Here is a 106,741-nt window from a genome sequence, read left to right on the forward strand (position 1 = left end):
GTGAACCACCATAAGGGCAAAAATCGTTTAAACGTCTTGCACACGGTCAGGCGGTATCATAAAAGTGATTACCAATAGGCAATAGCATGGCATGGCACATAAAAATGTGGGTGTTGAATAAAAAGGTTAGCACAGGTAAAGTTTATTGCCGTCTATTGTCTTCGTGGCGGCCGGCATTTGCAAACTAAGATGAGGAATATGCGAGACGGAGTTTAGCTTGCTCGTAAGGATCGAAGTAATTTTTTTCTGAAGTGGTTGACTGGGAATGTCCCCGACTGTAGGTACATTATATTTTGATAGGTATATATGCACACCGTGATTTTATTAACTCTGTTAAATAATTTTTCTGATAATCTTCTTCACTACACGGACTTATAAAACAAAGTCTCCGCCGCGTCTGTTTGTCTGTACTCTGTACGTATGTATGTATTATTATTATTCCTTCACAACGGCGGGACTAAATCGCGTAAAATAAGTTTTAATTTGCCTCCGACGTTTCGAGGACGGTGTTGTCCCCGTGGTCTCGGAGAAGACTGGCTAAAGTTGACATCAACATCTTCTAGCCGCGGGATTAAGCCCCACCGTTATGAATAATAATGAGTAAGAATCGTGAAAGTTTAATGTATGTTATGTTCGAGATAAACTCAAAAACTACTGAACTGATTTTCATGCGGTTTTCACCTATCAATAGAGTGATTCTTCAGGAAGGTTTAGGTGTTTAATTTGTTAAAGGTTTTGTGTAACCGGCGCGAAGTCGGGGCACTCGGGGCAGGTCGCTACTAATTAATAATATCTGGGAGACCGAGCTATGCTCGGAAAACAAAGATCAATTTTTCGCCCCCAAAAACCCCCATATAGCAAATTTCACGGAAATCATTAGAGCCGTGGGAATTCATATTGTATGATTATTTAAAAGTAAATAGGTACTCAAACTTCAGCACGATATGATAGGTACATGTATAGTCTCGCGTTAATCGTTCGTATAAATGTTGTTTTATTTATAATATTATACATTGTTTGAGAAAGATGTGTCAATGTCGAGTCTAAGACAATTTCATGCTTCGAATTTGACAGCTAAACGAGATGGCACTGTACGGCTCCGTACATTATGCAGTAACTCAGATTTTCATAACTTGACATCGACAATTTAGTGACCACAAATTTCGGTTCGGTTGACAAACTAGAGGGCACATTGCTTTAGACTTTACCTCTCTATTACCTACAATCAATAACTCTTTGATATTAAACATGTTAAACAGGTGCGCAAACGAATACCTAGAATTTCAATTTTTCAATCCAATAAGAAGAGATATTTATATTTCCACATTTACCTATAATCATACCTAATGGCATATAAACTTCCACTTTTAATATAAATGTATTATTTAAGATTTTACATGTAAACAGCGGGTTCGCGCGCCACGGGCGGTGGGCGTGCGCAGTTCGGCCACCGGCCAATGGCGGACGGGCCAACACGAATTCTACCTTTTTTACAGCAGTTACACTAATTGAGAGAATTTGCATATTTTTACCATTATTAATTTTGTTGGTACTTTTATTCGGATATGTACTGGTTTAGGTAAAAAGCATAGTTTTTTTGTTGTTTGGCACGAGTAGCAAACCTACCTACTTCTACATATAAGTAGGTATGTATAAAAAAAACCGGCCAAGTGCGAGTCGGACTACATTACATAATTTTAACAATGTATTTTTTATGTGAAACGTGAGTGAAAGGTAAATTGCGGTTTACGATTTATGACGTATTAAAAAAAACTACTTACTAGATCTCGTTCAAACCAAATTTCGGTGGAAGTTTGCATGGTAATGTACATCATATATTTTTTCAGTTTTATCATTCTCTTATTTTAGAAGTTACAGGGGGGGGGACACACATTTTACCACTTTGGAAGTGTCTCTCGCTGAAACTATTCAGTTTAGAAAAAAATGATATTAGAAACCTCAATATCATTTTTGAAGACCTATCCCTAAGATACCCCACACGTATGGGTTTGATGAAAAAAAAATTTGAGTTTCAGTTCCAAGTATGGGGAACCCCAAAAATGTATCGTTTTTTTTCTATTTTTGTGTGAAAATCTTATAGTTCTTATAGTTTCAGAGAAAAGTGGCTGTGACATACGGACGGACAGACAGACAGACAGACAGACATGACGAATCTATAAGGGTTCCGTTTTTTGCCATTTGGCTACGGAACCCTAAAAATCATGAAATACCTATTTCAGAAAAAAAATTGGAGGATTTTTGATCATTACACGACTGTTTTTAGGGTTCCGTACCCAAAGGGTAAAAACGGGACCCTATTACTAGACTCCGCTGTCTGTCTGTCTGTCTGTCTGTCTGTCTGTCACCAGGCTGTATCTCATGAACCGTGATAGCTAGACAGTTGAAATTTTCACAGATGATGTATTTCTATTGCCGCTATAACAACAAATACTAAAACCAGAATAATATAAATATTTAAATGGGGCTCCCATCCAACAAACGTGATTTTTTTGCTGTTTTTTTCCGTAATGGTACAGAACCCTTCGTGCGAGCACTTGGCCGGTTTTTGATATTTTTGCGCGTTGAAAGTTGAATGTCGTATTCTCCTTTTATGTATTCCGAAATTTCGTTATCTGTCTCTTTATCGCTCGAATACGCAAGAGTGACAGAGATGTTAGATAACGAAAGTTCGATTTTCTTGTTTCGCGATAGACCCTCAGATTGTGGTAGTGGCGCCACCTACGCCGATTTTCGCGTAATATTCCCTATTAAAAAAATATATTACACGAACGTTTTTTTTTTTCATTTCCTATTTGGTACATGACTAGAAACTCTACTTAGTTTTATAGCATTAGAAAAATAGGTAAACCATTTGCACGTGTCTTTTTATTGACAAGTATTTTTTATAAATATAGCAATATTTTACTTATGAAAGCAAAAGTACGCTATGAAAGCAAAAGCAAAAGTATGGAAGCAAAGCATAAATGATCGTATATTATATTTGTTGTGACTTATTTTCAAAAGTGTTTTTCGATAAAACGACACTTTAAGATCGCTCGCCTTCTTTCTAATGATAAGAAAACGAGAGGTATAGTTAGACGGTTCTGAGTGGTAGACTGCAAATGAGATAAAAGCTGTATTAGGTACATGCATAAATCCTCATATCAGGCGGTTCTTTGATTACAAGGATTGCATAATTTTTATACTTTTAAGTATAAAAATCCTTGTATTCAACGAGCCGCCTGCTACAGATTTCTTGAAATTGCCGCGTTTTTTCAGGTTTAACTTTCATTAGCCAGACTATTATCAATTTGCCAATTTCGTGATTATTTTTTTACACGGCACATAAACTTATGCATAATTTATCGATATAAAAAGTCGACACAGTTACATCCCTAGCAAATTATCAAACTTATGACACCGTACGTAAATGAGAAATAACAAGCATATATGCATCTCTTTTCGGCTCATTATCTAATTCGTAAGGAAGTAAAGGACGGGTATACATATTTGCGAAGCATTTTTGCCCGGCTTCTATGCTTTAGTTAGTATTCTGAATTTTGACCGCTTTAAAGAAAGAGACAAGCTTAAATTATGTTCTTATCAGCGAGAGCGACAAAGACACACCAATGGGGTTGGCATCTGTCAAAGTTTGCATGGATGGCGCCATCATAGCATTGCCTCTTTCTCACTTTTTCTCTAGTTTTGTTCTATGAGATAAAATTGTATTAGCTTAAGTTTTCTTTCTTTTTTTCATTTTTATAAACCTACAACTTGTTGCTACGGAGTAGCGGCTTCCTGATACAGGTATAACAGAGGGCCTACCGCGAACCACGTTCGACCTGTTATCTTTCTGTCGCACTTGTAAATTCGTACGTAAGTGTAAGGCAACATGTCAAACGTGGTTCGCAGTAGGCCCTCTGGTATAATATTTGAAGCTTCTAGCTGTTTTGAATCATATCAAATTGATCGAAACCAATCGAAACGGCTACAATTTTAATCATTGCTACTTATTCTTAATTCCGCGGTACAATTCGGACTTCATAACACTTGACAGCTGTCGCCATAACATAAATACGATGACATTGACAAATTCGTGATAAGATTGTGCTACAGGTTTTTACAATGAAGAATAACTAAATTATTTAAATTAAATTAAAGATATTTAAGATTATATTTATTTGTTTTGGTGCTATCCAGGTTTTATTACATTTTAATTATTTGTGGGCCAATCCTTAAATTTCAAAAGGTAAGTTGTGAAGTTATCCGATTCGTATTTTAATTCAACAAGGTGGCAAGGGCTTTAATAATATGACTTAATTGTAATGACTTCAGATGCAATTGACATCAGATCCACGCAGAGCTGACCGCGAGCGCCGCTACAAGCCGCCTCCGCCGTCGTCGGCACCTGCTGAGGATCTCACCACAGACTATATGAACATTTTGGGTATGACCTCAATAGGGTATTTGACTGTATTTAAAATAAATTATTTTACACCATGCATGAATTAAAGCACCTGAAGATTAATAGAGAAACGTAGACAACAGTTATTTTTAGACACAATTTCTATTTTAAAACCCGTATAAAACTATAAAGAGTAAGTAATTTGATTGTGACGTCACATGCTAGCGTTTCATATGAATTTCTTCTTCTTCTTCTTTTAAAATTATGGCTTCAGCCCAGTGGGACTATTTCGCCAGTATCAAGGTATTGAGAGGTTTACAAACGACAAAAATTGTACGGTTGTACAAGACAGTGTACGGTGATTTGTTAGCTCTTGTAAATCGATAGCTAGACTTTACAAGAAGCACGTGGACTACCGGCCGTTGACTCCAAGATGGTGGTTAAACGCGCTTCAAAATTAATTCTCCATTCACTGCACACTACCACATTAGTTTACTGTATAATAAGCTATCGATATTACACTTTAAACAATATTAATAAGCAAAAAACAAAGTAATTAATCACGATGCTAACTATCAAGATGGCGCTCGAACCGGAAGTCCTCATATGTATTTCATAGTAGCAAAATCTTTTTGACAGTTCGAAAAAAGAGATTTGACTAGTAGTCAAATACCCTATTGTTTTAAACTAGTGCTATTAAAATATACTTCATTTAGTGTAATCTCTAGCTTTGAAAAAAAAAATCGTGAAAATTTGTTTTGAGAGTGAAATTAAATCTAAATAATATATTATACTTTGGCTGTTAATGACCTCAATATTCAAGAGACATGACAAAACAAAGTCACTTCAAACTTATGGACATTTTAAGATCTCACTTACAGTATGTATGTATGTATGTATGTATGAATTATATATAAATATTCTGACTTTGTAGTCACCATTTGTGTTGACCGTAGTTAATGGAAAAACAAGATTCGAGCCCTACACCCCAGCAGGGGGTAACAGGAAATGAAGAAGAAGATGATTCTGACTTTGTTAGACAGTGGTCTGATCGGCCATCAAAAGTGTGCTACTCTGCAGCGGCGCCACCATAATGCATATCAATGGGTTATATGGTGAAATGATGTTCCTAAAAGGTACATCATGTACCTATAATGTTTATGGCTGTACCTGTGATAGGAAACGAAATAATGGGCATTGAAAGTGGGCATAGTACATTGTGTAATGTACTTGGCCATTTTTTTTATTAATGAACATCTTCAATTTCTTGTTTAAGGTATGGTGTTCTCCATGTGTGGTCTCATGATGCGCCTGAAGTGGTGTGCATGGGCTGCTGTGTTCTGCTCCAGCATCAGCTTCGCCAACTCCAGGGTTTCTGATGATACTAAACAGGTGCTTATTGAGTTTCTAACAATTTAAAATTAAATATTCAATTTTTTATTGTAGCTTGATGAATCATGCATACAAAGTTACAGTAGTGTAGAGTCCAACCAAGTAAAATCTTCAGAGATTTTGACAGCACACGCAGTGCAGGTGTTATTTTAAGCGTCGAACTTCTATGAAATTATGACGTATAAATAACAGTGGCACTGCGTGTGCTTTCAAAATCTGCAGACTTTTCTTGGTCTAACTCTACTGTGCATTACAGTTTGGCAAAAAAGAGTAGAAATTAAAAAGTGGCAACACTGTAGTGTCATCCCGTTTTTCTTAGATTGATCTGAAAGGGACAACACTACAGTGTTGCCACTTTTTAATTTCTATTCTTTTTTGCCAGACTGTAGTTTGTCCTAAAAAATAATATAATTTTTATTAAATTTGTATAAGGGATATCAGCAATTAATATTATTATTCACAGCAAAAAACTTGAGGGTTGTTATAATTTTAACATGTGCTATGATGTGCTTTATGAAGTAGTTTGTTCTGAATATAAAGCTGTAAAAGTACATTTTTAGCACCAACACCAATTGCCCCATTTCCAATACAAAATAAACACACCAGCATATTGCAGTTATTTTTAATCATCTATTGACTGCCTTCTACAATGTTAATATAAAGTATTAAAACTGATATTAAAATCTGTTTTTTTTTGTTACAGATTGTTAGCTCCTTCATGCTGTCAATATCAGCTGTGGTCATGTCGTACCTCCAGAACCCTCAGCCAATGTCACCACCATGGGCTGCCCTCACCATTTAGTATTAATGAGAAAACTATTATAATATATTATTTGTCTGATTATGTTGAAATAAAGATTATTATTTGAATTATAAAAGTAATAAATACAAATAAAAAAATCGTTTATCCATATATATACACGGTCTCTTAAAAATAAGTGCATTCCCGTTGCCACGGAGGTTTTGGGATTATACTGAGCAACTTTTACTATGGCACCAACCACTAAATCCCACCCATATGGACATACGGGATTGAACTCTGGGGAACAGCGAACAGCCACTACGGCCAATAACTCAAACCTCGAGATTCTACAAAGGTTTCAGAATAATGTCCTAAGGGCTGTAACATGTGCACCATGGTTTGCAAACAATACAGAGATACATGAATACCTAAAGATTCCAACAATCAAAGAGGAGGTTAACAGATATTGTGTTAAGTACAAAGAACTACTAAAAAAACATACAAAAGAACTTGCAAGGGACTTTGTAAACAAGGCAGGCTGAAAAGGTGGCAAATGCTGCGGCTAGACCAACCAGAGGCACTAGAAGGTAAATTCTATTCTATAAAAGTCAAGAGAGAGTATTTAATGGAAGACCTCTCAAAAGCCCTTAAAAGACAGAACATCAAAGAGTAGTATAATATATAGGAGACAGAACATCTGATTATGGCTAAAACAGCCGATCGCAGATAAAATGAAAGAAAAAAAATCTTACTATGGGACCAACCGCGAAAAAAAATTTGGCTGTTTAATACATTTTGGCTGGTCCATTTTCTAAGGGAGGGTAATTTTTTTTCGCGATTTCTTGGTTTGTCCCATGGTAAAAGTTGCTCAGTATGATCCCAAAACCTCCCTGGCAATGGGAATGCACTTATTTTTTAGCTACCCTGTATATAATTTTTTAAATATTTTTAGTTTTAATCGTGTGTCGATAGATAGCAGTAAATTTACTGTGACTACAAAATTTACTATGACAGTACCCCTCTATCCTACATATTCTCTTTGATACAAGAGAGAGCTAAAATTATTTACTTACTTTTTTGACTGTACAAATAAACAAAATAAAGGTATGGTAACACTTTTCACTTTCTCCTCTCATCTACTGGAACTAACTATTTAACTGGAAGAGATCCCTCAAAGGGATCAGTTTGGCTTTGACCTTCGCTTTTCCTTTACTTTTAATATGTGTATGCAATAAAGACTACTACTAAAGAGAGAAAGAACAATAGCATAGAGTAACTTATACTAGAGCGGTACTGTCATAGTAAATTTTGTAACCCCAGTAAATTCACTGCCATCTGTCGACACACTTTAAAACTAAAAATGAAGATTTATAAAAATACGATAGAATGTATTTAAATATAGATATTTTTTTTTTTATTTGCATTAATTAATTTTATGATTTTGACCCATGTTCTTTCACTGATATGCGTTAAAATTGTTAAATAACAAACGAAACCGTCAACGCCATCTATACGACTGTAGGCCAAAACTAGTAGCGCCCTCTGAACGAGAATCAAATTTTCTTGATTTTCGAGGTACGTTTTTTCCTTGGACTGTATCCATCTATTACGGAGTTATATCTATCTTTGACAATAGTAACATCATAATTTTCCTCTTTTTCCTAGCGTTGTCTTAACTTCCTGCCATGGCACCAGTATTCTTTCCTCCTAGTGAGTATTATATTCTTTGGTATAATGTAAAAATATTTATATTTGGCATCTAAAAAGAATCGGTTTACATAAACTAATATAATTTAAAAAAAAATGGATCAAATGAAAATTTTGGCAGTATGTTCACCAATGCTGTAGTCAGTTTTAAAAAACAAATTTTGACATTTGACACATTTCAAGTTCTTCCACCAATCACCAATCCATCCATCCATATTCCATACGTCGAAGATACGGCGTTTTGCCATCAAATCTGTATGGTTATCTCTCCTAAAATATTAATTTACGTGTGAAACTTACGCGGGATATATTCTAAGTGAATTACTTTAGTATTTGGTGTAATTTATACGATCTATAAGGTAAGTTTTTTAACTTATTTATGTTAGGTTAGAGGTTAGCCGACTGAGATAAATTATCAGAAATACACCTGGTTTTTAAGAATTATTTAGAATTTAGGCTTTAAAGTAACTATTACACATTCTAAATTAAACTTCCAAGATCTATAACATTATATAAGGATAAAAATTAGAGTCCTTATGACCGCAACGTATGCTCTCACCAAAGCAACAAAGTTCTTCCGATCCGAATGTGTCATTTAGGCTCGATATACAATGTTAACTACTTTTACCAATAATCATTACTTATTATGTCCTTAAATGCAAGTGGCCATTCAATCACACACATGCATTGCAGTATTGCCCCTTCATTTGACTATTGTAATATCTACATTGGGATAGAGATGGATATAGTCGTATTTTGGCGGGTCATTCTACTTTTTGCTGCAGGTTTTTATGATTTCAAACAATCTTGTAATTTTTAATATTTTAATATTTACTTACACTTAACTACTAAAACATTATATGCACAGAATAGGCCTCAATATTTGACCCTTGGCTTTTTTTATTTTTAATATTTATAGCCTGGAGTAGGCAAATATACAATTTTGTTACTGTCCCTGCTCTTTCACTAATAATGACAACTGTTACCTGAAGAAAAATATATAAAAATAGATAAAATATTTTTTACTTTGGTTACGAGGTATCATTAGTGCAGCATTAAAATAATAATAATTTAATATTTTAGGACATTCTTACACAGATTGACTAAGTCCCATGGTAAGCCCAAGGAGGCTTGTGTTATGGGTACTCAGACAACAATATATATAATATATAAATACTTAAATACATAGAAAACACCCATGACTCAGGAACAGACATCTGTCATCACACAAATAAATGCCCTTACCGGGATTCGAACCCAGGACCATCGGCTTAACAGGCACTACCCACTAGGCAAGACCGTTCGTAAATGTGCTTTATATTGATATACAATTAAACAAATTACATAATTTTCTAATATAAAAATCAAATACTTTCTTCTGGGGCAAAAATACCTGCAGTAAAAAGTAGAATGACCCTGGCCTTACTTTTTAACATGGTCTGCTTTATGGAAGTAGGCATGCTTTAATATCTTTAGTTATTACATGTAAAGGTATAAATAATATATATCTTGATTCCAGAATGCCACCTAAAAAAGTTGAAGAACCTGAAAAGAAACCTTTGATTGGTAGAGTGGGTACCAATTTGAAAGTGGGTATTGTCGGAGTACCCAATGTGGGCAAGTCTACATTCTTCAATGTCCTGACCAAAAGCCAGGCTGCTGCGGAGAACTTCCCGTTCTGCACCATTGATCCTAATGAAAATAAGTATCCATTTTTTATTATTTTCTTCTATTTAACTCTTTGAAGTACATACTCTATTCACTGATTTAAACTTTCACGATTTTTACTCATTATTATTTTCAATCGAAATGAAGGTTTTAAGATCTGATCCACATGGAACCCAGTCATTAGTAAGTGTAAGCGAAAACAAATATCGAAAGTTGAAAAATCGAAAATTGTGACTGTTGTGTGTCGACCCGGTGACATCCCTAGTGCACAAAACATTCAAGTTAATAAACAAGACCAAGTGCGGGTAGTTCGAAAAACTCGCGCGCCTAGAAGATGTTGATGTCAACTTTAGCCAGTCTTCTCCGAGACCACGGGGACAACGCCGTCCTCGAAACGTCGTAGGTAAATTTAAAACTTATTTTACGCGATTAAGTCCCGTCGTTGTAAATAATAATACATACTCTATTGCTTCAGAAGCACAAACCTTATTTCAAATTTGGAACACTTCCTGTGTATGAGGGGTTCGCCATGGGTTTTCAATCAATTGATGTTGGTCCCATATACTATTCTTATTGAAGAAATATATAGCACCCATCACATTTTTCTTGTGAATTCTGGATAAGAATAATTTGTCCGGCGGCATGCCTAAGCAAAAGAGAAGTAAATTTGTAAATTAAAGTTGTTTATGACTATCACCATATCACTGGGATTTCCCAGTGTCTGTTATATGTATAGATTTCCGAACTTAAACTATCGTGAGACATATTTCATATGTATAGATTTGTTTATCATGAGTATAAGTGATTAGGTCTTGAATATCTTCAGAAATATTAAAAAACAGGTTGCATGCTTAATTTTAGTTTATGAGACGTAACTAAACTGGTTGTAAAATTATAAAAAAAAGTTGTAAGTCAGCTGTCACATGACAGTCACTTGACTTCTGATATTTATATTAATTAAACAATAATTTATAATAAAATGATAAGATTTGAAACATTTAAAAATAATTTAGATGTTGATGACAAATCTGGTGTAAAAGATGTTAATATTGATAAAAGTGTTAATTTTAGAGGCTGCATTGATTTAGTAAATAAAAACAGTGCAAGTTATTCTCTTGGCACGAAAATTCCACCTCTTGGTGCTGCTGTGGTGGGATTGAATAACACTGATGCCCCCCTTCCAGAAAAGACAAAATGTTATAATGCCTGGACTGATATTGATGCTCAAGAGCTCTTCCTAAACTCAAAGCCTACATGCTTTCTCATTATTGGTAAACCTGGAGTTGGGGCATACACACTGGGTGAATCTATATCTAAAAAACTCAATTGCATTCACTTGTGCCCCAGAAATATAATAATAGATGAAATGAATCAGAAGACCTCAACTGGAAAATGTATGGACTTTAACATGAGACACAATAAGGTATGCAAGTATGACACAGTTTTCCCAATCATTAAAGAAAAGATGAAATCACCGGCCGTCCAACACAGGGGTTATGTGATGTCAGGACTACCGCTAGTGACTACGAGTTGGAATGAGAAATACCTTTTTGGTAGTTTACATGATGAAGATTCATTATTAGAAGCAGAAGATTTCCTATACAATGTTATACTTAATTTGAAGAAAAAGAAAAAGCAGAAGAAAGATGATGAGAATGTTACTTCTCTCGGAAGTCAAGCGGAAGCAGAAGAAGACAACAGAGAGGAGGAGGCTGAAGAAGAACAGGAACCTGAAGATGAAAATGTAGAAGAAGAAGAAGAACCTCCAGTTGAATTACCAAAATTTTTATTAGTACCATGTTCTGGAATGATCTCATTTAATAAACCATATATGACATCTAAAAAAGTTGCATTGCTAGAACAGTTCAAACAGATTATGGAGTTGCCTGTAAAACCGGATGTTGTAATTTATATCACAAGCTCAGATGCAGACGTTATATCCAAAAAACAAAACACTTATTTGAATTATGGAAATGCATCTACTGTTTCTAAATCTATCTCTAGTAAAATTCAAGCAGACTTGAGATGGCCCATTAAATGTGATATTAATGTAGACCATTCTAACCGACAAGAAAATCACATTGTTAATTCTAAGTATTATTGTAGACAACCAATGAATTTCAAGGAGAATTCTGTTGAACAGATGTGTAACTTTAGGAAACATCTCCTTACATATATAGAATGCCAACTTAAACAATTTGAACCTGCAACCATCATTAAAGTAGATGGTTGTCTTCAAGTTTATCAAATGATGCAACAAATTTCAGAACGGCTTCTTTTCTTATCTATCAAACCAGTTTGTATCCCTGAACCTATGTATCTTGAAGATCCTTCTGATGATATGGAGGAATTCTGGCAAACTGTGGAAGATTTGGCTGTCATTCGTAGTAATAATATCAGTTTCAATAGATACGCGTCTCCATGGTACAATAGATGTCCTGTAGAACTTAAGAAAAGAATATCAAAAAGAGGACACCCCAAATTTGCTGTTACTTTCCTGAAACACGTATATCTTATGTCTACATTATCGTCTATGATACAGTTTTGCAGAAACCCCCAGCCTTTTCTTAAATTAACATATTTAGAGCCGACGTGCAGAGCTATTATTGTTGGCACTAAAAGTGCAGGCAAAACAATGATCTGTAAATGTCTTGAGTGGTTATTTGACACACATTACATCAACTTTAATAAATTATATGAAGAAGAAAAGAAAAAGAAAGAAATAAACACAAAAAGAAATATTTTTTCCGAAATAATTGCAACAATAGAGGATGCGAGATTTGCATTGTGGCAAACGACTGAATTTTTAAGAGTGAAAGATTTAAATGCCTGGTATGACTCAACTTTGAGGAATCTCAAAAAATACCTCCCTTTACTAGTTAAGTACTTAACGCATGCGCAGTGTTCGTGTGAACAGGAAGATGAAGAAGTAGAAGAAGAAAAAGAAAAAAATTCCCCTCTAGACCTGGTTTTCTTAAGCACATTTCAGCAATATCGAAACGAATTGTTGACCCTTCCATTCGTCAATGATGTGGAGGAAATTAAACGAGCTATTGCTGATAAAGACACTTTGTTGAGAAATGGCCCTGATCACTTGATTATTTCAACAGAAAATCCATCATTACCGGTCCTAGGTGATGCTGATGTTACTGAAGCAATTAGCGCCTACATTGTTGCAAATGAACTTCAAAAAGACCTTCTCCCTACTCCTGAGGAGTTAGTGACTGAATTATGCAAGATTTTGGATAATATTGATAAGGAAGTTGCTGAGAGAACATCTAATAAAAAACAATATGGAAAATGGGTCATTGATGATTTTCCGTCAGATCCAGAATTTTGGGGATTTTTAATTGATTCCGGCTTCATGCCTGATTATACGATAGCGTTAATAGAAAACAGAGAAATAGAGGCAGACCTCATGAAAGAATATAAAATTATTGAAAATAGCGTTAAACAGTACCAAGAGAGATTTGTTTTAGCCGATGATCCATTAATCAAGACTAAACTAAAGGAAAAACATTCCCCATCTCCACATTCAGTTATAAAATTTATAATTCATGATCACCAGGCCCAAGTTTTGGATGATATTTTGAATGATAGTCCAGAAAATGCTGCTGAGGTTGCAGACTTAACAGCTGAAATAACGACATTTACTGAAGCAATTGAAAAATTCCGAGAAAACTGGACTGAAATTCAATCTAAAATTGAAGAAGCTAATAAATGCGACATCGTGGTAGACCTCGAGAATAAAACTGATGTTGCTATTACAGAAGAAGTGTTATTAAAGTTACGTAAATGCTATTATTTGCCGTGTGTTCCTGGCGAACCAGAGGAAGTAGAAAATCTCGACGAAGACGAGGATCAACCAAAAGATACAAGTACCTTTAATTTGCCTTATTTTTTGTGTGAAACGAATGTTTATTGCCCCATTGCGTATTATGATTATGGCGTATTATGGGAAGGAAAACCTGAATACTCTATCAAATATAACAACAAACTCCATCTGTTCTCGAATGAAAATTGTTTAAATGAAATATTTTCAAAAGATGTTACTAAGTATCAGTCAAACACCAAGCCGTTTAAACAAATTCCTTGTTTGAGAATTTGTGTAATGGGATGTATTGGCAGTGGGAAGACTACAATAGCAAAATATATAGCCAAAGAACTTGGTTTAATTCATGTCGATTTTGTTGAACTTGTGAATGACTATTTAATACCGCGACATTTCAAGAAAATTGGTCGCAAGTATGAAAACAGCTTCACTGATACATCAACTGAAGAAGAAAATGCCGTGGAAATACAAATGGGCGAAGAAAACATAGAAAACCTCGAAGCTGATCTAATGGGAAATGAGACTGAGCTTAGACGCATGTTAAATAATTATTTTGAGCAAGGAACACCACTTCTGTCGATTTTGTTGCAAAAATTATTAAAGAGAATATGGTTTCAAAAACCATTTTGCTCCACAGGTATTGTACTAGATGGGTTTCCACGAATGGCATCTGATGTTGAGGATATGGTAGCTTGCTACTGCATTCCAGATCTTATTATTGATGTAAGTACTAGTTCAGACGATGTACAAGCAAGGACAGCGCCTAATATGTACAAAACGTGGAAAGCTCAAATGACTCAAGCTAAATGTTTAGCTAAAATGAAATTTGACAAAGAAAAAAGTGAATGGTTGTCAATGGTAACACAGAAAGTCGTTTGTAAATTAATTGTAGATGAGATTTTAAACGCTGCTGTAGTAGAAGATGAACCTATTAAACCACCGTCAACAGAAAGTAATAAAATAGAAGTTGATACACAGGAATCTGATTTGATGAAGTACTATAACGAGATAGTCGAAGAATTTCCAGAGCCAGTCGATTTAAGCACTTGGGAAAATGCAAGCGACGCTCGCGATAGAATCGAAGCCAGAATAGACAGCATTTTTGAGATTGACGACGGAAACATTGAAAGTCTGAGAGACTCTGCGGAAGAACAAAAAATTAAGATAGTTCCTATCGATAATACAAAGTCATTGAATAAAACTCTGAGAAAAATTTCAGCCCAGCTTAAAACCATAAGAAATAGATCCGAATCCTTTTTGGAGCAAACATTTATACTTGATCCAGACGTAGCAGAAAGACTTCTGTTAGAAGGTTTCTACTTTATTAGCAGGTTTAATAGAATGTGTCCAGTACATATTTTTGAAAACCCCAACACCATAATTAATCCCTACAAAGTAATGAAAACTAAAGGTACGGCTTACACTGTTGCCCATCGTTCTTACATTTATTTCATCAGTGGTAAAACAAACTTGAAGAAGTTCAGACTTAATCCACTGAAATATATTGTAAACAATAACATCACAAATTTTATTCAATACCCTTTAAGGCTTAGCGTAATTGGACCGCCAAAGTGTGGAAAAAGTGAATTAGCAATGAAATTGGCAAAAAAATATGGATTGATTTGTATTTCAAAAGGTAAAGCTATTCGACATGTATTAAATAATATGCACTGGACCGAATTAGCAGAACAAATGCAGATGCAATTAAGAGAAGGAAAATGTATTGAAACAGGCCTCATTATCAAAGCTGTTCAGATTGTTGCTACTGATCACCGTACAGTTACGAATGGTTGTGTCTTTGATGGTTTTCCTGACAGTGCAGCTGAAGGAATGGAATTGTTAAGTATCGGGCTTTATCCTCTCATAATATTTGATCTTTCTAGTGACAAAATGACGATCCTAGACAATTCACAGAATGAGATATATTTAGATATCATAAAGTATAAACCGCCGTATTCACGATCTTTTATTGAAAACAGGTTTATAAGCTGGGCTAAAAACTGTATAAGTGTAAGGGATTTTGTGACGGAAGACATTCAAAACCTTTCTCTCTTAAACGGGAACGAATCCAGATGGCAGTGTTTAAAAGATGCCATTCTGAGGATTGAGTCAACAGCTCTAGAGATTTGTCATTACTTGCACAAAGTTCACTCAAATGTTGTACCTGCCGGCGTCATGTGTGTATCGAACGAAGCATTTAAACAAAAAATGTCTTGTTATAAAAACCTGTGTCCCGTTTGTCTTTCCAAAAATACTCTGAGACACAACGAATTCCCTGTTGATAAAAAAGGTGTACTGCAGTATAAATACATATATTATTGGGTTTGCGAAGAGCACTTGAGGTTGGTTCTTAATAATCCAGAGCATTACTTGGCTCATAGAAAGATGGATGTTCCAGAAATCCCGGCAGTTGTCAAAAGAATCAACCCTTCACATGTTTACGAAAATGGCATTTGTATCGTATCCTATGCCGAAAACTTACCAGCACAAAAGATAGAAAGAGGGAGTAATAAGTTTGCAGCTAACTACCACAGAAATACTTATTTGTTTTGTTCTGCCCTTTGCCTAAAAAAGTTTTTGGCTAAACCTCAGTTGTATTATAATGTAGTTGTTTTTAAAGATGCAAATATGTTTCCAAAAATGTCTATTAAGAACTTACCGCATATTGGTTACTTAGAACAAACTGTAGGAGACATAATTACCGAAGCTTGTTGTTCAGTAAATGTGCTGAGACCTAAGTACCCTGGCTTGGATATACAGCTTTCGGGTCTGCTCTATATAGCGCTTTATCTAAAAACGCATAACACTCATACGGATAAGAGTTTCCTGCCAAAGTATTTGATAGCTCTTGAAGTATTTGAAGCTAGGTGCAAATTAATGATAAATGTTGGCTTACGCTTGAGAGCCATGGACAATCCGTTTTCCAAATATCCTATATGTCACCATCCTTCGAAGAGGATGGTGTCTAAATCTGAGATAAAGTCTCTAACTTCCGGTGGCAGTGGAGATGCGTTCCAGTCTCTTATCGTCTATGATTCGACCTAAATTTTACTGTATATAATATGTTCACCTTTTCTTAAGTTTATGCCTAGATATTTAGCTAAACAATTATTTTTTGCTACAGGTGACATACTTGTTACCCAAGTTGAAGTTGAGTTGATGTTTTCGTTTGATGTTGAAGAAAATCTATTTAATTATTTTTGTTAATTTGTGATAATCTAATATTTAAAGTTAATCTTAATATCCCGTGGTATTATTTCTACATGTTGTTAACAATCTGATCACTGGTACGTATGTTTAACTGATGGTATTTTTGTGTTAAATTTTGGAGATGTCTGATCATTTATTTTCTTTCAGCAAGCAGGGTACCGGTGCCGGACGAGCGATATGACTTCCTCTGCGACTATCACAAACCACTAAGGTGAGTTTATGATGACCATTAACCTTGCGCATTTCTCGAATTTAATTTAAACTGTCGTGAGACATGCTAACATTAAGCAATTTTTTTACGGTTAGTTAACTCACGTGTTTTTTAGTCACTCGCGCGACATGTTTCGGATAAGTATTTATAACACGTAACGTAGGTAAAAACAATTGAGTTAAACCGTGAAAACATGCGCATTTCTGTTTGGCCTTAAGGTTGAAAATAAGAAGGTTGCTTATAGGCATTACATCCGCGTGTTATACTTTTGCTATGTATAAACACATTACATTTCTCTACGTTATTAACCAACATAAAGACTGGCTAGTAGTTAGTGAATTAAGCTGTAGTGGCATGAATTGAGGATCCGAGAGTCTTTTCAAAAGGACTTATTTATCTATGAACATTATACAAAAATAAGCTCTTTTGAAAAGAGTGATGGGCACGAATATTGTGCTTAAGTCATGGATGCTTTCTATGACGTATACTTTTTCATATCGTCGACGACGATACGTCGTCTAAGTATACCTACCGATAACACTAGCCTACGATCGAGTCGTTTCTAAATCGTTGTGTACAAATTTCCTATAATCCGTATTTGTTTCCAGCAAAGTGCCTGCGTTCCTGAACGTGGTGGACATCGCGGGTCTCGTCAAGGGCGCGGCGGAGGGCCAGGGGCTGGGCAACGCTTTCCTGTCCCACATCAAGGCCTGCGACGCCATTTTTAATCTTTGCCGTACGTTTTTTTACTCATTATCATCACATGTTTCCTTTCTAAAGGCATGTGGTTATTGAAACCATTTGCTCTACCAACTACCAAAACCAGGCAACTACAGACTATTAAATAACGAAACGACGAATTCAATGAGGGCTACCGTTTTTGTGCTCACCAGTTGGCGCCACTGTAGATGTAGGTCTAGAAAAACAGATCTCAAAAAGAATTTTGAAGAAAGAAGAATCTATGCTTATTTTTACGTTACGTTATATAGTTATGTATACACAGTATTTTAACGTCTAAATGTGCCATTTTTTCAACCTGTTTGATTTTACGTATATTTTAGTTGTCACTTTTTTTAAACTACTAACATTTATTGAGCTATATCTATTGTTTACCATGCTAAATCAAAGATGGGCAAAGATTTACGACAATTATAAATAACGAGTGAAAATTCCCAATAAAAAAGCCTGAAACCCCCCAAACTTATATGCATTTGACAATTAGAAAGACCTCCATCTACACTAGCGCCCCTAGCTGCGAAATTAAACGCGGTAGGCCTCATTTAATTAACATCATTATATTAATTTTACTTGTAACTATCAAGGTAATAAAATCTTGAAAGTCGATTTTGACCTACTTCTAAAAGCCGTATCGATCTGAATTTGATACCATCGAGCTGATTGATATTCATGCATTCAGCTATAAACAAGTGTGTTTTTAAAAATGATAATTTTGCTATAGACTTATTATGAATAGTGGTGTATGAATTAAATTTCCGTCATTGCTGTTGCTGTTAAATAGGAGATTGGCACCCATATCTGTGGAGGTAGTTTGGCGCTCGAACGCAGTGAGAGCGCCAATAGTCCGAGACGGAAATGGGGCCTTTCACTCTACTTTTCATATCGAATGCGAGGAAACAAAACAAGACAAGGCAATTTTGCAAAATCAGTACCTAAAGTACTACCTAATAGACCCGCGGCCCTAATTTTTTTCCTAAGCACTTGCAATCGGAGACTTCATGTGTGAAGATAAATAACCCCTAGCGAAAAACATTTAGATTGCAATATTTACGAAAACACACATATTTAAATAAATTGCACTTATTTTAAAATGATTTGGTTATTGTAGTATCAAAATCAGCGGGATTGCCTCTTATTTACTTTTTATTTTTTTACTTTTTCGTTCTAAAACTCCCGATAGTCAATGGCATCCCAGTCATTAAATAACAATTTAATGAATAAAATAAGTATTTTTATATTATATTTTATTTTATTTTCACGAATATAGTGCTAAATAACTTTGATAACCCATTTAATATCGTAAAAACGTTTAACTGCTGCTGGCTTCTGGCTGTATAAGATACTGCCTTTGCTCATTTACGCAAGTGTATGTATTAAAAAAAATATTTTTGGTGTATTCCTTTTGGTTCCCGCCTTATGATATCGAGTAAATACAATTCAACAAAAGAAATCAAAAATAATTTATTTTAACAATTTACTTACATCATTTTTGATAAAAAACGATTCAATGCGGGATTTGTAAAATTAGAACAATTATCAATTGTTCCAGGCGGGGAAATAAAGACACTATTTTTTAATTTTGTTTCCACCCAGTTGCTCGTGGGACGGGAACGCAGAGGAGTACAACACTTTTCTGCACTAGAGCAGAAACGTTTCACTTTCTGCGCACTTTTTAGAACAACAACGACCCACTTTCAGAGCATGAGATATGAAAAATATTAAAATGGAATTGTATATTTCCAGGCGCTTTCGACGACGAGGATGTGATCCACGTCGACGGCGAGGTGAACCCCGTGCGCGACTTGGAGACCATCGCCGAGGAGCTGCGCCTCAAGGACGAGGAGCAGCTCATGAGCTCGCTCGAGAAGCTAGAGCGCACCGTGGGTCGCGGCAGTGACAAGAAACTCAAGCCTGAATATGTACGTTTGTTTATTTTTTCTTTTGAAACAAGTGAACGCGACACGCAAAACGCAGCCTACTGTAGTTGAGCTAACGACGGTTTTACATTGACGGTGAGTAGACCATGCAACTTGGAAACCATCGGTGACGAGCTGCGTCTCAAGGACAAGGAGCAGCTCATGAGCTCATTCGAGAAGCTAGAGCGCACCGTGGGCCGTGGCCGTGGCGGTGATAAGAAACTCAAGCCTGAATATGTATTTTTATTTCTTTTGAAACAATTGAACGCGGCATGCGAAACGTAGCCTACTGTAGTTGACTTAAAAGAGTTGTAAAAATTATTTTGTAAACGCGACTCACGGTTAGACGGCTTTTCCGCATAGACGCCGTGTGAACGATTTTGAACGTTGCCATACAAATTTTGCTGTTACTACATTCGATAAAATCCCATACATGGTATAGGGGACGGGGACAAATTAACGCCGTGTGAACCTAGCCAGAGTAGGTTTATGTCGATGGTCTAGAATTACGTTTATAACTACGTCTAGAACTATGTTCTACTTGGAGTACTTGGAGACGATCAACCTCGTGGTTCCTAAGAAAAAATAATCTCTTATAGTTTCTGATTTTGCCATCATGAATAGGCCTTATCACATCAATATCTAGATTCAGTAAGTCGACTGCAATGAATAGTAAACACTATCTTATTTTTGAAATGTAAATGTTTCCTGTTGCAGGACGCCCTGTTAAGAATAAAGCCTGTTTTAGTGGATGAAAAGAAACATATACGATTCGGAGACTGGAGTGCAGCTGATGTAAGTTTAATTATAATTTACCTTGTGATTTTGTACAAAATACTAATGTGACATGAATCATGATATTCTATTAAACCATTAAATTAAACGGAACCACAACTGATGAGTCATTCACTCAAAAAAGTCACTAACTAATTTGGTTATTTTATATTTACAGATAGAAATACTAAACAAATACTTATTCATTACATCAAAACCAGCGCTTTATCTGGTCAACTTGTCTGAGAAGGATTACATTAGAAAGAAGAATAAATGGTAAGCAGATGCACAGTTGACACAAAGTCCATAAATAAGATTTGGTATACGTTATTTTAATTTTGTGTATTTCCGACTTTCCTAAAATCTAAATTGTGTATGAAATAACAGATTTATTTTCCAAGCCTTTGTTTAATTCATATTTGTTAGTTTATTAGTTACTTTGGAGCTGGCCTACTCCGTCAGGCAACACTTTAATTAGTCCCCAATGTTCATTGACCTGAAAGAAACATTATAACGCAACTTCCATGACAATACAATGTCATAGTCTGCTGATGAAGACTAAATTATATGATTTTTAAATTAAGCAATGTAAACTAAACTGTGAATATGATTGTCTAATGAAATAACAATGAAAAATTGTAGGTTACCCAAACTGAAGGAATGGATCGACAAGAACGACCCGGGTGCGCCGCTCATCCCCTTCTCCGGCGTGCTGGAGACCAAGCTCATGGACATGGAGCCCGCGGAGAGGCAAGCCTTCCTCAAGGAACACGGCATCACCAGGTATGACTAATTCAGTGATTTAAACTTTCACGATTTTTACTCATTATTATCAAAGATACATATAACTCCGTAATAGATGGATACAGTCTAAGGAAAAAACGTGCCTCAAAAATCACGAAAATTTGATTCTCGATCAGATGGCGCCACTAGTTTTGGCCTACTCTCGTATAGAGGGCATTGATGGTTTCGTTTGTTATTTATAATTTTAACGCATATCAGTGAAAGAACATGGGTCAAAATCATATAAAAATAATTAATGCAAATAAAAAAATCATTTATCCATATTTAAATACATTTTAACGTATTTTTATAAATCTTCATTTTTAGTTTCAAAGTATGTCGATAGATGGCAGTGAATTTACAGTGGTTACAAAATTTACTATGACAGTACCGCTCTATCTTATTATATCCTCATTGTTATTATTCAACAACGACGGGACTTAATGGCGTAAAATAAGTTTTAAATTTACCTCCGACGTTTCGAGGACGGTGTTGTCCCCGTGGTCTCGGAATGTAAAATTTATTTTACGCGATTAAGTCCCGTCGTTGTTGAATAATAATGACTAATTCAGGTTATTGATAACTCTAAATAAAAGGATAGCCATAACTGGCTACTGTTTCACCACCCTGACTGTGATAGTCACTAGGCAATGAAAATTCACCGCACATAGTTGGTCTAACAAACATTGACGCTGGGTAGCATCATTACTTACCAATTCGACTTTAATTTATAAAATGACAGATTAAATTGTCATTGTTAGGTTACAACTCAGGAAACAGGCGTCTCGGCACACTTGATGTCTGCTCCAAAAGTACGTCGGTTGTTACTTTTATTAGATACTTTGTACAATAATATTCTTAGGCTGGTTATACGGAGTGTTTCGTTGTTTCAGTGCATTGGATAAAATCATCGTGTCAGGCTACAAGGCTCTGCAGTTGGAGTACTTCTTCACCGCCGGCGCCGACGAGGTCAAGGCTTGGATCATACAGGTATGTGAACTCGTGAACACTTCACATTGTAAGCTCGTACGACGTTAAGACGATTCTCGCTGATTTGGCCTTGAGCGTCTGGGCAAATGTACCCGCTTCACCCCGCACTCCGCTCACTGCGATCGTACGTGAATTTTGACTCGCGGCACGGCAACGAGGTTCAAAGAATATAATAAGACAGCCCAGAGGCGCGCCGATGGCGCTATACTCGTATTTGTGTATCTTTTGACTGCAAAGACTGCTTTGCAGCTATTTTGTCCTTTGAGTATAAGTAGATTATACATTTAGTGGAGGTCGAAAATTATAAGAAAAATATATTAATTAATATGGCGTTTATAGTTTTTTTATCTCTTTAATAAATATAAATAATGCCAACTACATTTTTAGAATCGTTACCTTACTATTAAACTATTGTTTTTTTCGAGTAGGTAGTTGGTTGATAAATAAAATAGGTAATCAATTTCAAACTATTAGTTATAGTCGGAGCTATTTTTTTCCTGTGACTTATAGTTTTTTCGTAAAAAACACTACTACATGCCGTATTTTTGCCTATTTCTACTAAACGGCAATTCGATTAAAATTATCTTTAAACTAAAAAATGTTTTAACAGTTCTGTAAATACAATGTTTTAACACCCCCTGGCACTGACTAAAATACCGACTTGGTTTCACCAAAGATAGATATAACTCCGTAATAGATGGATACAGTCTAAGGAAAAAACGTGCCTCGAAAATCAGGAAAATTTGACTCTCGATCAGAGGGCGCTACTAGCTTTGGCCTACGTTCGTATAGATGGCGTTGACGGTTTCGTTTGTTATTTAACAATTTTAACGCATATCAGTGAAAGAACATGGGTCAAAATCATAAAAATAATTAATGCAAATAAAAATAAACATTTATCCATATTTAAATACATTTTATCGTATTTTTATAAATCTTCATTTTTAGTTTTAAAGTGTGTCGACAGATGGCAGTGAATTTACTGGGGTTACAAAATTTACTATGACAGTACCGCTCTAGTATAAGTTACTCTATGGTTTCACATTACATCTCAAAACTTTTTTGTAGTTGAAGAATTGCGTTGCGAGACTTGCATCTTTTACATGTAATGTTTTTGATGGGATCTCATCTCCTTTTGTAGGTAGTCCTTGTTTTCGGGTACTACTTCTTGTACGCCTGCTACCACTTTTCTCAAAGCTCATACCCATCCCACACTATAGGTACTCGTACTCATACCTATACAATACTCATGGCCATACCAAACTATAACTCGTACAATACTCATACCCTTACCCATCCCACACCATACCCGCACTCATACCTATACCATATTCATATCCTTACCATACTCATAGCCATACGATACTCATACTATACACATCTTCATACTCACATCGTACATCGTAGACCTTCACCTACTATTTGTAGGAACTGCAAAAGTAACTTTGTAGTAGCATATATTTATATGGGATTACAAAGTAACTTATGCATTTCTCAAATCTTTAAAACGTGACTGATCTTGCAATATTTTTAGGTTTTTTATGGCTCGAGAAGCTAAAAACTACTTACTATGATTAAAATTTACAGCTTGTGGGTCTGCTAGAAGTACCTTAGAATTATGATGATTGGTGAGTGAGTGAGTGTGTCAGTGACCGAAGTAAGCAACTTTGACGTGCAATAATTCTTATACTACAAGTTTAAATGGAATGTTCTTGGGGATAAATCTAAGCCATATTATGCCATATGTGTCACTAAATTCAGGGTTCTAGCTTTAGCCAACACGAAATTACAGGACGTTGGCCTGAGTGGCTTTGAGAAAAGGATGGTACGGCCGTGCCTCTTTGTTTTAGCTCGACTTGGCGCTTTACACGCGCGACAGATTATCGCTCCGTCTGTGACGAGCTTAATAGTAAGTTTTTCCGTAAATAAAAATACGATAGGCCGTTTTGCTAGTTCTTAATCGATTAAAATTATTTTTAAACTACAAAAATATTTTTTTTTAACAGGTACTATACATACATACAACGTAATAGGTAATACACATGTAGGTAGCTTATGTTAAATCAATTATTTATTGTTTCGAGATGGAATGGAATATTATTAAAAACGTAAAACTTGAATGACATTATAATATGTCGGTTAGAAAACATTTATTTATTTATTTCAAATGAAGTTTTCTCAAACATACGTATATTATAGTATAATATATACGGATATTATCATTACATTCATTGTAATAGACCGCAAAATACCGTGTTGCGCTCGCTAATGCGCGTCGCAACCAAATCAGCGCTCTGCAGTTATTTATTCTTTGGCCATAATAACTCCGATATTATAGCGACACGGCCTCCTCGTCTCAAAGCTGGCACACGACTGCCGGCGTGCCGGCCACGCCATTTATTCAGGCTGCATACGCATGAAATGTGGAAAAACGTTAGATTTCTTAAGAAAATATTTTTTGATTAACAAAAGCTATGTTGCATTTGTAGAACCTGTTAAAACATTTTTGTTAGTTTAAAAATAATTTTAATCGATTAAGCCGTTTAGTAGTTATAAGCAAAGTTAGCCGCAAAACGGCCGGTAACAGTTTTAGGCCAAAAACTGCGCGAAGCGCCTTAACCCTTAACCGTCTGAGGGATTGTATCATATTTTATTTAAACTTTACTATTAGTTTATATTTTTTGATAGGGGCAAAAACCTTTGAAAAATCTGATACCGTTCTCGTCGTGGGCTCTAAAGGTCATATGTCCCTTGTCAGGCTTCAATGGCCTCATCCTTATTTTTACCAAGTCGTCATTGATTTGAATATCCTTTCGTCCATGCATTCAAATCCAAATTCCACAGACCAGAGGAAGGCGTAAAATTTACACGATCAATTGTTCATATGTGTAAACTACAGACTACTCTAAAATCATAATTCAAGTGTTACAAAATAAAACATTTAGAGCTCAACAAGGGGGCGGAGTGTTAGGGTCGGCAGCGCGCATGTGTTTCCTCTGGAGTTGGAGGCATACATAGGCTACGGAGACTGCTTACCATTAGGCAGGCCGTATACCTGATTGCCACCGACGTAGTATAAAAAAAATCATCTGCGAGTAGGCCTCAAGGGCTCTTTCACATTTCAATAATACATTTACAGTATCAGTTGCTTTATTACCCTTTTTGTTTCATTACAGAAAGGCACAAAAGCGCCACAGGCCGCGGGTCGCATTCACACCGATTTCGAGAAAGGTTTCATCATGGCCGAAGTCATGCACTATAAGGACTTCAAGGAGGAAGGCTCTGAAGCGGCCTGCAAGTCTGCCGGCAAATACAGACAACAAGGTAATTCGAACCTAGCATCATAGTACATAAGGTACATTTTGCGTGGCACATTCACACCGACTTCGAGAAAAGACAGACACACTCGACTAATGGTATGGGAGATAAAGAGAGAGAGAGAGAGATAAAGAGATAGTTTATTATTCAAGTAGGCATATTACAATGCCTTTATAATAAAAAAATAAATAAAAAAATAAATAAAAAGCTTTTATTTCAGGCATTTACCCATATTGCGTACAAAATTAAATACTACTTAAGAACTAATTGACACTGTAAAGCCAGTCATGCAGTCAGTCAGTCATGTTAAAAATAAGTCTAAATCTAGGTTCAGTCATTTTCTGTTCTGATCCATGTGAACAGAAATCCAGCGCTTAAACACCGGACTCCTTATATCGTCAGAAACAGCCACAAGTATTTTGTTGTCGGAACAGCGCAGTCTCCTCCAGAACGAGGCAACGCGGGAATCGCGGGATCTAATTATCGCGAAAAAGTCGGGGACCCCCGCGTCCACGAACATGCCCGACGCGCTGCAGCACCGCGGCAGCCGCATAAGAGCTCGGAACGCGTCATTGTACTGAACTCTTATTCTGCTCATTGCCTTCTGCGTGAACGTTATCCACAGCTGAGAGGTGTACATGCCTAAGCAGTACGCCTTGAAGAGTGTGGTCTTTACATCCTTGCTGCACTTAGAAAACCGTCGAGCGAGCATGTTGCCTCTGACGGCGAGGGCCCTCCGCTCGCGCTCAATATCATCTTCGTCCTGCAGCCGTTCCGTCAACAAATGTCCTAAATACTTGAACCGCTTAACAACATTAATTTTCGACCCATTTAAATACACCGCAGGTACGCTGTCCGGCCCAGAACCCGACGCGAATACCATCATCTCCGTCTTGGAAACATTATATTTCAGTCCATGCGCATTACCATAATGCTCACAGACCGAAAGTAGCCTCCTCATTCCCTTGATCGAAGGGCTGAGCAGCACCATATCGTGATGAACGTCATATGAACGTCAAATAAAGCTACGCCGGCTCTAACCCTACCTCTGCCTCGAGAAGATTTAAAGTAAAGATTTAATTTATGATAGAGTGACAGTGAATGTGTAGTGTCTGGGGGCCACCGCGAAAATGTGAATTTGTTTCTGTATCGCCTTTGCATATTCTAACGATAGAGAGGCAAATAGATGTACGAGCGAAGTGGTTCACGATTATAGCCCTGTTTCAATATTTCCAGGCCGTAACTACGTGGTAGAGGACGGTGACATAATCTTCTTCAAGTTCAACGCCGGCGCGGGTCTGAAGGACGCCAAGAAGAAATGACGCGACAAGGTCTTGCTTCTGTTAGTACATTTCCTGTACTTGAACTTGGTTCTCTATACTTTAATGCACGTCGCCTAAACGTTTTAACATTTTTTTATTTACAAAATAAGTTTTCAATAAGTGAATTCATATTTATACTGATCGTCTGTGTATTGTAAAGTAATAAAGCTTGTTGAAGTTTGTGATTTTACGAGCTTTTCTTTATTTAGCCGCAGTCTGTGACAATCTAATCTAGAATCAATTATTATAAAAGTTTTTGCGTTATCTATATTACATTGCAATATTCTTATACATATCATAAGGCTGATCTCATTATGGAACTCATGAAAATAGTAGGAATACAACAGAACACAACAGACAACAGGATCCTATTGGGATGTTTTAAATTGTCCCAACAAGTTCATGAATCAGGATTCAACAATACAAGTTTTATTTACTCTGTACGGATAAGCATTTATATTATAGTATTTTTCATGTAGCTTGGGTACGGTGACAGTTAAATTATACCCTAAGTATGTATTGAGATGACAGCTGCTGTCACCGTACCCAAACATGAAAAATATTAGAGGAAGTATCAGTTATCAGTAAATGTGGATTAGAAAATAACTATTACCATTTTAATAAAATTCATATTTATTTATTCAAACATTTAAGGTGATAACGAATTTTACACCTTAGGGTGGTATTCCACCTGTGCAATTTGTATTTGCGTCTCACATTTTGCTTAGTAAAAGAGTGAGACGCAATGCACATTGGACCAAGAAATTGCAGAGGTGGAATTGGTATTCCACCTTAGGTACACATAAAACTTATATTTTAATATTTTTTTGTCTGTGAAGATAAAATGTATATATTTAACAAACTTGAGACTTGAGTCCCAAAGTTGCTTGATTAGGTATAGAAAATTCATAACACCTCCACAAACTCTTCAATTCGTATCACTTTTCCCTTTTTATCAGTCTCAGTTCCGCTTGCCCCTGCCTCTTCAAACATTCGATCCATGATCATTTTGATCTGCTTCAAAAACCTCTTTAAATTAATATGAGACAGTATCCCCTGTTCAGTAACTGGTGCTAATTTCTCTCTATCCTTTTCTGATTTTTTCAACACTTCGTTCACAATGTACGATAATGCTTGAGTAACCGTTTCTTCCAACTCCTAAAAGTAATATTACATTTGAAATTAATCCAAAAGATAAATTTTAATTAAAATGCAAATATAACTTACTTGAAAATCTTCATATAAAGAATTTAGCGCCAACATTTCTTCTATTAATTTTATTTTAAAAGTATCCGGCGTAGTATGTTTCAGAATACGCACAATGAGGTTACCAACTGTAGTTACAGTGCTACTTGCTCTGAAATATAAAAAAAAATACTACTTTAACCCTTAAATACATGTTTTTTTTCTTTTTGCCTGAAATTGTTTACTGATCCTGGGAAATATAATAAAAAAATTAAGACATCGATTTTTACTGCTAAATCAGTGTTAGAATATAGGGTAATTCATAATTTATGTAAATATAATATATACAATTATTGGTAAAAGATATATAAAAAATCTTACTACCATTAAAAATTGACACTATTTGTAATATATCTATAATAAAGATTTTAAATATAAAATAATTGCAAACCCCATATAACCGCCTAAATTACATACTAAAAATCATCAACTTTTCCAAACTTTCCGCCATTTCGTATTAAAACAAATGTTTTTTTTTTAACTAAAATATTGCGCTAATTTGAATAAAACATCGGAAAGTGTATTAATTTACGATCAAAATAATTATACAGGACCAAATCGATTTTATCTAATTATGCATATAATTATATGTTTTATGTTGTGTAGGCTGCATCCATCACTATGCATTTGAGGGTTAATAGTGTGACAATTGTTACCAACAATCTATTTAATTGTGATGAAGGGAAACACGTAGGTAGTTCATTTTACCAATCATGTCAATTAATAATTAATCACGTGCAATTTGACATGGCGTTGATGACACTCTATTAATTCATTGATGTGGCGGTGAAAAGGTTAATATGTCGTGTAAATCATTGATGTGATAATAACTTAAATGCTTTTTAGGTTTCGCACATATATTGGTTTAGTTGTATTTTCTATTAAGTAGATATACTTGCCTAGAAACAGCTTTCTTGCCTTGTATAATATCGTTAACACATGTAATCAATCTGCTGTGAGTGTCCTTCATAAGATACTCCAAAGGATCACAGTCTCCGGGCGGGAGCGACCCGTATTGTACTAGTAGCCTTTTCTGTACTAAAGTGAACTGTCTTTGGAGTACGTTCAATTCATCCTGTAACATATAATTAATAGGGAGTATTACGCGAAACTGCGTAGGGGGCGCCACTACCACAATCTGAGAGTATCGCGAAACGAGAAAATCGAAATTTCGCCATCTAAGGTAAGGTAACATCTATGGTTTCCTAAAGGGGCTAATGCTGCACTCTGGTGGCAGAACATTGCAGCAATACCCCCTATTGAAAGGCAAATTTTATTATGTTGTACTAACAGACCTAACAGCAACACACTAAACTATTAGTAGCTCTTATCTCGTTGCAATAAGATACACAAATGGGCAGTTAACTGTAAATATTGACGATCGTACACTCGAATTCAAAACATCTTTACAGGCCAACGAACCAGAAACTTTTACACACCTCTAAGACACTGAAAATAAGACCTTATAAATATATTTTTGGAACATTGACTTGTAATGATGTTTGTGAGCTAGCCGTATCAAGATAAAAATTTGGTTATTTAAACAAATTTTTGAACCTATCGAAAGGTTGTCATTATGTAAACAGAGACTCACACACGACTCTTTTGCGAGACACTGACATAGATCTGTAAGCATTTAGGGAAGCATATTGTGACTGAGTAAGTGCTTTAGGCGTATTTAGTGTTGAGTCGTATAAAGCAGATACAGTAGTTGATGCCTGAGAAACAATCTCGTATCTCTTTACCTCCGAGCTTTTTAACTTAATTCTTTCCTTTGCATGAACTTCGATACTTTTTAGCAACTTGACAATAATCTGCTTGCTTAATTCACAGTCGAATTGAAAATTATAGCGAAAATCTGCCTTGTCCATCCTAGCGTAATGGTCAGATAACTTTATAACCAGATGGTCTAATATCGCAACAATATCTGAAAATTCCTTCGCCTCTACGGAGTATTGTTTTACCGCTGCCCTAACTGTTACGTTTCTCTTTGTATTCCTATATGAGAAAGTTACTGATTCTGACAAGTCTCCATGTTCTGCCATTTCTTCTTCCGAAAAATCTGTAAATGTAAAGTTAATTAATTTACAACAAGCATGACCTAATCCCAATTTAGCGTACGCTATGCAGTAAGTTAAGACACATTATTATTCGTTTCTTATATACTTATATCCTCCGAGACTCACAACACAAGCCTTCTTGAGCTTACCGTGGGACTTAGTCAATTTTGTGTAAGAATGTCCCTATGATATTTATTTATTTTTTATCACACTTGCTCGAAAAAGATCTTATTTCATGCAGGTGTATTTAAGGACAAAGCCCTATATTGTACACGCGTGAGTTATGGATTGTGAAAAAAAAAGCTATGACTCACTCGTGAATTAAATTAAATGCTTTTTTAAATTATGTTATAATAATAATTAACTAGGTATAAATGAGTTTTGAACATGAGTACATTTTGATCTTTTTGAACTTAAACGGTAAAATGCATAGTAGGTATGTACAATACAGGAACGCGCATGAAGTCGGTAACAGTTCAACCCTCTTACCTGTAAATATCTCATTAAACTTAATGCAAGGTTTATTCACAGTCAAATACAAAACTATATTATTCTCATGAGCATCTTCGCTAGGCACGCAATACAAACTCGCCGGCAATAACACTTTCTTATTCAGCACATCTATCTTTCCTTTAGCATCCGTAACAGTCAGCATGATTCGGACGAACGTATCAGAGATATCCGCGTCACTGGACATAAATACTTGAGTTTCCACTATTTCACTGCCATTTATACTATCTAAGCATATCACAGATTCGGAGCAGGCAAAGGGCGGAGAGCACACATATGTGATCTGAATACTTTGAACCATCTTTGGGTCTTCACATGTTATTATGAGGACAACTGGGCATAAATGTAAGGCGCCGTCTTGCGTGAATTCTTGGAATAGATTTTGGACAGGTTTTCCGGCGTCAGCTTTTATGGTTATTATTTTGTCTATTGTAGGATATTGGTCGGTTATTTCTGAAAACAAGATAGGTCTTTCTGAATACTGTTAAGGTACTATAACTGTAAAGTAAAAAAAACTAGCACGGTACCATTCAAATACTCGAAGTCTAAAATACCTTAGAAAGCAACTGTTACCTACCTTCTTTACTTTCCAGAATTCTCTGCAGTGTCTCTTCAACATTATCTAACTCAGCTTGTACGACCTCCGGATCCATAACATCATTTATCATCGACCCAGCATTCGCATTTAAATCGGGTTCCGTCCCCATATAGCTGACTTGAATAGTACCATTATTGGAGAGCGTGACAACGCCACCTGGTAGCAACTTTAGGAAACAACGCGATATCGATATTGCGAAATGAGGCAGATCGCAGGACCATAGTAAAGTGGTGTTTTCGTATACAAATAGCTTAGAGTCTTCAGAGGCGACCATTACTAGGAGACGGGATCCTGGTTCTAAAAGAAATAAACTGTTTCTTTGCCTAGTAGGTAGGTCTGTTAACAAGAGGACTAAAGTAGGTAAATAACAATTCAGTTTTTTTTTTGTAAATGAATTGAAGGTACAACAACAACAACAGAAGGTAGGAACAACTTACCATAATACCAGCCAATTAGATACGCGTTGAAACAAATAGGCAAGTAATCAAACTTGATCATATACTTCATGAGACCATTGTCTTGGAAGCAGTACAGATGTCTCTCACCCAGGGCAATGATGCTTGAGAAATTGCTGCTTGTCTGGAGGGGACAAAAATTTGTGTTAATGGTATGTTACGGCCATACATTCTTTTTGTATACTAATCACTGATTTTCTTAGGATAATGACCCTTTATTTAGTTTACGAAACGCACACTAGATGGAGCTATTAATCCTGAACCGCACTGTTAAGATTTTTTTTGAGATATGAATACCTGCGTAATTAGGATCTCATTTGCTAGTTTGCGAATTAGTTAGTGTGTGATCTTGAAAGTCAATGAAATTTTGCCAAATCCCAAATTACTATATTGTTTACAGGAAGGACGCCCCTTGTGATATATACGCTTGTAGAGTTTTGAATGATTCAAGGTTAGTTTCACTAGACTTATATCATAGAGTAACTTATACTAGAGCGGTACTGTCATAGTAAATTTTGTAACCCCAGTAAATTCACTGCCATCTGTCGACACACTTTAAAACTAAAAATAAATATTTATAAAAATACGATAAAATGTATTTAAATATGGATAAATGATTTTTTTATTTGCATTAATTATTTTTATATGATTTTGACCCATGTTCTTTCACTGGTATGCGTTAAAATTATAAATAACAAACGAAACAGTCAACGCCCTCTATACGAGTGTAGGCCAAAACTAGTGGCGCCATCTGATCGAGAATCAAATTTTCGTGATTTTCGAAGCACGTTTTTTCCTTAGACTCTATCTATCTATTACGGAGTTATATCTATCTTTGCTTATATTGACCGGGATATAGACCGATAATACAAAAGGTAATCACGGTCTATATGCCGGTCAATATAAGTCTATACGCTTGTAGTACAAGATATAGCTAATAAGCGCTATAGCGAGATAACCACTAACCTGGATAGCTTGTAGCGACGTCACTTCCTCGCCGGCATTGTAAACCCATTGCGGAATGCTCTTTTTATTTTGTCTGGTGGTTAGTTCACTGAGCTCTCTCAATTGCTGATAGCTGTAAAATGACATGACAGTTAAAGCTGAAACCCATTGCGGCACATACTTACCCTGCAAGTGTGATGTACAGTCAGGGTCAAACTGGATAATGACGGCCACAGTAGCCATAGAAATTAAAGAGTTATTACGATTTATTAAGCCGTCACTTTAATGCTGACTGACATTAATTAGAAAGGAACGCGTCGTCGCGGCACACTCATTTAAGTGACGCACGAGACTACAGACAGGGCTATCGGCTTTTGTACTGATTTTGATAATGATTTCATTTCATTTATTCTTTGCATTCCATATGTTATTACAGATGATATCTTAAACTAAACTAAATTGTCACAATATGGACCCTGAATAGGGTATAGCAAGTTTACCTTAATAGCTAAATACTTAAAATTACCTTATAAAATATATTACCTATTGCTTAATATCTAAATTTACCACGTATAGTTTCAAAATAATTTAAATACATTTCAAGTCATTCGCTTTGCAATCACAGTAAATAGTAATTAAACAATGTAAATACCTATGATGACTAGATTACTTCATAGTTTACTACATGAGATTAGTAGGTACTCTTAAAGTAACTCGATTTCCATCTGCTTCCCTCATTTGAAGGAGTTGGGGTCCTTGTCATATAGGTAGGTATTGAAGAATGGACATGTGTGATGTACGTGCCGCCATTGCTAAGTACACCTACCTACATACTAACATTTACGATATAAGTAACATATTATTAATTATTGTTTTGAACTAAAACTGTAAAATTATATTTACCTGTATATTTCTAACACCCACGTCGACTTGCAAACAACGAAGGAATCGCAGCTAGCTACGTAACACGCGGGGCCCGGGATTATAACATCGCTAAAGATGCACATGAAGAGAAACGTGTCTTGGTCAAAGAAGCTCAAAGTACCGTCAAGAGACTGCACACATATTAAGTCCCTTGATTTAATATTGCCGAAGGGACCGCATGTCACGCTGTAGGCCCGACGTGTGAAGGAATGCTTAACAACCGACTCGAGGGCATTTTGATCTCCTGAAAATGGTGGGTTTACAGTTAAGAGCCCATCAACGTGCTCACTAGCGCCACTGCTAAATAATTGTGATTATTTAAGTTAAACGATAGATATTTAAAAACGCGGCCGCTACGTACTGTATTTTGTATTTAAGTACCATTTGAATACATTATAATAGTTTTTAAGTTGCTGGATTCGTCAATCTATGCGTCCGAAGTTAAAACGGCCGTTTTTGTTAGGTTTCCCTACCCAGAGGGTAAAAACGGGACCCTAATAAGACCCCGCTATTAAGACTCCGCTGTCCGTCTGTCACCAGGCTGTATCTCATGAACCGTCATAGCTAGACAGTTGAAATATTCAGATTAGGTACGTATTTCTGTTGCCGCTATAAGAACAAATACTAAAAGATACGGAGCCCTCGGTGGGCGAGTCCGACTCGCACTTGTCCGGTTTTTTTATTGTTCATAGATCGATGAATCCAGCAACATAAAAACTAGTTTGATGTATTCAAAAGGTACTTAAATACAAAATACAGTACGTAGCGGCCCCCATTTTTAATACCTATCGTTAAATTCAAATAATCTCAATTATTTAGCAGTGGCGATAGTGAGCACGTTGATGAGCTCTTAACGGCAGGTGTAGCATCTCTATCTAAGCAGGTAAAGTGTTCAAAATTATTGTTACACACGTCTTAATTTGCCACTTGCACTAACCACCATCGAAGAACTGACTAACGTCACTCAGCCAAGAATTATTAAATTTCCCATACCTACAATAAAATTTTGCAATAAAGAGTATCAAATATTGTATTAGCGAACGTTTTAGTGGTGACAGACAGTTTGGTTACCACAGAAATATTAATATCAGGTAGGTACCGAAATGCCCGAAATAAAGCTTGAATTATTTACCGACGTCTGTATGGCCTTCCTTCCTGTTTAATTGATAGACGGCATAGCTTTGTGGATGCAGAACTAAGATTTGTCTGTCTTCTTTTCCACTGTAAGTTAAAAACGACTGAAAAATTAAATAATTATACACTATGAACATTATGAAGCGTACCCATTTCTCAGTTTAACTGGTTCATGTTTTGTATCAAGGCGTACCGGTTATAGGTTCTGATGGGTCTTTGAATTTCAAAGTTTGAAAAGCACTTACGCTATGAATTTCCCAGTTTCAATTTGTAGTATAGGCAAATTGAAATTACTTTCTAGTAGAATATGCGATGCATTTTGACCACTTGGCTTGTAAAGTTTAAGTATTGATCCTTCACCAGTAACAATACAGTCACTATCGCTATGAGAGCTAAATCTGTCCACTTTAAGACAACCACCATTTTGGGTTCCCACATCAGCTTGGTCTCCCCGCGAATCATTATTTGACCACCACTGTTTTACTTTGAATATAGACATTGTGCTATGAAACCAGTCAGAACATGAATGGTTGGGGCATCTGATTATTCTGATTCATGTTGCTGGGGCAACTACCAATGAAAACATTCACACGGGAAGTTCATTCAGAATTTATGGAATGGCTTAGTCGGTGATACACTCTTCCTAACTATTATGAGAATACCTACTTGTCCTAATTCCGATCAATCGTCTTTTCGAGCAGGAAGTTTACTATACATATATTTATACTTAAGATTATACTCTGCAAGAAGTCAACAAAGCCTACTATTAAATTTATATTTGTAAGATTATTCAACAGTTACTCTCTTTTGAAAACAGAAGCAGAGCAGATCATTATTTATTTATAATCATCAACATCATTAAGCCACTAATATAGCCGGTCAAACAACTCTTTTGTCAGAAGAAAAAGGCGCGAAATTCAAATTTTCTATGGTATGATCACCATTCGCGCCTACATTTTTTAAATTTGCCGCTTTTTTCTACTGACGGAAATGGCTTGACAGATTATAGTATTTATGCTGCTGACTCTACATCATAGAGGTACAATAGAATAGAGATAATGGTAGAGCCGGGAGATGACCGAACGAGATGCTCTTTCTTATGGACTTTCAGTAGGAGTAGCAGAGAAAGCGTTAGAGTAATAGCCATAACACACTACCGCACCGCACCGCGACCTTGGTGCGCCGCATCCATAAGTGTGAGCAAGAAAGAGATATTTCTTTTCTTGTTTATTGTTTTAATGGTTTTATTTTATTTTTCCGATAATCCAAGTTCGCAAATGAATTCTCCTAATATTATTTATCAACATTTATATATGTATATTGATAGTGACATCTATTGTTGGAATTAAATTTATTTAACCATAACAGCTTACATTTTTCAGAGACGGTAAATATGGTAGAAAATTTCACAAGTATCAAGACTATAGTTGGTCAAACCAAATTGTCAGTAAATAAGAACAAAAAAAACTATACTCATCCTTTTCTTTTGGGTGCTAATACTAGTGTAAAACAAAGATAGTATGAGTCTCTGAACTATATTTAATCCACTTTTCTGTGGTGTTGTCACACTGATTTTATTGTTTGTCCTTGTCACAGTCTCACAGTTTTTTATGGTTCCCGTAAAGTTATTTTATCATGGTTTATGGTGGGCAACAAAAAAACTCGACCATTCATATTGTCGCATTGCGTATGTTTTGTTCCTCACGGACGCACGCGTATAGCACATCTATAGGATCCTGCCATCTATGACCTACATACTTCACGAAATTTGTATTTTTATAATGGTCATACCATCATTTAACCCATAGACCTAGCATTACATAGACCAGCTATACGCGTGCGCCCGTAAGGGATAGACATAGATGACGTCATAAACGTGGGGATACCATATTGGTAAAAATTACCCCAATCGCACTTAAACTATCGTGAGACATATTTCAAAATATTTATCAGTACGGTTTTTACTCACTATTATTTTTAGTCGCTTTTGGCGACATGTTTCGGATTCTTTGGGAATCCATCCTCAGGCACGAGTGTCCGCGGCAGTGCACGACGAACAACCGCCGCGGACACTCGTGCCTGAGGATGGATTCCCAAAGAATCCGAAACATGTCGCCAAAAGCGACTAAAAATAATAGTGAGTAAAAACCGTACTGATAAATATTTTAAAATTACCCCAATATTTGATATCACGTTGGGGCGATTACCCTGGAGGCAAAGTTAGCTTGTTTGACGGTATTAAAAAATTGTTAAATAAAATGTCAATGGGCCGTTCTTTTTAGGCGTATAAACAATGAAATACCTCCTATAATTCGCGCAGGTGGTACAAAGCTAAACATGTTTAGTAAATAAAACGTAAAATAAAATGTATTATGGGTTTTAATTTAAAGAAATCACAAATCGCAATCACACCAATTAATGTACACCACATTTAATCTTCACAACATTGTTTATTTATTTTTTGGAATTAGAAGTAAGAAAAAACTTCGAGGTCAAAATTACCCATAAAATTATGATATTTTCATCTGGTATCCCTAACATGATTGTTATGCAGCTAAATTAAGAAGAAGTTTAATAATGGCTGACCTCAGACTCTTACCTACCTACGTAATTTGGGCGGATAATTTTACAAATAATGTTTTGTTAATTTGCGTAAATAATTGTGATATTTTTATTGAAATCGTTTGATTCTACATTGCTTTGAGTGTAACGTAATTTTACGATGTTATTCTCACATATTGCGTTAAGGGGAAGGTGTAAAATACCGTACTTACGTGTGAAAGGTTATGATCTCATATTTTTGCTCAGAGCGGCTATTACAGCCGATTACAGAACAATTCACCAGTATTTTATCAAAGTTCAAGCATTCAAAACGCTAACCATCACTATATTTCATAAGAGAAAGCACAATTTCATACAAAACAACGATAATTGAATAAGCAACGAACAAACATGACATGTCACGTACTTATTTGTTTGCCACAACCTCGGTTGTGGCAGCGGTGGAAAAGTGAAACTATGACAAGGACAAACAATAACAGCGCTTTCTCTGCTACTCCTACAGAAAGATACATAAGACTATCCCGTTCGGTCATTTTCCCCCACTCCTCATGACCGATCCAGTTATACTAGATTCATGATTTAACCACTCTCTAATCACATCAATAATATTTTTTTCAAGCGGTAACCCTGCGAAGACGCAATGTCATTTTCGTGATAGTGGCAACACTGGCCAATTGGCCATCAAATCAAAACTGCTTTGGTTTTCATTCATAAAGTTGTTTGTGTCGTCACCTTGTGTGGTGATTTTCAAAACTTGTGTATTAACTTAATTTTGCGACCATCTATTGTGCGCTTTAAAGCGTTTACTGTGTGCTGGGACATTCAAGTGCGGTAGTTCATTTATTGTAATCGTCAAGAAAACTACAATGTCGGAGCCAAAACCAGAAAACAATGGTAATGGTAGTAACGGAGACGAACAAAGGGAGAACGGCGGAGGAGATGAAGGTGACGCGTGGGGAAGCAGTGACTCCTCATACATACGGCAAGTGGCAAAAATGCCTGTCGATAGGAATGCCGCATATTATAACATGAACCACAAAAACCGCGGCATGGCCATTATCTTCAACCACGAGCATTTTGATATTCATAGCCTCAAATCGCGCACGGGAACGAACGTCGATAGCGATAACTTGAGCAAGGTGCTCAAGGCCCTTGGCTTCAGAGTCACAGTTTGCCACAATCTGAAATCTGAAGACATCAATAGGTACATACAGGACCTTGCTGGCATGGATCACACCGATAATGATTGCCTGCTTATTGCAGTGCTGAGCCATGGCGAACTTGGTATGTTGTATGCTAAGGATACTCACTACAAGCCAGACAACTTGTGGTACTACTTCACAGCTGATAAATGCCCATCATTGGCCGGTAAACCAAAGCTGTTCTTTATACAAGCTTGTCAAGGAGATAAGCTTGATGGTGGCATTACTCTAGCAACCTCTAATCGTACTGAAACTGATGGCTTGTCCAGTTCAACCTACAGGATCCCTATTCATGCTGATTTTCTGATAGTGTTTTCTACTGTGCCCGGGTACTTTTCTTGGCGCAACACTACCCGTGGGTCCTGGTTCATGCAAGCACTGTGTGAGGAGCTGCGATATGCTGGAACTGATAGAGACATTCTGACACTGCTAACATTTGTTTGTCAAAAAGTGGCTCTTGACTATGAGTCAAACACTCCGGACATGCCAACTATGCACCAACAGAAGCAGGTGCCGTGCATCACCAGTATGCTGACCAGACTCCTTGTATTTGGCAGTAAGAAATAAGTATTGTTTCTGCATTTGCTTTATTTTCTACTGATCTATCAAGATTAAAACAATCTTAGTTCCATTTAGTTTTTGTTTTTTAAATTAATTCTGTGTTTTATGTAATTCTGCATTTTCTGTGATCTCTGAAGAGGTGCAAGCTTAAATGTATGAACAAATCTTATTTTAATAATTTGAATTCCTAGTTTAAAATGGTTGCGGTTGTTGGAGATTATAGAGAAGCTAGAAATTCATAATGATTATTAGATTAATGTACTTACAAGAGATTTTTGATACATTATTACTGGAGTATATATGTTACATTATATGCCTAATAATATACATTCAATTATATCAAAACTTGATAAACCTTTGTATATGTGGTAAGCTAATTATTACCATACTATATATTAATTATACTCTTTCTTGGCTATATAATAAATGTTCACAAATAATTATAAAGCACAAAGTAGGATAATACTTATGTTTTTATAATTGCAGATTATGTGGGTCCTCCTAAAATAATCACAAACATGGGTAGCTTAGATTCTACCACCACCCTGTTACCTACACCTCTAGAAATTTCCTTCCAAGGCCTGTGGCAAAGGAAGTTTTTATTACTTGGTGCATTTATCATAGTTACAATGGTAATTATTACTTTGTTATTTACCTGCTTGAAATGCTTTGATGCACAATCATGACATCCACAATAATCAAAATGCTCTGAATTAATTGATCTGATATGTTTAATTATTTTTCTCAAACATGCTATGTAATATTGACATTACGTTCTTTAGATTAGGCTGGAAAGTATCACGTTTCAGGCGCGGCTAGACGAGAGGTCTGTAATGAAATTTCATACAAAGTTGCAGGCCTAGGCCGGGAAGTGGCTTTTTTAAATTTCTATTTCACATATGTTTTTTTTTTATTACCTGGCGGGCTCTATGGCACTAGGGCCATTAGAGCGGTAGGACTGTGTGGGGGGATGGTAGCCTGGGGAAAATCCAGGACCCTTCCACATCACACAAGACGGTTTTGCTACGCTGGAATACTCCTAGAGTTAAAAAAAAAAACAATAAACTATATTTGATTGATATAATTATATAGTTGGTCAAGCAAATCTTGTCAGTAAATAAGAACAAAAAACTATACTCATCCTTTTCTTTTGGGTGTTAGTACTAGAGTAAGACAAAGATTGTATGATTCTCTCTGTCTATGTTTGAAATACCTTTGACAAACTATATACCAATATTAAACGTTTGAGAAAAGCACTATAGATACATCGGCGTGAAAACGGGTTGTCGGCCTCATAACTATCCTATTCTATATTCTATTCGGCAGGCAACCCCTTCCTTCCCGGCCTCTGTAGTAATGTACTATTATAGACCAACATTTCCCAAACTATGGGTTGCGGTCGGGTTAACAGCCAGTACTAATAATATTTCATGTTAGGTGGGTCGGAGCCCTGTTAACTTTGGGAACCACTGTTGTAGACAGTAACAATTTCTATACATACAGTAATATTTTTTAATATGATAATGATTAAATTATGTGCATATATATTTACCTATAATGGGTAATTTAGTTTCTCATTATTTGCTTTAATGTTTAAAGAAAATTATTATTATTAACAATGCAACATTAACAACACCTACCTAATTTGTTTTTCCATATTAGTTGTTATGTTTTTGTTAATCTAAGAAATGATTAGTTTAATTTAGTGTTACTTGTGAGTTTCTTTCACAATAATATTAAAATATAGCAGTGGCGGGGCATCATACAACCTATGTTAATTTGGCCTACAAAGTATCTAAAAATAGTAAAGCCAATGGAAGTCAACTTTTTAAAGCCTTGCCCCTGATAAGTTAGTAACTTCAATAAAACTCATAGAATTTAATTGTGTGCTAGTTGTGAATTTTGAAACTGCCGCTTGTCATGTCATATTGCCAGATATTTGTTTCCATTTAATTTACTTTTACTTAGTCAATAACTGTATGAGCTTAATTTTATTTTGTATTGAAGTAATAGTTTTTAAGTTATTTTTCTTTGCGTACCTTGATTCCTTGAACAAAATAGTGAAAATGAGTATGAGTTTGTTGTATTTGATGAAGTCTTGTCAATTTTGTTTTAGTATAACTTATACAATATTCCTTGAAATGATGTTTTTAAGTGTAAGAATTTTTCTGCCATTTTAGTAGTATAGTATAGTATTTCATGTATTCATATCAAAGTATCATACCAATGATGTAAAGGAGAAAAATAGATCAAAATTACCTAAGTATTTTAGTAGAAATTTGGCAATGTTCAGAATTATGCTCAATGTTGGACTGGTGTATGTGATATGAATTGAACTGAATATGATTAGAATGTGATAAAAAGTATTCAAAATACCTGTGAGGAAAATAATTCTTAAGATATGCTATGTGTGATATATATGCATTCTTTTTGTATGTGCCTTTAAAGACACTAATATTTCGTAGTTATGTAATGATCATGAAAACTTTTTAAAACGTACAATTTCCTCATAGGGATTTTAACACAAGACAAGAGCATAATAACGGAGTTGTTATTGAAACTATTTTTATACTACTTGTGTAAGTTTTATTAAGCAATAAACTTTTTTCTTCCATGAATGTTTGTTTGAATTTGCAGCAAAGTAGATACATACCTACCTAAAGAAGTACTCGAAACAGAAACACGGATCTCCTCAACTACAAGATGGAGCAATCGGGGTCACCACACATGGGCGCTCCCATAAAAAATATTTACTAAAATATTGCGTTAGTGATGAACATGAACTAGTTAACTATAAAATGGTGTAGGAATCAATGCTTTTAACGTCGTAGCATTTTACAAGTTAAATTGTATGTGTAAGTGACCTTGCGCTCCCAAGCGCTACATAATGTGGCGTCTGGTTAATCTGGGGCTCGAAATACAACATCTTTTTATGGTGAGATTTGCCTAGGTAGATTTTTGGTAGCTTAAGAGTCCTCTGCAAGCTCGGCCGAATTGCACCTTCCCATACAAACGTAGTTCCGCTCTCATTTTAAAACTACGTGTTGGATTGTAATTAAACTTTACACATACAATGACATTAGATCTAGGTCTGAAATTAGTTTATATAGCTCTAATTTATAAAACAAACGAAATAGAGCTAAAACAAGTTTTGTATGAAAAACTTAAAATCGCTGTTTTTTTTAACTATAACATCTGAAGCTACTAGTGATGTACCGACTATTGATTTGGCCGACTAGCCGACTAATCGGCGCTCGGATGGCCGATTAGTCGGCCAAATCCACAAATCATTTTCTCTCTTCAAAGTTTGCATTCGGATAGTCACTGCAGTAGCTTTGTCTAAGTTCGGATGCTTTGAAAAACATTTGTTTTGGCTCCTTGCGTCACTTTTCGCGCGCAAGTTTTGTACAGTTGATTTAATAAATGAAATTCACAATATATGTAGCATGATATTACGGCAACAAATATCCAAATAAAAAATATTTCGTTCAAATACAGACTTCATGCATGAATCCTTTTGAGCATTTTGAGCACAATATTGACTTTCCTTAAGTGTCCCGCGTTTTGTGAGGTTAATCATTTTGTAGTAACTTAATTACAGATGCTTGAAAAAAAAAACAAGGTGATGTACATAATAAAACGTTTGCAATTGTAACCAACTACATAATATTGTACGGACTGCGACGACATACATACTTTTTAGATACTTCGACAATACTTGGGTTTAATACATTGTTCATTTATTTATTAATATTTTTCTTTAAAATTTTTACTTTATAAATTGTTGGTTTTGCTGTTTTATTTAATGAAAGCATTTTGTTTTATCCTTTTGTGTAAAGTACTATGTCTGTATCTTTGAAACAAATGAATCTATCTATCTACTCCCTACAGAAAAATTTAATATAACAAAATGAACAAAAATATTCGTATGCACCCTCAATAATATAGACATAGACATAATTTATTGGTAATAAGGTATTACAATTCACAATTTTTTGTTACTTATTTCTACACATCTTATATCTTTTAATTATATCACAAATAAAAATAAATTATAATTTTATTAATTTGAATAAACTGGGTATTAAACATTTGATCAATATTTGCTGTTTATTTTTCTGCTATTTTTCTGTACTGTAATAAGTGGCCGACTAATCGGCCATTTTTGCCGACTAGTCGCCGACTAATCGCCGACTACAAAAGTGGCCGGATAGTCGGCTTTCCCGACTAGTCGGTACATCCCTAGAAGCTACATAAACTAATTACAGACATAGATATACCTTATCCTATTGTAAGTACAAAGTAAAGTTTCAGAGCAATCTAGCTAGTCGTTTTAAAATGACAGCGGAACTACGTTTGTATGAAGAACCGAGCTTGCCGGACACCCTTAATAAGCTTAGAAACGTTTTTCAATTAAACAAGCACTAGTTGAAGTAGGGAATTATAGCCGAACTAACTAGCCTTAAGGTTATTGAATGATAATAAAACGAGATTGTAACGTAAAAAATGCTTATATTTAATAGTTAAATATTTTTGGTTTCCAATATTAAAAATAATTATTCTAAATCAATTCCATGGGCTTTCTCTTGAAGCTCCCAGCACTGATCCCAAAACTGGCTAAGTCGCTGCTCCTGGTTGGCACAGAAGTGTTTGAAGTCTCGCAGCATTCGCGTTTGGAAGGCTTCGTCTCCGGTCGCCGGGTACTGCGACCATTTCCACTTCTTCGATATCATGTGATTCCAGGACCATAGGAATCCCATCTGAAAATAGAGAAGACTTGGACTTGTTGTGTTGATGTTAAGGGCGTAACACACCGTCACACCGCACCAAGGTCATTGTGCGACGCATCAATAAGTAAGAGCGAGAAAGCGATATCTCTTTCTCGCTCTTACTTATGGGTGCGTCGCACAATGACCTTGGGGCGGTGCGATGGTGTGTTACGGCCATTTGTTTGCATTTTGCGACTTGGGTGGCCAGTTATTTATTTATTTGATCTTTTTTTACTTTAAGAACTGCGGTGTTCGTAAATCTATAGACCTCGTTTGCAAAATTTTACTTACCCCCCTCGTTGCACAATGTACTATAATCAATTAATCACGGACAGGTACGAGCGGTAATGCACGATAACTGAATGACATCAGTTAGATGTCATTCTGATATCAGTGTAGGTTAGGTTAGACCTTTCTCTGCAAATTTTCTGCTGACAGGGACATTTAAATAGCGACGAAAAGATGTAATAAGCCTTTATACTGGACCCTATTTGTGACAGTGCCCAGTAATTAGTGGAAATAGTAGTAGTCACAACAACTGAGCTATACAGATCTACAAATAGTTGCCTGGATTCTATACTGCGTAGATAAGACTAGAGATAACGAATGCATCCCCATTTTGTCGCTGCTAATGTAATCACTATTGATAAGGCCTAGTAGGGAGCGCCTACTCCAGATATATAAGGAAATGTACTTCTGTTGTGGTACACTTTCCCTTTCCAATGATAGTTACCTACTTTTAATTTCATAATAATAAATCTACCCATGTTCATTTACCAACATTTTCAATGCAAAATGACGAATTTACGAAATATATTTATATTGCCGAGTGGACCTAGTATCATGATATCAGGCACCCCAAGTAAACCGTGCCAAAGACAACGTCATAGGAAACTGCCGTCAGTGTGTCTAATTTTAAATTACCACTTATTTGATAAGAGGTTTAATGAAACTTACTCGTCGACTGTTGTCGTAGTCATCTTTGTTCTTGCCGCTCACGTGCCGCGTTATGTAGGCCTCGTGTGGGCTGGGCGCCGCTTCAAAATGCACAGGATACCTGATAACAAATGGAATACATTTGAGAACAAATATGCATTGAATTGTGCCCTCGTTGAAGCCGCTTTTAGGCTACAGTCTGCTTAAAAAGGGCGACGTCACGACAGGCGGTCGGCCGCGGGCTATTTCTGCTACTTACGAACATAGCAGTCGGTCGCAGGCGGCTGGCACGCGTGTGGTCAAACAGACCGTAGCCCTAGAGTTAAATGGCCGTCATCAAATTGGATACAGATCTAAACGCCGTATACATGGTCGTATACGTTTAGAGCTATATTTCGCTCACACAACGGAGCGGAGTGCATATCTCCACGAGTGTGATAAACTATGAAGTCGTTGCTAGATGCTAGTTCAAAATAATGTTGACTAGTTATGTCACAAACACCACTTTAATATCTTCTTCCTCATGACTGAGGGTCGCGACCAGATGAGGTCGTTGTTTTGTGCACCAAGTCTCATTCTGCACGATTTTTCGCCGTCCTAATAATAGGTGCCTGTGCGGATCCCCTTAAATAATAATTAGGTAACAGCAATATTTATAAACTGAAATAGATAACATACACTAAAGAAAAAGTGACCAAGTCCACCAATGTTTAGTCAAAGTTTTATCTTCAATGAGTTCCTTTTGTCAAAATCTAACAAAAAGTGAGTTTGTGAAATCACACCTTTCGTCGCTAGTTATCCTTTTATTTTATCAGTCCCAGTGACCCGCGTCTTCGAGAAAATATGCACCATTCTGGGACTTAAGTGTCGTATAATAAGGTCAATAATTGCATGCATAGTGAAAAGGACAAGGATTTATTTATATGTCAACGTATTTAACTGGGCATTGTTGGAGCTTATGTAGTTGCAATAAAGCTTAAAATTAGTCAGTTAATTGAGCTGTTGATGGTCAAAACTAGTTTGTTCTTGTATTGACAATATTTAACCTGTTCGAGTACCATTGTCAGGTAATTGTTATCGCACAACAAAAGGTCGCCAAGTTGACAATAGATTGCCAAACTATTTTTATACCTGTACAGGTATCTTTTTGTTTATTATACGTACAAAGATCATACTGACACAATAGAGTGGAAATATGTACAAACAAAAGATAAAATCGTGCCTTTGAAATAACAGTTTCACTTCACCCCTTCCCCCTAGTGAAAAAAGTTACAAGTCAATGATTGATACCATTAGGGGTATTACTGCAATGTTCTGCCGCCGGAGTGCAGCACTAGCACGTCTAGCACCTATCGCAAACCATAGAGTAACTTACACATACAGTGCCTTAAACTGTTTTTTGACAAGTTTTCACCGATATTAAAATATGACATTGATGCATCAAGGCGGTTTGTTTACAGAGGACCCACCGAGAAACGCTTAAATCTAAATTTAGTTATCTGCCTCTTTATCGCTCGAATATGCAAGAGTGATAGAGAGGTTAGATAACGAAATTTGGATTTTCTCGTTTCGCGGTAGACCCTCAGATTGTGATGGATTGTGGTAGTGGCGCGGGTGGCGCCCCCTACGCAGTTTCGCGTAATATTCCCTATTAATTAAATTGTGTTCCTAAGAGCGTTTTCACATTGTCCAATCCGATATCGTAACATGTAACCTGGCATGTAATAGTACATTTTACAACTAGTGTAAAAAGACATTTCACACGTGTTGTAAACGACGTTTTTTAATACAATTGCGAAAAAATAATAAACTAATATATCATTAGTAGAATCATACCACCAAACCAAACCAAAACCAAAAGTACCTATACAGCTAAGATACGCGAGCTGCCGCAGCCCGCGATACCTTCATACTCGTGCGCGCCCCGGCCGCGGCCGCCGCGGGCCCGGCGCGGGTTGGTCAACGACACCTCTTCATAACTCATGAGGCCCTGGTACCTGCTCCGCGCTAAATTCAATTTTAACTGCGTTTCGAAAGTATAGTTTGGAACTAAAAAGTAAAAAGCACTAGTTCGAGAAATTGAGCTTCTCACACGCTACGCAGCCACAAAAAGTTCCACTTTTTGAGCAACTGTATTAAAAAAATTAATTTTATCTAAAGTACCTATTGAAATTGACATATCACCTGCTGGCGTTAAGCGGCTTGTTGGCGCGGCGCGTCCCCCTCGCCTTCTGCTCGCTCTTGACCGTGGTGATGATCAGGATGAACATGTTGCCGGTCACGTGCACGTACAGGTGGTCGCCGACGCCGGCCGCGTGCGACGTGCTCTCCACCGTGCACTTTATGAAGCCGAACCGACCGACTATCGCCTCTTGGAAGAGGAATAGTCGCTCGAGCCAAGTGTCTTCTGGGAAACCTAGAGAAACAATAAACGTTAAAGTGTGTTCGTAATCGTAAATAAAGTTATATCGGAATATCAAAAAGTTATCTTAGTGGGCCGATGGTCCTGGGTTCGAATCCCGGTAAGGGCATTTATTTGTGTGATGAACACAGATATTTGTTCCTGAGTCATGGGTGTTTTCTATGTATATAAGTATGTATTTATCCTATATAAGCATGTGTATATCGTCGTCTGGTACCCATCTATATGGGGGTTTTCGGGGGCGAAAAATCGATCTAGCTAGGTCTTATCTCTGGGCATTTTTGGTTTTTATATGTCTCCCAGATATTAATATCTAAATAGCACAGGTAGAATCTTACCTATTTTTGTATTGTAAATTGATAATTATTGTATCGTTGTCCACTATCAAGTAAGGGTCGCGGTCAATCCTTATTGCGTAGAAAAACCGGGTGCAATCAAATAACGTTGACCTAAATCCTAAATATTGACTAAATTATGCCAATAACTCATCTCATGTGACACCCAGCCGCAAAAGTGCATCAGGCTATTTTATGAATGAATTCAAATTTGCAGCTTGCTGCCATATCATATACTATAGATTTTACATAGGATCCTTTTAGGTCAGTGGCACATATAGTGGCCAGTTATTATGCCGTGTCAAATAACGACTTAACAACATCAACAAGGAAAATTGAAACCACAATAACACTAAATTATGAAGCAAAAGGTAAATTTAATGTGTTGTACGCACAAGACTGTTATTTAATAAAATAATAAGTAATTAATATAATAAAATAAGTATAAAATAATAAGTATTAGCTTTTAATTTTATGCATTGATGAAAATGTGTTAATTTTAATTTATGTACCTAGTTATAGTTTAGTTTTAAGAAATACTTGCTGTGCCCTAACAGGGTTCATGTGTGAACGTACCCTAATGTAACATCTGTTTTGTACCACATGATAATAAGCAATAAATTATGAATTTTGACTATTTAAATGAATTCGATATTTTGTTTATGATATCCTTAGAGGCCTTTACTCTCAGCATGATTTATGATATGATTACCTACGAGCAGTGTTGGCCGAAACGTTAATTGCAATTAACCATTAACCAGTACAAATTGAACCGAAAACTGTAACCGTCCGTTACGGTTCAATTTGTACTGGTTAATGGTTAATTGCAATTAACGTTCGGCCAACACTGCCTACGAGTACCAATATGAAAGGACAATACACTAAGAGCAAATGTAGACGCAACAGTGGTGTTATATTTCGAGTTGACAAAAAAATTTAATGCAATCATCATCAATGACGAAAAAACTAAACGCTTTCAAACTCGAAAATTCACCAACCTACTCGCTCCCGAATGTGTAAGTATAAGTAAGGTAGAATGTGTGGCAAAGATGAGACATACAGTAATACACCTAATATATGAATGTCACGCCTATCCGGAATCGAAGGAATTCAAAGCGCTGCCCTTGAGCTCCATAATCTGACACAAAGGTTATTGAAAAGGGTCTTGAGTAGGCACGATGTAGCTCTTGAAGGAGTTATTACACAAAAGATCCCGATGGGTCAAAGTGTATCCGCAAGGGCCTCCGAAACAATAATATCCTAACCTATAGTCGCACACTGTGCGGTTTAAGAGGAATTTCCTCCCGCGGACGTTCTGGCGGTGTCGAGGTTTTCTCGAGGGCCTACAGTATGGGGTTCTTCAAAAAAGGAGAATATAGGTTTTTAAAGGGTCGGCAACGCTCATGTAACACCTCTGGAGTTGCAGGCGTTTATTTATAAGCTACGATGACTGCTTACTTGCTTACCATCAGGCGGGCCGTAAGCTTGTTTGCTACTGACGTGGTATACAAAAAAAGACAAGGTAAAGTTATCAGCTACCTTCAAACAGCGCATTCTTGTTCCTAAGCAGCGGTTCCTCGTTGAGCGGCACGTAGATCGGTCCGCGCAGAGGGTCCGACTTGAGCGTGAACGGCAAGGCGAGAGGGTCCGCTGGGATCGGGACCATCTGTAGACGGCAGTTCTGAGCTTTGCGAGCCCAGCCAAAGATCTAGAGAAAGGAAACAAGCGTCAGTACAAGGACTAAAATGTCCTACGTACAAATTACTTGAAACGTTAGGTACTGGTCGGCTGTTGACTACATTAATCAAAATCAAAAATAAAAAAAAAAAACAAAATATTTTTATTTGGTAGCTTAAAAAACGCAAATTACAATATCTGCGCTGGTGCCTCTTTTTAAGTGAGAAAACACTTGTGCTAACAGAGCACCGCTCTTCCACGCGGTTAGTTAACAGTTATCTTAGAAGTATATTAAACTACAATTTTTTTTTACATTAACAAAACAACTAAACATAATTTCAATGTAAATATACTACTATGAATTGAAATTGAAATTCTTTATTTCGAACTTGACGTCCATAGGGTTAGGTCATACAATAACTTAATCTAGAGTTAGTATTACAAGTAATTATACAAAACAAACAGAACAAAACATTACATAACAGAACATTACATTTATAAGTTTCGCGGCGGAGCAGCAACAGGTGCGTGTAGCTGCATGTACCGCTTGACTAGGGGCGAGTCCCAACGCTGCGCCAGCGTACTTAGGATGCTGTTCGTGCTGTTTCGGCTGCGATTGAGGAGTGACGCGCATCGCTTCCTCATGATGGCATAAAAACAGTCTGTTTGAGCCTCAGCAAACATCGCTGAGGCACTACAATACCGCGGCAACCTGAACAGCATCCTAAATGCATCATTGTATTGAACACGCAGAGCGCCGTACGCCCTCTGCGTAAAGTTAGCCCACAGACCGCACGTGTAGAAAGTTTGACAAAAAGCTTTGAACAATATTAACTTTACTTCTTTACTACCACGTGCAAACCTGCGGGCCAACATGTTACAGCGGACACACAGCGCTCGGCGCTCCCGCTCGATGTCCTCGACGTCAGACAGTGTGTCTGTGACCCAGTGGCCCAGGTACTTAAATTTATCCACTCTCTTTAACGGAGTTCCGCAAAGCTTAACCTCCTGCATTTGGTAACTTTTGTTGCCTGATTTAAATTGCAAGAGCTCGCTTTTAGACGCGTTGTACCTAAGCCCATGGGCCTCAGCATACGTTTCGCAAATGCCTAACATTTTTATTAGACCCCCCATCGAGGGGCTCAGCAGCACCATGTCATCAGCATAGCTTAAGTTGTTGACACACATGTCCTCTATGTGACATCCTACACAAGCGCTGCTGAGCTCCTCGATGAGGCCATTTATATATAGATTGAACAATGTAGGAGAGCTCAATCCACCCTGTCTGACCCCGCACTGCATCACGTACTCCTCGGACAAGGCACCCGCCCACTTTACACAATTTTTTTGGTTACCATACCAATACTGAAAAAGAGAGATGACGTCACGGGGGACCGTCGTCTCCTTGAGTAATTTCTTCCACAATAGGTCGTAAGACACCATGTCAAACGCCTTCGACAAATCCAAAAAACAGGCAAATATCGGCGTCTCGCGTGACGTATAGTAATGGACGGTCTGCTTTAGACATAGGATTGCGCTTTCGGTCGATAGACCCGGCCTAAATCCGAATTGAGCATCATTTAGTTTAATATTTTGTCCTAAAATATCATCAAACAAACCGTCCAATACCTTAGCCACAACAGTGGCGAGCGATATAGGCCTGTAATTGGACATGTCAGAGGCGTCCCCGGTTTTATTTTTTATGACAGGCACAACTATTGTTTTCATAAGTTCTTCAGGTAGGTAACTGTGACTAATACATAAGTTATAGAACATTGATAAAACTACTGGTAAATGCACACCCGCATGCTTGAGATGCTCAATACTAAGGCCGTCATGTCCCGGTGATTTTCCCCTATGCATCTGACTAATTTTACTAGCGACTTGCTTGGCCGAAAATCTAACGAGCGGGGTACCGACTTCATCCTCAGTATCAAGCATCCCAAACGCTTGGCGTGTGGATCCATCTGTGAAGTGTCGCTGGAAAGCATTAGCGATGGCAGTGGGTTCCGAATAGTTGGCGACGCTCACAGGAAGGCCCGCCCTAGGATTCAATTTAGCGGTATTTTTCCAGAATTTTCCAAAGTTCCGATTCGAATAATTTTTAGCAATAATGTCCATTTTTATATCATGCTCATGCTTTTGACAGTACTTCAGCTTGTTTTTAAAAGGTCTAGCTTGTTTTTAAAACTATAATAAATATTAAATGATTTATATTCAAGGATACAAATCGGCCACACAAAAAATATTATAATTGTTAAGCGATAGACTTTGAACGCAAACGCCTGGTTAAGTAAGTAAGTAAATATTCTTTATTGCACTAAAATTATACATTTTACATACATGATTTAGATTAGGATTTATTTATTTCATAATATTAAATTACAATATATATTTTTTACATTTATCTATACGATATTAGATTTAGATTTATTTATTTCATAATATTAAATTACAATATAAATTATTTTTACATTAATCTATACGAATTTATATTATGATCGTCAAGTGGAAAATAACAATTGATTATAATTATACAAAAACAATACACAATTTAAAAACCATTTGAATAAGCAATCGATTAATTAATTAATTAAATTTTTAACAATGTCAAACAAAATAAAATGAGAAAAACAATGTCAATACGCCAATGTCAACAATGTTTGTTGCCGGTCACATATTGGGATACCCTCTTACAATTTAGGAGGGAATTAAATCTTCTCGGGTCCGTGGTGTAGGGTTGGAGCCGGCGTAGTTTTTATCGCGTATATATATATATCTATCTCTTATATATACCTAGTCGGCTCATAAGTTCTGTCATATACATAGTATCAAATAAAATCAAAAGTTTAAGTTTATTCCGTATAATTTGTACAGCGTTTGAAAGCTTATAAACTAGAGAATCTAAATGTATAACATTTATTCAAAATGACCGCCATAATTATCTACACAGGCTTGAAGTCTTCGTGGCCAGTCGTCAATGGATTCACGCACCACTTTCATGTCGATATTGGCCACTGCCGTAGCAAGAGATTTTTTCAGCGAGTCTAGATTTGCATGAGGTTTTGAGCACACCTTTTCCTCTAAATACTGCCATATTTTATAGTCTAAAGGATTAAGATCTGGGCTAGAGGAGGGCCAATCTTCATGCCGTATAAAGTCGATTTTATTGGAGGCGAGCCAGGCTTGTGTAGACTTTGCCTTATGGGCTGGAGCAGAGTCCTGCTGGAAAACCCAATGCTGGTTTAGAAACATCGTATGGGATAGTGGTTTCACAATATTAGTCAACACCGTGTCTTGGTACACTTTGGCACTAGTTTTTACTCCTTTCTCACAAAAATGCATACTAGTGACGCCCGCATAAGAAACTCCCAGCCAAACCATCACAGATGAAGGGTGATGACCTCTTTGAATACGGGGAATGCTATTAGACGCTTCTGTACTATTGCGAGCGTACACTCTATCATTTTGTTTATTACAGTTTTCTTCTATGTCAAAAATTTTCTCGTCCGAAAACAGTATACAACGGTGCTTATTTTTAGCGTACTTCTTCAATAAAGCTTTAGATCTTTTAAGCCTTAAAGCTTTAAGCCGACCATTGAGAAGATGGCCAGTTTTTCGTTTATAAGCACGAAGTCTCAGGTCTTGATTAAGCACTCTTTTCACCGTGTTTTTGCTCAAACCCATCTGGAGGGCCATAACTTTTTGTTTCCTAGCGGGATTTCTGGCAATGCGTGCCCTAATTGCTTGTACAACCGCTGGAGTCCTAGCTGTACGCGGACGACCGCTTCTTTTCTTGTCATTTAAACTAGAGACCTCACTGTATCTTTCTATGGTACGATACACAAATCTTAGAGAGAATTTTAAATTTTCAAGTAGCTTAAAAATTTTAGTCGGCGAGTGACCACAACGATATAGTGCAATTATTGCGGTACGGCTATCTTTAAGCGTCCACTCCATGTTGAAGAAAACAGAAAATTGCAAAATTATACTACTCAAATATTTAATAAAAATTCGAAATTCAAATGCAGAACGGTTTTTGTTTTAGGAGTTCCAAATTTAAATTTTAAAGGCCAGTGACAGAACTTATGAGCCGACTAGGTATATATATATATATATATATATATATATATATATATATATATATATAAGAGATATTGTATATATATATATCTTTACTTGAAAATAATTGTAGTGTATAACTAGCCTTATGAACCGATTTTGCATGTACAACCATCCTTAAAGTCTATGATTGTTCATTATTTTAGTATGTGGGTATTTTTGCACTGTAATTTTTCCTCAGTCACCCGTTGACCACGAACGCTGTAAAGGGTTCGAAACGTCGCGATGTATTATAAAATCAATATACGCGATATAATCCGTTTTCATAGTTTTATTTCATGAGTAACTATCGCGGTAACCGAAGACAAAATATTGTCAATACGGCTAAGCAAGATATCTCATAATGATCGTCAAAATAAAATGAAATACACGTCAATAGAAAAATTAATAAATTAATGAATAATAAATATTACATTTAATTTATTATATTACATGTTATTTCCATATATATTTATTAACCGAATACAATGGATTATCCAATAAAAAGAGTCTCAATTGGCGTTCATGTAAAACTACAAAGAAATTTTTAAAGAAAAATCGAACCAGGTACCAACAGGCGGTCTTATCGCTAAAAAGCGATCTCTTCCAGACAACCTAACTAAAATAATAGTAACTAAATTTATAACCAGCCAGTCTTCCCCGAGACCACGGGGACAACGCCGTCCTCGAAACGTCGGAGGTAAATTTAAAACTTATTTTACGCGATTAAGTCCCGTCGTTGTGAATAATAATGAGTGAAAATCGTGAAAGTTTAAATCAGTGTAAATTTAAAGCCTTTAAAATAATAGTTACTGTTTACCCAAGACAAAACAGAGACGGTACATGCATTTAGGGTGAGAGTCTATTTAATTTATTTGTTTTTGTGCATACAAATAAATATTCCCTTTTACCTCTAAACTGCTCGGTCAATTTGGTTGTTTTAATAAAGTTAAGTGGTACGCCAGCGATGGTTCTTACATTAGGTAAATGTAAAATATTATAGTTACTGCAATGTCTTGATACTAGCCTGACCCCGACGCTGCATCAAAACGTGCTGAATCAAACATGTAAAGTACTGGTTTTTGTATTTTGTGATACTTACCAACTCAGCGACAATGTTCCCTGACGCGACGGCCCACTGTATAATCTCATCTCATAAGCATGGTCGGGCTTGGTAGCCTGCATGATGGCCCTACTCGATGCGGTCGCTCGTGTCGTTCACGTCGATTTTTATGTAATGTCTTGATGCTGCACTAACCCCCAATGCTGCAGTACTCTTCACGCAACGGAAGATCAAAGTTATTAAGTTAGTGATTGTGTATTTTGTGACTTACCAGTTCGGCGACGATGTTCCCTGACGCGACGGCCCACTGTATACACATCTCATAAGCTTGGTCGGGTCTAAACGTGGCCTGGTAGCGTGCATGACCCCACTCAATGCGGTCGCTCTTGTTGTTCACATCGATATCGAGATGTGTGTTCTTGTAGAGTGGCACTGAGGACAATCATGGGATGTTAAGTAATTTTTCTTTAGATTTTCTTGGTTGCTGCTCAAACTCACCCACATAGTGTATATTTATATTGCCTTATGCTTTAAAGCCGATTTTTGCCGATGGCCGATGGGGCAGAAAGGTTCTTGAGTGGCGACCGCGAACCAGAAAACGCAGCAGAAAAAGACCCACAACAAGATGGTGCGACGATCTGGTTAAGGTTGCGGGGAGCCGATGGATGAGAGCGGCGCAAGACCGGTGGAGATCCCTGGGGGAGGCCTATGTCCAGCAGTGGACGTCTTTCGGCTGATATGATGATGATGCTTTAAAGTTACCCAACATGATGGACAGACCTCATTAAGTCCATCACTGGAAATACAGTCATCGATAGCTCCCACTCCACCAAAAACAGAGCCACATAGCGACCGACCGACCGACCTGCCGTGGCGCAGAAATCGACCGTGACATGACCACGACCACTCTGTCAAGAGTGTACGACTGAGAACAAGATGCTTTAAAGTATGTATTTGTACTTGGCCACTGTGGCCAGATCATAGACTAAGATCATTAAATTTCATGGAATGCTATTTTAAAATTGATCACTTCATGGTATGGTTAGATTAGGTTTGACTTTCATTACGTGGCAAACCGATCATTTTCTGAAATGATTGCCACATCATGAAATAATCAATTCTGAGATCTGGCCACAACATATTCATCAACAAATATTACCAATATAAGGATACTTTAAAACTATTTGCTTTATCATTTTTTGAAAATAGTCAACGTTCGTATTTTATTTTAATCAGAACGAAGAACTCTGCACATTGATTGTTCCGATTATTCGATGTCAATGAACCCGTGCTATCGGGTATAGTTGTAACCATTTAAAAGGCTATCATTAATTTAACAAAGTAAGTACTGTACCTAATCAAATTGATATCAGTAACGTGCGTTAAATTAATTATTGTATCATAGAAATAAACGAGCATGACAATGTAATTTGCTATGATAACACATACACAAACTGAATTACGAAACAAGCAGAAATAATATTCTTATACAATGTGGCCGGATAGGATTCTGATCATATTTAGAAACCAAAATTTCGTATAAAAAGGTTTACTAAATTCGACCTACTTTTATAAATAATGCCAATATTTTTATTATGACTTGTGCATGGTTTTTGACTGTGATGCCATCATCACTCAATAGTGACCAATCTCAATACAAGGAACATGTAGTACTTATAGCAGCTACATTGAATGCCATCTAGTCAAGCTGCCAATACAGACTGTTGTTACCATTGTCATTCTGCATGTAATCGGGTTTGGGGGTATCATGTAGACGAAAGAAATATACTTAGTCGCATTGAGATTGGATACTAGAAACGGCATTTGAAGCAAATAGGTCAACGACAGAATTAAGCGCATCTGTTTTCATTTGTAGCTTCGTTGTCGCTAGTACTATAGTTATTAACACTTTCGGTGCCGGGCGCCCAGTTTCCAGTACAAAATGAACCCACATACATGTTTTTGGCAGTGAATGTGTTAAAATGATGCTACTGACTGTCGTTATCGTTGTCGCAGTGCATGTAGTCGGGGTCGATATTGTCGCACAGGAAGGCGGGCACGCCGGTGAGGTCGGTTTGTGGGCTGCAGCCGGAGATGTCTAAGGCGCCCGAGCTAGCCTCGTGCGGCACGAGCGGGGATCGTGGCCCGAGGACTTCCACTTCCATCCACTCGTTCTCGAAGCTTTGGAGGTCGCCGAGGGGGCGCACGTAGTCTGTTGGGTCTGGGGGTTCAATTATATACATATTAGAATACAGAATACAGAATACAGAACTTTATTGGTAAAAGCAAATTTTACAGGTCACATTTTACACTTATAAAAAAACTGTTACAGAAGGTCGCAACCAGCAATGTTTTACACAATGGTTTTCATTACTTGCGAAAAACCTATTTAACTTCTATACGGAGCGTGCATAAACTGTAGGGGGCAGCACAGGACACCCCTGTTTGTTGGCGCGAAGTGTAAATGTCAAGCTTATGCTTCCAATATAGCCCACAAGGTGGCAGAATCTACAATGCATAAAAAAACGTACGTGAACTGTAGAGGGCATCACTTGCTTAGGCGTGAAGTGTCAATAACACAGTTAATGTATAGTTTATGTTTCCGATTCAGGTCACAAGATGGCAGACCCTCCAACGCGCACGGCCCCTATATGTTCTAATATCTGAGATTAAAAGTTGTGTGTGCCACACGAGGCATAAGTTTTTGCAGGCTCCCTCGCTACGCGCAAAATTCTGTATTTCTATAAGTAGATTACTTTGCTCGATACTCCAACTTTGGACACCAACTATTTTCAAACAGATGTGAGTTTAGTCAGTCTTATACTGCATACCACTGTAATTTCATCTTATAGTTTTTCTCTCACCTTTGTCTGTCTTCTGAGGTAGGATGTGATACATGTAGTACCCAACGACAAAACGCTTGGTAGTATCGCCAGAAGCGTGGCATATCATTTTCTCTTGTAACATTTTCTGAAAAAGAAAACAAGTGTCAAACATTTACTTAGAGTTAATAAATAACGCTTGCATTGCGTGTGCTATAAAAATCGTTGCAGACTTACCTTGGTCTAACTCTACATACTTACATGTCTTAGATGTATTCTATAGTGACTAAAGACGACCGATTTTTGTCCAATTATTATAATACTAAAATAGCGATCTTTAACAAAATGTCAGCGGATAGATTTTATGTACTATTTTTACTTCCATGTGGCATATTTAAGAAGAAATAAATAATAAAATTGTGAATGAATTGCTTGGACGAGAAGGAAAAGACATGTAGAGAATGTCAAATGTTGTCAATTTTACCTCCATGATATGTCTGACGCCAGTGTGGTTTGTTTATAAAGTAGGTAATTTGACATTTTATTAAAAGGTGGACGATCTGCGTATCATAACACGACCTTGGTGTATAAGAGCGCCAGGATCTATTTGTTTGGCAAGTTTACCTCCATTATATGCGTAGCGTTCTCATAAGTTACGCCTTCTACATTAGCCTGGAGCCAGTGTATGGCGTAAATGGAGACGAAGGCATGCGACGGCAGGCTCACGGTCTGCTGTATGAAGACCACGCCCAGCTATGGGTATCGCAAACTCCCCAATAACCTGAAGTTTACAGCGACACCCTGTTGAATGAGAGCGACTAAAGATGGATGGCAAATTTCAAGCACTCTTACCTCCATGATTTGCGTGGCTTTCTCATAAGTTACGCCTTCCACATTAACCTGGAGCCAGTGTATGGCGTATATGGAGACGAAGGCGTGCGACGGCAGGCTCACGGTCTGCTGTAGGAAGCCCACCCCCAGCTGTGGGTATCGCAAACTCCTCAACGATCTGATGTTCACAGTGAGACCCTGTTGAATGAGAGCGACAAAAGATGGATGGCAAATTTTAAGCACTCTAACCTCCATGATTTGCGCGGCCTTCTCATAAGTTACGCCTTCCACATTAGCCTGGAGCCAGTGTATGGCGTATATGGAGACGAAGGCGTGCGACGGCAGGCTCACGGTCTGCTGTAGGAAGCCCACGCCCAGCTGCGGGTGCCGCATGCGCTCCACGATGTCTGCTAGCGATGCGGTTGATTTCAGCTTCGGTTCTACCACGCTGTGAGATTAAGAACAAGCTTTAACCTCGTTATAGAATAGGGATGCTGACTATTTTTTTAGAACTGTTTTCGTTTTATGTTAAATTATTTTTTTTTTTTTATTCATTAATTTTTAATAAAATATCGACGTTAATTAGTTTAGTGTTTATTATTCGCGCAAAAACGCTCCAAGCTGTCACGTGATCTGGATGACGTAACGAGGTGATAAACAAACGACTGTATATAATATGTCCAACAGTTTTTTCGGCTGACTAAATAGCCTTAGTCTTAGACATTCATAGAGCTTTGTTTCAGAGTTAGCCTAAGTGTCCGTCATCTAGGCCAACAGTATCTATGAAGTGTAATTAATTAAGTCCGGCTGCACAATGAAGAAGAGGTTTGATTGATAAAAAAACCGGCCAAGTGCGAGTGAGACTCGCGCACGAAGGGTTCCGTACCACTACGCAAAAAACGGCAAAAAAATCACGTTTGTTGTATGGGAGCCCCACTTAAATATTTATTTTATTCTGTTTTTGGTATTTGTTGTTATAGCGGCAACAGAAATACATCATTTGTGAAAATTTCAACTGACGGACGGACGGACAGCGAAGTCTTAGTAATAGGGTCCCGTTATTACCCTTTGGGTACAGAACCCTAAAAATGACTTCAGTTCAGACTATATTAAGCTACATTACATTTGAATTTAGAAGTTACTGCGTACAATATTCAAAACTACTTATTTATGTAACAAAAGCCCAAAAAAGGAACCACGATTTTGTAAAATATAATTACAAATTAAATAATCAAAACCTGTCATCGTATGTGTCGTCCGATTCGCCTGTTTGTGATTGGGTCCTCTCTAAAACAGTTTTCGCCGCCGCCCTGAAAAATAGAAATAGTGTTAGGATCTCATATGGGCTGTAAAACCACAGTTAATTTAAATGCAATCCGCAAGCCATTTCCAGCTGAAGCAAGTTTGGTTGACACGTCAGAAACAAAAGTTGTTTTGGAGTTTATTCTTGGGATTAACTTGTAATTTAAACATATTATTTGTTGAATTAACCCTTTCCCACCAGAAAATCTAGATTTGCTAAAATAATAATGAATTTTAGTAACGTGTTAACTATTCATTGTAATTAACTCTCACGATCAGACCGGGCGGAAAGGGATCGATGAGATTGTTTGAGGTACGCAGTGACATCAAACAATCGTTGTGTCTGTCGCCAAATAGATCTTTATATTCATACCTTTAATAGGTTTAATAGTACAGTCAACTGCAGATATTACAGACCCTGCAGTTTTTTTTGCAAGGTGTTTACCCGGGTGACAATGACTAAAAAATAATGTTTTGCTTCTTTAATGTCAACCAGAAATAAGAAAATAGATGTCACAATTTAGGAATGAGTGACGAAAGCGTTGGTCTTACTTACTTGTTGCTGTGACTAGTGTTTAGTGACTTAGTAGGTGAAACTTGCTGCAATGAAACATTCGGTAGGTAAGGGTACAAGCAACCAAGGGAGCTCACAAGCGTTCCACTTAATGATAGCATAAGATAGAAATAAAGGATAATTTAGAATCGTGACAAAATCTGTAAAAGAAAATTGCTTTAGTCCATAAAATTAAATTGGAAGAAAAAAACCAGCTGTAGATTTAACATTGCCAAAAGGTGCAACAACATAAATTGCAAAAAAGGCAGTTAACAACACATCAATATATATGTATAGGTAAATAAGGTTACATAAATATAATATAGGCATATGAAGAATAAAGTATATAAACACATATAACATAAATAATAGTACAAATACAATACATAAAAAGCGAATGAAGTTATGATTATATCTAGAGAACCGCAAACCATGCCCGCCTACAAGCGACTAACTACTTTTTTAAACACTAGTAGTACATACTACTTCTTTTTAAATTATTTAATAAAGCCACTAACTAAATAAATAATTGGAACATATTTTTGAAAATAATCAAGAGAAATTGTCACCAAACAATTCTCAGCGACATGTTGTGTCGTGAGCTCAAAGCTAAACGCTACAAGGAATATCCGACGCTTAATAATAGAAGACGGTCTTGAAAGTTATTTGTTTGGTTAAATCATGGTCCATCTTGTTTTTCAAAGAGCGTGGAAAGTTCATGATGTAGATAGAAGACAGTAACCCGTCCTGGTTGCCTTATCATTAAAGCGTCTTTTTCACTCGGTTCCCGATAGAGCGAAAGTGATGGAAATATGGCTTGGGCTTCACTTATGACAGATCGGCTTAAGGTATAGCAGCAGCTGTGTATGTAAGCATTGCGGGTTGGCGTTGGTGCGGTACTGGTACTGACATAGCCTCGACGCGCAGCCGCGGCCGGTCCGGTAGCCGGGTGCTGCCGACGCGCTCGCGGAACGGCGAGCTCACTCCGCCCTGACACCACACCACACGTTAACATTGGGACACGACAGCCGAGCCGGGACGACGACGATCGAACATAAATTAATAAAATTGTTGTCAATAACGAGTGGAATCGAGCGAAATATGGAAACGATTCGAATTTTAACAGAAGGCAGAACGCTTGTATGTTCTGTTTTATATCCAAAATACTAAAATGACAATTCGATTTCACAAGCTTACTCGTTCTATCTGGTTTTGTATTAAAATAACAGTTCGATTGGGCAGATTGAAAATTGAGTATCTGAGCCATAAAAGCAGGGTTTAAAACTTGTAAGTGACGAATAAATCAGGACATTAGCGGCTTAAGCACTGAATTATATCCGTTCTGTGGTGTATTTATAAACGCAAGTATAAGCCATACAATGCTGTATGAACTAGCATAAACTTGCTATTTTAGTTAGAATCATCTATTCCTTGTTTTTATTGTACGAGTTCTAAAACCAGATTCGTTATGTTCGTTCGACATCGTCATACACAGGCGACAATTCATCTAATAAAAAATAAATTAAAAATAAGCCAGCAAACAGTATCACAGTATTTAAGTGCAATCCGTGCATTTTATTCGCATAATTTTATAATAAGCAGTGCAATAACGAATTTCACATTTACAATTCTGCTCGGTCCACTCCAAATCTGGAAGAAGATTGGTATAGTACCTACAACGGTATCCTAAATACGGTGCGTACTCAAAGTAATAAGGGTAGGAGACGGAAAATGCACCTGCGAACCCGTCCCACTTTATATATATTGTAATTCAAAGAAATTTAGTATTGCGGCTGTCGATGTTGAATATTTGTTACAATTAGTTACTGAGGGTTAAAATGACGTGCAGGGAATATTAAAATGCCAATCGCCGGTTTTATGATGTTAATTATTCTTCCAGTTTATAATTTTTTCTCGTCGAGCCAATAAAATCTGTGCGCAGACTATGCCATGTAACATAAAGTATTTAACGGAAAATTTTGATTGTCCTAAAAATAAAAATCGTCTGTCGTTCGGGCTAACGAGCGAAATGATTAGATTACACAATTTGGTCTTTTGATCAACCATGATTTGTATTTTGAGACTATTTACAAAATTTAAATATAACTGAGTGATTTGGGGCGAGAATATTAGAAGGAAAATCGAAGCATATTTGACTTTTCTTAACTCAGGGAGTATAATCGTCTACCACATTAAAATACTCTAAAGACAGATATGTTGTAATTGGTTTACAAATTTAATGTAACGGAAAATTATCTTAGAACGGCACCCCACTATAAAATGATCTGTAATGGGGGCTAAATCTAAGAGGGGTTTTCACTAATACTAGATTCGGACCTCACCACAATTATCGACACGAAATCGCAAAAAAGGGGCAGAAAGAACGAACGTCATCGGCAGTCAACTAAAGTACTTCGAGCCTTCGAGCAGACTTTCCTATCGCAGAATTGCGTTTCAGAGGATGATCGTAAGCAGTGTAGATCTAGTTATTTGACTATCTATTAAAAGGAGTACATAAACGTCTGTATGCCCAACGATCACAACCGAGGTTATCCGTACAGCGTATTGTGCTTGATATGTGATTCCGCGTCGATAGACGTGGTGAGTGTCGGGTGCAAGTCTCATTCGCTCGTTAGGCCGGTGGGTGCCGGTCAGTACCTGGGCGCTGGGCCTGAGGATGGAGGTGGAGTGGCGCCGCCGCGTGAGCGCGCTGTCGCAGCCGCCGAGCGCCATCTGAAGCCACCACAACTCAATCCGCTATTCTACACCCGTCCCCGTCAAACTGTAGCCTCATTCAACGCGACGCTTCAATACAGAATTGAGAGTCGCGGCCGCGAGGCGTTTTTGTACTCGAATTTGGAATTTTGATCTACTTCCTCCACCGATTGACGCCAATTTGTATTTTACAGTTAGCTTTCGAGTTAATAACATGCTTTCGGACCCAAACAGGAAATTAATGACGTACAAATCCAAAATATTTAAATAAAACATCCATACGCGTGCGAGTCAGATTAATCCTTGCATAGCCAATTTTCTTAGGTTTTTGCAACAGTAGCTTTTGTTAAGCACGCTTTTAAGAGGCCGGTAACGATTTTAGTCGCAATAATTTTTAAGAAAAAAAAAACCGACTTCAATGGGGGATGCCGCTGAAAGTTTACTTATTGTTGATGGTGCACTCTTAGATTCCAGACAATGAAATGAAATAGACAGCATATTTTGCGTAATTATCCTAATCCATCTTTTGACTAATTTTGCCTAATTGCCTAATTATTATAATATTGCCTAATAATGCAGAAAAGGAGGTAAAACCACCCACTTTTCTAGTAGGATTTCGTTTTTGTAAGGGTTGCAGTTCTAACCTAACCTAACCTACTTTTCTGATAGCATTTCGTTTCTGTAAGGGTCACAGTTCTAACGTAACCTAACCCACTTTTCTAGTAGCATTTCCGGGTCCGGGTCTGGGTCCGGATCCGAGTCCGGGTCCGTGTCCGGCTGTCCGGGTCCAAGTTTGGGTCAGAGTTTGGTCCGGGTCCGGATCCGAGTTGGGGTCCATGTCCAGACCCGGGTCCGGGTCCGAGACCGGGTCCAAGTTTGGGTCTGGGTCCATAAGGAAGAGAACAAATCGCCAAACGTGAACTATGTGTCATTGAAGAGTTCCATTCTGATCATCATCAGCAGTTCCACTTAATCAAATGTCACTTTTTTAAATGTAAATGCTGGATTTGTTGATGAAAATACAAAAATCACAATATGTATGCATTTCACATTTGAGGAGTTCCCTCGGTTCCTTATGGGTCTCATCATCAGAACTCGAGCTTGACAAAAATATGCCTTAAAAACTTAACTTGCTTAACAAACATAACGAAGAGGACAAATCGCCAAACGTGAACTATGCGTCATTGAAGAGTTCCGTTCTGATCATCATCAGCAGTTACACTTCATCAAATGTCACTTTTTTAAATGTAAGTGCTTGATTTGTTGATGAAAATACTAAAATCACTATATGTAAGCCTTTAACATTTGAGGAGTTCCCTCGATTCCTCATGGATCCCATAATCAGAACTGCGTTTAGACAAAAACGGGACCAATCTGTATGTATATACTTACAATCAAAAAAAGAGTTTTCAAAACCGGTCCAGAAATGACGGAGTTATGGAGTAACAAACATTAAAAAAAAAAAACAACCAAATTGATAACCTCCTCCTTTTGAAATCTTGAAGTCGGTTAAAAATGTAAAATTGATAGATTTAGTCGGTGAAATTTTACACCTTTTGTTACCTAATAGAAATTACAAATACTGGTTTCTATTAGCACGTCTTCTTATCTGGCTCTTTACTACGATCAATTTTTTGAAAACAGACTCACTTAGTAATGATTTTTTTCTAATGGACGTTTAGGTAAACCGCGCGTAAAGCACTGATTTTGTCGCTCTTATTTGTAAATTTCGTAAAGTTTGGACTGCAAAATGGTAATTGTGTATTCCACATTACCTGTAAATAGTAAAGCTTAGCTTAGTAGTGTAAATGAAAGTTAGACGAAATCGATTTTCTCCAGAAATTACTTCAAAACAAGTGATAACTTTCTGAAAATCGACTTCATTTGAACGTTATTTTGATACTTAAACAATCTACAACATTTGCTGAAACTGTTCTTATACATCATTTTGTATAATTTACCACTATAATTTTTTTTACTGCCCCTTCTCGTCATACATTACCGGTGACGCACGCTCGCGACCTCGTACCGCGGGAGCGCTTGTAGATAGCGCTCCATAATACGCATGACCATTATGGCGGTCACGTTGTTTCACGTAGGGGCCGGCGTTCGGTTCCTGTGTAAAAGTCGTATCTTCGCGCGTTTTCAAACCGTTACCGGCCTCTTAATAGGTTCAAAGATAATTGCGCTTTTATTTAGTGACGTTTATTTTTCGTCATCATCGTTTTATGACGATACAGTGATTTACACAGACACTACCTTTTTACACTTACGATCTCTCAGTTAGCATTTCTCTATTCCATATATAGCATTTCTAACAGACTTTTACCCGGCTATTGTAGTAGTAGTGTTTAATTTACATACACATAAACACGTTTTTAAGGTGACCGAAGGAAGTATCGTGCTATTTTACATTCCTCTTGTAGCTGTGCAAGGATTTTATCGACAGTACAACCAAAAAGATCTTTCTTTTATATCCGTTTATGCCCTTAACTTATGCAGGCAAGGAAAAAGACAATAAAATATAGGTCATTCGGTAACAGGTTGCGTACGTTACAACACCACATTCTCGGGACATAGGTATTTCAATTTCATGTTTGAGTTTCAATCTAGTATTTACTGTGTAAGTTATTAAGAGAAGAGTCTCAAAATACTCGGGCGCTGGTTAAAGGATACATTAGAACTAAAACAGTTTAGTGCATTGATACAACCATGCAGTGCGTTATCTACATTACTTATAAAGTGCAAATAAAATTGTCATGCTACAAAACATTTCTGTACAATAACTTTGCTTTATACACAAACTATACATTTACTTTATATACATTTAATGCAGAGTATTTAATATCTGTATATAACTAAAATGTTCATATATTATTAAAGTCAAGTTAAATTCAATTATGTAACAGTGTAGAGTAATTAATAAATATGTTTTTTTTTTAAATAATAGAGTCAAGATAATTATTAAGTAATAAATATTATAATATTAATAATGGAAGCAAATCTTTCGTAGTGCCGTTGACATCAATAGATACTACAGCAGATAGTTTTACAGATATTTTTACTGTCGAAATAAGTTAACAGACGCTCAAAAATTATTTCTGAATCTTTATGCCGATGTGTCAAGCCTAGAAAGATTTGCCTCTAAAATCTTAAACTTTATTAATTATTATTTTTCTTGTTTCGACTATAGTAACACTTACCCTCTGCTTATTAGGTCGTTTGACCTTATTGAAGTAGGATTCTGTCATTTTGAGGAATCCGTCAGTGAGCTGGTCCAAGTCTTGTCGCGTGGGCGTGGGGTAAATGTCGCAGTGAGTGGACTCGTCTTCAAGGATTTGCTTGGTGGCTGGGTTGTGAAGAGGCAATAGGAGGGTGCGGAACCGCCAGTATTTGAGAGCCTGAAAAGAGTTAGAATGTTAGTTTATGTTAGCTATTGATTTAGGTAGGTGGCTTAAATGAATGTTCAAAACTTCTTTAATAATTTTTAAATTAATGTCGAAACATGTGAATGTGACATGATTCATGTCGTTATCATATCTAAAATTGCATTAAATTTCTCCTTGTAATTCACGGGCCTATAAATCCCGGTCTTTTGATAGGCTTGCGTGGGGATATCCAACACGTAGAGGCCCCGGAGAGCTTTAATGTCATGTAGAACGCCTGCTGGAACCCGTTCGTCGTTCCTATCAAGCCGCGTCGAAAAGTGACATGTGACATGATTCATGTATCTAAAATTGCATTAAAAATTTCATTATTAAGTTGAACCTCAACAAGAGCGAAGTCGGTGTCGCCGCGTGTGCAGATGTAGTGGTCCATGTAGTTCCAGTTGTAGTTCTCCAGCTTCTCGGTGGTGAAGGACACCCAGGACACCTCGTACGTGTCGTGGTTCGGCGCGTGGAACCGGTACCGGTAGTGGATGTTGAACGGCGGGTACGGATGTCTGAAATGTATAAATCTAATGTAACTGCTGAATTAACTACGAGAAACTAATTAAAATCAAATTGCTCCCGTACTACGCAACTGACGTTTATTCTATCATCGATTAAAAGCTTATTTAAGCAGTCAAACAAAAGGGTCTATCTAAATATGTTTTATCGTTAGCTTTCATATTATCTGTAGTATGATAAAAGTATAAGCTGTAGCTTATACTCTTCTGAATAAAATTCGGAATGGGGACAGACAAAAATACGGGGGGAGAAGTTTTTTTTTTTCTATAGTGATATTTGTTGCGTTATGATTGTGGAATTTCCTGCCGACAGACAGTAGGAACCTCTATGTAGGCGCGTGGTTGACTCGACGGGCTCCGGTACTTTGGGGCGTTATTGTCGTACTGCTGTAGTGATACATACCTCGGTCGGTATCTCGTGACTGTGATGGTGGAGCCGACGAGGGTCAGCTTATGGAATATTCTGCCGATGGACAGTAGGAACCTCTTTGTAGGCGCCTGGTTGACAGGTTTGCTGTGTTGCGGTGCCACCTAAAAATTGACGTCGGTAGAAGGGTTAACAAGAATGCTAATACAACTACGAGTAGCTTAAGCAAGTAATTAAGTGAAACGCATTTTTGGTTTCACTAAATGGCGTCGCACTGCATATTTGGTAGATTGACAGGTTCGCGTTAAAGCGCTATAAGCTAAACGGATAACGCTATCTGAAACCTGATTGGCTGTCCTGAATTTAGTATTTTAAAAAGTCTAACTTTATATAGTGCTCTCAAAAATTGTAATTGTTTAGTATTTATTAAAAAATATGTGGTGGTAATATTACGTTTTTAGGGTTCCGTACCCAAAGGGTAAAAACGGGACCCTATTACTAAGACTTCACTGTCCGTCTGTCCTTCACCAGGCTGTATCTCATGAACCGTGATAGCTGGACAGTTGAAATTTTCACAGAATGATATATTTTTGTTGCCGCTATAACAACAAATACTAAAAACAGAATAATATAAATATTTAAATGGGGCTCCCATACGACAAACGTGATTTTTTTGCCGTTTTTTTGCGTAATGGTACGGAACCCTTCGTGCGCGAGTCCGACTCGCACTTGGCCGGTTTTTTACATACCTTGGAAGGCGGCGGCGCAGGTGTCGACGGACAATGTGCTTCAATCACGTCACTATCACTTACGCCCACTATCAATTGGAAGCCCTGTCATAAATAAATTTGATATAAAAATGAAGATATGTAAGAATACGCTAGACTAGACAGATATATTTTTGACAGTAAACTTATACATTAAAAAAGTGACTAAAGTCATAAGCCCGGCAGTAGATCTAAAAAGAAGACGTCTTGAAAAAAATAGGCGATATAGCATGTAGTCACTCATTTCAACATACCTGAGCCAACCTCTGCGACACCAACTCTTTAAAAACTTCCATAGTAGTCAAAGGTTCCTTGTAAATGGCCCTGTTCTGTGCAAAGTCGGCATTCACATCATCAGGCAGCAGGTTATAGTCTGACACAAGATAGTCGTTCTGAAGGGACCGCTTGTCAGGAAAGTAGTCGGTTGTGATCGGCAGGCAAGCTGGGATGGTAAGCGATTTCCAATCCACGCCTGTCCGAAATAATAAGATCATAGGTAAGTACAATTTTATGTATTAAAAGACTGGGTTTTAATAATCAGGTATTGAAAATTGTCACTAATCGTTGTTGTATATGTGCAAAGATAGATATAACTCCGTAATAGATGGATACAGTCTAAGGAAAAAACGTGCCTCGAAAATCACGAAAATTTGATTCTCGATCAGATGCCGCCACTAGTTTTGGCCTACTCTCGTATAGAGGGCGTTGACGGTTTCGTTTGTTATTTATAATTTTAAAGCATTTAAGAACATGGGTCAAAATCATATAAAAATAATTAATGCAAATAAAAAAATCATTTATCCATGTTTAAATACATTTTATCGTATTTTTATAAATCTTCATTTTTAGTTTTAAAGTATGTCGATAGATGGCAGTGAATTTACAGTGGTTACAAACTCTTTGATATGTGTAAGGATGCAGCACTCATTTTCAAGGCAAAATCGGATCAACTATGATTCGTATTTAGTGAATGATATGTTTCGAAGGAGGAGAGTAAATTTAATGTTTCCCAACTGAATAACAGTATATGACTACACAACGAGCGTTAAACATCAATATTTTAGTGAAGATTGAACATCGATATTTTTATATATCGTAGTCTGGACTATTCAGGACTCTTTAAAAAAAATTCAATTTCCAACTAACATCTGAAAATAAAGGTCTCTAAAAAAAATGTGTTAAATATTAACCTAATTCATGCTGTATGAAGCATATAGGTATGTACAATTGAAAATATATAGTAAGATCGCTATTTAAAAAGCTTGGATACTGATGGCGAGAGATGAGTAGGTATGATATGAATGAAAAATTCGACAAGGCATACAATCGAAACCGGCCATGTGAGGGTAATCTTTGTAAGCATGCAACTTTAAGTTAAGTATATATTTATGGTCGCAGCAAATGTTATACGATTAATTTTACATTAACCCATTGTATTTACAGTAGCGGCAAATACTCTATCATATTTTTTCAGGTACATTTGCATAATTTTTTTGGAAAAACGGCTCTAGCTATTTCGATGAAATTTAAAATATCGGGGCGTATGAAAACGACAATTCGATCAAAGCTAGGGTACATTTCTAAAAAAAATAGTTTGCCCGAGTTTTCGCGGTAGCCTGGTGGGTATTAAACGATACGATTGTAAGTAATTGATCATTTTCAAACCGGAGGCTAACGAGGCGAAAAATCGATCGTTTTATTGTTGGTAACATTCGCTTTTGAGTGTTTTCAAATAAGAAATTCTATATTTATAACATACATTAATTGGTGTGCGTGAAGTCCCCAATCCGCATTGTGCTAACGTGGCTGCCTATGTTGCCACGTGCAGTGGGACTTAAGTATATAATACATGGTGACAATGATGATACAATAATTTACATGATATAAAGTCTAATTTCACGAATTTTCAAATGAATGCGTGCAAAAAATAGCAATATGATAGATTTTGTGCCGCTACTGTATATGCCTATTTATTTAATAAGCTTCGTCTTTGCAGTGCTTACGAGTATAATGTTCTTCTAGAAGCATATATAATAGTTTTCAATCAGCTTGATGTGTAACTTCTACACTACTTGCATCTACTAGATATCACCCGAAGCGTTTATTCCGCCCACGGCCCCTGCATCACACCAAGACGCTAGTTAGGAACGTTTTATCTTAAACCACTTGGACCACAGTATAAGTCGAACTTATTTTCAAGCGTGTAGGGTTGCTTTTACAACAATACTGGACAGATTTTTTGTAAAAACGAACACATGACCACAGAAAAAACTAGGTGATATTGTAGTTTTAAAAATAAGTCTGTAAGACTTACTAAGTATATTTTTTATTAAATGGTAAATTATATGTTGCCTAATTTTTATTGTTGAGAAATAGTAACTGTCTTATGACACTAAGATACTTGTGAGTAGTAAAAGTATTTGAGAGGATAGGGGACGACGCCTTGTCCATACAAACGTAGTCCCCGTTTTCCTCTCTGGATATTAACATTATAGAAAATATTTTTACGCAATTCGATGTATATTAACCACAGCTATGCCAAAGCTTTGTTTTTTATTAATCAATTATTTAGTTTCAGACAACAATGGTCCACAATGGTACAAATTAAACAATGTGTATCCCTTGCTTTTAGAATAAATTGTCTTAAAGGGCCTCTGCGCTGTTGGCTTCGGCCCCACGCATGCCTCCCAAAGGCACAGAATAACTAATAGTACTAAAGGTCCGGGACCCCATGGTCCCGTGATATGGAAAGACAGACAAATAATAATAATTAATTATTATTTTTTAAGAGCTAGGCTTTAAATTTTTTGTATGGAATTATGATATTTTTTAAATTTTTGTAATCACAATTTATATCGTTTTAACACCGGAAACAATAAAAATACTTTTGTAAACCTTCACATTATTTTATTAAAAAATATTTAAAATGTTAAAAAATGTAGAGCGGTTGAAACGCTCATAATTTTTGACGCGATTTTGACAGAGCGCGATGACGTCACACGTTGGACGGTCCAACTGACGTTTGCTACTAATGACACATATGTGAAGTAATCTGTCGAACGCGTGACGTTTCGCTCACTACTCACTAGCTTTTCGCGCGCAAATTTTTGTACTTTATTTTTATTATTTTAAACAAATGATAATTTAATAACTGAAATGCATTTGTAACATGATATAATGTTAACAAACATCCGAATAAAAAATATTTCGTTCAAATACAAACTTCATGCATGAGGCTAATTGTTTTTCGCTCATAACTTATAAAACTCGAAAAAAAAAAACGAAGGAGCATAGCTATGGTGAATATACAATTGTGCAAAAATATTTTCCATAAAGTCAATAACCGGGGAGGAAATGGGGGCAGGTTTCTATGGAGAAGTGACCGCTTCGACGACCGTCCACTATCTTCTTAAGAAAGTTCGCGGTAGTGACACAGGGGACCATTATAAATATTATAAATACGCGTTAGCTACTCAATGCAAACATAAATGAGCTAAATACCTATGGCTCGGTTCGCTTTGTCCCCGAACATCCAACGCGGTATCAATGCGACGATATCATGAAACATTAGAAATGAGGTGAACGATTAGTATAGAAGTGAACATGACTAGCCACTAATCATAATTACAGGGTCGATGGAACCGTGTGACCACCACCTGCCCACAGAATGTCTAATAAAGTGTCCTATTTTATAAAACATATCAAAATCTCACGAGATAAAACGAGTCTATTGACGAGAAACTTTATGACTGTGTGTGGTGTTGTCAGTTCAGAATTGTGAAGTTGTAACTTGCAGTTTTATAAAATAGGATTCAATTTTATAAAACAACCGATTATTTTCATTAAAAATTTACTTTAAAGTTGGATTTCTTAAGGAAAATTTCCATTGAAGCCGCGATGCGAGGCGGAGAAAAAAAACATTGTAAAAATGTATTTTAAAATCGATCTATCTGCCTCGCTGGCCAAAAGCATTATAAGACCTTTTCCAACATTTAGAGTATTCGAATGACAAAATGAATAAGTATATTTAACACGCATGACCGTCGTCCCAAAATGGCTGATAATGATTGGTTAAAATTATTGATGGCAATACATGATCAACGTAACACGTTACACAGTTTATACATCAAAGAACTTCAAGATTTAATTAGTATTTAAAAATCGTTCTCAGTTAAGGATTATCTTAGGCTTTTAATGAAAAAAAAAAGAAAAAAAAACGAAAGCAAGCATACATTTCAAACTCACTCGCGAATACATTGTGAATCTGTACTGACCTGTAGTAAGGGCGGGTGTCCACTCCTGCTCGCCAGTAGCGCCCCATAGCAAAGCCAGGGATGCATTGTTGGTGGACGGTGGGCCTAATACAGTGCCCAGAATGTTCAGGGCACCTGAAGCGCTGATCATGCGTTTGCGGCTTTGGGATATTATGTTGCCTTAAAAGGAAAAAAAAATGGTTTTGGTATACATAATATGTGCAAGTTGCGGAAAGTTTGCAAAAAGACGGGAAAAACTTTTCGAAATTTCTAATTTCACACAAAATGTGGCTTTTCATCAGAAAAGGGTCCTTATGCTTCATCTGCAGTATGGAACATTCTACCAGAATTTCTTTTGGAATTTCAGATGGAAACGTCCTTATTGCACTTGAAGCATAAGGAACCTTCTGGAATGGAAAGCCACAAATAAAGGATGGATTTTGGAAACGTTAAATTTGTAATATGGGAAGTTATATAGAAGAATAAAAGTTATACATGATGTGAGAAATTTCAGATAATTGTCGATGTAAAAAATATCGAAATTTTTGCAAATTTTCTCTCGGTACATCAGGACTTATGTAGGTACCTAAAGTTGCATAATTCTAAGTTGATACATAATTAAAAATCCACATAGTGATAGAGATACATCACATTTATATTATTACGGTTGCCGATAAAAGAAATACCTATTGCAATATTATCAGGACCCGAATGACCCCTTACTGAATAACGCCGGTCAGGGGCCCATTTCTCGAACGGTATTAGACTAATATTATTAGTCCACGGACTATCAAGTCGTATGGGTTACCATGGCAACACACTAATAATGTTAGACTAATTCCGTTCGAGAAATGGGCCCCTGGGAAAACCGCAGGCTATGGCCGTAGGTAAGGCATAATTTGAGTAATAACAAAGGAATGAACAAACATAAAACATCCCCCTCGTCAATCTGAGTAAGATGGGAATTCCTTTAATGGATTAATAGATATGCATGCAATATTTGTTCTTTGCTCAATGGCCAAACAAGGTTGTATATTTTTAAACTTACAATGTTCCTATGTACATAACTAAATTCGATTAAGCTTTTGTATCAACAATGTATTTTTGGCAAAAACTATGTTTTAAATATTCTGTATTAATATACTCATTCTGTAATAAATATATTAATATATTTCAGTTTCCTTGATATATCTAACAACAAATGATCAGACTTACCGTCGACCTGGTAAATAGGATGGTTATTATTGATCATGGGCGACCCATTTTCTTTAGGCAAGTTTTCTCGGTGGCTCTCCCGTCGCTCCCGGTGGCTCTCTCGATGGCTTTCTCGGTGGCTTTCTCGGGTGTTGTTACGATGGTTTTCGGTTCTGGACGGATGCTCGCCGGCCGGTCGCGCTTGGTAGTGATGCTGCTGTATCAACACTCCAGTTGGTCCTGTAATAAAAAATAATAATTAGAAAATAATCTTACATAGCCTAGTCCTAAACTGAACAAGTTTTATGGAAAGTAGGAGACAACCTACACAGTTTATATGCAGATTTTTTTAAAATCAATACTATGAAAAATTTATTGTTACCAAATATTAGCCCTTATCTTATACAGATTTAAAATATTAAAATCCAGAACCTCTTGCTAGGGTATGAAACAGTCTGTAATCATCTTTTTTTATTTGAAAGTTCTATTTGAAAGTAAAAAATAATGTGGCTATGTCTCAAATGTAAGTAGTATCAAAATACTATGCTTAGCATGTTTGTTTTATCGTCTCCTTTAATAAGATATAGGGTGAACAAAAGCAGTCAAAATTCCATTCAAAATTTAAAGGTCATTTTGGCCGGCAATTTCAACCCCTTAGGATTTGAAGGGTCAAATAGTACGGTAAGACTACTTGTTAAGTTTACAAAATACAAGTTATGTATTAAGGTTGCGCGTGCAGTAAAGGGTTAAGTAGGTAAGTTTAGGTTTAAGATAAAGTTAAGTTGCATATCAACAGCTAACACAAACGCAAAGGAGCCTCGTCTGCCAACAAACCACTGTGTGGTTTGGCAGAAGAAAATAGGTATTTAGTTGTAAGTAAGATCTTTGAATAAACGTTTTTTTTTTTTTTTTTTTTTCATATGCGTAATATTTTATCAAATGTTACAATACGCAATTAAGCTGTCTGCCCCAGTTACCCACGTTTACCTTGTTTAATTTTATAATTATTATAACACTATAATAAATAAATAAACTATAATGGAAATTTAAAAAAACAACATAAACAAGATAAGTTCATTCTTGAATGATAAAATTCTGTGAATTCATACTTTTCCTTATAATTTTGTTTATTTCAACAACTTCGTTTTCCTAATTAAATATACCTATTGCTGACTAACAGACTCACTTTTGAATATTAACTTGTATCAACAATAACGCAGTAAATCTATAATTTGACATACAAGTCAGCATGTGTTGTGTGCATTACTGTGCATATACTAACTTGTTTTCACAATCGGGATGTATTACAAGTACTCTCACTCACCTTTAGGGAATATATGCGTCCACCGCCGCCTATTACTAGTCAGTTTGACGGTGACATGTGACGGATCGAAGGGATTGATCAATGCTCGTCCCGTTCTTATGACGGGCTTGTGGGTTGAGATGGAACTCCGTGGTGAAAGCCGCGCGCCGGTGGGCGAGTCCGGTGTGTCACAACCGGAATCGCAACGTTTGACTGAAAACATGAAATGTTAAGAAACAGAAATATGTAATGTGAGCTCAAAAAAGTATTAGGAAATCTTGTAGAGAACTCAATAAAATTATAAAAGACTAGATTAAAGATTTTTTTCGAGTATTTTTACAGTCTTTAAGTTGGGAATATTTCGAATGAATTTTATATGCAGCACAAGCAGGAACGTCTGCGAACGATGCTATTACTTTTATTTCTATGCTTAATATTTCGAATGTTTTAAAAGCGCGATTCAAAACAAAAATAACACATCTTTAAGCGATTAAGAATTTTTACAGTAATATATAAATAAGAACCTTGAAAAAAGTAAATTTAACCTCCTAACGCCCATAGTAAAGTAGAGGTGGCAGTTGAATTTGACACCAATAGTGTAGGAAATATAGTTGGTCAAGCAAATCTTGTCAGTAGAAAAAGGCGCGAAATTCAAGTTTTCTATGGGCGGATAACCCTTCCCGCCTGCATTTTTTAAATTTGCCGCCTTATTCTACTGACAAGATTTGCTTGACCAACTATACTTATGGTTGTTATTTAGTTTTGAAATCGAACGAAACAAAACAAAAGCACTCTTTTCCAATAGGGAATATTACGCGAAACTCTGCGTAGGGGGCGCCACTACCACAATCTGAGGGTAGAAATATCGTTATCTCGAAAATCGAAATTTCGTTATCTAACATCTCTGTCACTCTTGCATATTCGAGCGATAAAGAGGCAGATGGCAAAAATTTGGATTCGCGTTACCCGGTAGGTTCTCTGTAAACAAACCGCCTTGATGGATCAATGTAATATTTTATTATCTCTGAAAACTTGTCAAAAAACTGTTAAAGGCAAAGTATGTATAAGTTACTCTATGGTTTACTAAAGGGGCTAGTGCTCTGGTAGCAGAACATTGCAGTAATACCCCCTGATTGATTGATTGAAGGGTTTAAATTATATTGAAGTATTTAGTACTAATGGCCTACCCATTAATACAAAATACTTCAATATAATTTAAACAGCCAGCCTAAGGAGAATAATTCGTGTTATGTATTACGATCCCAAATATCATCTTGCTGTTATTCTAAACATAAATATACATACTTCCTGTAGACAGAATGTCTCCAAGGCTGTGGTGGATGTCAGGATCGGACATTTTCCTGTGTGCGATGGACGCAGGCGGGCTCCTCCTCAAGCCTTCCAGGCCAGCTACCGAGGTCTTCTTAGTTCGAGCAACCCTCTGCACACTACAATCAAAAACGAAAACTTGAAAGTTGTACATTTAAAAATGCAAGGTCTTATTTAAATTACATCTTAATGCTCCAGGCATTTCACGTGAAGCGGGCATAAGAAAAAAAGTGACATGTTGAATTTCGCTCATATTTAGGTCAATTGAAGTCTTTGAGGACATGAACGTATATAGGTACATTCATTTTTTTTTTTGTACTGTACGGCACTTAGTTCAGAAATTATAGCCTTCCAAAGTTTGACCCCTTTATGAAATACACATTTTTTAAATATTGCTTTAGCTTTATAAACGCAATATAGAAAAAATTCAAGTACTTAGTGTTTAGACAAGAAAAAATACCTATTTTTTATTATGGAGACATTAAAAATTTTTTTTTTTTGCTCTAAACCGGAAGTAAACTTTTTGACGTATTTTAATAACTTCGACCATTTTTTTATTAACTCAAAATTAACCGAAAACTATTTACATGTTACACAAAAAGTTTCAAAATGGAGACTGCATTCGTTTTCGAGATAGAGGAATTTATATATAACATCCCGCGCTGAGTACCATACTTAGGGCCAGTTGCACCAACCACAATTAACAGACTGATCAACGTCAAGCAGCAGAGGACTATGAAACTTTCCATACAATAAAATTTAGCGAACGCTAAAACGGTGACAGGCGGTTTGGTGAAACCGACCCTTAGTGCATGTTTAAGCCGAGGGGTTGAGGCCTACACTTGTAAAAACCGGCCAAGTGCGAGTTGGACTCGCGCACCGAGGGTTCCGTACATTACATAATTTTAACAATGTATTATTTATGTGAAACGTGAGTGAAAGGTAAATTGCGGTTTACGATTAATGGCGTATTAAAAAAAAATACTTACTAGATCTCGTTCAAACCAATTTTCGGTGGAAGTTTGCATGGTAATGTAGATCATATACTTTTTTCAGTTTTATCATTCTCTTATTTTGGAAGTTACAGGGGGGGGGGGGACAGACATTTTACTACTTTTGAAGTGTCTCTCGCGCAAACTATTCAGTTTAGAAAAAAATGATATTAGAAACCTGAATATCATTTTTGAAGACCTATCCATAGATACCCCACACGTATGGGTTTGATGAAATAATTTGTTTTGAATTTTAGTTCCAAGTATGAAAAAAAAATTTAACTCAAAATTAACCGAAAACTATTTAGATGTTACACAAAAAGTTTCAAAATGGAGACTGCATTCGTTTTCGAGATAGAGGAGATTATATATAACATATAACATCCCGTGCTGAACGTACTTAGTGCATGTTTAAGCCGAGGGGTTGAGGCCTGAACTTATAAAAACCGCTGGTATATTATACGTTAATACTAACTATTTTTAACAGACAGTATTACAAAAGTATTGAAGTAACAATAATATACGTCCCACCGCAATAAAACCGGCTGACTATTTTTTTAATTCATGATAGTATCTAAACTATCATCTGACAAAGTATCAATCGGGAGGCGATGATTAACGATATATGCTGCTGGCTCGCGGTCCAGTACCTAAATTTTGAACGGGAGACCCGGAAGGTGGGTTTTATATTCGCAGGCGCATTTCGCTCCATACTTATTTTCCCGCATTATCGGCTACCTAACGTCAAATAATGTCAATAACACACAATTATTTATAAGTAAGTGACAATGAGCAAGCCTTATCGCAATGAAACAAGGCCTAAGGCCTATTTATGTTAACTCAAATGTAAGTGTGCTTGTAAAAATGTAAACGTAAAAAAGACTTACCAAGTGCTATGCGCCGGTGGCAATTGAAATACTTGCGCGTCATACGCATCATAATCAAATATAGAATTGTGCATATATTCGTCCTCCTTTAAAAGCTTGCTTTTTCTCTCATCTTCGTACATTTTTTTAAGCGGCTCTTGACTCTTACGAGGCGGTAATTTTATTCTTGGAATGAAGTTAGAGTATGCAACTTTTTTGTTCGTAGAGTAAAACGACAAGTTGATCCAATGAGGCATGGAGTAATCGTCTATGGAGTTGAGGTTATTGTCTTTGTTGTGAAACTTTAGGAGTGGGACGGCATGTAGAGGTTGTTCGCCAACGCAGACCAAGTCGCTGCCGACACCGTTGTCTATGATTCGTTGTTTGGTGACGTTTGTCAGTTCCCTGTCCACTTCGAACACGCCGACTCCGGGGGTTATGACTACGCTGAGCTGACCGGTCCTGTCGAAACATCTGTCTAGGTAGTGTTTTTCGAATACTGAAAGCAAATTCGACCGATGATATGTCTTTGTAAATTTTTTTTTTTACTTACATGATTAGTAAGAATATTGTCTTCGGTTACCGCGATAGTTACTCATGAAATAAAACTATGAAAACGCGTATATATATATCTTTACTTGAAAATAATTGTAGTGTATAACTAGCCTTATGAACCGATTTTGCATGTACAACCAGCCTTAAAGTTTGTAGTCTATGATTGTTCATTATTTTAGTATGTGGGTATTTTTGCACTTATTTTTCCTCAGTCACCCGTTGACCACGAACGCTGTAAAGGGTTCGAAACGTCGGGATGTATTATAAATTCAATATACGCGATATAATCCGTTTTCATAGTTTTATTTCATGATTAGTAAGAATTAGTTTTACAAAACTTGGGCATTTTCAAACTCCATTAGGTGTCAGTTTTGCTCAATGACACCATAATATAAAGCAGGGGTCTCAAAACCCTAACATTTTAATCAGTTTTTGGGATTTTCAGCATCCATGCAGACACCACCAAATGGCGCCCGATGGTGGCCCGCGCGAAAGTTGCAATAAACTTTATCTTGCATGTAACATTGTTAAATACATTATTAAAGAAAATGAAAATTTATATCAAATACGACATTGAATTTTGTCCAGATTTCACTCCGCATACGTTAATAGCCATTAATTAATTAGGTATAGGATCCTCACCATTCAAGCTCATATTGAGAACTTCAAGGAAGTTCCCCTGCGCCGCAGTTGAGTTGATAGCAGTTGGAATCTCCATGTTAGGCCTCTCGTGATATTGAAGGACGATTTTCTGGTAGTCGGTAAACAATCTCCTTAGCTGCAGGAGCACATTCGACCAGTCCTCGTAACGCTCATTTTGAACTGCCACTCTGTTATTGAGATAAAGATTAAAGTTATACTTAGTCATCAAATCTTCATCAGCCAATGCAACTTATTTTTAGAGATGCAACGGATAGTTGTGTGGCCGGATACTGGATGTTCCGCCTGACCATAGGCCGAATATCCGGCGTATGTTCGGTATCCGGCCGCCGAATATTCGGCCGGCGGAACTATACCTACATTTCGGTTTTTCACGTGCGCATTGTGCAGGTTTTGATTTTGACCTGTATCGTAGTGAAGGTTTGCGCGGACTCATTTCTAGGTTCGAAATGAGTGCGCGAGCAAGTGAGTGGAATGTTTTAAATTGTTTTAAAATAATAAACGAGTACGATTATGACCGTGACTGTTTCTTAAATCCAATTTGTTTACTCCGAAATTAAGGTCACTATCCGGTATCCACCCGGATTCAAATAAGGGCCGGATACCAGTGATGGCCGAAAAATGCAAATAATGCAATTAACCATTAACCAGTACAAATTGAACCATATCTAAACTGTAACCGTCCGTTACGGTTTACGGTTCAATTTGTACTGGGTAATGGTTAATTGCAATTAACGTTCGGCCAACACTGCCGGATAGTAACCGAATATCCGGTGCATCTCTACTTATTTTTGTATCGAGAAAGTCGCTAATCGGCAACACTCCAAACATGCACCAACCAATTCACCAAACCCCATCATTAGCCTGTAACGTCTATAGCATAGCACATGATTTGCTGCAATGTCCGAGTGAAAAAAATGAAAATTAAAGACACTTGATTAAAGTGACTGCACTGACTAATACGGTACGGTACGGTACGGGGTACGGTACGGTAAAGGCTTGGCTTAACAGGCAAGTCAACCTTTAATTCAACAACAATAGCTGGTGGTCGCGCCGCACCTCGCCTTTACGCTATCTTATCAGTTAATTTGCTGGACCAGACTGTCGTGCCCTCGTGCAGTTTCGGCCTTTCTTGATGGTGTTCCTCCACGGTCTACTCGTATGCCTAATTTTAAATGAGAAATGATCTCAGATCTCGCTTAACGCTGTCTTTATATCGGAGCGAAGGACGCCTAATACTCCTCTTTGCACCCGCTACTATAATACCTACTGTATTATTTGAGAAGTTGTTATACTGATAAAATGTTCGCCGGCATATAAGCTATACTGCGGTATATTATGAGTACCTGTAGAAGTCTTCGTAAAACCTGCCCCTGTAGTCTTTTTGCAGGCATTCTTTCATATGTTGTGGAAACTCTTCCAAAGACTTAGCCTTGTAGAATGTTCTCGAAAATAGCACAATTGTCACTTCATGGTTGCTACCGTTTTTCTGTAAACATCACATGTCAACACGTCATTTCTTTTTGTCACTAACGAGTCATTTAATTTACGGCTACCACGAGTTGGCATTTACCATTTGCGTTAGCGAACATGATCGCATTCCCTCTCTATCGCACCAATACATCAGTCGCTAGCGTAAACGGCAAATATCAACTCATGGTACGGATACTTGTAAAAAACTCTAAATGTAATAGTAGTAATGTACATTCCTTACCTTCCATTTCGTAAAAAGCTCAGCAAGGAACCCATTCACAGCCTTCTCAAAGTACAAGTCCCCATGTATATCAAAATCCCACATTTCAGAGGACATCTGTATGAACAGATACACCATGGAGGTCGACGATCTGAAGACGATTTTCGTATCTTCGGTGATAACTCCGCAGGCCACGCGGTCGCCCTGTGACCACATCTCGTAGACCTGACATCTTATGGCACCGCCACAGTACTCTATCTTTTTGTTGAGGTATACACATGTACTGACCTATAAGAATGTTGAACAAGTTATAGTAGCTCGCTTCTGGATTAACCACACATATTGCCATCATTCTAGAGGTTATGGGTTAAAATTGGATTGATGTTAACTCTATGGTAGTGTCAAATTATTTTTTGGTAAGCACTTGCTGAGTGTACTTTAAACCTTTATCATTTCCTTCTGGAGACTTTACAAACAAATTAAACATATGGAGTAAATTAAATTAAATCAATAAAATCATATAAAAACAATAAACATGTTTTAGCTGATGTTACTGTCAGGGTTTACAAAAACAATGCCTGCTCTAATTTTTGGAATAAGTTTGCCAAACTCCTACCTTCTTTAGGATACCTCCAGAAAAAAGTATTAAGATGAAGAATAAACAAACCAAGTGATTCTTCAGCCTCCACATCTCCGAGCGACCCATGTACTGGTCCTTGAAGGTGAGCTCTACGGAGTCCAGGGCCACATCTGGCACATTCACTATGTTTACATAAACATCAGCAAATGTCCGCAGTTGGAATGTGGTGGCGATGCTTTGCTCCACACTGATGGTATCTAGAGAGATATATATTTATACAATCATTGTTAAACCCCTAACTAAAAAAAAATTAAAAAAAGAAATAAATATTTTGTACACTTGACATTGCCTCAATGGTATAGTTGGAATTTTTTAAAACGTCTGAAAGTTACTGTACATGTTCGCTGCGACAATTAGTGTAACTTGTAAGTAACCATACTTTGCATTAGGTCTTTCGGCCCAGTGAAGGGATTAAAGATTGGTAACAACCTCTGCCTCTCCCTGGGGCATCCTTAATTACTTGTAGCAGCAGCCTGGGATAGTCATTTTCAGGGTGGTATATTTCCACTATGTCTTTTTCTTTAAGTCCAGAATAATCTTTTAAACTGATTATTAAGTCCACAGCTGTAAATAAATAAACAGATTGTATTACTTAGCCGCATTCACAAAAAAAAACAATAAACACTTTGTTCATATTTCCAAATTTGTTAATGCCTAATAAAAAAGATGCACTGTATTGAACGGGTCTGAAAGGAATAATATTACAGTACTGTAGTGCCTCAGGAATCCAGACTCCCACTAATCCAGAGATGATTGAGAGTTGAGAGTTAAGAGCAATCCAAACGGTCTTGGGTTGAAGAATATGAATTTGATAGTCACAAATTTTTTAAATTCCTTCCCTTACTAGGAGTGCCTTCAAAATGTATTCAATGCAAAACCGGCCAAGTGCGAGCTGGACTCGCGCACGAAGGGTACCGTACCATTACGCAAAAAACGGAAAAAAACACTTTTGTTGTATTACCCCACCCCAATACCAACCCCATCCCACCTAAATATTTATTTTATTCTGTTTTTAGTATTTATTGTTATAGCGGCAACAGAAATACTTACATCATCTGTGAAAATTTCAACTGTCTAACTATCACGGTTCATGAGATACAGCCTGGTGACAGACAGATGAACAGATGGACAGACAGACAGACAGACGGACAGCGGAGTCTTAAGTAATAGTCCCGTTTTTACCCTTTGGGTGTAAACCCTAAAGGTGTAAAGCAGAGGAGTATAATTAGGTGGTTATTATTGCTAGTAATCTATATCCTTAGTTTCTTCTGTGTGATATGTTAATACATATCTAAAAATAATTTGTTTTGCTAAGTTATTTAAATTTACATACAACATAGAAGGGTCATTCTTTTTGTTGTCTTGTTTTTTGTCCCCAAAAATGTGACGGAGTGGAGCTTTTTGTATGGGGTGAAATTTAGTTTTTAATTTTTCTCAAGAGAATTATAATCTACAGCTAGAAACATGCAATAGCACCCAACTTTATTTATTTATTTGATAAAAGACAGAAATAGAAGCGTGCCAAAGTGTAAATGTTGAGAATAATAATCCGGAAACCTCTGTAATCTGCTAACGTGGTCCTACTTTGTTCTTTATTAATTCATACAGAATGCAGTTTTATCACTTTAATAGTTGTTGCCTTTTAACGTTTACCACCGTTAAGTACTGCATTTATATAAGTTATCCCTAGTGTACATGAAATAATACATACTCAAACAATAATAAATAACGGTATGCAAAAAACTCACGACTGAAGCTGTTTTGGTGGACTATAAGTTTAAACGCCTTCATCGTCCTTGATTACAAACTACTCATTTTGAAAAGGAGCGCATGGTATTATTCTTCTTTCGTATATTTAATTAACAAAATCAATTCTAATTAAATAAAATCATTTAGCTTTTACGATAAATATACGTATCACACTATAAATGAATTTACAGAAAGTATGGATGGATAGAATAGGATAACAACATCAATGTCATCATCATCACTCATCAATGACAAAATTGACAGATCAGTCGGCAAAGATATAAATAAAAACGCTCTTATTTTCTTTCATTTAACAGAAAATGTATAGTTTGTCTTATGTGCCCTCCACACTCGTGCGCAAATCGCGGCGCGAAGCCGCGAACGCGTGTGGAGTCGATTTCGCAGATCTGCGACGCTCGCGACCTATTTATAAAACTATAAGTTGGTCAAATCAAATTGCATTCAAATTGTCAGTAAATAAGAACAAAAAAAACTATACTCATCCTTTTCTTTTGGGTGCTAATACTAGTGTAAGACAAAGATAAAATGATTCTCTCTGTCTATGAGAAATGAGACAGTCCTTTGACAAACTATAAAGCCCGCTCCACACTCGTGCGTGAATCGCGGCGCGAAGCCGCGAGCGAGCGTCGCAGATCTGCGAAATCTACTCCACACTCGCGTTCGCGGCTTCGCGCCGTGATTCGTGCATGAGTGTGGAGAACCCTTAAAAGTTTTTTTGCAGGAGTTTTTTCATGACCTTCCCGAAAAAAATGTTCGATTTTTTTCAAGAATGAATTAAATATAAAGGTTATTTAGTTACATGTTACCTTAATGAGGGCTATCGTTTTTTTGCTCACCAGTTGGCGCCTCTGTTGATGGTGGTCCAAAAAACTAAATTACAGCTATTGAGTCAGTCATTGAAGTGACAAGTGACATTTGACATTTCGAAGTATGGAAAAGACCACCATCTACACTAGCGCCCCTAGCGGCGAATTCATACGCGTTAGCCCTCATTTGCTTATCTAAGATATATTTTAGAGCATATTATAATTTTTATTTAATTTTGTTACTAGCTTAGAAAGAAATCGTGATACAGTTCATGAGATACAGCCTGGTGACGGACAGATAGATGGACGGTCAGACAGACGGACAGAGGAGTCTTAGTAATAGGGTCCCGTTTTTACCCTTTGGGTACGGAAGCCTAAAGGCCCTCCACACTCATGCGCGAATTACGGCGCGAAGCCGCGAACGCGAGTGTGGAGTCTAGTTCGCTATTTAGCGAAATCGACTCCACATTCGCGGCTTCGCGCCGTGATTCGCGCATGAGTGTGGAGGGCCCTTAAATCTTCTAGCCCAAATCGGATCGTTATTTTATCTGTCACTTTCTTTACTGCTGTCAAGTAAGTCAAGTTACTCATTACTCAAGTTTAGTGTCGATGTTGTCAATTGTCATAGCGATATCAATCACGGTTATTTTCTCAGTTTAAAAATTACGAGTGCGTGGGAATGTATATGTTAACGTTAATTTTAATTTCTATGTAATAAATATGGCTTTGTCTGAATTTAAGGAACTTATTAGCGGCTTAGCCGTCGTTACAACAGTATTGAATTTTTTGGCTGGAATGTATGTTTTATTACTTTATGTTGTTTAAAGTAATACACACGATTTTTAAATTAATTACAGCAGTTTAAACAATTTAAATATGTTACTACATTTTCCAGGTTGGTTTGCAAGCAATATGTGGTTAATAGATCTACAGCCGAAACATCGCCACTGCCTTTTCTTACCGGTGTTCTGGCGTAAGTTGTTTGTCAATATTTTGTAAGGGAGTTATTTTTTAAATAGCATGTTGCAGAACAAACATATGGCTCGTCGGTTAAATAAATACGGTCAAATATGTCGAAGAAAATTAGCCTATGAAAGCGTGCAATTTCAGTACAAGTCAATATTAATTATTTTAAAATTGTAATAACGTATTCTTTTCAGATCAGCCTTGTGGCTCATGTATGGGATTACCAAGGACGATAGTAAGATAATACTAGTGAACACAATAGGAATAACACTCATGACATTGTATTCTCTTGTGTTCTATATGTATACCTACAAGAAGTCCACTACATTTAAGCAGATGGTCTTTACAATGGGCTTGCTTGTTTCGTCTGTAGGATATTTAAGATTTGAGGAGGATAAAGAAATTCTTCTTGGCCGACTGGGTAAGCCACCTTTGAATCATACATCTATTGTTTTAAGTACTACTATTTCTAGCATGTTTCAATTACTTATGTTTTAAGACTTATTGCCTGATGTTAGGGAATTTTACATTACTTAGGGCCTATTTCACAATGTCCAAGTATAGTATTGGATAGCTAATTAACAAATAAATTAACTGCCAGATAAAATTTCCTACAAAAAAAGCACTTTATCCAGCAGATAAAGCTTATTTGGAGATTGTGAAACGCCAACGATGACTTTATTCGTCAGATAAGTGGCAAGTAGCTTATTCAGGACTTTACTTGGACATTGTGAAACAGGCCCTTATAATTTTTATTTAGTTTCAAATTAAATATGTTATTATAATAGAGTCCACACAAATTTTTCCAGTTGAAATTTATTCAGCAAGTTTTGCTCCATAACAAGAAAATGTCACAACTCATTCTAATCTATTTAATATGTCTGAGTCTCACAGAAGTTTTCTTATTATTAGGTTGATGAAGCTCATCATTAAGCTGCTACAGTACTATGTTGTGCAATCATTTATCTTGGGCATGAAAAATATATAAAAGTATTACTATTACCATTACACAATTATAAGCAATTAATATATAAGGGTCCCCAAGAAATCTCACATTTAATGTACCTAGTCGGCTCATAAGTTCTGTCACTGGCCTTTAAAATTTAAATTTGGAACTCCTAAAACAAAAACCGTTCTGCATTTGAATTTCGAATCTTTATTAAATATTTGAGTAGTATAATTTTGCAATTTTCTGTTTTCTTCAACATGGAGTGGACGCTTAAAGATAGCCGTACCGCAATAATTGCACTATATCGTTGTGGTCACTCGCCGACTAAAATTTTTAAGCTACTTGAAAATTTAAAATTCTCTCTAAGATTTGTGTATCGTACCATAGAAAGATACAGTGAGGTCTCTAGTTTAAATGACAAGAAAAGAAGCGGTCGTCCGCGTACAGCTAGAACTCCAGCGGTTGTACAAGCAATTAGGGCACGCATTGCCAGAAATCCCGCTAGGAAACAAAAAGTTATGGCCCTCCAGATGGGTTTGAGCAAAAACACGGTGAAAAGAGTGCTTAATCAAGACCTGAGACTTCGTGCTTATAAACGAAAAACTGGCCATCTTCTCAATGGTCGGCTTAAAGCTTTAAGGCTTAAAAGATCTAAAGCTTTATTGAAGAAGTACGCTAAAAATAAGCACCGTTGTATACTGTTTTCGGACGAGAAAATTTTTGACATAGAAGAAAATTGTAATAAACAAAATGATAGAGTGTACGCTCGCAATAGTAAAGAAGCGTCTAATAGCATTCCCCGTATTCAAAGAGGTCATCACCCTTCATCTGTGATGGTTTGGCTGGGAGTTTCTTATGCGGGCGTCACTAGTATGCATTTTTGTGAGAAAGGAGTAAAAACTAGTGCCAAAGTGTACCAAGACACGGTGTTGACTAATATTGTGAAACCACTATCCCATACGATGTTTCTAAACCAGCATTGGGTTTTCCAGCAGGACTCTGCTCCAGCCCATAAGGCAAAGTCTACACAAGCCTGGCTCGCCTCCAATAAAATCGACTTTATACGGCATGAAGATTGGCCCTCCTCTAGCCCAGATCTTAATCCTTTAGACTATAAAATATGGCAGTATTTAGAGGAAAAGGTGTGCTCAAAACCTCATGCAAATCTAGACTCGCTGAAAAAATCTCTTGCTACGGCAGTGGCCAATATCGACATGAAAGTGGTGCGTGAATCCATTGACGACTGGCCATGAAGACTTCAAGCCTGTGTAGATAATTATGGCGGTCATTTTGAATAAATGTTATACATTTAGATTCTCTAGTTTATAAGCTTTCAAACGCTGTACAAATTATACGGAATAAACTTAAACTTTTGATTTTATTTGATACTATGTATATGACAGAACTTATGAGCCGACTAGGTAGTTTAGGATTATAACCAAAGGGCGGCAGATGGATGCAATACGGTGACAAAAGCACAAGATGGATAAGACTTTTATTAAATTTCGAGTAATATATCATCATCATAACTCTTACGAGCCTGGCTCTTGTCGGTGGAGTAACCGCCACTCCGTTCTTCTTTCTGCCACTGTTTTGAGCTCCTGATACGTCACTACCTTGATTCGTTGAAAACAGAAGGGGAAACATGTTGGGGCACTTGATACGGCACGATACTTACATAAAGTCTATAATAGAAGGAAGAATAGAAAAAAGGAGAGGCAGAGGATATGTATAAATTAAATATATATGCAATATTTGAGCAATGGTATTGGCAGATCAGTGCGCTGTGGTTCGCGTACGCCGAGGATATGAAAGGAAGGTTACTTACATGTGTCTTCAATAAAATGCCGAAATCCAGCCAATGTTGTTTTATTATTGAATAAATAATAAACTTACAACATTGTGAGTCCAAGTTTGATAAAAGACTTAAAAGATTCCTTAAGATTAGTATTTAAAGTATATATCATAATTACGGAGCCATGTTCGCGTTGTAGAGATGTTTGACAGAAAGTGCCATAGATAGAGTAACGCACATAGATGCAGCAAACTTCAATTAGCTGTCATAGATTAAGTATATTAATAGAAGATCCAATGTGGGGTGTATACATGATATTCAATACTCCTCCTTACGCCTCACATTGGATTATATCAATCCTGAGATTGCAAACTGCAAATATGGCTCTACATAAACATACAAAACATGGGCAAGCAAGTATGGTAGAGCTTAAAATTAACATGATGCACAATGTCTCATAATAGCATGCTAGACATAAGTAGAACAAGAGATGATGCATAACTTAACATAACATTAAAAACATATTTTATCACAAGCTTAACACGGTTTAAGATTCAATGCCTTCACAAAGTTGTTATGTTTCTGACTACATAATGGCTTAGTTAGTACGTCTGCCACCATACGGTCAGTTTGCAAATACTTTACACTTAGGTATTTCCTTTGAACTAAATCTTTGACAAAATGGTATCTTAGGTCTATGTGTTTAGTTCTCTTATGGGAGTGATCTTTTATAAGAAGCAACTTTTGTGCACTTTGACTGTCGTTAAATACAATTACATTACAAGTTTTGTTTATAATTTCACAAATGAAATTTTTAACAAAGCAAATATCTTTGCAAACGTCAGCAATAGCGATATACTCTGATTCACAACTTGATAGAGCTATACAACGTTGCTTTCGGGCCTCCCAATTGATGACATTTTCGCCTAATTTTATGACAAACCCAGTGTAAGATCTACGGTCCGATATATCGTTTGCCCAGTCTGCGTCTGTGTAAGCATTAATATCAAAACTATTGCTTTTGGTAAAGCACAGTCCATAATTAACTGTACCAGCTAAATAACGCAGAACACGTTTTGCGGCGCGCCAGTGATTTTCATTAAAACAATTACTAAACATACCTAACTGGCTGCATGCAAATGATATATCAGGTCTTGTACAAACACTTAAATACATCAAACTGCCCAATAATTGCCTATATTTATATGCATCATCATTTAAACATGCTTTATCTGGCTTTTCAAATTTATTATTTACAGGCAGTGGTGTGGATACAGCCTTACAATTTATCATATTGTACTTAACTAATAAACGTCTTATGTATGCTGACTGATCTAATGTAGTTACGCCATTTTGCCTGTGAACATTCATTCCCAAACAATTCTGTAGTTTACCTAAATGGCGAACTTCGAAATTGTCTTGCAAGAGTTTTAAAACATTTTTAATACAATTGCTATGAAAGATGTAAAAATCATCAACATACAGAGCTATTATTACATATTCAGTCTCAGTTTTCTTAATGTAGATGCATGGCTCACATTTACTTTGAACATATCCATTGTGTGATAAAACTGAGTGTATTTTAGTATTCCACACTCTGCTAGCCTGCTTTAGCCCGTAAATACTCTTATTTAATAAACAAACTTTGTCATTTTGTTTAAAACCTGATGGTTGCTCCATGAAAATTTGTTCATTAAGTTCTCCGTTTAAAAATGCAGTAGTAACGTCTATATGATCAATTTCTAGTTCTAATTCAGTTGCAAGAGAAAATAAGATTCTCAAAGTGCTGTGCCTTACAACAGGTGAAAAAGTGTCAGTGTAGTCTATCCCCTCTTTCTGACTAAAGCCACGAGCAACCAGTCTTGCTTTAAATTTAGAATCTTTACCTGAATCATCTAGTTTCTTTTTAAATACCCATTTACATTTTACGATATTTTCATTTTTGGGCCGATCGACTAGCGTCCAAACATTATTCTTGATCATAGAGTTATACTCACATTGCATCGCCTCGAACCAACTATCCTTTTCTGGCGAGTTCACAGCTTCTTCATATGACGAGGGTTCATCTAATGAACCATCAGCCATCGTTGATAACATGGATAAATCGTAGTCATCAAATCTGCCAGGAACAGTACCTCTCGTACTACGTACGGGGCGTGAGCTAAATGTGTCGGTAACAGCCGACGACATCGACTCCTTACCAGGTGAAGCAGACTCCGGCACAGAAGACACAGCGCCCAGCGGGTCACAAGCTCCATTACCTTTGTCATTACTATCAAGTGATGACGCAGGAAGCGAAGACTCAGAGCCCACCGGCACATAGTCTTCATCACGCGCGTCATCATCACCTTCATCGCCAGTACAATATCTTTCAGACAGCGGCGACCACGCAGGTGGCGTCGGTGACTCCGCATCTGAAATGTGACGAGGGCTAATTGAGCAAGATTTGTCAGATTTATCACGTTCATTATTAAAATTGGCTTCATTATTTAAATTCAATTCATTATTTAAAATTAATTCATCATTTAAAATACATTGACTAGATTCATTTGAATTTAAATTATTAACATTATTAAAATTGCCAATATCCATGTCAACATTATAAAAATAAAATTCATCTCCACAACTTGGCTTGCAACTGTCATATTTTCCAGGAAATTTATCCTCTAAAAAGTTTACTGTCCTTGCAAGAATTACGTTACGAGGATTGGCAGGATCACTCAAACGATAACCTTTGCAGTTTTCACCATAACCCACAAATATGTAAGCTTTCGCTTTCGGATCAAGCTTACGACGTTTTTGACTAGGAATCAAAGAATAAGCAAGGCATCCAAAGACGCGTAAATGGCTAACATCTACATCAGACTCAGACCATAAGCGTTCAGGAATGTCACCCGACAAAGCTCTGGTAGGAGACCTATTTTTTAAATAAATCGCGCACATTACGCTCTCTCCCCAGTAGCGATTACAAAGGCCGGATTCATGTAACATTGCTCTTGCTTTGTCAAAAATCGTTTTACCTGCACGTTCCGCAACACCATTCTGTTGGGGCGAATAAGGTACAGTGGTCTGGTGAATAATACCGTGCTGCTGAAGATAACTACTGAGTCTATGATTAACATACTCTGTACCATTATCTGTGCGAAGCACTTTAATTGGCAAATCCTTCTGTTTCTCAACTAGGCTTTTGAAATTAATAAAATGGGAACTCACCTCAGATTTATTTTTCATCAGGTAGCCCCATGTTTTTCGGGTATAGTCGTCAGTGAAGGTCAGCAAGTAGCGTGCGTTGCCCCATGAGCGTACTTGCATCGGGCCAATGACGTCGGAGTGTATAAGCTGGTTTGGGACAGTAGCACGACTAGTGCTGACTGGAAAAGGTGCCTTAGGCATTTTTCCAGACAAGCACGACACGCAGCTACCACTCATGTCTTTTTCCTGAAAACGAAAATTCATGCAGTGTTTCCCATCACCCAGCGTACGCATACCTTCTTCCGACAAATGTCCAAAACGGGAATGCCATCTGCCCATAGACACATCTGACGCAGCATGAGCCTTCTCTGTCCCTTGCCTGTGCATGGGCTTGAGAGACTCCTCCTCGAAGACAGGCCGCCCTTGCACCTTCACTTTATACAACCCTTTCTCTTTCCTAGCAGTCAAAACTTGGTTGCCTGTGATTTTACAATCTTTATATATTCGACAGTTATCCTTAGTAAAAATGACAGTATATCCCCTATCGGCAATACGTCCCACTGACAATAAATTATTGGTAAGGTCTGGCACATGGAGAACATTATTTAGGCTTATGTTAGAACATATAGGAACCCTACCGGTATCATTACTACACAGTTTATGACCATTAGCAATAAAAACAACAGAATTTTTACCTTGGGTTTCACTAAAAAGGTCCTTATTAGAACACATATGGGACGTCGAGCCTGAATCCACTATAAAATCTTGAGCATCTTCACTGCAGGCCGCATTCGCTGATGCATACATGGAGTGAGTATGCGGATCCTTCTGCTCCTCCCTTTTCTTTTTGAAACACCGTTTTACTGTATGTCCATTCCTCTTACAAAAGCTGCAGTATAAGGGACTCTTCTTCTTAACATGTAAAGCTGTAGCGTTCTCCTCTTCATTGCGCCTATGCTCCTCCTGAAGCAGGCGCGTCCGGACCACTTCACTACTTAATTTGCTTGTCAAGCAGGCAGTCTCCAGACCAGAAACAAGATTGTCAAATTCCTGGGGCAGGCCGGAAAGCAATATCTCAGCTACTTCATCGTCCTCGATAGTTTTGTCGATGTCTGCCAGTTGCTGCACCAACCGCATAACCGCCTCGATATAATCCGACATCCCACTATATTGCTTGTATTCAATCTTGTGTAATTGCCGGAGAAGTAGCACTTTCCTGTAAAGACCCTTCGGCTCGAATGTATCTGCTAGCTTCTTCCAAGCGTCTTTTGCGGTCTTCGCTTCACGCACATATTGGTATAAATTAGGCTTAATCGCTAGACAGATACGGGCCAAGGCACGGGCTTCATTGGTTGCATCGGTGTTGGTACCTTCGACACAAGTCCACAATCCGTCAAGGGTCAGTACCATTTGCATGGCAAATTTCCAATTTACGTATGTATTGATGCCATCCAACTTCTCGATGGGGATTTCCGTATGCTTTGAAGACATCTTTTAAGTTATGGCTGGATTCGGATGAAGATGTAACAGATTGCACGAGGGGATAAGTGCAAATCTGTCTGATCCACATATAACCTCAAAACGTATGTATCTTGCACCTTCTTGGTGTATATTTTTGCAGATACAATCTCACGGCGTTATATCTGGGGCAATAACCTATTGGCAGATCAGTGCGCTGTGGTTCGCGTACGCCGAGGATATGAAAGGAAGGTTACTTACATGTGTCTTCAATAAAATGCCGAAATCCAGCCAATGTTGTTTTATTATTGAATAAATAATAAACTTACAACATTGTGAGTCCAAGTTTGATAAAAGACTTAAAAGATTCCTTAAGATTAGTATTTAAAGTATATATCATAATTACGGAGCCATGTTCGCGTTGTAGAGATGTTTGACAGAAAGTGCCATAGATAGAGTAACGCACATAGATGCAGCAAACTTCAATTAGCTGTCATAGATTAAGTATATTAATAGAAGATCCAATGTGGGGTGTATACATGATATTCAATAAATGGTGATAAAGTTCCAAATAATGGTGAATTATCACTATGAATATGGAATTCTTACATCTGTAGATGTAGAGAGGTAATTTTTCCCCATATAAGTGGATAGTGAACTATAAAAGGTATGGGCTATAAATATGTAATATAAAAATAATTATAATTATTTACTTCAACAATAAAATTCTATAACTTTTTTGCAATTATTGTCTCTTTTTTTATCAATTGTAATCATATCCATATTACGTATATTGTTCGACATCATTTTGACGTAATTTGTATCTGTCAACCACCCATTAACTATAACCCATATTTGTGTTAAAATTATTATATTACTTAAAAATTCATAAAATGTCATTATACTCTTAGCCAGTATAATACTTACATTAATTTTAATGTATAATTATATACTATATATTTTAAATAAACTTAATTACGATGACATTCCTAGCTGTTACTAATTATGTTGATAAATTTCTTATAGGTAATAGACCTATAAGAAATTTATCAACATAATTAGTAACACTCTAGTTGGTTATAATCAACAATAAGTGTGACTAATTAAATAAATACTTCTTACTGATAATTAACACACCATTAATAGACCTAATGGCTTTACAATAAGAACTATGAATTGTCTTTAAAAAAGTGTGGATAAAGGGACATTAGTTAAGCTACATGCTATGACAAAAGACATGCTGAAATAAAATGAAAATATCACGGTTTTCTCAAACATGAATAGTTGAAAATCGGAACATTGTAACATGTAACAAATGCCAACAATTAATAAACAAACAGAATACAAATGCATTTGCTGCCCACTTTATGCTTCTAGAATCAAACACTTGAGACGAGGAATTTAAATAGATATGATATTAGATATTGGCTACAAGTATCCTTTGGTTGTCTTGTTAAATGGTTATAAGTTGTATAATTTAATATGTAGCATGATAGGTCTGTAGATGAAGAAATCTTTCATAAATAAAAATCTTTCATAAATATAAATCAATTGGTAAAAAGCCTAAATGAAAAATATTCATTGGTTATTAAATTTTTTGAGGAAGTATATTTTGTTTGGTGACAATAGGGATCTGACACATGTTGATTTTTATAACAAAATCTAGTTAAATAAATAGAAAATGTGCAATTTATCACAATAAATTGGACAGTAAAACAATATATGGAAATTATAAAAAAATATAGTGTGTGTTGTGTTTCAAGATTTCAGTTTTTTTAACCTCCTAAATGATAAACAAATGCACAATTGATCCCTTACATTGTATTTAAAAAATAGATTGAATGGCAACTATATACAATTATACATGAACGCAATATTTCACAGTCAAAAAAGCTATTTTCTTGTTTATCCATACTTTAAGAAGGCTTCTACTCAGGCGTGACTTTACGTCTGAGTACCGTTTAGTTAGGGGGCGTTTCGTTCGTTGAGTACGATTGTTGACCATGACTGTAATTTCTGAGTTTTGTATTGCAATGGGTCCCATACATTTTGATCTCAAAAAGAAACTGGATCAACTGATATCATTAATACACTAAAAGAAGTAACCTCTACTTTGGAACACACCCTGCATTGTTATTTCAACTTTGTAATTTATATTTCAGGAACAGTTGCATGCCTCGTCACACTGCTGGCAATAGCTGCTCCAATGAGCAAGCTGTTCTATGTGTTAAAAGTGAAGAGCACAGAATGTCTCCCGTTCCCTATGATCCTCATGTCATTCTTCGTGTCGAGTCTCTGGTTCCTGTATGGTGTTATAGAGGAAGATAATTATTTAATAGTGAGTATTAATTACTTTTTATGTTTAAGTGTTAAACTTTTAAAACTGTTTTAAAAGCGCTTAGCCTGGGAAATTTATTTAATTGTGTACCTTGTAAAAAGTAAAAATCTTCGAAAATTGCGTTACGTAATATTTGAACGTCCCCATAGACGTTCATCGAATTTCTATGTTTCCGGCAGCCGCCCTCCGCCGAAAGATTTGTGCAAGTGCTTAGACATCAGACTCGCTGAGTGGAACAATAGTTAGTCGACGTAAGGCTGGCGTCCACTAGGCTCGCCGAGGCGAATCGCAATAAATCGCCTTCTATACATTTACTATGAAACTGCGTCTATTGATGAAGAGCCGCGGCGCGTCGAATCGAATTTACCATTCATAGTAAATGTATAGAAGGCGAATTATTGCGATTCGATTCGCCTCGGCGAGTCTAGTGGACGCCAGCCTTAAGTTTACCCTTTTGCACCATACTCCTTTGTAATACGGCAAAAAACGTAACCATATCTGTACAAGCATATTGCAGCGATTAAATTATCAACGGTGTGATTGTAAGAACTATCCGCACATTCAGAAGTCTAGAAATTTTAGGATGTGGTTTCTATTCAAAATGTCGTTTTTGTTTTCAGCTACCAAATATAGTCGGCGCGGGGCTTTCGGTGTTCCAGCTTTCGCTGTTCGTTGTCTTCCCCCGGACGCCTCCTCTCTTGCCTAAGAGCGTGTTAGCGTAATCTACAGACTAACAGGCTAATGAATACCTGTTGTGCTGAGAATGATGTAAGTTTTTCTATGTTTTACTAATAGGTGTTAGGGCATTACTATGGCTGTGTTGGCTGTTTCCTAGAGACTATGATGCACTTCGCACATAGCATACATACTATTAGCGTGCGTATCATTTAGTACCAGAAAAAAAATTGGCAGGCACTTTTTAGTAGGTTGGCAAATCAGGTTTTAGGTTACTTTCCGTTCATGTCTTCTCGGATATGGGTAAATATGGTATCAAAGGATATTATACTGAATGCATTGATACCAAATATACCCATATCCGAGATGACATGAGCGAAAATCAATTTCTAGAGGACTTCTAGACAAAAAAACGACTCACTTAATTTGTGAAATATTGTAACACCTTAGTGAGTATTGCCAATATAATAGCAAGCTTGAAATGAAAAAGGCATTAAAACAAATGTTATAAAGGGAATTATGTGACTAACTATTAAAAAGTTAGAATAGAATAGAATAGAATTTCTTTATTTGCCAGAATACGTGTATAAGTTGACAACAGAAAAGGTTTACATGTATCAGTATTCAGTCGAGGACACGACATGCAAATAATTGACAATTTAATAATTTTAACATAAAATAAAAGTACAATATAGAAAATATTACGACAGAAATGAAAACAGTGGGTAATTTTTCCTGTTAAAAAAACTAATAATAAGTTGGTAACAATTTGAATATTAAATAATAAAAGATAGGTTAGATACGCATTTGAGTTCATTCTTATTCTTGATGACAATTTTTAAAGATCTCTGATTCTGATCAAGCAGATATAATTTGTTACTTGTAGAATTTGAGTAGTTACTAATGCCCAATATAGACGGTTCAAGAAGTTGTATGCGATTTTCGTTACATTGCGATATTTGGTCGATCGTCTGAATTCATTGTACTCCGTAGTTAGCAGTGTATCGAATATTGCAGGCAAGTTATTGAACCGTCTAAATGGGGCTTAACATATATTTTTATAGTTGTCAGTTAATATTTTTATGTCCATGACATAACATAAAGTACCTATTGCTTAATTGTATGAAAAAAAGCTTTGGTACGATCTGATTGAGTGATCTTCCAGGTAATAGAATAGAATAGGATTATTCTAATGTGTAATAATATATTTAAAAAAAGTCAATTATACAGAGACTAATTATTTAATATAACTATATATTTTGTGTTGTTTGATATTTTAATGAATCATTCAAATAATTTTTAACTATGTGTAAGCATGTAGTGCTAGTTTAGGTGACAAGGATTGTATTTTAAATAATTGACATTTATTACCTTAAAGCTGCCTTCCACTTAGGCGGAGATGAGAGGAGTCGTGTGGGAATCAACCAATTGGTTGTAATCCAGCGGAGCGGAGAAGAAATGTGGATTGCTATTGGTTGATTCTCGCACGTCTTCTCTCATCTCCGCTCACTAACGCCTCAGTGGGAAGGCAGTCTAAGTGTTTTATAGTTTGATCAATTCCCATTATAGGTGTTATCAATCAATCAATCAAAACACTAGCTGTAAGCAGTGAACGGAAGTGTGAGATATACATATCATACAATAAATTTATGCTAATACCTATGCCCGTGGCGGCGTAATTATGGTTGTCTATAAAGTAATTATGAATTATTAACTCATCATATTATATTGTCAAGTAGTAAAAAAAGAAAAAGCGCTGGTGGCCTAACGGTAAGAGCGTGCGATTTTCAATCCGAAGGTTCAAACCCCGGCTCGTACCAATGAGTTTTTCGAAACTTATGTACGAAATATCATTTGATATTTACCAGTTGCTTTTCGATGAAGAAAAACATCGTGAGGAGACCAATAAGGCCTTGTTTCCCCTCTGGGTTGGAAGGTCAGATGGCAGTCGCTTTCGTAAAAACTAGTGCCTACGTCAATTCTTGGGATTAGTTGTCAAGCTAACCCCAGGCTTCCATGACCCGTGGCAAAAATGCGGGGATAACGCGAGGAAGAAGATATGTATTGACAAGTAATAAATACCTACGTACAAAGTAAATTATTTTAGTAGAATATTTCATTTCATTTTTCATTTTTATTTATTCATAAACAATAATACATTGTGTTTGAATGTTTACATTATTAAATAAAACATGCCTATATACAAATAATTTACAAATTAAATAATTTCATTTATTAGGTATACTTTACTGTGGTGCTGTGCTATATGGGTAATATTTTCAGTGAATTGTTACTACTTTTAAATAAATGTTGACTTTATGTTAAAGATTTGTAATTGATAATGATAAAACATTAAATATTTTTTGACTTCAATTTAACACTGCCTACACTTATATTTTTTATCGGAATGTAAGTAAAAGTTTTATAGCTACCCTAATGTAAATTCCAAAAGGAATCTAAATTTATATATTTTTTAACAGTATCACCCATTTATCATGCTTACCATTTTACTCTTTATTATTACACCGTTCGGTACTAAAGTAATTTATTATCATTGATCAATAGTGGGCTGTAAGGGATTAGTTTCATAAAATTCCGTCTGTCTTTTGTCAATGTCATGTTACTTCAAATATAGTCCGTCGCGCGTCGCTGGCGACGCCCATGAAGCTTGGCCCGACTATCGGGAATACATGCAGTCTAACGGATCCTTATAAAACTAAGCCTACAAATAACAATAGACAATGAACCGTTGATTCTTAAAAACTACCTATACAATGTTTATTGTTAGACATTATGTTAAAGGTTAAAGGGTGGTTAATGTTCGCATTTACTACAGTGTATGCCTCAAAAAATAACAGAACAGCCAAACTATATAATATAGGTCATTATCCCTGTTAATTGTTACAATTTTAAAATAAAATTTTGGAATTACATAAAGCGTATATAATTAGCCCGTGTTCTCCGTACTAACACTATTAACTGCCGCTATTATGACGTCACAAGATGACTTCTGCCTTTTTGGCGCGAACATTTATCGTTTTAAACATTTTTTCTTTGCATAATAGCGATATTATAAAAATACCAGCTGGCTATCGAACCTTTAAAATTATATTTAAAAAGATGTAGAATAGCCTATTGCCATTGAGGGAAGGTCTTAAGTACCTACTTAAGAACCGAGTTTAAAAAGGCTATAGAGCACACCGGCTGCGGCGCGTGCGCTAAAATGTTTGAGCCCTGCACACACGTCACGCAAGCGGTGTGCCGTCTCTCATAAGGATCTGTATGTTACAACACGCACATGCACGTACTTAGTAACTAACTAGGTACAATAAATGAATAGTTGCTTGATCCCAACAGTTAGCGCAGCGTATCCTCTTCTCAAGAACCAGGGGCCTATCGTGAACACCAAAGTTCGCAAATTGCGGGCATCTTTCTTTGTTACTCTAACCAAAGATAGATATAACTCCGTAATAGATGGATAGTCTAAGGAAAAAACGTGCCTCGAAAATCAAGAAAATTTGATTCTCGTTCAGAGGGCGCTACTAGTTTTGGCCTACAGTCGTATAGATGGCGTTGACGGTTTCGTTTGTTATTAAACAATTTTAACGGATATCAGTGAAAGAACATGGGTCAAAATCATAAAAATAATTAATGCAAATAAAAAAAATCATTTATCTATATTTAAATACATTCTATCGTATTTTTATAAATCTTCATTTTTAGTTTTAAAGTGTGTCGACAGATGGCAGTGAATTTACTGTGGTTACAAAATTGACTATGACAGTACCGCTCTAGTATAAGTTACTCTATGCTCTAACTATGCCTTAATTGGACTGCTTACCATCAGGCGGGCCGTATGCTTGATTGCCACCGACGTGGTATAAAAAAAAGGAAAAGATACCCGAAAATTGCCAATTTCAGTGTTCGCGGTAGGCCCTCAGTTATGTTGAAACACCTAGGTCTGGAGTCTAGTTCTAGGCCCACAATGTTAATTTACCAGACGTCGCTACTTAATTTACAGCATTAGGTATCATCGGGGAATGCGATTTGGAGCAATGATAAAGAAATGATGAGACTATTACGTGCCATATACGTATATTACAATAAAAAAAAATATCGCACTTGGTCATTATCACAGTTTAGCGATAAAATAATCACGTAAGTGACAGACAAGGTATATACTATACATATTATATATCTTAATATAAAAGCTACAATAGTAGGGTAAGTAAGGGCAGTAAATGTAGCAGCAGTAGGGAGCAGTATGCACGACCCTTTCACCCCCCCTTTTTTGGGGGTATGCGCGGTACGATCTCGTGGCTACCGGGCCAAATCAGCTTTGTTCGACCTAAGGAACAATCGTGCCAAGCGGCATCGCCTGAGACAAAGTACATACTCACTGCACTTACTTACCCTACTATAAGGGCAGGTAGGCTTTTAGTGTTAAATCGGATGCCTGGTATGTTCCAGAAAATAGGTATCTTTTGCTATTTATTAATTTCCAAGGCAGTGGCATCCTAGTGCTTTGTCCTGCAGTATATACAGATAACTTCATTGATCAAAAGGTTCTAATATAAGTAAAATATCACAATTATTAAGTGCAATTTTTAATTTTTTGGCATATACAATACAATCGCGCTTTTGCAAGTTCTCGACTGTCTGTTGTGCAGATTCCTAGACCTCTGTACGGCGATATAACGCTCAGAGATCCGATTAATTGCGATTTGTTCACGACAGCTTCATAAGACATGTTACCTGGCGTCGTAGTGAATGCAACCACATAATAGATATTATCTTTACTACCATCGTAATAGAAATGTATTCTAATGACGTTTTTAAGCGACACGTCCAGGCACTGCCAGCAATGTTTTGTTTTTATAGATTTAATTAAAGTTTTGATATGAGAGATCGCTAGTAGCACGCTCTTGATACCTTGAACGTCGTTATTATCTAGGGGATACAATTGGTGACAACTACACCACTTATCATGAATGGCAGCGTCGCGGCATGTGCGTGAAGTTTTAACTGGCATGAACAGACTGTGGCAATTCGGACAGCCGCGCGAAACGCTCACGTCGGAAATACTCTTGCATCCAGACAACTCCTTTATATTCATTAACGTGTTGAACAGGTCGTAGGGAGTCACTAATTTAAATTGATTATCCGCAAGTGCCTGATATTCTTTCCATCGCCGGGATTTGAACATTGTCGGCGGTCGCATAAAAAAGGAAGGCAACCGCTCATCGTAGTACGATTCTAATTCAAATCGATGTGGTCCGAATCTAATGCCGTGGTCGCTGTAAAAAATGACGAACGTATTTTCAAGAATACCAGTATACGTTATTTTGTTAAAGAAATTCTCCAGTAGTTTGTCTGCATCCTGAGGACGACTATTCGTGTTGTGGCTGAATGAGTTCATCCAAAAAAATCCAAAGAAGCGATCATTTCGATATGTTGTCACAAAATCAGCAGCGTAATCCAAAAGCTGCTGGCCAGCGGATATCTTTCCTGTACATACTAGCGATTTATTATTCAACTCCTTTTCTCCCTTGATAAATAATGGCCTTATATAGTGGTCGGTCGGAGGTTTATGAAACGCATAGCGCTTACTGAAAGTGTCAGGTAAACGCAAGAAGTCTTCTCCGTACGCTGTGACGTATCCGATATCCTTGAATTTACTCCACATTAAAATTTTGTTACACTGGTCCATATGATCTTGACATTCTGGGGATATGACTGGCATGCTCTGGCCAGTCAATGTTGCCATTACGTTGGGAAACGTATTATCACCCACCTGAAAATACAAATGATTACCGAAAATTAGCCACTCTGGCAAACACTTCATCATAGAGCGAACTTATATGGTAGTCGTGATCCTCGGAAATGAGATTTTGAAGTAGAAGAGAGATACCTGCAATGAGTGCTATGGTCAACTAAAGTTCAAATTGTTTACGGAAAACCCTTGACTGGTTATAATGATTATGTTATGACAACTATAATACAAGAACGTAAAAAAAGCGCGCTGGTGGCCAAGCGGTAAGAGCGTGCGACTTGCAATCCGGAGGTCGCGGGTTCAAAGCCCGGCTCGTACCAATGAGTTTTTCGGAACTTATATACGAAATATCATTTGATATTTACCAGTCGCTTTTCGGTGAAGGAAACATCGTGAGGACACCGCACTAATCCCAACAAGGCCTAGTTTTCCCCTCTGGGTTGGAAGAGGTCAGATGGCAGTCGCTTTCGTAAAAGTGCCTACGCCAATTCTTGGGATTAGTTGCCAAGTGGACCCCAGGCTCCCATGAGCCGTGGCAAAATGCCGGGACAACGCAAGGAAGATGATGAAGAACGTATAAAATAAACACAACACCTTATGATAACCACGGAAGCAAAACCAAAAGTTCTTGTGAAGGTAATCCGTAGTTCTTGGCATCGTCTGCACAATCCGCGGCAAAGACATAGAGTCCATGCCCAAAATCAGTACATTGTAGCTGTTATTACAAGGTTGCTGGTTGTGTGTCGTATTGATCTTCTTGGCGAAGGCGAAAACATCATCATATACCGGATGTGTCTTGTTTCTGACATCGTATTCAACACATCTCACGTTTATGAAATCAGTTTGAAGAACAATTGTGGCACCGGAGCTAAATTTCACACATAGCGTATACCTGTAAAAAAAAACATTAGGTATTTGAAATGAAAAATAATAAATTAAAAATAAATAAATAATTTGGACAAGGCGTATTCACTTAATTTTGGTATTTTCGTGACCAGGGCGGGGCTGTAGAAATCTGTAACAGCAATCATAACGAGCGCTTTTCCTTAGATATTTTTTCATTACCAATGGGTTGACCGTCGCTCGTACACGATCCCCGTCAATTTTCTTTATGTGAACCGCTCGTTTACCGCAGTCAGATCGTTTCTGCTTATGTTTTTTCTCATATTCGATTTGCTTCCTGTAATTTATCATATTGAATGGAATTTGGCACCCTGGCGTGTTTATAGAGTACACTGAAAGTAGATGAAATAAGACATTAGTACTTAATAAATCATGGATGTCTGTCTAAATTAAATACTGATAGAAAATAATGATGAGCAAGTTTAATCTGGTTATAACATGATGGTGATTTTCTGAATCAAGTCTGCATATCTTTAATAGGTGGATACGAGACTTACCGGTTCTGTATTCATTTAAAAAGTTGTCTTCTGGTTCTTTGTTGTCTTTATATAACTCGTCAAGATTTATATGTTTCATGGGAACAACTTTGTGATGTCGGGTAGAGGTTAGAGGCTGGGCAGTAATCGACGGAGATTGGCGAAAACCTAAATAAGAGTGGTGCCAGTAGTATAGTAATAGAATGATGAAAGAACAACTCGGTAGTAAAAATAACACTCCAACTTTAATCTGCTTCATTTTGAATCTTTTCAGTTTCCTTCTGAAACAAATTTTTATTTTTTTAAATCAATGCTTGTAGATTAAGTAAACCGATATCGATATAACCTAAAATACGTATCGCTTTTGCATGACGCACATTATAATATAACATGAGCATGACACACACATGACATTAAACAAAGAGTTATAGAGTATGAAAATGCAAACTGTAAAATTAATAGTGTCTGTTAAAACTCTTTCCGCACAGACTTACTAACCAACTCCCAGGAGAACCCAGGAGTTTTTAATCAATTAAAACCAATTAAGTAGTCCTAAAAATTTTTTACTTGATTGGGTGGCGGCTCTATCATTCCAAAACCCACATACAAAAATAATTTTCGTATTAAATTATTAATTATGGGTAGACTGAAGAGGGTTGTGACAATACGCATATCTGCGTATGTGGTACGTACCTTTGAAAGGGTGCTAATAACCATTTCGATATCCTCAAGCAAACGATGAGTAGGCCCTTGTCGCTATAATTTTCCATTTAAACTAACGAGAGACCGAGACTTCCGACGCCGAAAAAAAATAATGCATGTTGAATCGTATCACATCAACAATTCTATTCAGTGTTTGTGTTTACAGTTAAGAAAAATTCGTAAACAATAAATATCCTGTATTTGATTGTGCGGATAATGAAGAATTAATCTTGATACGAGTTTAACCACCATTCTGTAGCCAACGCCAAATACCCACGAGGCCCACTGTAGAGTCCAGCAATCGCTTTACAAGAGCTAATAAATAACCGTACACTGTCTTATTTACCGTACAATATTTGTCGTATATAAGGCTCCCAAAACCTTGACACTGGCGAAATAGTCCCAATAGACTTGAAGCCAGTTAATTAAAAAAAAACTGAACTGAACTGAATACTTGATCATTCGATTAGTACAAATCATTTATGAATGACGTGAAATTGATATTGGTTTATTTTGCAGAACATGGGTTACATTATTTGGTATAAATACAGTATTTACAAGTTCGCCATATTCTACGTAGACAAGCGTGCATAAATTATATAGGTATATATCTGAATTTTGATAATATAAGCTACATAAAACAAACTCGTGTAAATTTGTAAAAAATATTCACCTGTGCATGTATAGGTAAATACATTCATCTTTAGTATATCGTTAACTTTAGTATAATATTATATATAGGTACTTATTCAAAAGTGAACTTACCTGTTATTTTATTTTATCTCAATCTTGTAGATGGAAACACTTGTTAGTGTTTCGTAAGTCACATGGTTATAGCACGTTTTTTATGTTATCGATATCTGCGGTGTTCTCGACGGTCTACGTTTTACGTCACTTGCAGGTCCGGAGGCTGGGTGCCATCTTTATTTTCTGACGCATGCGCAGTTGCTTTACATATTTTAATCTTAATTAGGTCGGTTCTGGTAGAATACCTACGCTACCCTTCGGTTCGGAAACCTGAATTTTAAATCTTCGTATGTAAAAGTAATGATGAAATTGAATACCCACAATGTTATGCTTATAATGGCCATTTTACCCTATCGTGTCTATGAAGCTAAGCAGTGGTCGTGGGTTCGAATCCTTGTAGATAAGGACATATTTGTGTGATTGGGACAGACTATTGTTCTTGCTTGAGCTATGTCATATAATATCATAGAACAAGGTTTGCTTGGTTTTGGCCTAGGTCAATTTGTAAGAAGTTAGACGCAGAGTTCATAAAGCGCAATTACTAATAGCATAGTTTCATTCCGGTTGCGAAAACATTGCCTCAGCATTGCGGTATGCTGCATGCAGCAGGAAATTAGCCCTGTCACATTCAGTCTCCTTGATAAATAATCTTGGTAAATTGCCGTCGTTCTTGTGTTGCTTTGATGTCGCGATTGTAACTCACAAATAACATGGCCCATTTCCCGTAACATCATCATCCAGCAATACTGAGCAGTAGGGCTAAGATGGTCGGTTTTTTATCATGTGTCATCAATGTCATCATGCCTGTCACGTTCTAACAAGTATGTAAGTGCGAAAGTGACAATGACGCATGACATGACAGGTGATAAAAAAGCGACCATGATACAACCGCGCCGCTGCAAAGCTTTCTCAACACATTCGGTGCTAGCGCGCTAAGAGCTACGAGCGTAGCCGATAACATGAGAAAACCCGTATGTAGCGCAAAGCGCCTACCAACAGAGAACCCGCCTAGCGGGTTGCTGGCCGTCAATGTGTTAATCGGAAATGTAACCTTTACTTATCTGGCACCGTCATTCCTTTATACAGGTTGTAACAGGCTAAAACCAACGCCAAGACTTAACGAGCTCATAGAACAGCTGATGTGCTACAAGATTAAGCAAATTTACCCTTAATGAAAATAATTTTTTTTTTGAGATATCGGCACTTTTATAAGAATCCTGGTTGTAAAAGTGTGTAAATTTGCTTAATCTTGTAGCCCATCAGCTGTGCTCATAATGGTTTTAGGGTCACCCGATATATAATACTTACCTGTTTTAATGGATTGGATTAAAGACAAGAACAGCAAAATAATAATTTATCGTAATTTAATAAATATCACATTCACACACATAAACACGCTATATTACAACCAGTTTTATAATACTACGGGTAATCTTTATTCTGAACATAAATATTACTAAGCCATAATTAATTATAATTAACTTACAGTATCTTAAATACATATATGGACACTTAACAAAATGCAACTGTGGGCATAATATCATAAAATCTTGTCAAATTGACAGGAATTTTCTTACAAATTTCACAATTTCTTTAATAACTTACATATACCTAAGTACAATATATACTGTGACATAGTTCCAAAGAGCCCATAGTTTTATTTTGCTAAGTGTACCACTTATATTGATAAATACAAAGTAACAATTAAAAAATAAAGCGACTTCTTATGACTCACACTGACAATAACCCTTGATAGCTTTTGTTCATAACATTACGACATTTTTGACAATGTTACTTCGCTTTAGGGATCTTTTATAGATATTTTCATCGTTTAATTCTTATGGAACGTTAAATTTTTTAGCAATCAAGGGAATAATTAGCATAATATTTTATAATAATTAACAAGTACCTATACTTATATTTATTAGCATACAACTAAGTATATTTATATTTATGATTTGAAAGAATACTAGTAAGGTGTATTAAAGGCTAGGTCTGTGTCTACTAACAAATACTAAATTTATATGTAGAATATACCGAGCTGGCTGGTTGACGATTTATGTTAATTTTGGGATATATTGATGATATACATATAAGTTTGATGAGTACACATCAAACTTATGGCAACATTGGGTTTTTTTTCGAAGTGAAACTTCTATTGCGACTTCCAACAAGGTTGCGTTAAACGTTTAACGCTACCATGGAGGGGGTATGAAATCACTGTTGCGTTCAATCTTTTTAGATAGTAATATACCAGGCGAACATAAGTATGAAGGAGGTTTACGCTCAAATCTTTCCATATAATTATAGCTGGAGAGGTGACAGGGAAGAAAGCTATTTCGTCAAATGACAGTTACAATAAATAGCGAAAATTGATGTGTATAAAATATATTATGAAATCTCTTCTTATGCACACTACTTTCTAGTATTTAATAGTGTGTATATATTATTATATACTGTGAATGAGCGCAGACCTACGAATTACCTACCTACTAATATTTACAGTGCAGTGGTAATATTTATTCTAAAAACGTTAATTAGAGCCAGAGTATTACTCCTCAGTCTTATAGAGTATGACCTAGTAAAACGTACTGTTATTATTTATTTCTATTATTATCGTTTCACTGCCTATACTTAGAATTCTTGCTCGCTAGTGTAATAATTATACATAAATACAATAAATTATTCAAATTCGTTATTTCTTAATTGTAGGTATACATATTTTATAGAATGTACGTGCACAAACGCGTCTAACTCTGTACATGCGTATCGCGTAATGAAAATTTCCTCTGATATAGGAAAGCTCGTCTTTCATCTTATATTTGTAGGTAAGTTAGAATTCTGAGTCAGAAGACATGTGAAAGGGTAAGTTACAAAGGACAAGTTTTTCAAA

General features: G+C 36.7%; 8 protein-coding genes across 14 annotated transcripts; 5 read left to right on the forward strand and 3 right to left on the reverse strand.

The window, feature by feature from the left end:
* The first annotated feature begins 4,088 nt into the window (after window positions 1-4,088).
* LOC134742558 (protein Asterix) lies at window positions 4,089-6,667 on the forward strand. Its single transcript, XM_063675773.1, has 4 exons — window positions 4,089-4,249; window positions 4,336-4,447; window positions 5,682-5,797; window positions 6,501-6,667. Exons 2-4 carry the CDS (start codon window positions 4,336-4,338, stop codon window positions 6,597-6,599), a joined length of 327 nt encoding a protein of 108 aa, XP_063531843.1. The 5' UTR covers window positions 4,089-4,249; the 3' UTR covers window positions 6,600-6,667.
* Window positions 6,668-8,445: 1,778 nt separating this feature from the next.
* On the forward strand, window positions 8,446-27,191 carry LOC134742157 (obg-like ATPase 1). Its single transcript, XM_063675125.1, has 11 exons — window positions 8,446-8,605; window positions 9,766-9,951; window positions 17,111-17,167; window positions 17,776-17,903; window positions 19,649-19,824; window positions 20,539-20,616; window positions 20,774-20,871; window positions 21,238-21,378; window positions 22,272-22,368; window positions 25,545-25,692; window positions 26,923-27,191. Exons 2-11 carry the CDS (start codon window positions 9,767-9,769, stop codon window positions 27,006-27,008), a joined length of 1,194 nt encoding a protein of 397 aa, XP_063531195.1. The 5' UTR covers window positions 8,446-8,605; window position 9,766; the 3' UTR covers window positions 27,009-27,191.
* On the forward strand, window positions 10,857-16,989 carry LOC134742156 (adenylate kinase 9-like). The gene is made up of 2 exons (XM_063675124.1): window positions 10,857-11,337; window positions 11,539-16,989. The coding sequence occupies exons 1-2, from the start codon at window positions 10,894-10,896 to the stop codon at window positions 16,789-16,791; spliced, it is 5,697 nt and encodes a 1,898-aa protein (XP_063531194.1). The 5' UTR covers window positions 10,857-10,893; the 3' UTR covers window positions 16,792-16,989.
* A 641-nt stretch (window positions 27,192-27,832) lies between the features above and the next one.
* Window positions 27,833-35,441, reverse strand: LOC134742511 (protein PTHB1). Its single transcript, XM_063675731.1, has 11 exons — window positions 35,125-35,441; window positions 34,878-34,966; window positions 33,725-33,989; window positions 32,843-32,954; window positions 31,859-32,000; window positions 31,401-31,718; window positions 30,803-31,276; window positions 29,999-30,315; window positions 29,153-29,328; window positions 28,236-28,365; window positions 27,833-28,166 (listed from the first exon to the last, which is right to left on the reverse strand). The coding sequence occupies exons 1-11, from the start codon at window positions 35,376-35,378 to the stop codon at window positions 27,915-27,917; spliced, it is 2,529 nt and encodes an 842-aa protein (XP_063531801.1). The 5' UTR covers window positions 35,379-35,441; the 3' UTR covers window positions 27,833-27,914.
* Window positions 35,442-38,132: 2,691 nt separating this feature from the next.
* Window positions 38,133-41,822, forward strand: LOC134742158 (caspase-1). Its single transcript, XM_063675127.1, has one exon. It carries the CDS (start codon window positions 38,308-38,310, stop codon window positions 39,208-39,210), a length of 903 nt encoding a protein of 300 aa, XP_063531197.1. The 5' UTR covers window positions 38,133-38,307; the 3' UTR covers window positions 39,211-41,822.
* Window positions 41,823-43,696: 1,874 nt separating this feature from the next.
* LOC134742435 (GATOR complex protein Iml1) lies at window positions 43,697-83,258 on the reverse strand. 5 transcript variants are annotated; one of them, XM_063675573.1, is made up of 28 exons: window positions 83,047-83,258; window positions 81,728-81,862; window positions 81,326-81,495; window positions 80,680-80,946; window positions 80,312-80,454; window positions 78,948-79,135; window positions 77,772-78,249; window positions 75,869-76,011; window positions 74,585-74,776; window positions 73,282-73,500; window positions 72,088-72,246; window positions 71,315-71,329; window positions 68,068-68,285; window positions 67,796-67,879; window positions 67,083-67,210; window positions 66,499-66,673; window positions 65,934-66,131; window positions 62,674-62,748; window positions 60,019-60,062; window positions 59,399-59,470; window positions 58,410-58,608; window positions 57,372-57,477; window positions 56,504-56,728; window positions 54,779-54,939; window positions 49,206-49,374; window positions 47,094-47,325; window positions 44,931-45,030; window positions 43,697-43,964 (listed from the first exon to the last, which is right to left on the reverse strand). In XM_063675573.1, the coding sequence occupies exons 1-28, from the start codon at window positions 83,087-83,089 to the stop codon at window positions 43,761-43,763; spliced, it is 4,542 nt and encodes a 1,513-aa protein (XP_063531643.1). In that variant the 5' UTR covers window positions 83,090-83,258; the 3' UTR covers window positions 43,697-43,760. The 5 variants fall into 5 exon arrangements, with proteins under 5 accessions (XP_063531643.1, XP_063531641.1, XP_063531642.1 ...); XM_063675571.1 differs by lacking the exon at window positions 60,019-60,062 and adding an exon at window positions 60,926-61,005; XM_063675572.1 differs by lacking the exons at window positions 60,019-60,062; window positions 71,315-71,329 and adding an exon at window positions 60,926-61,005.
* A 1,240-nt stretch (window positions 83,259-84,498) lies between these two features.
* LOC134742503 (sugar transporter SWEET1) lies at window positions 84,499-98,184 on the forward strand. Its single transcript, XM_063675722.1, has 5 exons — window positions 84,499-84,671; window positions 84,770-84,847; window positions 85,035-85,261; window positions 94,397-94,572; window positions 95,193-98,184. Exons 1-5 carry the CDS (start codon window positions 84,595-84,597, stop codon window positions 95,292-95,294), a joined length of 660 nt encoding a protein of 219 aa, XP_063531792.1. The 5' UTR covers window positions 84,499-84,594; the 3' UTR covers window positions 95,295-98,184.
* Window positions 98,185-99,775: 1,591 nt separating this feature from the next.
* LOC134742159 (uncharacterized) lies at window positions 99,776-102,672 on the reverse strand. Of its 3 annotated transcripts, XM_063675128.1 has the most exons (4): window positions 102,421-102,672; window positions 101,994-102,255; window positions 101,615-101,912; window positions 99,776-101,041 (listed from the first exon to the last, which is right to left on the reverse strand). In XM_063675128.1, exons 1-4 carry the CDS (start codon window positions 102,656-102,658, stop codon window positions 99,842-99,844), a joined length of 1,998 nt encoding a protein of 665 aa, XP_063531198.1. In that variant the 5' UTR covers window positions 102,659-102,672; the 3' UTR covers window positions 99,776-99,841. The 3 variants fall into 3 exon arrangements, with proteins under 3 accessions (XP_063531198.1, XP_063531199.1, XP_063531200.1); XM_063675129.1 differs by lacking the exon at window positions 102,421-102,672 and having other exon boundaries at window positions 102,086-102,170; XM_063675130.1 differs by lacking the exon at window positions 99,776-101,041 and having other exon boundaries at window positions 101,814-101,912; window positions 102,086-102,255; window positions 102,421-102,667.
* Between the last annotated feature and the right edge of the window lie 4,069 nt (window positions 102,673-106,741).

The sequence above is a fragment of the Cydia strobilella genome, chromosome 6 (genome assembly GCF_947568885.1).
Source record: "Cydia strobilella chromosome 6, ilCydStro3.1, whole genome shotgun sequence".
NCBI lineage: Eukaryota > Metazoa > Arthropoda > Insecta > Lepidoptera > Tortricidae > Cydia > Cydia strobilella.

Bases quoted from the DNA above. Each gene is read 5' to 3' on its own strand.
- LOC134742558 (XM_063675773.1), top strand. From the start codon at position 4,336: ATGCAATTGACATCAGATCCACGCAGAGCTGACCGCGAGCGCCGCTAC. The intron at 4,448-5,681 runs GTATGACCTCAA...TTCTTGTTTAAG, and splicing joins AGACTATATGAACATTTTGG to GTATGGTGTTCTCCATGTGT. The intron at 5,798-6,500 runs GTGCTTATTGAG...TTTTTGTTACAG, and splicing joins TTTCTGATGATACTAAACAG to ATTGTTAGCTCCTTCATGCT.
- LOC134742157 (XM_063675125.1), top strand. From the start codon at position 9,767: ATGCCACCTAAAAAAGTTGAAGAACCTGAAAAGAAACCTTTGATTGGT. The intron at 17,168-17,775 runs GTGAGTTTATGA...ATTTGTTTCCAG, and splicing joins GACTATCACAAACCACTAAG to CAAAGTGCCTGCGTTCCTGA. The intron at 17,904-19,648 runs GTACGTTTTTTT...GTATATTTCCAG, and splicing joins CGCCATTTTTAATCTTTGCC to GCGCTTTCGACGACGAGGAT.
- LOC134742156 (XM_063675124.1), top strand. From the start codon at position 10,894: ATGATAAGATTTGAAACATTTAAAAATAATTTAGATGTTGATGACAAA. The intron at 11,338-11,538 runs GTATGCAAGTAT...CTTAATTTGAAG, and splicing joins TTAACATGAGACACAATAAG to AAAAAGAAAAAGCAGAAGAA.
- LOC134742511 (XM_063675731.1), bottom strand. From the start codon at position 35,378: ATGTCTATATTCAAAGTAAAACAGTGGTGGTCAAATAATGATTCGCGG. The intron at 32,955-33,724 runs GTAAATATAATT...GTCATTTTACAG, and splicing joins TGGGTGTTAGAAATATACAG to CTATCAGCAATTGAGAGAGC. The intron at 28,366-29,152 runs GCAAGTATATCT...TTTATATTTCAG, and splicing joins GGCAAGAAAGCTGTTTCTAG to AGCAAGTAGCACTGTAACTA.
- LOC134742158 (XM_063675127.1), top strand. From the start codon at position 38,308: ATGTCGGAGCCAAAACCAGAAAACAATGGTAATGGTAGTAACGGAGAC.
- LOC134742435 (XM_063675571.1), bottom strand. From the start codon at position 83,089: ATGAAGGCGTTTAAACTTATAGTCCACCAAAACAGCTTCAGTC. The intron at 66,674-67,082 runs GTATGTATCACT...TATACATTTCAG, and splicing joins GTCACGAGATACCGACCGAG to ACATCCGTACCCGCCGTTCA. The intron at 47,326-49,205 runs GTAGCTGATAAC...TTGTTTCTCTAG, and splicing joins CAAGAATGCGCTGTTTGAAG to GTTTCCCAGAAGACACTTGG.
- LOC134742503 (XM_063675722.1), top strand. From the start codon at position 84,595: ATGGCTTTGTCTGAATTTAAGGAACTTATTAGCGGCTTAGCCGTCGTT. The intron at 84,848-85,034 runs GTAAGTTGTTTG...TATTCTTTTCAG, and splicing joins TTTCTTACCGGTGTTCTGGC to ATCAGCCTTGTGGCTCATGT. The intron at 94,573-95,192 runs GTGAGTATTAAT...TTTTGTTTTCAG, and splicing joins AGGAAGATAATTATTTAATA to CTACCAAATATAGTCGGCGC.
- LOC134742159 (XM_063675128.1), bottom strand. From the start codon at position 102,658: ATGAAGCAGATTAAAGTTGGAGTGTTATTTTTACTACCGAGTTGTTCT. The intron at 102,256-102,420 runs GTAAGTCTCGTA...ATCTACTTTCAG, and splicing joins TTTAAATGAATACAGAACCG to TGTACTCTATAAACACGCCA. The intron at 101,042-101,614 runs GTGTTGTGTTTA...TTGTATTTTCAG, and splicing joins GCTTCCGTGGTTATCATAAG to GTGGGTGATAATACGTTTCC.